The 134,170-nt window shown below is 41.8% G+C and overlaps 6 protein-coding genes across 13 annotated transcripts; 1 reads left to right on the top strand and 5 right to left on the bottom strand.

Moving 5' to 3' along the window:
- Window positions 1-22,167: 22,167 nt before the first annotated feature.
- On the bottom strand, window positions 22,168-28,210 carry LOC110505880 (zinc transporter 2-like). Its single transcript, XM_036962463.1, has 8 exons — window positions 27,941-28,210; window positions 27,328-27,548; window positions 27,005-27,151; window positions 24,866-25,019; window positions 24,419-24,629; window positions 24,075-24,180; window positions 23,728-23,862; window positions 22,168-23,471 (listed from the first exon to the last, which is right to left on the bottom strand). The coding sequence occupies exons 1-8, from the start codon at window positions 28,003-28,005 to the stop codon at window positions 23,326-23,328; spliced, it is 1,185 nt and encodes a 394-aa protein (XP_036818358.1). The 5' UTR covers window positions 28,006-28,210; the 3' UTR covers window positions 22,168-23,325.
- Window positions 28,211-30,954: 2,744 nt separating this feature from the next.
- dnajc5gb (DnaJ (Hsp40) homolog, subfamily C, member 5 gamma b) lies at window positions 30,955-40,116 on the bottom strand. 3 transcript variants are annotated; one of them, XM_021585350.2, is made up of 5 exons: window positions 39,959-40,116; window positions 38,409-38,533; window positions 38,009-38,222; window positions 37,544-37,697; window positions 30,955-31,397 (listed from the first exon to the last, which is right to left on the bottom strand). In XM_021585350.2, exons 2-5 carry the CDS (start codon window positions 38,522-38,524, stop codon window positions 31,279-31,281), a joined length of 603 nt encoding a protein of 200 aa, XP_021441025.1. In that variant the 5' UTR covers window positions 38,525-38,533; window positions 39,959-40,116; the 3' UTR covers window positions 30,955-31,278. The 3 variants fall into 3 exon arrangements, with proteins under 3 accessions (XP_021441025.1, XP_021441026.1, XP_036818360.1); XM_021585351.2 differs by lacking the exon at window positions 39,959-40,116 and adding an exon at window positions 39,810-39,947; XM_036962465.1 differs by lacking the exon at window positions 39,959-40,116 and adding an exon at window positions 38,712-38,813.
- Window positions 40,117-40,299: 183 nt separating this feature from the next.
- tp53i3 (tumor protein p53 inducible protein 3) lies at window positions 40,300-45,558 on the bottom strand. 2 transcript variants are annotated; one of them, XM_021585349.2, is made up of 7 exons: window positions 45,456-45,558; window positions 44,987-45,031; window positions 44,335-44,475; window positions 43,745-44,012; window positions 42,216-42,428; window positions 41,334-41,530; window positions 40,300-41,026 (listed from the first exon to the last, which is right to left on the bottom strand). In XM_021585349.2, exons 2-7 carry the CDS (start codon window positions 45,017-45,019, stop codon window positions 40,832-40,834), a joined length of 1,047 nt encoding a protein of 348 aa, XP_021441024.2. In that variant the 5' UTR covers window positions 45,020-45,031; window positions 45,456-45,558; the 3' UTR covers window positions 40,300-40,831. The 2 variants fall into 2 exon arrangements, with proteins under 2 accessions (XP_021441024.2, XP_036818359.1); XM_036962464.1 differs by lacking the exon at window positions 45,456-45,558 and having other exon boundaries at window positions 44,335-44,444; window positions 44,987-45,268.
- Window positions 45,559-48,109: 2,551 nt separating this feature from the next.
- Window positions 48,110-54,512, bottom strand: cenpo (centromere protein O). Its single transcript, XM_021585346.2, has 6 exons — window positions 54,236-54,512; window positions 53,926-54,086; window positions 53,508-53,670; window positions 53,113-53,384; window positions 52,678-52,840; window positions 48,110-48,567 (listed from the first exon to the last, which is right to left on the bottom strand). The coding sequence occupies exons 1-6, from the start codon at window positions 54,252-54,254 to the stop codon at window positions 48,458-48,460; spliced, it is 888 nt and encodes a 295-aa protein (XP_021441021.2). The 5' UTR covers window positions 54,255-54,512; the 3' UTR covers window positions 48,110-48,457.
- A 2,004-nt stretch (window positions 54,513-56,516) lies between these two features.
- Window positions 56,517-72,378, top strand: slc5a6b (solute carrier family 5 member 6). 5 transcript variants are annotated; one of them, XM_036962373.1, is made up of 17 exons: window positions 56,517-56,916; window positions 57,680-57,829; window positions 59,307-59,770; window positions 59,965-60,030; window positions 60,126-60,177; window positions 60,584-60,651; window positions 66,564-66,718; window positions 66,880-67,020; window positions 67,198-67,327; window positions 68,398-68,486; window positions 68,632-68,744; window positions 69,472-69,542; window positions 69,644-69,730; window positions 69,935-70,128; window positions 70,334-70,440; window positions 70,550-70,671; window positions 71,241-72,378. In XM_036962373.1, the coding sequence occupies exons 3-17, from the start codon at window positions 59,360-59,362 to the stop codon at window positions 71,382-71,384; spliced, it is 1,950 nt and encodes a 649-aa protein (XP_036818268.1). In that variant the 5' UTR covers window positions 56,517-56,916; window positions 57,680-57,829; window positions 59,307-59,359; the 3' UTR covers window positions 71,385-72,378. The 5 variants fall into 5 exon arrangements, with proteins under 5 accessions (XP_036818268.1, XP_036818267.1, XP_036818269.1 ...); XM_036962372.1 differs by having other exon boundaries at window positions 59,296-59,770; XM_036962374.1 differs by having other exon boundaries at window positions 57,651-57,829; window positions 59,296-59,770.
- Window positions 72,095-133,104, bottom strand: LOC110504241 (dynein heavy chain 6, axonemal). Its single transcript, XM_036962733.1, has 76 exons — window positions 133,096-133,104; window positions 132,829-132,993; window positions 132,391-132,561; window positions 129,927-130,177; window positions 128,968-129,065; window positions 126,704-126,876; window positions 123,022-123,369; window positions 122,455-122,796; window positions 121,851-122,241; window positions 121,496-121,686; window positions 121,003-121,248; window positions 120,187-120,308; window positions 118,107-118,278; window positions 117,578-117,682; window positions 112,050-112,168; window positions 111,877-111,951; window positions 111,676-111,763; window positions 110,520-110,770; window positions 109,947-110,178; window positions 109,637-109,690; window positions 109,306-109,451; window positions 109,107-109,175; window positions 108,289-108,475; window positions 106,725-106,804; window positions 106,378-106,540; window positions 106,141-106,230; window positions 105,555-105,686; window positions 104,928-105,134; window positions 104,603-104,651; window positions 104,266-104,486; window positions 103,787-104,033; window positions 103,548-103,620; window positions 103,231-103,454; window positions 102,918-103,034; window positions 102,508-102,684; window positions 101,671-101,803; window positions 101,434-101,510; window positions 101,001-101,197; window positions 100,734-100,862; window positions 97,970-98,110; window positions 97,659-97,826; window positions 97,160-97,330; window positions 96,118-96,285; window positions 95,760-95,846; window positions 95,109-95,306; window positions 92,148-92,306; window positions 91,867-92,061; window positions 91,510-91,691; window positions 91,273-91,381; window positions 88,013-88,138; window positions 87,149-87,243; window positions 86,764-86,923; window positions 86,380-86,511; window positions 86,181-86,276; window positions 85,901-86,041; window positions 85,405-85,620; window positions 84,823-85,053; window positions 83,366-83,487; window positions 82,947-83,191; window positions 82,243-82,682; window positions 81,714-81,909; window positions 81,305-81,517; window positions 80,015-80,118; window positions 79,716-79,872; window positions 79,279-79,489; window positions 78,935-79,037; window positions 78,271-78,492; window positions 77,932-78,135; window positions 76,116-76,315; window positions 75,690-75,850; window positions 74,460-74,662; window positions 73,912-74,024; window positions 73,588-73,709; window positions 73,222-73,358; window positions 72,849-72,995; window positions 72,095-72,675 (listed from the first exon to the last, which is right to left on the bottom strand). Exons 1-76 carry the CDS (start codon window positions 133,102-133,104, stop codon window positions 72,460-72,462), a joined length of 12,612 nt encoding a protein of 4,203 aa, XP_036818628.1. The 3' UTR covers window positions 72,095-72,459.
- Between the last annotated feature and the right edge of the window lie 1,066 nt (window positions 133,105-134,170).

The following is a 134,170-nucleotide window of genomic DNA, read 5'->3' as shown; positions in this document are numbered from 1 at the left end:
CTCCCGTGTGGCGCGGGGGTCTAAGGCACTGCAGTGCTTGAGGCGTCACTACAGACCCGGGTTTGATCCCAGGCTGTGTCACAACGGGCCGTGACCGGGAGTTCCATAGGGCGGGGAGAGGTTGGCCAGGTGGGCTTTACTTGGCTCATCGTGCTCTAGTGACTCCTTGTGGTGGACCGGGCACCTGCAGGCTAACTTCAGTAGTCAGTTGAACAGTGTTTCCTCTGACACATTGGTGTGGCTGGCTTCTGGGTTAAGGAGGGCAGGTGTTAAGAAGTGTGGTTTGGCGGGTCATGCTTTGGAGGACGCATGACTTGACCTTTACCTCTCCGGAGCCTGTCGGGGAGTTGTAATGATGAAACAAGATCGTAATTGAAAAAACGGGTAAAATACAAAAGTAATAGAATATTCAACTACACAGTGTGGGTAGACTGGGTTCTCTATACATCAAAATGGCTTTTAGCAGGTCTGGGATCCATGATTATACTGGAGTCTGATAACCTGGGATGACCCACATACACTGAGGGACTGGGATGAAACCCGGGTTTGCTATTTGGGGATTTAAACTCTCTCAGTGGGCCAAAACACAGCAGACACTTACTTTGTACACCTCTTGGAGATGGGCAACATGTCACTATGATCACTGACAACTACAAAGACATTTTTCCTCGCCATACAAAGAGGAACAAATCATGAGGTGTTTAAATGTGATGTCATCACTATAGTCTACACTACTCCACAGTCTGGTTAGCTTCTAAGACATGCTCTCTCTCTCTCTCTCTCTCTCTCTCTCTCTCTTCCTGACCTGGGTTCCCAAAAGCATCGTAGAACTAAGAGCGTCTTTCGTCCATTTAGTTTCAATGGAATTAATATAATCTCATTGCTACAACACTTTGGGAAACCCAACCCAGGTGGTTCAACTGTGTGAATTCAGAAGTGGACCAATGATGTGGTGAACATTTCCCAAAGCAAATTTGGAGAGTAAACTATCTTATTATATAGACAGTTTGTAAGGTGACGCCAAATAAACACATAATTCCGTCATAATTCCGATTATTTATTTTGGCATTTAAAGACTGTTGTATGTTCTCATTTAAAATTAATTTGATCTACTTGTACTACAGTATTCACATCACCAAAGTATTTCTCATCAAAATCATCATGTGTTACTTAATTGTATGGATGCAATGTGCACCTCTGTCATTTGTGTGAATCTTTGCCCTTTTAATACAATACAATTATCACAACTATAAATACCTGACCTGCCTTAACCCTCCTCTTCAGTTTCAGTAGGTGCTATTGGGTGAGAACAACTGGATGCTGCTATGAATAGGAGTCCTTGGTAGGGGGTTTGCACCAGCTATGTACTGCAGTTAAGGACATTTTAGGAGAGGCTTATTTGTAATATAAAACCTACACAGCGCAACAAATGTTTGCTTACTCAGTTTATGTAACAACTATATGAAAATAAAACACATTGCCTTATTTATATACATTGTAATAAACTTTAAAGCTAGAATCCTTAATTGAAACAATGACAGAGGGTCACCCATAAACACAGTCAAATTCATAGACAGAGCTATGGATGCAAGGCATTACCATCAATTATATCAAAATTATAGTCTTAATTAACCATGTTTTGAGGCCATACAGTGTTTGTTTACATTTTTTACTAACATTGGAGTAAAACAAGCTTATATTTTGGGTTCAGACATGGTATGACAGTTGAACTAAGCTTATATTCTTTCAAAATCATATAAATGTCATTACATTTATAAGTCCATAAATGGATATAGAAATCTAGCTTTAAAATTCTGTCCAGATATCTTTGTGTTTCACTTCCTCTTAACACAGCCACAAAATCACTTCCTCTTAACAGTCACTTCCTCTTAACGGAAGTCACTTCCTCTTAACATAGTCACTTCCTCTTAACACAGCCACAAAACCACTTCCTCTTAACATAGTCACTTCCTCTTAACACAGCCCAAAAAACACTTCTCCTTAACACAGCCACAAAACCACTTCCTCTTAACACAGCCACAAACCCCCTCCTCTTAACAGTAGTCACTTCCTCTTAACGGTAGTCACTTCCTCTTAACGGTAGTCATTTCCCCTTAACATAGTCACTTCCTCTTTACATCGTTACAAAACCACTAACATGTTACCTACATGTAATGAATCAAAATGCCACACAGAAAAAGCTCTGATAGATATGGGACTTCTTATTAAGTCTATTACTACTACATATGTGGATGATAATAATAGTATAAAAATACTACTACTAAGAATAGTAATAAATAGTACTAATAACAGTAATAACAATAACAATAACACATATAGTAACAATACTAGCAATAATAATAACAACAATAACACATACAGTAATAATACTGGTAATAATAATAATAACAACAATAAATATAGTAATAATAATAATAATAACAACAATAATAATATGATAAATATAGTAATAATTATAGTAATACTACTTTTAATAATAATAATAATAATAATAATAACAATAATAATATGATAAATATAGTAATAATTATAGTAATACTACCTTTAATAATAATAATAATAATAATAACAACAATAATAATATGATAAATATAGTAATAATTATAGTAATACTACTTTTAGTAACAATAATAATAATAATAATAACAACAATAATAATATAATAAATATAGTAATAATTATAGTAATACTACTTTTAGTAGCAATAATAATAATAATAATATTAATAATAATAAATATAGTAATAATAATAATATTAATAATAATAATATTAATAATAATATAGTAATAATAATAATAATAACAACAATAATACATACAGTAACAATACTAGCAATAATAATAATAACAACAATAAATATAGTAAGAATTATAGTAATAATACTTTTAATAATAATAAATATAATAAAGGCTACATATATGCACTCCATTGCAGCTGAGATTCATTATGCAGCCTGTCTGTATTCACTATCTGGAGGACTGGCACTAAAATGGCTGATACTCAGTGTGCAGTGAAGGTCAAGTCGTCAGTCTATAAATATAAGGCTCTGTCCCAAATTACACCCTGCTCCCTATATAGTGCACTACCTTTGACCAGGGCCCATAGTAGGGAATGGGGTGCCATTTGGGATGTAGCCATGTTCTGTCCCCCTGGATGTTCCACACACACTGCTTGGCATTCCCAGTATCTGAGCTGTGCTCTGTGCGCACACACACCACACACACACACACTCTCACACACACTCAGAGACACTCACACACACACACACACACACACACACACCACACCCTCACACCCCCGCACACAGACCCCTCCCACATGTTCACAAACCCACACACTCACACACCCACACGTTCACACACCCGCCCCCTCACATCCACACCCACCCACACTCTCTCACACAGCTCTGCTGACTGGATCAAATCCTAAACAAATGTACATGTGATTGAATACCACAACATGCTGTACAGCACCACCCTGTAGCAGTGAGGCTCTTATGATATTATTACTAGAACAGATGGGAATGAGAGAGAGAAAGCGAGAGAGGGGGGTAGGGGAGGGAGAGAGAGAGACAGACAGACAGAGAGAAGGGGGATTCTCATTTATGAATGAAACAACCCCTCTGTGTTGTAATAACAGCAATCTATCATAACATACATCATAACATACATCAGACATCATAACATACATCAGACAACATAACATTACAACATACATCAGACACCATAACATACATCAGACAACATTACAGCATAACATACATCAGACATCATAACATTCATCATAACATCATAACATACATCAGACATCATAACATACATCAAACACCATAACATACATCAGGCATCATAACATCATAACATACATCAAACACCATAACATACATCAGGCAACATAATATCATAACATACATCAGACATCATAACATACAACAGGCATCATAACATCATAACATACATCAGACATCATAACATCATAACATCAGACATCGTAACATACATCAGACATCATAACATCAGACATCATAAGTTCATTGAGGACGTCGTCCCCACAGTGACTGTACGCACATACCCCAACCAGAAGTCATGGATTACAGGCAACATTCGCACTGAGCTAAAGGGTAGAGCTGCCGCTTTCAAGCTGCGGGAGTCTAACCCGGAAGCTTACAAGAAATCCCTCTATGCCCTGCAATGAACCATCAAACAGGCAAAACGTCTATACAGGGCTGAGATTGAATCATACTACACAGGCACTGACGCTCGTCGGATGTGGCAGGGCTTGCAAACTATTACAGACTACAAAGGGAAGCACAGCCGCGAGCTGCACAGTGACACGAGCCTACCAGACGAGCTAAATCACTTCTATGCTCGCTTCGAGGTAAGCAACACTGAGGCATGCATGAGAGCATCAGCTGTTCCGGACGACTGTGTGATCACGCTCTCCGTAGCCAATGTGAGTAAGACCTTTAAACAGGTCAACATTCACAAGGCTGCGGGGCCAGATGGATTACCAGGACGTGTGCTCCGGGCATGTGCTGACCAACTGGCAGGTATCTTCACTGACATTTTCAACATGTCCCTGATTGAGTCTGTAATACCAACATGCTTCAAGCAGACCACCATAGTCCCTGTGCCCAAGAACACAAAGGCAACCGGCCTAAATGACAACAGACCCGTAGCACTCACGTCCGTAGCCATGAAGTGCTTTGAAAGGCTGGTAATGGCTCACATCAACACCATTATCCCAGAAACCCTAGACCCACTCCAATTTGCATCCCGCCCAAACAGATCCACAGATGATGCCATCTATATTGCACTCAACACTGCCCTTTCTCACCTGGACAAAAGGAACAATTATGTGAGAATGATATTCATTGACTACAACTCAGCGTTCAACACCATAGTACCCTCAAAGCTCATCACTAAGCTAAGGATCCTGGGACTAAAACAACTCCCTCTGCAACTGGATCCTGGACTTCCTGACGGGCCGCCCCCAGGTGGTGAGGGTAGGTAGCAACACATCTGCCACGCTGATCCTCAACACTGGAGCTCCCCAGGGGTACGTGCTCAGTTCCCTCCTATACTCCCTGTTCACCCACGACTGCATGGCCAGGCACGACTCCAACACCATCATTAAGTTTGCAGACGACACAACAGTGGTAGGCCTGATCACTGACAACGACGAGACAGCCTATAGGGAGGAGGTCAGAGACCTGGCTGGGTGGTGTCAGAATAACAACATATTGGGGCCTCCCGGGTGGCGCAGTGGTCTAGGACTGTGGCCCCAGAGACTCTGGGTTCGCGCCCAGGCTCTGTCGCAGCCGGCCACGACCGGGAGGTCCGTGGGGCAACGCACAATTGGCCTAGCGTCATCCGGGTTAGGGAGGGTTTGACCAGTAGGGATATCCTTGTCTCATCGCTCACTAGCGACTCCTGTGGCGGGCCGGGCACAGTGCACGCTAGCCAGTTCGCCAGGTGCACTGTGTTTCCTCCGACACATTGGTGCGGCTCGCTTCCGGGTTGGATGCGTGCTGTGTTAAGAAGCAGTGCGGCTTGGTTGGGTTGTGTTTCGGAGGATGTATGGCTTTCGACCTTTGTCTCTCCCAAGCTCATACGGGAAATGTAGCGATGAGACAAGATAGTAACTAATTGGATACCACGAAAATGGGGTAAAATTATTATTATTATTTTTAAACGGAACAATAACATATCCCTCAACGTAGCCAAGACTAAGGAGATGATTGTGGACTACAGGAAAAGGAGCACTAAGCACGTCCCCATTCTCATTGATGGGGCTGTAGTGGAGCAGGTTGAGAGCTTCAAATTTCATGGTGTCCACATCACCAACAAACTAGAATGGTCCAAACACACCAAGACAGTCATGAAGAGGGCACGACAAAGCCTATTCCCCCTCAGGAAACTAAAAAGATTTGGCATGGGTCCTGAGATCCTCAAAAGGTTCTACAGCTGCAACATCGAGAGCATCCTGACCCGTTGCAATTGTTCAGCCTCCGATCGCAAGGCACTTCAGAGGGTAGTGCATACGGCCCAGTACATCACTGGGGCAAAGCTGCCTGCCATCCAGGACCTCTACACCAGGCAGTGTCAGAGGAAGGCCCTGAACATTGTCAAAGACCCCAGCCACCCCAGTCATAGACTGGTCTCTCTACTACCGCATGGCAAGCGGTACCGGAGTGCCAAGTCTAGGACAAAAAAGGCTTCTCAACAGTTTTTACCCTCAACCCATAAGACTCCTGAACAGGTAACCAAATGGTTACCCAGACTATTTGTATTGTGTGCCCTCCCCAACCCCTCTTTTACGCTGCTGCTACTCTCTGTTTATCATATATGCATAGTCACTTTAACTATACATTCATGTACATACTACCTCAATCAGTCTGACTAACCGGTGTCTGTATATAGCCTTGCTACTGTTATTTTCAAATGTATTTTTACTGTTGTTTTATTTCTTTACTCACACACACACACACACACACACACACACACACACACACACACACACACACACACACACACACACCTTTTTCTTTCGCACTATTAGTTAGAGCCTATAAGTATTTGGCGCACATGACAAATAAACTTTGATTTGATTTGACATCAGACATCATAACATACATCAGACACCATAACATACATCAGACATCATAACATCATAACATACATCAGACATCATAACATCATAACATACATCAGACATCATAACATCATAACATACATCAGACATCATAACATACATCAGACATCATAACATACATCAGACATCATAACATCATAACATACATCAAGTGTTACATATTGACTTTTAACATCTATTTCAAATTAAACTGATTATTATGAAAACTGGACATAAAGGCGAATCTGAGGTCATTGTATTCAGCCATGTTCAGCACTAGGTTATTACCAATGTGATTCTTACAAGGATCTGGGATCATTCTTCAGAGTTCCCATGGCAACAAATGTTCATCTCTGTTAAGGTTCTTCATCTTGACTCTTGATTCTTGATTTTCCTAGCCTGGGTGCCAGGTTGTTTGTGCTCTGTTGCCTGTTGTGTCACGCCCGTAGGAGTTGGCAAGAGAGCGCTATCAGCCTGGCACTCAGGATAGATTCTCCAGGTACAGGTACATGTAACCCTTTTCATCCAAGAGGGCTTCTAAACGGTTCTTTGGAACCGTCTCTGGATAAAAAGGCTTCTAAACGGTTCTTTGGAACCGTCTCTGGATAAAAAGGCTTCTAAACGGTTCTTTGGAACCATCTCTGGATAAAAAGGCTTCTAAACGGTTCTTTGGAACCGTCTCTGGATAAAAAGGCTTCTAAACGGTTCTTTGGAACCTTCTCTGGATAAAAAGGCTTCTAAACGGTTCTTTGGAACCTTCTCTGGATAAAAAGGCTTCTAAACGTTTCTTTGGAACCTTCTCTGGATAAAAAGGCTTCTAAACGGTTCTTTGGAACCTTCTCTGGATAAAAAGGCTTCTAAACGGTTCTTTGGAACCTTCTCTGGATAAAAAGGCTTCTAAACGGTTCTTTGGAACCTTCTCTGGATAAAAAGGCTTCTAAAAGGGTTCTTTGTGGCTTCTATATAGAACCATAACGGTGCTTCAACAGAGACATGCCCAAATAAACATTTTTTTTCTCAGAGTGAGTATTAATGTCCTCTTCCAAGATATGGCTTGATCAGAGAAGATCACATGAAATTGCACCTCATATTCCAAGGTGGCTTGTTTTACTGTATTGGCATCCTGCCTGGAACAAAATGTCAACCTTCTCTCTCTTCCCTCACCCTGGTGATAAGAGATAAAGAACATATATTACCAGTCTAAACTACATTAGTAATGTGCATTATTATGTGGAACTGGGCTATCCTATCCCGAGAAATGGGATGGATAGAACATGAGACACCCCTTGCGAACCCCCTATTTTCACGTCATGGAACATTTGCGGAACAATTCAGAGAACCTCCCATCTCTCCACAAGGCACAAGCGCCTGCATTTACAGATAGAGTTAGACAGACATGTTGCAATGCTCACACTGACTGGTAACAAATACGAAGGTTTCTAATGTTTGTTTAGAATATATAAATAATCGGGTGTGCTATTGAAATATAAATTAACAAACGACTGACCTTTAAAATTACGCGCACGTAGACCCCCCCCCCATATAAAAAGGTGGGAGATCAGTTATTCGGAATTCAGGACCAGTGCATTGAAGTGATGTGTGCTTGTCTCACTGTATCTTTAATTTCATTGTATCCTTTCAAGGTTGAGTGTACAGTCAGAGAGCAATACACTCAATATTCGCCTCCCTCCTCTACAGCGCACGCGCTTCTTGTCTGTCAAATGATCACATGATTGAATCCCGCTCTTTGAAATCTTACGTCATGTCACTGGTTGGCAGCAGCAGATGGGGCTCGTGTACCGCTGATCGGCCAAAATGATCATCTTTGTTCTCATCTGAAACGGACTATGTATCATTACAGTTTTACATTCCCCTGTGGCGGTTGTGGACAGAATTATGTTGTACAAAATATTTTATAACAATTAAAGGATTAGTCAAATGAAATTGGAAGTGATTTTATTTATGTAATTTGTACATTCATAAGACAAATGTATAAAATGCATCTTAAATCGTCACAATCCAGATGTATTGGATTGTGATTCACATAAACATCTGCTAAACATGTGTATGTGACCAATAAACATTTGATTTGAAAATACAAGATGTCACCAAATAATTTTCCCTGGCTGCCACTGCTATTGCTTAACAAAAACATTTCCTCTGTGCCGGCACAACTTTTGGAGATATTTCAAACACGATTTTGTGGTAAATTGATTACATTTTTTACATTTAATAAAGTTGTAGATATATTCCAATGAAGTTAGATCTATAACAGTTTTTTTTTAAATAATCCACTTGTTTAGAGAGAAAAAAGAAGATAATGTTAGAGTAAAGTAGCATTGTGTTTTTATTTTATTTATTTAACTAGGCAAGTCAGTTAAGAACAAATTGCCCTGGATAAATCTAGGACAATTATGCGCCTCCCTATGGGACTCCCAATTACAGGCGGAGGTGATACAGCCTGGATTTGACCCAGGGACTGTAGTGACGCCTCTTGCACATACCATTTTTCCCCCAAACATTGCTATTTTGTGTCAGCAATTAGACAATGTTATTAGGGGGGGCTAGTTACCCCCTAAAGCCTAATATTTGTGAAAACAGAAAATGAAAAAGTAATCTGATTAAATCCTAGGTAGCTAGCGAGCAAACACAACTACACACAAGAATACCAATGTCAATGTCAGCATGTGAAGTAGCTAGCTTGCTGTAAAAATTGCCTAAAACAAATTGCAGTATCAATTTAAGAGTCCGTCTCACAGAGTTCAATTTGCAGTTTGTGCAGAGTACATTGCTATAGAAACAAAAGCCCTTTCCCACATTTCCCAAAGACACACAGGGCACATTGCAAGATGGTACTTGAAGGAGAAACTGAGTTGAATAATTTGGTACACTGTTTAGATTGAGCACATCAAAGGGAAATATATACTTTGTCATGACGATATAAACGGATGGATGTTTTCTAGACAAGTATGCCTAAACCATTTAAACACTGATTTGGTGATCTGAATTGCAGGCAGGGCTTCCGAAAAATGTTAAAAATAAAGCCTAACTTTAAAATGTTAGGAGAACCACATGAACCATTTTAGCGCACCAGAAATACGATTTGTTTAATTGTTTGCGATATAGCCTATATTTGGCCTGTATGAATTCTAGCTACTTTTGAAGCACGTAAATATGTAACATGTAACACTGTAAACACTGTAAATTGTGTAAAAGCACAATTTTCCTATTGAAGTGTATTACATTGAAAATTGTACACTGTCACTTTAAAAACTCAGGTTTGTGATGATGACATGCAATAGAGCTGTCATTTATTGCTATGACCATTGATCTCCTGAAGAAGCTGTCCCTTTTCCATTCGTTCTGTACCTCCATTTTTTTTTAAACTACTCTCCTGTGAAGTCCTGAATTGTGACATACGCCTAGTTTCCTGAAACGGGTCACAAATGGTTAGCGATGGGCACGTCGTTTTTGAAAGGCCCACTACATAGTTTATGGATGTAAAATGCGGTCCCGGTGATCCGCTATAGAGGAAGCTAAAAATGTTGCGCTGGTAATATTGGTCTGATCTTTTGATCTGGTTGGTCTAGATTTAACAGGTATTCCCAAACTGGGGTATGCGTACCCAAAGCGGTATGCGCAATTCCGTCAGGGGTATGCCAAATAAAAATGTGATTCCATTTTTTTTAAATAATAATAATAATCAAAATATTTTTAGTTTTGACATTTTTTTTCCCACATTTGCAAACAGTCCATTTATATTTTCCAACAGGGCTATATATTTGGGTGAGTTTTTTTTCTTGCCTGAGTAGCCTCGTTTCACTGCCAAAAATAAAATTATACCATCTAGTGTTCAGCGAAATAACAACACAATGTCAAATACAGGTAGCCTAGTCAAATAATTAACATTCAATCACATCAACAGTTACTCTCTCGCAGAAATTCCACTGTAGCCAAACGTAGTTGCTGCTCATGTTGGTGTCTGTACTGATGGTGCAAAAGCCATGACAGGGAGACATAGTGGGGTGGTAACGCGCATGCAAGCAGTTGCTCCCGACGCCACTTGGGTACACTACAGCATCCACCGAGAGGCTCTTGCTGCCAGGGGAGTGCCTGACAACTTGAAAGGTGTTTTGGAAACTACAGTGAAAATGGTTAACTTTGCTAAAGCAAGGCCCCTGAACTCTCGTGTATTTTCTGCCCTATGCAATGATATGGGCAGCGATCATGTAACGCTTTTACAACATACAGAAGTGCGCTGGTTATCAAGGGGTAAGTATTGGCAATTTTTTTTAATTAAGAGACCAGCTTAAAGTTTTCTTTACTGACCATAATTTTCACTTATCTGACCACTTGCATGATGACACGTTTTTTACAGGACTGGCCTACCTGGGTAATGTTTTTTTCTCTCCCGAATGACCTGAATCTAGGATTACAGGGATTCTCCGCAACTATATTCAATGTGCGGGACAAAATTGAGGCTGTGAAGTTGAAGCTCTTCTCTGTCTGCATTAACACGGACAACACACAGGTCTTTCCATCATTGCATGATTTTTGGTGTGCAAATTAACTCAAGATTACGGACAATGTCAAATGTAATATAGCAAAGCACCTGAGTTGGGTTACCAATTACGCAGGTACTGTCCCGAAACGGATAACACAAACAACTGGATTCATTATCCCTTTCATGCCCTGCCTCCAGTCCACTTACCGATATCTGAACAAGAGAGCCTCATCGATATTGCAACAAGCGGTTCTGTGAAAATTTAATTTAATCAGAAGGCAATGACAGATTTCAGGATTGGGCTGTGCTCAGAGTATCCTGCCTTGGCAAATCGTGCTGTTAAGACACTGAAGCCCTTTGCAACCATGTACCTATGTGAGAGTGGATTTTCTTCCCTCACTAGCATGAAAACTAAATAGAGGCACAGACTGTGTGTGGAAAATGATTTAAGACTGAAACTCTCTCCAAAACAACCCACTATTGCAGTGACAGTTGAAGTCAGAAGTTCACATACATTTAGGTTGGAGTCATTTAAACTCGTTTTTCAACCACTCCACAAATTTCTTGCTAACAAACTATAGTTTTGGCAAGTCGGTTAGGATATATACTTTGTGCATGACACAAGTGATTTTTCCAACAATTGTTAACAGACAGATTATTTCACTTATAATTCACTGTATCACAATTCCAGTGGGTCAGAAGTTTACATACACTAAGTTGACTGTGCCTTTAAACAGCTTGGAAAATTCCAGAAAATTATGTCATGGCTTTAGAAGCTTCTGATACGCTAATTGACATTATTTGAGTCAATCGGAGGTGTACCTGTGGATGTATTTCAAGGCCTACCTTCAAACTCAGTGCCTCTGCTTGAAATCATGGGAAAATCAAAATAAATAAAAGACCTCAGAAAAAAGTTGTAGAACTCCACAAATCTGGTTCATCCTTGGGAGCAATTTTCAAATTCCTCGATGGTCCCACGTTCATCTGTGCAAACAATAATATGCAAGTATAAACACCATGGGACCACGCAGCCGTCATACCTGTCACGACTTCTGCCGAAGTCGTTGCCTCTCCTTGTTTGGGCGGTGCTCGGCGGTCGACGTCACCGGTCTTCTAGCCATCATTGATCCATTTTTAATTTTCCATTGGTTTTGTCTTGTCTTCCCACACACCTGGTTTTTATCCCATTCATTACCTGTTGTGTATTTAACCCTCTGTTTCCCCTCATGTCTTTGTCAGAGATTGTTTTTATGTCAGTGTTGTGTTTGTTGTATAGGTGAGCGACGGGTCCTCGTACCCATGTTTGTTTATGTCTGTTCTTCTTAGTGTTATGGAGCATGTTACGTGGACATTCATAAAAAGACTCCATTTTACACTCCGTTTGACTCTGCCTTCCCTGCCACCTATACACACGACTCTGACAATACCGCTCAGGAAGGAGACGCGTTCTGTCTCCTAGAGATGAACGTACTGTCACGACTTCCGCCGAGTTGGTCCCTCTCCTTGTTCGGGTGACATTCGGCGGTCGATGTCACCGACTTTCTAGACATCGCTGATCCTCTTTTAATTTTCCATTGGTTTTGTCTTGTCTTGTATCACACCTGGTTTCAATCCCATCAATTACATGTTGTGTATTTAACCCTCTGTTCCCCCTCGCGTCCTTGTCGGTGATTGTTTGTTTGTAAGCTATGTACCCACTTGTATTATTTTGTATATTTTGGTTTTCTGAGTTTTTGAGCACTTATTAAACTGCTCCATTTATACCAAGTTTGATCTCCTGTGCCTGACTTCCCTGCCACCAGCATGCACCCCCTTACATGTACTTCAGTGCAAAAAGTGCAAATCAATCACAGAGCAACAGCAACGGGCCTTGTGAAGATGCTGGAGGAAACAGGTACAAAAGTATTTATATCCACAGTTAAATGAGTCCTATATCGACATAACCTGAAAGGCCGCTCAGCAAAGAAGAAGCCACTGCTCCAAAACCACCATAAAAAAGCCAGACTACGGTTAGCAACTGCACATGGGGACAAAGTTTGTACTTTTTGGAGAAATGTCCTCTGGTCTGAAGAAACAAAAATAGAACTGTTTGGCCGTAATGACCCTCGTTATGTTTGGAGGAAAAAGGGGGAGGCTTGCTAGCCGAAGAACACCATCCCAACCGTGAAGCACGAGGATGGCAGCATCATGTTGTGGGGGGTGTTTTTCTGCAGGAGGGACAGGTGCACTTCACAAAATAGATGGCTACCATGAGGATGGAAAATTATGTGCATATATTGAAGCAACATCTCAAGACATCAGTCAGGAAGTTAAAGCTTGGTCGCAAATGGGTCTTCAAAATGGACAATGACTCCAAGCATACTTCCAAAGTTGTGGCAAAATGGCTTGAGGACAATAAAGTCAAGGTATTGGAGTGGCCATCACAAAGCCTTGCATCAATCCCATAGACAATTTGTGGGCAGAACTGAAAAAGTGTGTGCGAGCAAGGAGGCCTACAAAACTGACTCAGTTACACCATCTCTGTCAGGAGGAATGGTCCAAAATTAACCCAACTTGCTGTGGGAAGCTTGTGGAAGGCTTCCCGAAATGTTTGACCCAAGTTAAACACAATGCTACCAAATACTAATTGAGAGTGTGTAAACTTCTGACCCACTGGGAATGAACTTGAAATAATTGAAAGATTAAAAATAAATCATTCTCTCTACTATTATTCTGACATTTCACATTCTTAAAATAAAGTGGTGGTCCTAACTGACCTAAGACAGGGAATTTTTACTTGGATTAAATGTCAGGAATTGTGAAAAACTGAGTTTAAATGTATTTGGCTAAGGTGTACAGTATGTAAACTTCCGACTTCAACTGTAAGTGCATCCTTTCAAGCACACCCTTCTCATTAACCTGTGGTGAGTTAGTCACAATTTTATGTTAACAAATAAGGTTTTATATGTAAGATGGTTAAAAAAAGAGAAGATTATTGATTATTATTATTATATTATTATTTGTGCCCTGGTCCTATAAGAGCTCTTTGTCACTTCCCACGAGCCGGGTTGTGACAAAAACTCACACTCATTCTTATGTTTAATAAATGTATCGTATTGTGTGTGTGTGGCAGGCTTACAATGATGGCAAAAAACAAACATTTGAGAGTGCGCTGACCCTGGTGCTAGAGGGGTACGCAGCTGGAGGTTGAATGTTCGAAGGGTATGGGATTATAAAACGTTTGGGAACCACTGGTCTAGAAGAAAATATTTTTTCACTGTCGTAATGGTTCAACCATGACGTTTACGAATCTGCACTCAATTGTTTGTTTCTCTACGGCACTTGGAAACAACGATCAAGTGAAGCCTTATCATTACAACAAATATTATGTGGGAGATTTTTTTTCCAGAGTTGCACATAACTCCCAAAGTAAAATTTCTGGCCGCACAGCAAAATATTTTATCGCTATGCAACCAAATTGATCACATTGCAGAGCCCTGAGTGTAGGTAATTGTTTTAAAATCATTATGAAATGTGATAGTATGCTATCCCCTATCTCCAGCTATGACTCATTCCTACAAAGTTCTCATTTCACAGACGGACCACTTAGAAGTTGAATAAATGGAGAAACATTTTATTTTACCCACTGATAAATCATAGGCTTTCACCAAATTAACGGGAGTTTCATTTGATTTTTCTGGGGGTGAATTACACCTTCAACATTTTTGTTGGTGGCCCAGGGTATTGTCAAATTAAGTGTGGCTGTAAGCATCCTCATCACAAGCTCCACAAACCGTGCTGGCTACCGCATGGAAGGTAGCATAGCAGACACTGCGGTGGGAATCTACCTCTTTCTTGTAATTTAACCTTTGTTCAACCTCTTTCTTGTAATTTAACCTTTGTTCAACCTCTTTCTTGTAATTTAACCTTTGTTCAACCTCTTTCTTGTAATTTAACCTTTGTTCAACCTCTTTCTTGTAATTTAACCTTTGTTCAACCTCTTTCTCAGAACACGTTTTACCAAACAGTAGGTTGTAAATACACAGAACAAAAATATAAACGCAACATGCAACAATTTCAACGATTTTACTGAGGTACAGTTCATATAGGGAAATCAGTCAATTGAAATAAATAAATTAGGCCCTAATCTATGGATTTCACATGACTGAGCAGAGGCACTGCCATAGGTGGGCCTGGGAGGGAATAGGCCCACCCACTGGGGAGCCAGGCCCAGCCAATCAGAATATGTTTTTGTCCACTAAAGGGCTTTATTACAGAAATACTCAATTTCATCAGCTGTCCGGGTGGCTGTCTCAGACGATCCTGCAGGAGAAGTAGCTGGATGTGGAGGTCCTGGGTTGGCATGGTTACACGTGGTCTGCAGTTGTGAGGCCAGTTGGACATACCGCAAAATTCTCTAAAACGACGTTGGAGCTGGCTTATGCTAGAGAAATGAACATTCAATTCTCTGGCAACAGCTCTGGTGGACATTCCTGCAGTCTGTATGCCAATTGCACGCTCCCTCAAAACTTGAGACGTCTGTGGCATTGTGTTGCGTGACAAAACTGCACATTTTAGAGTGGCCTTTTATTGTCCCCAGCACAAGGTGCACCGGTGTAATAATCATGCTGTTTAATCAGCTTCTTGATATGCTACACATGTCAGGTGGATAGATTATCTTGGCAAAGGATGTGTAAACAAATTTGTGCACATAATTGGAGAGAAATAAGCTTTTTGCGCGTATGGAACGTTTCAGGGATCTTTTATTTCAGCTCATGAAACATGGAACAAACACTTTATGTTTCGTGTATATTTTTGTTCAGTGTATTATGGAGTATGATTAGTACACAGTATTTACTTTTGGTAAGTACCAGGCACGAAAGATTTTGGACACAGCCTCTACACTAGTCTAAAGACAGTTTGTGAAGAAATAGTTGTGTTCCAAGATGGCCACTCAATTTAACACCCATTTCCAATTTGACCAATTTTATGAAACTCGGCAGGATTGTAGAACCCAACAACAGTAACTGGCACTACTATTAGGCCTACTTCTACCACTACTACTACTGTTACTACTACTAATGTTATTACTACTACTACTGTTGTTACTAATAGTACTGCTGCTACTACTACTACTGCCGTTACTACTACTACTAGTACTACTACTGTTATTACTACTACTGTTATTACTACTAGTACTACTACTGTTACTACTATTACTGTTATTACTAATAGTACTACTACGGTTACTACTACTACTGTTATTACTACTAGTACTACTACTACTGTTACTACTATTACTGTTATTACTAATAGTACTACTACGGTTACTACTACTACTGTTATTACTACTAGTACTACTACTACTGTTACTACTACTGTTATTACTACTGTTATTACTAATAGTACTGTTACTACTACTACTACTGCTGTTACTACTACTACTAGTCCTACTACTTCTGGGCTACAGTTACTAAAGGCTACTGTCTCACTATTATTTATAGTACAGTCATATCTATATTGGCTCACATTTTTACAACATTAGCCTCTAACTATTTAAACTTCTAAACTTCTTCCACTACCATAACAATCCTTCTGGACATCTGAGGCAAGTCAAACATTTTCTTCATGATAATTATTATGATGAACTGATGCTAGGTGCAATGCTGTGGTTATGGACCTTCCATGTGGTGGTGTTGTAGACCCCAGCCACTGACCCATCTGTCTCAGACGCTCCTCGAAGATGGGGACGATGCGTTCGTCGGTCTGATGTTCATCAGTAGGTTCACTCCACAGGAGACGGTCTCCACCGGCATCTGAATCACACAGGACACAAGTATGCATTCATAAAGCTTTTATAACAGTTATATGATATATAACATCTGTCATAGGCAGACCTCTCCACTGACACAGACCTCTCCACTACAAATGCCCCAGCCAAATACATTCCTGATAGTGTAACGATTCTCTTCTTGTGAAGTAGAGGCGGACCAAAGCGCAGCGTGGTGGTTGTTCATTGTATTTATTGACGACACTATACATGAACAAACTAACGGAAAAAAACAAGAAACGTGAGAACTCAAAACAGCCCTGTCTGGTGCAAACACAAAAACAGGAACAATCACCCACAAACACAGTGAAACCCAGGCTACCTAAATATGGTTCCCAATCAGAGACAATGACGAACACCTGCCTCTGATTGAGAACCATATCAGGCCGAACATAGAACTAGACCAAAACCTAGAAAAACAAACATAGACTGCCCACCCAACTCACGCCCTGACCATACTAAATAAATACAAAAACAAAGGAAATAGAGGTCAGAACGTGACAGTACCCCCCCCCCCAAAGGTGCGGACTCCGGCCGCAAAACCTTGACCTATAGGGGAGGGTCTGGGTGGGCGTCTGTCCGCGGTGGCGGCTCTGGCGCGGGACGCGGACCCCACTTCGCCATTGTCTCAGTCCGCCTTATTGTCCGCCTCCGTGGCTTACTCACCATGCCCACCCCTCTCAATGACCCCACTGGACAGAGGGGCTGCTTGGGACAGAGGGGCAGCTTCTCGGGACAGAGGGACAGCTGCTCGGGACAGAGGGACAGCTGCTCGGGACAGAGGGACAGCTGCTCGGGACAGAGGGACAGCTGCTCGGGACAGCTGCTCCGGGCGGAGGGGCTCTAGCGGCCCCTGGCTGACTGGCGGCACCTGGCTGACTGGCGGCCCCTGGTTGACTGGCGGCGCTGGCGGCCCCTGGCTGACTGGCGGCGCTGGCGGCCCCTGGCAGACGGGCGGCGCTGGCGGCCCCTGGCAGACGGGCGGCGCTGGCGGCGCCGGGCAGACGGGCGGCGCTGGCGGCGCCGGGCAGACGGGCGGCGCTGGCGGCGCCGGGCAGACGGGCGGCGCTGGCGGCGCCGGGCAGACGGGCGGCGCTGGCGGCGCCGGGCAGACGGGCGGCGCTGGCGGCGCCGGGCAGACGGGCGGCGCTGGCGGCGCCGGGCAGACGGGCGGCGCTGGCGGCGCCGGGCAGACGGGCGGCGCTGGCGGCGCCGGGCAGACGGGCGGCGCTGGCGGCGCCGGGCAGACGGGCGGCGCTGGCGGCGCTGGGCAGACGGGCGGCGCTGGCGGCGCTGGGCAGACGGGCGGCGCTGGCGGCGCTGGGCAGACGGGCGGCGCTGGCGGCGCTGGGCAGACGGGAAGCTCCGATGGCGCCGGGCAGACGCGAAGCTCCGGCAGAGGCGCCGGGCAGACGGGAAGCTCCGGCAGAGGCGCCGGACAGGCGGGAGGCTCCGGCAGAGGCGCCGGACAGGCGGGAGGCTCCGGCAGAGGCGCCGGACAGGCGGGAGGCTCCGGCAGAGGCGCCGGACAGGCGGGAGGCTCCGGCAGAGGCGCCGGACAGGCGGGAGGCTCCGGCAGAGGCGCCGGACAGGCGGGAGGCTCCGGCAGAGGCGCCGGACAGGCGGGAGGCTCCGGCAGCGGCGCCGGACAGGCGGGAGGCTCCGGCAGCGGCGCCGGACAGGCGGGAGGCTCCGGCAGAGGCGCCGGACAGGCGGGAGGCTCCGGCAGAGGCGCCGGACAGGCGGGAGGCTCCGGCAGAGGCGCCGGACAGGCGGGAGGCTCCGGCAGAGGCGCCGGACAGGCGGGAGGCTCCGGCAGAGGCGCCGGACAGGCGGGAGGCTCCGGCAGAGCTGGAGAGGAGGAAGGCTCTGGACGGATGGGCCGGAGAGACAGCCTGGTACGGGGAGCTGCCACCGGAGGGCTGGGGTGTGGAGGTGGTGACGGATAGACCGGGCCGTGCAGGCGCACTGGAGCTCTTGAGCACCGAGCCTGCCCAACCTTACCCGGTTGAATGGTCCCGGTCGCCCTGCCAGTGCGGCGAGGTGGAATAGCCCGCACTGGGCTATGTAGGCGAACCGGGGACACCGTGCGCAAGGCTGGTGCCATGTAAGCCGGCCCAAGGAGACGCACTGGAGACCAGATGCGTAGAGCCGGCTTCATGGCACTTGGCTCGATGCCCACTCTAGCCCGGCCGATACGCGGAGCTGGAATGTACCGCACCGGGCTGTGCACCCGCACTGGGGACACCGTGCGCTCCACAGCATAACACGGTGCCTGCCCGGTCTCTCTAGCCCACCGGTAACCACAGGAAGTTGGCTCAGGTCTCCTACCTGGCGTAGCCATACTCCCTGTTAGCCCCCCCCCAATAAATTTTTGGGGCTGACTCCCGGGCTTCCATCCACGACGCCGCGCTGCCTCCTCATACCAGCGCCTCTCCGCTTTCGCCGCCTCCCGTTCTTCCTTGGGGCGGCGATACTCTCCTGGCTGAGCCCAAGGTCCTTTACCGTCTAATTCGTCCTCCCATGTCCATACCTCCTCGCGCTGCTCCTGCTGCTGCTTTCTCCTTTGCCCATTACCACACCGCTTGGTCCTGTTGTGGTGGGTGATTCTGTAACGATTCTCTTCTTGTGAAGTAGAGGCGGACCAAAGCGCAGCGTGGTGGTTGTTCATTGTATTTATTGACGACACTATACATGAACAAACTAACGGAAAAAAACAAGAAACGTGAGAACTCAAAACAGCCCTGTCTGGTGCAAACACAAAAACAGGAACAATCACCCACAAACACAGTGAAACCCAGGCTACCTAAATATGGTTCCCAATCAGAGACAATGACGAACACCTGCCTCTGATTGAGAACCATATCAGGCCGAACATAGAACTAGACCAAAACATAGAAAAACAAACATAGACTGCCCACCCAACTCACGCCCTGACCATACTAAATAAATACAAAAACAAAGGAAATAGAGGTCAGAACGTGACAGATAGAATACATCCCTACAATGATTCAGTCCAGGAAAGAAGAATGAAAGCAAGCATTAGCACATATTAAATCACATTTGGTCAATATTGTACCAGTCAGTGATTCCTGCTAATGAAAATTGTCTAGGGTGGGATGTTTATACTGTTGGCGCATACAGCGTACTACATGACACTAATTAACCCTGTTTCCATCCAAAAATTAATGACAGCTGTGATTGAAACAGGAAGTTATTGTATTTTTTAAATGCTGACAGATTTATTTGTTCAACATGGTGGGATCTTTTTGAGTCTAAAATTAATTATGCGAGAAATGGCGATGGCATCCTCAGAGCTGGCTGGAGAGTTTACGGACATATTCAACCTCTCCCTTTCCCAGTCTGCTGTACCCACTTTCTTCAAGATGTCCACCATTGTTCATGTACCCAAGAGAGCAAAGATAACTGAACTAAATTACTATCATGAAGTGCTTTGAGAGGGTATTTAAGGATCATATCACCTCCACCTTACCTGAAACCCTAGACCCAATTAAATTTGCACACAGCCACAATAGATCCACAAACGATGCGAACTAGGTCATGGACTTCCTGATGGGGCGCCACCAGGTGGTGAAGGTAGGAAGCAATGACTCACCTATGCGTAGCCACGCACACCTCCAATTCAATCATCAAGTTCGCAGACGACATAACAGTAGTAGGCCTGATTACCAACAATGATGAGACAGCCTACAGGGAGGAGGTGAGGGCCCTGGCGGAGTGGTGCCAGTGTGTGGTGAAGGGGGCTGAAGAAATTTGGCTAGGCCCCTAAGACCCTCACAAACTTTTACAGATGCACCATTGAGAGCATCCTGTCGGGCTGTATCATCGCCTGGAATGGCAACTGCACTGTCCGCAACCGTAGGGTGGTGCGGTCTTCCCCACGCATCACCGGGGGCACATTGATTGACCTCCAGGACATCTACAGCACCCAATCTTACAGGAAGGCCAAGAAGATCATCAAGGACATCCATCACCCGAGCCACGGCCTGTTCACCCCGCTATTATCCAGAAGGCGAGGTCAGTACAGGTCCATCAAAGCTGGTACCGAGAGACTGAAAAACAGCTTCTATTTCAAGGTCATCAGACTGTTAAACAGCCATCACTAGTCGGCCTCCACCCAGTACTGAACTTAGTCACTGTCACTAGCCGGCTACCACCCAGTACTGAACTTAGTCACTGTCACTAGCCGGCTACCACCAAGTACTGAATTTAGTCACTGTCACTAGCCGGCTACCACCCAGTACTGAACTTAGTCACTGTCACTAGCCGGCTACCACCCAGTTACTCAACATTGCACCTTACAGGCAGCTGCCCTGTATACAAAGACATGGAATCACTGGTCACTTTAATAATGGAATGCTAGTCACTTTAACAATGTTCACATACTGTTTTACTCCTTTATATACTGTATTGTAGTCAATGCTCGGAGTGTCATTGATGGTTGCCATGGAGGGCGTGAGAGCTGAGTACTTCTCCATTCCTCCATCTATAGTGAGGAGCAGATAAAGAACAATGCCTTGTTGTATGACTGATAGAGAACACTATTGTTCCCTTCAAAAGGGAACTAGTATTGTACTTTACACAAGAAATGTATTCCGAGCATAATGCACTTTCTTTTTCAAAAATGATTGTTATAATTTTCTGTGTCGAGGCTTTTGTTAAGTACACTTTAAATAAATAGTGATTTGATTTGTTTTCTCACACTGAGTAGGTGTAACACCACAGCACTTGTTCACTTTGTTTCAACAATGATTATTGTTTAATTCATTTTATCTGAACAGACGAAGTGCATTTTTTCTTCCTTTCTTTATGTGTTTTCTCACAAGAAGCAGAACCTGGTGAAACAGCTGGCGTTGGAGAGCACGTGTCTAGAAACCGGTTTACCTGCCTTGGGGCCAGAGAAACAGACAGGGGTGTTTCTGTGTTCATTTATTTACTGACACACAGTCAGGGAAAAACAAGGTAAAACACACAGTCAGAGAAAAACAAGGTAAAACACACAGTCAGAGAAAAACAAGGTAAAACACACAGTCAGAGAAAAACAAGGTAAAACACACAGTCAGAGAAAAACAAGGTAAAACACACAGTCAGAGAAAAACAAGGTAAAACACACAGTCAGAGAAAAACAAGGTAAAACACACAGTCAGAGAAAAACAAGGTAAAACACACAGTCAGAGAAAAACAAGGTAAAACACACAGTCAGAGAAAAACAAGGTAAAACACACAGTCAGAGAAAAACAAGGTAAAACACAGTCAGAGAAAAACAAGGTAAAACACACAGTCAGAGAAAAACAAGGTAAAGAGTATAAATTGACATCCATATACCATTTATCCTGGTTTGAAAGAGGTCGTACATCAAATAATGTTGGAAAATAATTTATACAGCTAAGAATATTTTACAGCACTACTCTCCTCTCTGCTTTTGTCTCTTAAACATACTGTAGGTGAGAAATGAGCCGAAGAACATCTCTGTCTGTGCTGAGTACATCCGTAAGGTAAAAGAGGTTCTTGACTTTTAAAGGTAATTTATGCTTGAGTTGACATGCACAAAGTTTACATTGAGAGTGATCTCCACGGACGTCAGGGAAATTAACTTTCAAAGGCGCATTGTTGGATTACCAGTGTGCTGGTCTATAAAACGCCTTGGATTGAATCTCACCCTCTCTGTGAAGTCCCTCAATCACCATGGTCTCACCTTGGTAGTAAATCAGTAAGAATGTAGAGGGAAATGAAAGGTCTACAAACTGAAAGGTTTAAAAAAACAATGTTCGAGATCGAAATGTTTCAGTATTTATGTTAATATACCACACCTGTTATATAATATAAACTAAATACATATGATACATGTAATTATCTAAACACGACCAGATCTTTTACATAAAACATTATGTGTGACAATGACACTTTCTGTTGACCTTGTCTATCTGTCTGTTATCTTACTAGAAAAACCAATATTGATCGAAACAGGAGCTTTTCCCACAGAAGTGCTACATTAAGGAAAATGACGTGATAGCACCTCGCGTCCCACTGTGTAATCTACAGTACCACCCTGTTGAAGTCGTGTGACCTCACACGGCATACTGTAACAGACATACAGTACAGACTGGGAAGAATTCTTCGCTCTCATAGGGTAGAGAAACCTCTCTTGTCCATAGAGTCTTTAGCCCCACTAGTGATCTGTCATGACAGACTGTTAACACATCTCAATTGAGTAGTTAGCCAGCACGTGCTAGATTTTGTACAGGGTTCTCAAATAACCTCCATGGTGGATTCAGTCAGACAATCTCCCATAGTGGTCCCTATAGTTCAGTCTCAACCCCCATGGTGGTAGTGATGTCAGTCCGTGGGGTCCTGGCACTGCATGCAATAGATCATCTCCTCTGCATACTGCTCTACCTGGATGGTGATGCTGGAGAAACCAAACTTTGACTGGAGCAGCTTGGTAGCATCCATGAGTACCTGTTGGGGACTGGCATCTTCCTCTTTAGAACAAAACAAACAGGAATATGGATTCTATTATTTTTGGTGAGATTTTTAGTCACAGCAACACAAAGACAAACCACCAATACTGAGGTGTTCCTGATTAACAACTGACAGAATGTTCAGAGGTGTGTGTGTGTGTGTGTGTGTGTGCGTGCGTGCGTGCGTGCGTGCGTGCGTGCCAGTACGTCTGTCTGACCACGAGTGTATTGTACAGACAGAGTATTGTAGTGTTAGTCTGTGCAAGCATGTGCGTACCTATAGCCACGTGTACAGAGAGCTGTGACTGGCTCAATGTGAGGGCCCACATGTGGAGGTTGTGTGTGGTCTTGACTCCTCTCAGCGACAGCAGCATTTCTCTCACAGTATTGAAGTCGATACCTTTAGGAACCCCTGTAGAAAGTCCCACAAGAAAACACTAAGGATGCTTATGATAACATTCTATACAGTGAGACTACTACATCCAATAACTATGTTACAATAAATAGCCTTTAATTATCTTTTTGTTTTTGTTTAACTTGGTCACACACTTTCAGGGTCCAGAATGATAAATACAGAGGCCAAAGTATTTACTTCAAGGTTTGGATGATGACCTGTGTACTCACCTTCCATGAGTATCCTGAAGACGTCCTTCAGGATAGTGACAGTTGTTCCCAGCACAAATACAGAGAACATGAAGGTACAAATGGGATCTGCTATTTTATACTGAGGCTGTTGGGGATAAAAAGAGATGACACGTTCAAATCAGGCCGTCGTTTTCCTCTAAATATTAGCCAGAGTTGCCGGTATAGCCTACAGTAAGTATGGTTAACGTATTCTGCTGCATAAATATCTCATCCTACCGTTCGCCTGTTGATGGCTGGGCTTTTCTGAGGAATAACTGTGAAGGCATTTTGCTCCACTATGAGCTAAAAGGAATAAGGCAAGTGAAGTCGACAGCATCACTGACCCAGAAGTGTATAATGGTAGCAGCCAGCAGTACCCCCAGACTCTGCAACAGATCCCCTACTGCATGGATAAAAGCCGCTCTCACGCTGGTGTTGCCATGGCCACCAGGGAGTCCGTGAGAGTGGCCGTGTGACAGGTTGACTGTATTGTCATGGGGTCGGTGGTAGGAGGGACCGTGGCTGTGACTGGACTGATGGAGGATTAGGGCCATTCTTCACAAACAAACAAAGCCTATTGTTAGAAGAGCAGCCAATTATCTACAACTGACCAGGTCTCGTCCAGATCTTTTTATGCTGTATTGCCAAGTCCTACAATTACCATAGTAGTGGGCAAGAGAGCACAAACAGATCTGGGACCAGTCTATGTCTCTCACACCTTCACAACCAATCCCATGAAGGCCAATAAAAAAATGTATATTGACAAAACAGACATTCTTAGCTTTACTCACAAGACATTGACCCCCACAGCACAGCCTGAGGTAATGAGCATGATCTGGCTGTGGATCTCAAAGTCATCGTTAAGGATCCTCTGAACGGCGATGAACACCAGCACCCCTGTCACAGCCCAGATGGACAGCACTGACAAACAGGCACCCAGGATTTCTGCAGAACATCATAGGGACGATAAGAAATGGATTCATATTATATCATGTATATGTGATACAGCCAACATTCAAGCCACATTGGAAGTAAACAATGTAGTGGAAATTTCCTGTATTTACCAAATCACGAGACCAAACCACCACACAAGTCAGAGTTGTCATAAAGTCCATCTTTAATTATTATGAGCTCCATCACAACCCTGTGACTCTCAGATCAATTCAGTGTCTACAAATGAATTCTCTGAGAGTCCTTACAAAACAGTTGTTAGTATCATTTATAGCCAAGACACACCCATCTCAGCTCACATGACGAATAACAGATCTTATGAACATTACAAAGGAAGACTTTACTTGAGAGAGGAGTATCCCATAGCCAGACAGCATTAGCTATAAATTATCGTTCAGTTTGCTCTCCTAAAACGAGGTTCAACTTCTCGTTCTTGGTACAACATAGTACCAAGACATTACCTCATCCACTAGCATATATCAAATACACCCCTCCTGGACAAGCTCACGGAGACACAGTGACTGGCACACAGACATTGTGGAGCCAAGAGATAATTGGTTCCCCCTCAATCACCCCTTCACGTGGTTTAAAATATGTGTTTACATATGAAGACAAGCTTGACCTCTCCCCTCTCTGCGGCCCAAGTAACTGAACCCTGACAGAGAACAGATAACTGCAACCGGCCAACAGTGTTATCCAAAAATAGACATTCTAATGACATATCTCACATAAGCATGCAATAATATAAATAAAACATTTTATTTATAAATGTAACCTAAATAATTCTTATTCTGCCACGACAACAATTAGCAACTTAACTTCAATAGTGTATTTTAATCACAATGACCACTTTCAGAACACACGTGAACATGAAAGACTTATTGGGAATATCTGGTCATATCAATGCTGACACATTGATGTTCCCAGGAAATTAGAGAAACGTTTACTAAAGGTGTCAACTAATTGACTCCCTATTCACACCCCCTGTACAAAAAAAAACACATAAAAATCTACAATAGTAAACTCTCCCACACTGAATCACTGAATCTCCCAAACTGAATCACTGAATCACTGAATCTCCCAAACTGAATCACTGAATCACTGAATCTCCCAAACTGAATCACTGAATCTCCCAAACTGAATCACTGAATCACTGAATCTCCCAAACTGAATCACTGAATCACTGAATCTCCCAAACTGAATCACTGAATCTCCCAAACTGAATCACTGAATCACTGAATCTCCCAAACGGAATCACTGAATCACTGAATCTCCCAAACAGAATCACTGAATCTCCCAAACTGAATCACTGAATCTCCCAAACTGAATCACTGAATCACTGAATCTCCCAAACTGAATCACTGAATCATAGACTGTTGTTCAAATACAAAGGATAATTGTTTTGCTTCCCTATCCAAATACACACAGAGAGTGGTAATTGTTATTAAAATATACATTATGGAAAGTTTCATCTTTTGAATGTACTGAAGCTCACTGAAACATGCTCAGGAAAGTTAATCTGACTTGTGGATAAATTATATTTAGCCCTAGAACACTTTTCTGAAACGTGTGTATGTGTTTCATTTTCTCTTTCCTCACAGGTGGCTACACGGCACACATTCTGGCCGTCATGACCGACGCTGCTCATCTCCTCACGGAGTTTGGTAGCATCATGGTCAGCCTCTTCTCTCAAGGCATATTGACACATGGTGTCAGTTCATCTGACTAAAACAAGGCATATTGACATATGGTGCCAGTTCATCTGACTAAAACAAGGCATATTGACATATGGTGCCAGTTCATCTGACTAAAACAAGGCATATTGACATATGGTGTCAGTTCATCTGACTAAAACAAGGCATATTGACATATGGTGCCAGTTCATCTGACTAAAACAAGGCATGGTGCCAGTTCATCTAACTAAAACAAGGCATATTGACATATGGTGCCAGCCTGAGTTCTTATAAAGTTCAACCAACCTGAGCGATGCCAGCCAAAGTTCATGGTTTTGGTGGGAGGTCTGGAGGAGACCCATAGAGAGAAGAGGCTGACCATGATGCTACCGAAGTCTGTGAGGAGATGAGCTGCGTCGGTCATGATGGCCAGACTGTGTGCCGCGTAACCACCTGTGAGGATAGAGAAAATGAAACACACACACGTTTCAGAAATATAATTTATCCACCAGATTGAATATTTTACAAGTTGAGTAAATAGGAAAATCTGTGCTCCAAAATGTATTAGTTTCTTTCTGTTTTCTGTCTCCATTATCTTCTTCATGTGTCATTATTTATCAGAATCTTACCGATCACCTCTCCAACCATGAAGACCAGGCTGACAACAGAAGCGATGATGAGTTTCCTCTTGGCCAGCTGCTTCTCACGACTCTCTGTCCACGAAGCCCTGTCGTTCTCATGGCAGTGACCAGTAGCAGTAACAGGATGCCACCGGACAGCTGCGGCAGTTCTGTCTCCAGTCTCTGCTGTTGGACTGGGACATTTGTCTTGCTCAGACCCAGGGAATGACCTGAGAGAAAACGTCCCAAGATCAAGTTGATTTGTCATATAGAGTGGGTCATGGAATAATACACACAATGGAAAACTTACTCACTAGAGCTCTCGTATTAAAAACAGCAAGAAAGTTTGGGACAAAACACACAAATATGTATGACAATCAGCTACTTGGGTACATGTAATGATAACTAAGCACTTGGAATGCATGTTCTGTCTAGGCTGTATTTCTTTCACACAGAACCACACGTAAATCTATCAACTATAAACTGATAACGGAGTTGTCCATTTATCGATTCGTGCAAATTGGACTGAACAGCTGTTAACTGAGATGAAGATAATGCAACATTAAAATAGTAACTGTTCCTAACATAGGCCTTAAAGGTTGCAAATAAAATAACTACATGCCCCAGTAATGGCATGGAGTATGTTGTAGTATCATCCTGGACGAGACGGTGTTTCTGAGAATCCATAATCTCCTTCAAAACAGCTCCTGAAAGTTTAGTAAGAATCAAAACGTAGGCTTAAACAGTGACTATACAACCAAAAGGAAAACGCCACTGTCCTTATGATATCGCTGCCTCTCCGACCTAATTCAGTCAGCCTCTCAAACATTGATCTGGTTCATGCCTGCGCCTGCTGAAAACCTGACACCTGTTAATCAGGTGTGGTGTTTGTATGGACACTGGGAGATAACTGACTAGGGGCCATGATTACACAATCAACCTATCATGACAGGCCAAGTCACTCCAAGTCACTCCAAGTCAGTTGTCTATTGTGGCTACTGCTACTCATTGTGTATCAAGCATTGATAGTAAATCAATTAGGTATCAAGTCTCATGTTTTTCTGGATCACAAGCACCTTTACACACATTTATTTATTGTAGAAGTATGGTATTGTCATGAAAAATAAGTTATGCAGAAGATATGAATAGGCAAACAATTGATCAGAATCCCCAATTTATTAATCATATACACACACACACACACATAAATATATTTTACAGTATGAACAGTATATAAAACTGAAAGTAGGATTAAAAAAAAATAGTTTATTAAAAACAAGGCCTTTGTTCTATCCATATTAGGTCGAGTGAACAATTACGGAAAGATTATTTTGACCTGCATTGGAATTTTGACAGTATTCACTGAAACTGGTGAACTACAACAGAAACCCACTTTAAAATATGCGGATTGCTGGTGTGTGAGACAACGCCTTTCAACAACTGTCATTACTTGTTGTCCAAGTGTTTAAAAAGTCTAGCGGGTGTACGTGGGAAGCGATTAATATAAACAAATATCTATAGTGTACAGAAAGGGAATTTGACAGGTGTATCCAGACCACACAAGATTAGATCAAAAGATATAGAAAATCATTTGGTTCAGGAATACAGAGAGAGTTTTAAATGACAACATCTCCTATATTATTACACACAGAGAAAAAAAAAACAGGGAGGTATGAGAGAGACATGACAAAAAAAAACAGTGAGCACATATGTGAGTTCAGGACTGGGGTTGGCATACAGAATCCTACAAATTGGAATCACAAGCTTTGGAAAACTGAAAATAAAGCCTGAACAAATATTGCTCTGTAGCCTACAAACAAACATATATAAACAACACATTCAAACTTTGAGCATTTTTTCACATAGGTTAAAGTTGCAGTTATTGGCAGACCACAGCAGCCCTTACTATGACAGTGGTTCATTATGCTAAGAAGGCGCTTAAAGTGCACATTTATTTACACATTCAGACTCAGGCTGTGTCTCAAAATGGCACACTATACCCTATATAGTGCACTACTTTTGACCAGAGACTTATGGGCCCTGGTGAAAAGTAGTGCACTACATAGCAGAGGTCAAAAGGTAGTGCACAAGACAAGAAGCCATTTGGGAGACGTCAGTTTCGATTCAATCACCCTCTCTACATGGTCCATTAAGCATACATAGAAGCCGTTACCCTATACATACTGTTTCGTACTATTTAAAAATTCTAATTTTTCAAATCTACAAAAAGATCGCCTACGCATTAAGGTAAACTTGGCAGTTGGCACAATCATAAGAATGTACGACTCTTGTAAACATAGACCACAACTGGCAATTGAAATGAGACATATACAGTCTTATTATTAAGATAACAAAATATAAATCCACATACAGTGCCTTAATTAGTCACACTACTCGACTTTTTCCACATTTTGTTGTTACCCGCAGAATAAAAACTGTATTACATGTAGATTGTGTGTCGCTGGCCTACACACAATACCCCATAATGTCAAAGTGTAATTATGTTTTTAGACATTTTTACAAATTAATAAAAAATTAAAAGCTGAAATGTCTTGAGTCAATAAGTATTCAAGCCCTTTGTTTTGGCAAACCTAAATAAAGTTCAGGAGTAACAATTTGCTTATCAAGTCACATAAGTTGCATGGACTTATGTGACGTAATTTTTATTTATTTTTTAAAGCACACATTGAATATCCCTTTGAGCATGGTGAAGTTATTAATTACACTTTGGATGGTGTATCAATACACCCAGTCACTACAAAGATACAGGCGTCCTTCCTAACTTAGTTTGCTGGAGAGGAAGGAAACTGCTCGGGGATTTCACCATGAGGTCAATGGTAACTTTAAAACAGTTACAGACTTTAATGGCTGCGATAGGATAAAACTGAGGATGGATCCACAACATTGTAGTTACACCACAATACTAACCTAAACGACAAAGTCAAAAGAAGAAAGTCTGTACAGAATATTACAAAACAGGCACTAAAGTAAAACCTGTGGCAAAGAAATTAACTTAATGTCCTGAATAGAAAGTGTTATGTTGGGAGCAAATCCAACACAACACATTACTGGGTACCACTCCTCATATTTTCAAGCATTGTGGTGGCTGCATCATGTTATGGGTATGCTTGTCATCGGCAAGAACTAGGCAGTGATTGATATTTTTAAAAAATGGAATAGAGCTAAGCACAGGTAAAATCCAAGAGGAAAACCTGATTCAGTCTGCTTTCCAACAGACACGGAGACAAAATCACCTGTCAGCAGGACAATGACCTAAAATACAAGGCCAAATATACACTGGATTTTCTCACCAAGATGACATAGAATTTTCCTGAGTGACCTAGTTACAGTTTTGACCTAAATCTGCTTGGAAACCTACGACAAGACATGAAAATGGATGTCTAGCAATGAGCTTAACAGAGCTGGAATATTTTTTTAAGGAATAATGTGCAAATATTGGACAATCCATGTGTGCAAAGCTCTTACCCAGAAAGACTCAGCTTTAAATCGCTGCCAAAGGTGATTCTAACAACTATTGACTCCAGGTTGTGAATACTTATGTAAATAAGATATTTATACATTTAATTAGCAAAAATGTCAAAAAACATGTTTTCACATTGTCATTATGGGTTATTGTGTGTCAATGGGTAAGAAAAAGTCAGGCTTTAACAGAAAATGTGGAATAAGTCAAGGGGTATGAATACTTTCTGAAGGAACTGTACATGGCTTTGGCCACATATAGTACAGAGGGTTGACTGTAAGCATTTAAGCACCTGCCACTGATCCCCAGAAACTGATCACAGTATTTTCAGTAGAGTGGACCATCTTGGTTGGCAGTAGCAGACTGGGAAGACTAGACTGGTTCCATGTCTTGCCAAGTCCCTATGACCATAGGAGTTAGCAAAACAGCACTAACAGATCTGGGACCAGGCTATGGGAAGACGCCTCGCTAACAGGTTCTTACTGGTCCGTTGTGGTGAATATAGGGTCAGAGTGGTTGGATGCAGACTGGTCGTGGTCGGACTCTGCCTTCTCAACAGCAGCAGAATGAGGTTGGACCACAACGGGTTGATGTTCACCTGCAGGGAGAACAGAGATGTACTGTTAATTCACTGAGCTCTTCTCGAGCAGGCAGCGATTTCCTATTAGATTAAATAGATCTAAACACATACTTATATTAGCTCATATGAGATGGACGTTTGTGCTCTTCTTGTTTTGTTTTACACAACCACTTCCATTAGTAACGATCCTCATCATCCACAATTCCATACCATGTTTACCATGTAGATTAACTGGCAGTAAACAAAAACATTGCCTTAATTATGCAATCATCATCGCAATCAAACAAGGAAGCAGGCTTGCAATGGATGAAAGCAATGACATTACTTGTTGCATTAGTTACATTAGTTATTACTAGTTATTACAGCTAGCACATTCAGCACTAAAATACCAAATTGGTAAAAGAGGCCAAAACAAGAAGCATATAGGTTGATAAACTGCAGGGCCTTATCTTCAATGTTGGGGAGTAACGGATTACAACAACAAAAAAATTCACTGTAATCGGTTACCAGCAAAAATATTGTAATCAGATTACAGATACGTTTGAAAAACTAGAGGATTACTTTGAGGATTACTTCGAGGATTACTTCTAAAATTCAGAAAGGATGTTTGCGACATTTCTTTTGCCACCTCCGTTTCCCTCAATGACTTTCAAATCAGCATAGAAAAGGCGCAAGTTTAAGTTTGTTCCACCTGAGTGAGTCTGACCACAGTCAGAGACCACTATGATGACACACCAAATTGTGTTTGATGGATCGCGGGAAAAGAGTAGGAATGGGCTTTTGCAGGCTACAGTTCAAGCTGTGTCTTCCAATGGTGCGACTGCTGTCGGCATCCAAAGATTATCCAACTTGAATAAACGCTTGGAGGTAAGGATGACAGCAGTGGTGTAGTCTACGGCAATATGGATATCACTTACTATTGATATATACATAGTGCATTGATGTGAATCACATTGCTGCTCTCTCATTTAGCTATTTGTGCCTTACGGATTGTGGTTGTTGTGGATGGCTGTTCACAAATCTAAATGTGTATTTGAACTCAATAATGGTTGAATTCAAGAAGTTTAAGCTGCCTATCAAATCACTGTTTTTGAAACCAGTGGACAGCCAGTGACTGGAATAGGCCTAATGGAGACATGCCCAAACATGCACACTTAAAAGGGGCAATGTATAGTTGCTACATCCATTTTTGGACTTAAAAATATATATTCAGTCAAAAGTTTGGACATCTTTATTTGATGACTAGGTGCGTCCAAACGTTTGTTTGTTTGTTTGTGTGTGTGTGTGTGTGAATGAGAGGTCGATCGATTTAAATCGGAAAGGCCGATTAATTAGAGCCGATTTCAAGTTTTCATAACAATCGGAAATCTGTATTTATGGACGCCGATTTTGCCGATGCAAATTTTTTTTGACACCTTTATTTAACTAGGCAAGTCAGTTAACTTCTTAAGGTATAGGGGGCAGCATTTTCACTTTTGGATAAATAGCGTGCCCAATTTCAACTTCCTGCTACTCATGCCAAGAATATAAGATATGCATATTATTAGTAGATTTGGATAGAAAACACTCTGAAGTTTATGATTTGATAGAGCAGTCTGACTGAGCGATGGTAGCCAGCAGCAGGCTCGTAAGCATTCATTCAAACAGCACTTTTGTGCGTTTTGCCAGCAGCTCTTCGCAATGCTTCAAGCATTGCGCTGTTTATGACTTCAAGCCTATCAACTCTCAACGATTAGGCTGGTGTAACCGATGTGAAATGGCTAGCTAGTTAGCGGGGTGCGTGCTAATTGCGTTTCAAACACCACTCGCTATGAGACTTGGAGTAGTTGTTCCCCTTGCTCTGCATGGGTAACGCTGCTTCGGGGGGTGGCTGTTGTCGATGTGTTCCTGGTTCGAGCCCAGGTAGCGGCGAGGAAAGGGATGGAAGCTATACTGTTACACTGGCAACACTAAAGTGCCTATAAGAACATCCAATAGTCAAAGGTATATGAAATACAAATTGTATAGAGAGAAATAGTCCTATAATTCCTATTATAACTACAACCTAAAACTTCTTACCTGGGAATATTGAAGACTCATGTTAAAAGGAACCACCAGCTTTCATATGTTCTCATGTTCTGAGCAAGGAACTGAAACGTTAGCTTTCTTACATGACACATATTGCACTTTTACTTTCTTCTCCAACACTTTGTTTTTGCATAATTTAAACAAAATTGAACATGTTTCATTATTTATTTGAGGCTAAATCGATTTTATTGATGTAATATATTAAGTTAAAATAAGTGTTCATTCAGTATTGTTGTAATTGTCATTATTACAAATAAATACAAATAAAAATGTCTATTATTATTTTTATTTGAAAAAATAAATAAAACATTTCATCGGCTGATTAATCGGTATCGGCATGTTTTGGTCCTCCAATAAATCGGTGTTGAAAAATCATAATCGGTCAACATCTAGTTAGTTAGTTAGTTAGTTAGGATGTATACACACTTGAAGAATATAACTTATAAATGACTCATGAGTTTAGTTTGACTGTCACACTCCATCAGAACCCAAAATGTGCTTGTTTTATTCCAATATTTGTAAACATTGTAAATGTAAAAAAAAAAAAAAAACACTGCATGGCCTCATATCATATCATGTATGTTCAGTCTTTGCATCCACAGCTCTGTCTATTAACCTGAGAGTGTTTACATTTCTCAAGGCCCATCCCTCCTCTGTTTTGGTAAAAAGCTGAGGGGTGTCCATTTTGTTATTTTTCATCTGTGGATTTGCCCTTTAAACAGTGCATTTTATCAAGATATCATCGTCACCAACAAAAAGGTCAAAAACAGGCCTATAGCAAACGCAGAATATAGCATTCATTTTTCACATGTAAATAACACTTTTCAGCAGTGCTCAAAGCATGCCATTCCATGAGCGTAGATCTCGAATCAATTTGCCCAATCAGTCCTCCGTGACAACAAAATCATAACAACAGAGAAGGGCTAGCTAGTAAGTCCTTCATTTTGGGGTTATGCTCAGGTAAAACAATTTGGCTAATCTATTAGTTCCATATTTACTTATCCTATTCTTGAAGATCAAGGGGTATAACATTTATTGGAATGACTGGAATTCTGATAGACTTTGGTTTTTAATGTAAAGATATAATTTAATAGCATTATTATATGTAGTAGAAAGAGATGGGTTAGAAGAAGCCTACATAACCAACCCATAAAGTGAATTTTACATCCATTGATGGCCAGCTATGTAAACTTTAACATTGATTGATCCTGCAATAGATGTCGTTCAATTGGTAACATACATTTGTGTCTTCTTCCATGCCTCTTAAGGGGAAAGTAACAATCTAAAAGTAACAATGTAATTAGATTACATTACTGAGTTTGAGTAAATCCAAAAATTGTTACAGATTACAATTTGACAGGTAACAAGTAATGGATTGAATATAGAAAGTAACCCACCCAACCTTGATAAGCTGCTAGAGTACAAATTTCAATAGGTGTAAACAGTAAGCACGTAATACAGTATACAAAATTAGTTAAAGCCGACCCAGTTTGGAGTTTCACCTGAGTTGCCAGAGGCTGAACTTGGGCCTGGCTGAGACATAATTATAATCTCACCACTTGTTGTAAAATTAAAAAACATTTTCAGACTACTTCTACTTCCTCCCTCTGACTACGTTATAGTGCACCGGAACCCTCTCACCACGTTATAGTGCACCGGAACCCTCGCAGCATGTTACAGTGCTCCGGAACCCTCTCACCACGTTATAGTGCACCGGAACCCTCGCAGCATGTTATAGTGCTCCGGAACCCTCGCAGCATGTTATAGTGCTCCGGAACCCTCGCAGCATGTTATAGTGCTCCGGAACCCTCGCAGCATGTTATAGTGCTCCGGAACCCTCGCAGCATGTTATAGTGCTCCGGAACCCTCGCAGCATGTTATAGTGCTCCGGAACCCTTGCAGCATGTTATAGTGCACTGGAACCATTTCAGTGATGTAATTGTTCATCTAAACAAAGAGAGGGGCTGATTCTAAAACTAATTTCTAAAGATGTACAGCAGGAATCATCAACTAGATTCAGCCGTGGAACGATTTTTTTCCTCAAGCGGATGGTCATAATTAAAAATGTGTAGACTGTAAATTGGCCGCATGAAGCCCAAACAGATATAACGTTTGACTAAAACATAATAATTTCAAACCTTGCTTAGAATTGTATACCATCACATACCGTGCATTCGGAAAGTATTCAGACCCCTCGACTTCTTCCTTATTGTGAATTTGATTAAATTGTCCCCCCCCACCTCATCAATCTACACACAATAACCCCATGATCCAAAGCAAAAAAACAGATTTAGAAAAGTCTGCAAATTTATTGAAAATAAAAAGCTTAAATATCACATTTACATAAGTATTCAGACTTTCTACTAGGTACTTTGTTGAAGCACTTTTGGCAGCGATTACAGCCTTGAGTCTTCTCGGGTATGAAGCTACAAGCTTTGCACCTGTACTTGGGGAGTTTCTCACATTCTTCTCAAGCTCTGTCATGTTGGATGGGGAGCGTTGCTGCACAGCTATTTTCAGCAGGTTTTCATCAAGAATCTCTCTGTACTTTGCTCCGTTCATCTTTCCCTCTATCCTGACTAGCCTCCCAGTCCCTGCCGCTGAAAAACATCCAGACAGCATGATGCTGCCACCATGTTTCACCGTAGGGATGGTGCCAGGTTTCCTCCAGACATGACGCTTGGCATTCAGGCCAAAGAGTTCAATCTTGGTCCTTTAGGTGCCTTTTGGCAAACTCCAAGCGGGCTGTCATGTGCCTTTTACTGAGGAGTGGATTCCATCTGGCCAATCTACTATAAAAGGCCTGATTGGTGAAGAGCTGGTTGTCCTTCTGGAAGGGTCTCCCATCTCCACAGAGGAACTCTGAAGCTCTGTCCGAGTGACCATTGGGTTCTTGGTCACCTCCCAAACTTCTTCCATTTAAGAATGATGGAGACCACTGCGTTCTTGGTGACCTTCAATGCTGCAGACATTTTTTGGTAACCTTACCCCAGATCTGTGCTTCGACACAATCCTGTCTCAGAGCTCTACGGACAATTCCTTTGACCTCATGGCTTGGTTTTTGCTCTGACATGCACTGTCAACTGTGGGACCTTATATAGACAGGTGTGTGCCTTTCCAAATCATGTCTAATCAATTGAATTTACCACAGGTGGACTTCAATCAAGTTGTAGAAACATCAAGGATGGCAAAGGCTCTGAATACTTGTGTAAATAAGGTATTTCTGTTTTTATTTTCTATAAATTGGCAAAAATGTCTAAAAACCTGTTTTCGCTTTGCCTTTGTGTGTAGATAGATTATTTTTTTATAGTGAAAAGTGAAACAGAATTTGGAATGCACTATAAGTACATAACAATGCTTAAACCACATCAGGAGACAATTTGAGGTCTAGTGCAGTTACCCTGCGTGCAGACACCTAGCACGGTTGTTTGGTTGGTTGTTCCTGTAGCACAAGTTGGAGTTTGCAAAAGAAAAGGCTACTGGACTGATGCGAAAAATCATGATATCACCCTGACAGGTAGGCTACTTTGTAGCTACTGTTGTTACCATTTAATAGAAAAGGTTTTTAGGAAAGCCTTTCCATCTATCAGAAGACGGTTAGGCGTCGCCGTATTTTTTCTATTTGTTAATTGTTTTAAACCTGGACGTTTTACTTCATGGAGGCAAGTCTTACCTTACTTGAAAGTAGCCTATAGCCAAAATCCCACCATAGAAACATGAAGGCAATCATTTTTATATAGACTTACATATGTGTTCTCCTGTTCTACTGGTTTTCTTTCATTGTCTAGCAGCCAAAGGCATTATCCTAGTCATATTAGCAACCCATGATAGTTTTTGCATATTTAAAATCACCCCCTATTTCTACATTTCTAACAGATATTTTAATCTCTGTCCATGAAGAACTACCGTCGTCCGTACATTGCTGTGCCTAAAATGTGAAGAAATAATAGTTCAACAACATTTTAAGCTAAACATTCTGATCTGTTCCATCAGCCTCATTCATTGAAACGGCGTAAACCTCCACTACACTACTTTGATACGCATCAGTGGGCATTAAGAATTATACACAATATACCACTGCCCCTTCCCCCACTCACCCCTGTCCTGCTCAGCTCTGATCTGGGCCTCAAGGTCCTCTGGGTCTACGTATGCGTGCTCCTCGTTCCCCGGTGGCTTGCACTTCCCACAGCAGAAGCAGCAGAAACAGCAGCAGCAGCAGCAGGTAAAGATCCCACAGAACACCATCAGGGTCTGGAAATACACAGAGGATTTTTGTCACACAGGGCACAAGTTTTCATGCATACACTTCTAAGTGTTAAAAAAAAAACTATAATACAGAGTTTTGTTTTATTTCAACACTAATAATGAGTAATGATTAACATACAGTACAATTTAGCAATGCCAAGGTCGTGAGTTCATTTCCAACAGGAATCAAATGCTTATAACAACAAAACATGTACAGTATGCACTCATTAAGTGGGTACAATAAGTCTATTTTGGGTATAGGTGTCTGCAAAGTGCATATGTATGCAAATGTGTATAGGATCTTAAAGACTTCTTGCCTTGAACCAGCACTTGTGCATGAGGAAGTAATATTTAACACTCTCGTCTCCAAACTGCTCGGCCACATAGAGGCCCATGGAGCCGTACTCGTCGTAGACCTTCCTCTTGGTCTCGTCGTTGAGGATGGAGTTGGCATTGTTGATTTCCTTAAACTTCTCAGCTGCCTCGGGGTTGTCTGGGTTCTTGTCAGGGTGATGCCTCAGTGCTAGTTTCCTGGGAGAAGAAGGCAAATATGTAGATTTTTACTGGAAATGTTCCAAAAAAGAGGAAAGAACAGCAGCGTCAGGACAGCCTACACTACAGCTTTAGTTCATGGTGCTTTTATTCAGAAAGCCAACGCGTTTTGATCTGTTCTGTAGTCGTTCACTAAGCTTCTGTCTGTGGTTGAGAGGTTGATACCTGTATGCCTTCTTTATTTCTTCTTGCGAAGCCCCCTTCTCCAGTCCGAGGACCTTGTATAGACCGTCTCCTGCGGTGGACATCTTACGCTGAGGCCTTTGGTTTGGTTCCGCCATGTTTTAGATCTGCAACAGTGATAAATACGACAGGCATGACAGGTATGCTATTAGGACATTGAGAAAGAGTTTGCTTGTATTTTGAGTTTTAGCATATGAGACAAGGACGCAAAAAATAAAATGTGCTACATTATGTTACTGTATGTATTCATCTTCCACTAATGAGTCATACCCCCCATCCACTTACCTATCCCCAGTGGGATACTTAAGAAGTACTCTCAAGTATTTTTTACTTAAGTCGTTTTTGGGGTGTCTTTACTATTCATATTTTTTACTCCATGTATTTTCCCTGGAACCCAAAGTATATATTTTTTGCTTAGCAGGGTAGGAAAATGGTCCAATGCACACACTTATCAAGAGAATATCCTTGGTCTTTCCTACTTCCTCTGATCTAGCAGACTCACTAAACAGAGAACATCCTTGGTCATTCCTACTGCCTCTGATCTAGCAGACTCACTAAACAGAGAACATCCTTGGTCATTCCTACTGCCTCTGATCTAGCAGACTCACTAAACAGAGAACATCCTTGGTCTTTCCTACTGCCTCTGATCTAGCAGACTCACTAAACAGAGAACATCCTTGGTCTTTCCTACTGCCTCTGATCTAGCAGACTCACTAAACAGAGAACATCCTTGGTCTTTCCTACTGCCTCTGATCTAGCAGACTCACTAAACAGAGAACATCCTTGGTCTTTCCTACTGCCTCTGATCTAGCAGACTCACTAAACAGAGAACATCCTTGGTCATTCCTACTGCCTCTGATCTAGCAGACTCACTAAACAGAGAACATCCTTGGTCATTCCTACTGCCTCTGATCTAGCAGACTCACTAAACACATCTGTTTCGTTTGTAAATTAAATGTAAATTTGTTGGCGTGTGCCACTGACTATTCGTAAATTAAAATAAGGAATGTGAAATGATCTACAATTTAACTTGTTATACTTAAGTATTTTAGCAAATTACATTAACTTTTGATACACACGTATATTTAAAACCAAATGCTTTCAGTCTTTTACTTGAGAAATGTTCGGTTGAGGTATCTTTACTTTTATTCAAGTATGACAATTAGGTATTTTTTCAACCAATGCCTACACCACAAAACCATTCACATTCAATCAAACATGCTCCGGACGTTGAATGAACATCTGTAGCTTGTTCATTTGAGGCTATACAAACATTGTTGAGAAAAAAGTAAAGAAATAATTCGCCTTTAAAGACTGAGCCTGAAACAGGTTGTAAGAAAGGTACCTTCAAACTTAGATAAACTAAGCATGAAAATAAGGTACCGTTAAGTGTATTAGGTGAAAAATCACACCGCTACATTCATTCCACTTTCTTTCGACGGGTTTTTTAGTGTCCCTAGAATCTTTGTCCACGACCGCACACTTAATTTTACGCATTTGCCAGTTTAAAAACAAACAAAGTGTAGACTCACATAAAATGACCTCCCTCCCAAAACAAAACTTGACGGTGACCTCAGGAAGTCGAACATTTCATTTCAGCCTGCCAATTCCGGTTTCTCGTCACGGATCAGCTTGTGGCGTGGTGCGCATAAACCCACCCAGGCGCTCTCGGGGTACTGCGGCCATGTGCATAGCATATTTGCAATATGTTTCTTTCAGACATTCTTTGTTCCACTGAACATGGAAATTCAACACATTGTATTACATAGGCACATGTCTACTATAACGATTTAATGTGTGGTAATGATTAGTTATGAACAGAAAATAAATTATTACAAACAATATTTTTTATAAACAATAATTATTGTTCTTGTTGAGAAAAAAATAAGTTTATTCTTGTTTATAATGAAATCACAGATGGGCCAAACAAAGTAAAAAATAATATGCATAATTTGACTGAACAATAAACAGAAGGTGATACAAATACTGTTACGGTGAGGAGAGTGAGGAGACACTGTCACCATAGTTACTGTAGTAGGAAACACGAAAGCTTTATATCTAGCTTTCAACACAGTATGTATCAACTCGGTCACCTTATAACATTCAGGACATATGCATTCAACTACCTCGTACCTCTGCACATTGACTCGGTACAGGTACTCTGTATATAGCCTCATTATTTTATTGTGTTGCTATTTCCCTTTTTCTTACATTCTAGCTCTGCATTGTTGGTTAAAGGCTTGTACGTAATCATTTCATTTTAAAGTCTACACCTGTTATATACGGCGCATGTGACAAATAACATTTTATTTTGTTATAGAGGTGAATGGTCATAAACCAAGTCGCTCAACCAAATGTTGAGTTTGGAGCTAGATGGAAAGATGACACCGTCACTAGAGGTCCCATCATTGTGGGTTCATGACATTGATTACAATCTTTCCCGTGTTTCTATTGGCTTCCATGTGTCTGTGAGCATCAGCTACCTGGTCCAGACTGAACATGCTGTCGATTACAGGCCTCAGGCGGCAGGGGGAGCCAGTCGGGTCTGAGAAGTGAGGTAGGGCCCTTTCTGAGAAGGCTCTCACCAGATCTGCTTTATACTGACAGGAGAAAACACAGGACCACACACTTCACATTTAGAAAGTAGTAGCAAAGACAGTGTTCTAGGCTGGGGTAAGGCTAACGTGTTTAATTGCATGGCATTTGAGTAAGAGGTTCATATCCAACACATATTGAAAGTTTTACTTTGGGCATTATTGCACACAGAACATTTGTGTTGTCGGCGCTGCCTTTCACTGACATATTTTTTACGTTTTAATTTACATTATAACATTCGTTTCTACTGTGGAAATAATTTCCTCTCGTAGGACAAGCAACTGATCAATCAATCAATCATCCATACATCACCTGCAGACTGCGTGACCTGAGGAGACTACAGAGGAGCTGTCCTCGTTTGGACAGCAGCTTGCCCAGTATGTCTCCTGTCACGGTCTTTCCGCCCATGCAGCCATACAGCACCCATCGTCCATCTGTGGCCAGACAGGCCACGTTCCTCTCCCAGTTGGACCCACCAATGCAGTCCAGGATGACGTTTGCTCCTCTGCCTGAACAAAGCTTGTCTGTTTAGTCTAGTTTGATCCCATGGTTTCTCTGGATACATCTCTCTCAGTACGTCTAAGATTTGTATCCACACACAATGATTTGTATGCATGATACAATTATCAAATTAACTCACTCAATGTTGTAAGCAGTTCACAACACCCTAGATTAATTATGTGAAATGGCATTTATGTTCTCAATGATTATGTTGATTAGGTTCTCAATGATTATGTTGATTATGTTGTCAATGATTATGTTGATTAGGTTCTCAATGATTATGTTGATTATGTTGTCAATGATTATGTTGATTAGGTTCTCAATGATTATGTTGATTATGTTGTCAATGATTATGTTGATTAGGTTCTCAATGATTATGTTGATTATGTTGTCAATGATTATGTTGATTAGGTTCTCAATGATTATGTTGATTATGTTGTCAATGATTATGTTGATTAGGTTCTCAATGATTATGTTGATTATGTTGATTATGTTCTCAATGATTATGTTGATTATGTTGTCAATGATTATGTTGATTAGGTTCTCAATGATTATGTTGATTATGTTGATTATGTTCTCAATGATTATGTTGATTATGTTCTCAATGATTATGTTGATTATGTTCTCAATGATTATGTTGATTATGTTCTCAATGATTATGTTGATTATGTTCTCACCTGATTATTAACTCACCTGCTGTAAAATCACGAACTTTCTCTGCAAAGTCCTCATGTTTGTAGTTGAAACCAGCAGCGGCTCCCAGTGTCTCTGCCATCTGTAGTTTCTCAGAGCTTCCTGCAGTAACTATGGGAATAGCCCCAGCCAATCGGACCAGCTGGACAGCGGCAGTCCCCACCCCACTGGCCCCAGCATGCACCAACACTATCTCTCCTTCCTTCACCTGAGCTACGAAAGAAGAGATTGAACATACATCTACAAGTCTGGGTTTCCTGATCGGTGCTTTGATTAAATGCCTGAATGCAAATATGAAATAGCCTTTCTTGGCTATGCAGGTCTCCTTTGGAAAAGAGGTCTTCTGACCTCAAAAGGACTTTCTGGTTAAATAAAGGTTAAAGTAAAATAAAAATTGCCAGAGGTGTGGACTTGAGTCATATGACTTGGACTCGAGTCACAAATATGATGACTTGCAACTCGACTTTAACTTTAGCACCAATGACTCGTGACTTAACTTGGACTTGAGCCTTATGACTCGACCTGACTTGATACCCTCCCCAAGCCCAAATATAAAAAATGATGCTATTAAAAAAAGTGTGCAGCGCATCAACTCTTCATTTGTCGGATTAGTTTGAATTGGACAGCAGCCAATCAAATTGTGCCAGCTGAGAAAAAGTTGTGCGTGGCAGTGCAGAGGAACGTCTGCGGGTGAATTCAGATGGAGCCCTTGGAAAGATGATACCCAAAATTATTATTTTCAGATATAAAGACGACGATGTATCAACAAAAAACGGATTTCAACTTGCAAAACATGCAGGAAGAAAATGACAGACGGAGGCGCAAAAGTTTCCAACTTTGTTCGACATTTGAAGCTGCACAAAGAACGGTAAGTCGTGGCTAAAATATAGCCGACAGCTAAATATAACTGCTAGTATAGCATGTAGGCTAACGTAACGTTAAATCAATGAGCCTCCACACAGTCAGTCAGGGCGGGAACGTGATCATTGCACCCAAGATTGAGCTACAACTGGCTAGGCAGTTGGTAGCCTAAACCCTGCCTGATGTTACTGCTGTTCCTAAAACCATTCACATACGTTAGCCTACTGTAACCACACAGAGAGAGAGAGTGTGTGTGTGTGTGTGTGTTAAGGTTGTGCGATTGTGTACAAGCCTACATCGCCCGATTGTGCCCCATAGCCCCATGAAAATATAACATTTATTTGGAAAGTAATAAATATATAGATATTTTTTAAAGCATTCATGATTTGTATAAATGTAATATAGTAACTATTACTCTTGTTAAAAATATGAAATGGTATTACATTTGGTCAAGAGCATATTATGACTTGTTTAGGACTCGAAACTCAAAGTTTAGGACTTGAGACTTGACTTGATAGTTGACGGTCCAGAATTGCGATTTGACTCGGACTTGCCTGTCTTGACTTGGGACTTGACTTGAGACTTGATTGCTAAGACTTGAGACTTACTTGTGACTTGTAAAACAATGACTTTGTCCCACCTCTGAAAAAATTGCTATAGAGGCCTACCTACGAAGTGCAGGAGCTGAAATGCAGTGAGCCAGGCCTCAGGTATGGCAGCAGCCTTGTATACAGTGAGATGAGTGGGGATAGACATGAGAAGCTCCTCTGGAACAGCCACATACTCGGCATACCCTCCTCCAGAGAGTAGGGTCATGACCCGGTCCCCTAGCCTCCAGCTCTGCCTAACCCCTGGGCCAACGCTGGCCACCGTACCAGCTGCCTCCAGACCCAGGACCTCACTCTCACCAGGTGGAGCGGGGTACAGTCCTTTCCTCTTTCAAAAACAGAAACAACAACTTTAGTATCTTAGCATAACAAGAGTTAACATAATATTTGCAATCCACTCCAGTGTTCAGTTTGCAATTAAGCCTTCTGAACATTCTCCTCTGTGACTATCCAATAGCTTGCTATAAGTGACGCTATATAGGCATAGGCTTAGAGTGAACCTGTGACTGTCCAATAGCTTGCTATAAGTGACGCTATATAGGCTTAGAGTGATCCTGTGACTGTCCAATAGGAGGTGAAAGAAGTGACAAAGACTTTGTTGTTGATCACAGAGCCATAGATGAATATTCATATGGTCTATAGGGGTATACCTGCAATGTGTCAGCCCTGTTCAGAGCGGTTGCATGGACTCTGATGAGGACTTCTCCATGTTCAGGTTGAGGTCTGGGGACATTCCTCAACAGCATACTCTCTGGTCCTCCTGGTGTGTCAATACACACTGCCGTCATCATCTGATAACCATTCATAAATAATGAATAAATAATTGTATTTGGCAGACGCCTTCAGGACACTCAAAGCCACATTACATTGAGAGTACATAAAATTAAGTTCAGGTTCAAATGAATTTTATTCCACAGAGGAATAAAACTCAACCATTCAATAGCGATCCAATTATGGGGCGGCAAGTAGCCTAGTGGTTAGAGCGTTGGACTAGTAACCAAAATTTCGAAAGATTGAATCCCTGAGCTCACAAGGTAAAAATATGTCATTCTGCCCCTGGACAAAGCAGTTAACCCACCGTTCCTAGGCCGTCATTGAAAATAAGAATTTGTTCTCAACTGACTTGCCAAGTTAAATAAAGGTTAAAAAAAAAAATAATAATACATGACGACAAAGCTTTGCTCTACGTGTGTTGTATGACAAGCCAATTTCAGCATACTTCTGCATCTGACTATATCTGTTCCTTTGGGGAAATATTGCATAATAAAAACGTAATAAAGACTTTATTAATAAGGTACTTGCATCGTTTTCTGATGGTCTCTGATGTTGTGACATGTCTTCAAGAACCTTGAATGAAAAAATAAGTTCGGAACTGATTTACAAACAAAACATCTGTAGCCGGTTGATACAATAAATGCGTTGAAGACAGGCCTAAATGCGCAAAGATTACGCAGTGTTGATTGAGGTAGTGCAACAATGTAGCCATTGACAACGTAGTGAAATCGCCAATGTAGCTTTTATGACAGATATTTTGATGCGAGTATTGGCTACATTGTTTACACGTCCTATCACTTCGTTATGTTGGGCAGAAAGTTGTCAGACCTACCGAACATCTCTCGAGCTCATTCTGCCACACAACAGCAGAGGGCAATGAATTTACTGGATTACAAAAATATGTTATGTAAGCTAAGAAAAATTAACATTGCACAACAAGAGGTGCTGCAAATAAAGCATTATAATAATCGTGAAAGCTTGTTTTTAGGCTACTTACCAAAAGAGCTCAACAATTCCCAGAGAATATGTGCTTGTAGTGGGTTTATGAGTTGCCTGATTGTAATTCCTCCTACAGGCTGCCCCCCACTTCATATTTGTAGTGAGGGAACAAGAGCAAGCCAAAGAATTACCTTTCAAAACTGTTTGCAATTAAACATGAACCAAAGATTATAGGCTACACTCTGAAATACGCCAATTTATTTTGACAGCCAGCAGACGAATAACCATGTAAGGACTGGGTTATTACACAACACTGTGATAATCCTCAAACCATAATTAGAGAAGAACAGTAACACACTCATTCAATTCCCTACCACCCCTGGGAGAAATACAATAACCCTACAACAATGCTTGCTCAGATGTCATAGCAGCCAACACTCCCCTGTGGAGCCTATCCAGAGTAGCCTACTGATCTGCTCACATCCACACCTCAAAAAGGTAACAGAGCAACATGGTGGGAAAACTGTAGACACACGCTTGTGATACAGGTCGTCGTTCATTGACCAGGTAAGACAATTTGATGAAACCTTGATTTGCAAGTGAAACTTCACGGATATATTGAATAAGAATATATTTAGTTGTGGTAATGTTTGGGTGAGTATTGTTAATGTGATGAAAACAGGAACAAATAGAGAAGTCAAAAACAAATATTCCTTTTATTCCCAAGCACCATGATAAGGCATGATCTGGATATGACCGAGGTGGTCAACCGCAAGAGACCAAAGTCTGTTCTGGATGTGAGGTTTCTGAATCACCAGGAGGACATTATTCTTCAACACAAACTGACCCTGTTGGACATGAGGCACAGGTACACCCTCAGAGTTCTGTGTCAGGATAGAATCTCACTGATGAAGGAACACAGGAAACTACTACTTCTCAAAGTCTGTGAACCTTGTGCCACTATCAACAAAACCATGAAAGAGATATCCGAAACTAAAAAGGCAAGGATGGATCGTGCCATCTCTGCCTCTGACAACAGACGATTGAACTCCAGTAAATCCCTTTCCATCGACAGAGTGAAACTAGTCTCATGTTGGCAGACATCAAACAGTAATGTCATTGTAGAGAAACCTAGAATGGTTGGGGTTGAGGCTAGAGGAACATCAATGCTGAGCTTGAGGAGATCTCAGTCAGCACAGCCCAAAACTGTACACACTGCCAATCACAGAGAGACAGAGACAGGACACTCTGCCAAGTACAGAGAGACACAAGCAAGGGCAGGGCACTCTTCCAAGCACAGAGAGACAGAGACAGGACACTCTGCCAAGCACAGAGCGACACAAGCAAGGGCAGGACACTCTGCCAAGCACAGAGCGACACAAGCAAGGGCAGGACACTCTGCCAAGCACAGAGAGACACAAGCAAGGGAAGGGCACTCTGCCAAACACAGAGAAACAGAGGCAGGACACTCTGCCAAACACAGAGAAACAGAGGTAGGACACTCTGCCAAACACAGAGAAACAGAGGCAGGACACTCTGCCAAACACAGAGAAACAGAGGTAGGACACTCTGCCAAACACAGAGAAACAGAGGTAGGACACTCTGCCGAACACAGAGAAACAGAGGTAGGACACTCTCCCAAACACAGCGACACAGAGGCAGGACACTCTGCCAAACACAGAGAAACAGAGGCAGGACACTCTGCCAAACACAGAGAAACAGAGGCAGGACACTCTGCCAAACACAGAGAAACAAAGGCAGGACACTCGGCCAAACACAGAGAAACAGAGGCAGGACACTCTGCCAAACACAGAGAAACAGAGGCAGGTGCAGGTGTGTTTTCTATCATGCAGCTGAGGCAAATCTCCACTATCGACTGTATCTCAGAAAAGGAGCTGGCCAGCCAACAGCAACATGCTAGAGGAGAGAAGGAGAGACTCAAACAATGTCAGCAGGATATGCTAAGCCAGAAAATAATCAACTTTCTGAAAAAACTTGACAACACTTGTAATGAGCAGATAGAAACATGACAGAGGTACTGCATCCACCAGTCAGATGATAACACGTTATTCCACTTCTCTTTGAGAAACCTGATCTTCATATTGTGTTTCATGTAGACTATTTTGTTTCCTAGTGACCTTTGTGAAGTAATCATCCACTTTTGAAAGACTGTAAATGCAGACCATCAGGTTTCCTCTGTGAGGTAAATCTCTGGTAGCTTAGTGGAATAGTGCCACTGCTTTTAGTTAACTGATGCAGTCAAATAAATCAAGACAACACCAATTTAGCTTCGCAAAACATACTGTATTGTTGTCATTATATTGCAAACGGGGTTGTCAAACTTCAGTAAAACGGGCATTTTACTTTTTTATTAACAAAAATATATACATGTGCAAACCATGTTGAATAAGCGAAAGGGAATAACAAGTACATGAACTCAAAAAGATATACACTGAGTGGACAAAACATTAAGAACACCTGCTCTTTCCATGATATAGACTGACCAGGTGGATCCAGGTGAAAGATACGATCCCTTATTGATGTCACTTGTTAAATCCACTTCAAATCAGTGTAGATGAAGGGGAGGAGAGAGGTTAAAGATGAAGGGGAGGAGACAGGTTAAAGAAGGATGTTTAAGCCTTGAGACAACTGAGACATGGATTGTGTATGTGTGCCATTCAGAGGGTGAATGTACAAGACAAAATATTTAAGTGTCTTTGAACGGGGTATGGTAGTAGGTGCCAGGCGCACCAGTCTACCACCCAAAGTAGATCCAGCCAAATTGACACAACTGTGGAAAGCACTGGAGTCAACATGGACCAACATCCCTGTGGGTGGAATGCTTTCGACTCCTTGCCCCGACAAATTGAGGCTGTTCTGAAGGCAAAAGGGGGCGTGCAACTCAATATTACTTCCTAATGTTCCGTATACTCATAACAGACAACTAATAGATCGTGAGGGCCAATGAAATGAGTATAAAATGACATGTTAAATAAATGAAATACATTGACATAAACAACTGTTCAGTCTTGAGCGTATTTACAGCATACTGTGATCAGACTAAGCGATACTGCCAGTCTTCTTCATGGTCACCAATGCTGTGTGTAATGGAGTCTCCAGGAGTAGGGCTTTGTTCTTCTTCCATTGTGGAGAACTCACCAGCGCAGTGTCTAAACACAGACAAAAACACACATTAAGGAAGAAACTGACTTGTGCATGGATACAAATAACATCCTCAATATAAATACACACACACACACACACACAGGTCGACCGATTATGATTTTTCAACGCCGATACCGATTATTGGAGGGCCAAAAAAAAGTATTTGTAATAATGACAATTACAACAATACTGAATGAACACTTATTTTAACTTAATATAAATACATCAATAAAATAAATTTAGCCTCAAGTAGATAATGAAACATGTTCAATTTGGTTTAAATATTGCAAAAACAAAGTGTTGGAGAAGAACGTAAAAGTGCAATATGTGCTATGTAAAAAAGCTAACGTTTCAGTTCCTTGCTCAGAACATGAGAACATATGAAAGCTGGTGGTTCCTTTTAACATGAGTCTTCAATATTCCCAGGTAAGAAGTTTTAGGTTGTAGTTATTATAGGACTATTTCTCTCTATACCATTTGTATTTCATTAACCTTGGACTATTGGAAGTTCTTATAGGCACTTTAGTATTGCCAGTGTAACAGTATAGCTTCCGTCCCTCTCCTCGCCCCTACCTGGGCTCGAACCAGGAACACATCGACAACAGCCACACTCGAAGCAGCGTTACCCATCCAAGCCTCAGAGCGAGTGACGTTTGAAACGCTATTAGCGCGCACCCCACTAACTAGCTAGCCATTTCACATGGTTACACCAGCCATTAGGCTGATAGGCTTGAAGTCATAAACAGCGCTGTGCTTGCGAAGAGCTGCTGGCAAAACGCACAAAAGTGCTGTTTGAATGAATGCTTACGAGCCTGCTGCTGCCTACCATCGCTCAGTCAGACTGCTCTATCAAATCAGACTTAATTATAGCATAATAACACACAGAAATACGAGCCTATCATTTAGAAAAAAACTAAACGTTTATTATTTCAGTGAAATACGGAACCGTTCGGTATTTTATCTAACGGGTGGCATCCATAAGTCTAAATATTCTTGTTACATTGTACAAGCTTCAATGTTATGTCATAATTATGTAAAATTCTGGCAAATTAGTTCACAATGAGCCAGACTGCCCAAACTGTTGCATATACCCTGACAATGCAATGAACGCAAGAGAAGTGACACAATTTCACCTGGTTAATATTGCCTGCCAACCTGGATTTATTTTAGCTAAATTTGCAGGTTTAAAAATATATACTTCTGTGTATTGATTTTAAGAAAGGCATTGGTATTTATGGTTAGATACAGTCGTGGAACGATTGTGCTTTTTTCGCAAATGCGCTTTTGTTAAATCATCCCCCAGTGTGGCATCGATTATATGCAACGCAGGACACGCTAGATAAACTAGTAATATCATCAATCATGTGTAGTTAACTAGTGATTATGATTGATTGATTGTTTTTTATAAGATAAGTTTAATGCTAGCTAGCAACTTACCTTGGCTTACTGCATTAACAGGCAGGCTCCTCGTGGAGTGCAATGTAATCAGGTGGTTAGAGCGTTGGACTAGTTAACCGTAAGGATGCAAGATTGAATCCCAGAGCTGACAAGGTAAAAATCTGTCGTTCTGCCCCTGAACAAGGCAGTTACCCCACCGTTCCTAGGCCGTCATTGAAAATAAGAATGTGTTCTTAACTGACTTGCCTAGTTAAATAAAGATTAAATAAAGCTGTAAAAAAATAAAAATCTGCTTACAAAAATACAGATTGTTATGAAAACTTGAAATCGGCCCTAATTAAATCGGCCATTCCGATTAAATCGTCGACCTCTAGTATAAATACTCAGCAAAGAAGAAGTCCCTGCTCCAAAACCGCCATAAAAAAGCCAGACTACGGTTTGCAACTGCACATGGGGACAAAGAGCGTACTTTTTGGGGTGCGTTGCATTGCTGCAGGAGGTACTGGTGCACTTCACAAAATAGATGGCCTCATGAGGGCGGAAAGTTATGTGCATATATTGAAGCAACATCTCAAGACATCCGTCAGGAAGTTAAAGCTTGGTCGCAAATGGGTCTTCAAAATGGACAACGACCCCAAGTATACTTCCAAACTTGTGGCAAAATGATTTAAGGACAACAAAGTCAAGGTATTGGAGTGGCCATCACAAAGCCCTGACCTCAATCCTGTAGAAAATGTGTGGGCAGAACTGAAAAAGCATGTGCGAGCAAGGAGGCCTACAAACCTGACTCAGTTATACCAGCTCTGTCAAGAGGATTAGGCCAAAATTCACCCAACTTATTGTGGGAAGCTTGTGGAAGGCTACCCGAAACATTTGACCCAAGTTAAACAATTTAAAGGCAATGCTACCAAAAACTAATTGAGTGTATGTAAACTTCTGACCCACTGGGAATGTGATGAAAGAAATAAAAGCTTAAATAAATCACTCTACTATTATTCAAACATTTCACATTCTTAAAATAAGTGGTGATCCTAACTGACCTAAGACAGGGAATTTTTACTAGGATTAAATGTCAGGAATTGTCAAAAACTGAGTTTAAATGTGTTTGGCTAAGGTGTAAGTAAACTTCCGACTTCAACTGTATATCTCACTCTCTCTCACACACACTCACACGAAAGTATTCACACCCCTTGAGTTTTGTTACTAGCCTACACCCAATACTTCATAATATCAAAGTGAAATTATGTTTTTCAAAATGTTTACAAACTATTTAAAAATAAAAAGCTGAAATGTCAATAAGTATTCAACCCCTTTGTTATGGCAAACTTAAATTAGTTCAGGAGGAAAAAATGTGCTTAAAAAGTCACATAATATGCTCCCTGGACTACCTCATCTTTGTACCCCCACACATAGAAATAATTGTAAGGTCCCTCAGTCGAGCAGCGAATGTCAAAACCCAGATTTAACCACAAAGACCAGGGAGGTTTTCCAATGCCTCGCAAAGAAGGATTGGTAGATGAGTAAAAAAAAAAAAAATCAAAAGCTGAAATTGAATATCCCTTTGAGCATGGTGAAAGTATTAATTACACTTTAGATGGTATATCAATTAACATAGTCACTACAAAAATACAGGCGTCCTTCCTAACTCAGTTACCGGAGAGGAAGGAAACCGCTCAGGGATTTCACCATGAGGTCAACGATGACTTTAAAACAGTTAGAGTTTAATGGCTGTGATAGGAGAAAACTGTGGATGGATCAACATTGTAGTTAATCCACAATACTAACCTAATTGAAAGAAAGGAAAAGAAGGATCCTGTACAGAATACAAATATTTCAAAACATGCATCCTGTTCGCAACAAGGCACTAAACTAATACTGCAAAAAAATTGGCAAAGCAATGAACCCTTTGTCCTGAATATGAAGTGTTATGTTTGGGGAAAATCCAATAGAACGCAGAGTATAACTCCATATTTTCAAGCATAGTGGTGGCTGGATCACGCTATGGGTATGCTTGTAATCGTTAAGGACTGGTGAGTTTTTCAGGATAAAAAAATAAACATTATGGCGCTAAGTACAGGCTAAATCCTAGAGGAAAACCTGGTTCAGTCTGCTTTCCACCAGACACTGGGAAATGAATTACCCTTTCAGCAGGACAATAACAAAACACAAGGCCAAATCTACACGGGAGTTGCTTGTCATGAAGATAGTGAATGTTCCCCGAGTGGCCGAGTTACAGTTTTGACTTACATCTACTTGAAAATCTATGGCAAGACCTGAAAAGGGCTGTCTAACAATGATCAACAACCAACATGACAGAGCTTGAAGAATAATGGAGAACATTGTCATAATGGCGTGTGTATATGGGAGAGATTTTTAACAACCCATTTCATTTTGAATTCAGGCTAGAACAGAACAAAATGTAGAATAAGTCAAGGGGTATGAATACTTTCTGAAGACGCTGTAAATATATTTTTACATCCTTTAAAACAGCCATAGATTAGAAAACATAAGTATTGCTCGGTACGCTCAAAGGTTAATATTATCGACACTCCGGTCACTTCAAGGTTAAAGATGCACTATGCAGAAATCGCTCCGCCATTTCCTGGTTGCAAAAATTCTAAATACATATTGCAGCTTTAATATTATCAACGCTCCGGTACACTCATTTACACTGAAAGGTTCATATTATGTATCCAGTTGGTGTTTATGAGTTGTACCTTCAGACTCTATGTTGACCCGGGTGGGCAGGCGCTGCGTGTGGTCAGCATACTGCAGGGTACACAGTGTAGCCTCGGCCTTCTCTCCTGGTATAGTGAACATCAGCACCAGTATAGTACAGAGAGCATTACTTTCCACCACCTGAACAGAGCTATGGATCTCCTGGAAGCAGACAGAGAACAGGGTAGAAGACCGGTCTAGACATTTTGTCTATAGTAGGAGCCTTCAGAGCAAACATAACGTAGTCATCTAACATACTGTGTACAGCTATCACAACAAAGGTTCCTGGTACTATGTTCTCACACCTCTCTTTACTTTGAGCAGACAATAACAGTGTATTTTTAGATCTGCATAAGATGCATAATATATGAAAATGTATTAATATTCCATTTCAGATATCAATGTGGATGACTGGTACACTAATATGCTGGTACCTTGGTGAGGTGTAGCTGCTGCTTGCGGCCAGCGTAGGCATTGAGGTACTGGCTGAGTGTGTCGAGGAAATCCTTGATGTCTGTCTGCATGTTGCCCTGCGTAACAAGCCTCTCCAAGGGGATGAACGGAGGTATGTTATGCCGGTAGATCCTCAGGTCAGACCCCAGATCTATCTCCAGGTTATATGTCTCAAGGTAGACGCCTTCGTACGCAGTGGCCAACGAGACACACACCCCTTTACCTTTACGAGTCTGGAGGACATCATACCCACCTGAGAAAGACAACGAAGGGGAAAGAGGCGTGGATGGATGGTTGGTGATATTGTCTAAAGAGTTGCTATACCACACACAAAGAGACAGAGACCGTTGATCATATTTGGGTTATAAGTACCTACCTATAAGATGGTGAGCATGAAGCAGGTCCTTCAGTTGTGTGTGTCTGGCCATCATCAGCAGAAGTTGTGAGTTATCTGAGCCATCTTCCAGGTTATCAACATCCTCATTCCTCTCATATGGAAAACCTGTTCGGTCCAGTAGAGTTCTCATCTTCTGGAGAGACTAGACAGGAATACATCATGTTGAACTACTGTAAGCTCTGAGCAGCAGCCTACGACCACACATTAACTTCTCAGATTCACCTGCAACCTGTGTTAACTGTTTGATACCATTTAAAACCAAGGTTATGTACATTTGTAAACATTCTATAACAACACCTCCACCTATTAGTAAGCATCCATTAATTTAGATAATAAATGATAGCTACTGCCAGGTAATGTGACATAAGTGATCTCAGAAATGATCTAGCTGGTTTACCGTGTTTGCCTTTATTTCAGCTTTTAACTGGTCTCTTTTACTGAGGAGTGCCTGTAGGTTTGCATTCAGCTCTTCCTGGCGACCTCTCTGCCGAAGTTCCTGCTTCTTTAATTCTAAGTTGTTCGCCTCCATTTCCAACATGTTCAAGTGCCCCAAAACACCTGGGGATATATTTTTTTTTAAAGTTAGATAATACATTATAACCAACCAGCATTGTAAATTACACACATTTAAGACCAATCTACTCAAACATTACATTTGTACAAACTCTTGGTAATGCAAAAACAGTTATAACGTTATTTGATGTTACCTTTTCTCGCTTCTTCCATTGTGTCCTCCGTGTGAGCTAGCTAACTTTAGCTAGCTAGTGTAGTTTTGAAAGTTGTCAGCAAAGATTGAACAATGTTTGATACGCGTATGTGAATGCCAAAATAAAACGAATGACGCTTGCATGGAGTTATTAAGTAAATTAGAGATATCTAGTAACTCTTAATAACATATGCACATTAGGTCACTTCAATTTGGCGGCTAGATTTCCAACCCGGAAGAAAATCAAAACAAACTGTCGGTCTGTCTTCTTTTTTTCTTTTTCTTTCTTTTTTTCCTTCTTTTTTAGCCGGGGTAGGCTGTCATTGTAAATAAGAATTTGTTCTTAACTGACTTGCCTAGTTAAATAAAGGTTATATTTAAATAATAATAATAATAATAATAATAATAATAATAATTCTTCTTCTTCTTCTTCTTCTTCTTCTTCTTCTTCTTCTTCGGGATTGGGTTGGGGGATCCATCCAACTTTTAAACTGTACACCGCCACCTACTGTACTGGAGTGTGAGTCCAGTCACAGCCTAGTACACTAAATTATCTTCATTAGTCCTGTCCCTATTACAGAGTGAAATAGAGACCAACCCGACCAGCCTCTCTAACCCGTTCACACAATCTCTCCATATCTACATCATACAGGGCTCCCAAGTGGCACAGGGGGCTAAGGCACTGCATCTCAGTGCTAGAGGCATTACTACAGACCTGGGTTCAATTCCAGGCTGTGTCACAAATGTCTGTGATTGAGAGTCCCATAAGGTCGGCACACAATTGACCCAGCGTCGTCTGGTTTAGGGTTTAACCCAAAATAAGACTTTGTTCTGATCTGACTTGCCTAGTTAAATGAAGGTTAAATAAAAATACAGTTAACAAAATATCAACACTGTTTCCTTCACTAAACACACAATGAAACACCTGTTTCATGTCTTCACAATGTACTCTACTGCACACCTTTTCCTTTACTGACCAGCGATATGATTGTATGTATCTTTGGTTGACAGTCATCCTCCATGTGGAGGATGTAAGAGGAATCATGGAACAGAACAGGAATGTTGAGACAGGAACACAGAAAGGTGGATTTCTGAGGAGGAATGGAAGTGGAAAAAGAGGAAGAGGAGGTTGAAGAGAATGATGAAAGGAGAGGTTGGATTTGAATCTGAGGAAGATGACCATAAAAATGAAGACGGGGTGTTGAAGAAGAATGTTGTCAAGTGCAAACAGTGAGCTGTCCTCCAGACAGAGTTCTGGAGGGATGTGAATGAGGGCGAGTTAAGTGTCATGGAAGGTGTGGTGAAGAGCTTGGAACCCGAGCTTGGAGTCTTTGGACATGATAAAGAAGAATTTGGACCAGTAGGAGCGACATTTTTCCCCGGAGAAGGTGGACTCTTGCCTTATGACAGATCCATTTGTGGTTTCAGGCTGCGTGAGAAAGGAGTTGGGTGCAGTAGAATCAGTGAAGGTAACCTGTAACGTTAGTGGACTTGTGATATGTTTTTGTGTTTCTTCTGATCAGAGGGAGCAGGCACTCGTTTAGTCAGAGTCTCTACCAGACAAAGTCATGTTAGGACATATAGCAGTTATCCTGTTAGAGCCTTTTGTGCTGAATCCCCTGCTCTGTTTCAGGTGCAACATTTATGGTCATGTCATAGCAGTGTGTAGGTAGGAGATTCCAACATGTGGGAAGTGTGCACGAGGGCATGTGAAAGAAGACTGCGTAGTTTTGGTGGATAAAGTTGTGTGTGTCTACTGTTGGGATTTTTCATGTTGCTGTGAGTAGTAGATCTGTGCCAGCACAGCGGGATAGGCCGACGAGTGATTCATGCTTCGTAAGGTTGGCTTTTTAGTGTTCGTAGCAATGGTTATCAACTGTACCGCAGAAATGTAATGTAGTAAATCACAGAAAATAGATATTGTGGTGGCAGCTGCAGAGAAATATTTGGGTATACGAGATCGGATGTCAGAAGAGTTACAGGGTGTGTTGAGGGGTGGTTTCCTCTCCTCCCAGGCCGCTGGCATGGTGCAGGAACAGATTGGGTCAATGTAGTGAAAGGGGTAGTGAGTTTTTTCATGAATGTATGTGGAAGCAGTGTATGAGATATTGCTGCAGAAGATTTATGAGATGTTTTGAGATTTGGTATTGTTTTTTAAATGGTGGCATATAGATGTAGCGTTGGTTTGTGATGCAATTTTCTTATTTTTCCCCCTTAACAAAAAATAAAAATGGTATCACAAATGTAACGTGATTGAAACACACACTGCCGTACAGTAGGTGGCGGCATGCACAAACGAAATGTGCGAACGTCATGGTACCGAAGAAGAAGAAAAAGAAGTCATCCTCATGTGTAGTTTTTGGAGATAATCGTCTTTATTAGCTATAACTTTACAAACATAGCTTGAGTATCAGAAGCTTGAGACAAGCTTTTGATTTCTGCTGATCACCTATGTGGCAATTATCGTCAGATTCAGTGATGATGCCTGGTCTTAAGCAAACCACGTTTTGAGCGCATAACTAAATTAAGCAAACACTGTCACCATGGATGATGCAAGACACAGACAAATAAAAGTGTTAGATTGGAAGTTGGACTCCTCTGCACCACACCGTATCCAGGTGAAGACACAGATAATAAGTGTTGAATTGGAAGTGGAACTACTCTGCTCCACACCTTAACCAGGTAAGGGTGTACAGTCAGTGGGTCTATGTCTAATTTGAGCTAAAACCAACTTTAATTATCATTTGTTTTATTAAAAAGACAGTAAAAGGAATGGAATTTGTCATTACTGTGACTATTTCATATTTCTAGGTAACAATAGTGACAGTTGTGCATGTTATCCTACTGTACGCGTGAGGCTATATATGTTTGGATTTCACCAAACTGGTATGCAGGGTAAAGTTCACAGAGGTTGTGCTCTGCTCAGCATGTTATCAGACTTTATCTGTTATCCTGTTACTGCAGTGGGCTAAATCAGGGCCGCACAGTGTTTCTTGGTAGTCTCAAACAAAAATATACAACTCGCACACATGGTTATGAGCGTTAAAAAAAGAAGACACCTACCTGTACCATGTCAGATATAGAGTTTAAATGTATTACATTTTGAGTTTGCATTACAATATTACATTTATATATATCACAGAAGCCTGAATTGTAACAAAACCGTTTGACATAGAAACACCTGATTTTCTGCAATAAAAAAAAAATAATGTTGATTAATTATGAAAAATATGTATAATATTCCACCAATGAGGTCATTGGACTGCAGGAAAGGTTGACTGAGAAGAATGTGTTGTCTATATTTTGATTCATTATTGTTATTTTTAAAGTCGTTTGGACAACATTGTCAAAGGTCATTGATAATGTTTTCTCTGTCGTCGCCTTGTTTTAACCTTGAAGGTCAAATGTATTTTCAGTGGGAGTCACGACATGCGCTTTGTCTCAGAATTTCACCCACAGGCACCGAGATATGAAGATGACAAGGGCGATGCAATGGCAGTAATGGAAAATCACTTCTGAACTCTTGTGGGGGCAACTTTGCCTGCTTGTCAAGTTGAGTATCTTTTCCAGAAGGATGTCTGGACCTGAAGGAGAGGTATGTGAAAGCTTCTTGCATTGACTGTGTGCTGTATGTCATCTAGATCTATTGTGTCAAACAATAACCTGGTTTATCATACTCCCTCAAGAAAACAGACCATGGTTTGGGTATCTAGGTACAGTTGAAGTCAGAAGTTTACATACACTTAGGTTGGAGTCATTAAAACTCATTTTTCAACCACTCCACAACTTTCTTGTTAACAAACTATAGTTTTGGCAAGTCGGTTAGGACATCTTCTTTGTGCATGACACAAGTAATTTCTCCAACAATTGTTTACAGAAAGATGATTTAACTTATAATTCACTGTATCACAATTCCAGTGGGTCAGAAGTTTACATACACTAAGTTGACTGTGCCTTTAAACAGCTTGGAAAATTCCAGAAAATTATACGCAAGTATAAACACCATGGGACCACGCAGCTGTCATACCGCTCAGGAAGGAGACGTGTTCTGTCTCCTAGAGATGAACGTAATTTGGTGCGAAAAGTGCAAATCAATCCCAGAACAACAGCAAAGGACCTTGAAAAGATGCTGGAGGAAACAGGTACAAAAGTATCTATAACCACAGTAAAACGAGTATTATATCGACATAACCTGAAAGGTTGCTCAGCAAGGAAGAAGCCACTGCTCCAAAACCGCCATTAAAAAAAGCCAGACTACGGTTTGCAACTGCACGTAGGGACCAAGATCGTACTTTTTGGAGAAATGTCCTCTGGTCTGATGACACAAAAATATATCTGTTTGGCCATAATGACCCTCATTATGTTTAGAGGCTAAAGGGAGAGGCTTGCAAGCTGAAGAACACCATCCCAACCGTGAAGCATGGGGGTGGCAGCATCATGTTGTGGGTGTGCTTTGCTGCAGGAGAGACTGGTGCACTTCACAAAATAGATGGCATTATGAGGTAGGAAAATTATGTGGATATATTGAAGCAACATCTCAAGACATCAGTCAGGAAGTTAAAGCTTGGTTGCAAATGGGTCCTCCAAATGGACAATGACCCCAAGCATACTTCCAAAGTTGTGGCAAAATGGCTTAAGGACAACAAAGTCAAGGTATTGGAGTGACCATCACATTCACCCAACTTATTGTGGGAAGCTTGTGGAAGGCTACCTGAAACGTTTGACCCAAGTTAAACAATTTAAAGGTAATGCTACCAAATACTAATTGAGTGTATGTAAACTTCTGACCCACTGGGAATGTGATGTACGAAATAAAAGCTGAAATAAATCATTCTCTCAACTATTATTCTGACATTTCACATTCTTAAAATAAGGTGGTGATCCTAACTGACCCAAGACAGGGAATTTTTACTAGGATTAAATGTCAGGAATTGTGAAAAACTGAGGTTAAATGTGTTTGACTAAGGTGTATGTAAACTTCTGACTTCAACTGTAGGTAGCTACCAATAAAGGCTTCATTACGAGTTAATCAACAACTCACCCCCCCATATTTAATTCTAGCGTGTCTGAAGTCTGTTCAAGGCTCTTGGGATCTCCTTACGGATGGGTGTGGACACCCTTACGGATGAGCCCCTCCACCTCCATCCCATTCAGCAATAGTAGCCGTATCCTGATTCCTGGCACCAAGATGGATGCTTTGGCACAAATGCACTTCGCCACTATCGACTATGTCATATTTGCCCTTTTGTTGGCGTCGTCCATGGGCATAGGGCTGTACTATGCCCTGTCAGGGGGTCGGCAGCGCACCACTCAGGAGTTCCTGCTGGCGGACCGGAGCATGAGCTGCCTCCCTGTGTCTCTGTCACTAATCGCTACATTTCAATCAGCGGTGGCAATTGTGGGCGTGCCAGCGGAGATCTATACCCATGGCACTCAGTACTGGTTCATAGGCTGTGCTTACATCCTGGGGCTATTCATTCCAGCACACATTTTCATTCCTGTGTTCTACAGGCTGCATCTTACCAGCGCTTACCAGGTGTGTATTCTAGGCTATTCTCTCTGCAAGCTTAGCTCTAGATGGAGAGAAATGTTTGGAATGAGAATATGTAGGCTAATACCAGTTGAAATGTATAGGCCTAAGTCGTTTCCGTAGTTTTGGTTTCTGTCAGGGAAATAAGTGCTGAAAATACTGCTGTGTATATCACTTAGTGAAGGTATTTTTCTTTTCAGTATCTGGAACTGCGGTTCAGCAAACCAGTGCGTATATGTGGAACAGTTACCTTCATCTTTCAGACGGTAAGGTCCACACCAGATGCAATATTAAGACCAAAACAAGGAGAAGATTGTTGAATATCAGTTTTTCCTCTGATGACTACTGCTATCCCTTGCAGGTCATATATATGGCTGTTTGTGTGTACACTCCAGCCCTAGCACTCAATGCAGGTCAGTAACTCAGGCTGTTTGTGTGTACACAGGTCAGTAACTCAGGCACTTTTATGCTTTCAGGATTTACAGACAGTGATGAGACTTTAGGGGCGGTTTATTGCCGGTTTCCCAGACAAAGATGAAGTAGTACAGGACTAAAAATCATTCTCAATGGACGTTCTCCATTAAAATAGCTTTTAGTCCAGGACTACTAGGCTTAATCTATGTTTGGGAAACTGTCCCTACAGGGTCTAATGCTCTTGGGGGGGGGGGGGGGGGGGGGGGGATAATAATAATGTTTTGGGACGACACCATTTCAGCTTCAGAAATGCTACTGTGTTTTGTGCCGTGAGTAGGTTATTTAGAATTGTGTGCAACATGTTGGAGTAAAGGTTGCTTAATTTTGTTTCATGCTTCCCCGTAGTTACTGGCTTTGATTTATGGGGAGCAGTGCTGGCCACTGGACTGGTGTGTACACTGTATACAACTCTGGTAAGTTGTTCACAGTCATTATCTCAGTTTGTAATGAAGCTGTTATTACACAATTATTACATAATTAAAAGACTTACACAAAACATTTGCCCATGAAAAGCTTTTTGTGTAATGTTGACAATATGAACTGTCATTCCGAAGTAAAATCTTCAGCATCAGCCATTATTAGCTTGAAGCCTATGTGTGGGTCGTTTCAGGAAACTAGACGTTCCTGATGTCACGCATCACTTCTTCATAGGAGAGGCAGTTGAAAGTGAACTTCTTTTCTTTACTTTTGGTGGCCTTAACCTCATGTTGGTTCGCGATCATAATATTGACAAAGTTCCAGTGAAACTCTGCGTTTTCATCGGCAGGTTTTCTTGTCATGGTCCTTCATTTATAAGCATAATATTTCTCCCCACAGATATTATATATGGCATTATCGGGACATATTGTATGAAAATATAATATTGGTTCCAAAATAATATCCTATTGGTGAGCCAACTGGTAAATGAGCCAACTTGTCTTTTACTCAGTTTTACTCAGTTATAAAGAATTCTCATCACTTCACAAGGTCCCTGTAACACCTAAAGATTTTGCAAATTGTTTTAGATGCCATTCCCTCAGGTGTTTCTTCATTATTCAGGAACGTGTCAAGACCTGAACCTCAGAACATACCGACGATTACCCCTGTTGACTCATCAGTAGGAAAGATTTGTTTTTCTTTTGGTCCAACAACAATAGAGCTTTACGAGCCTTGTTTCAACAGGATGTTGGATCTATGTTGACCTTATGTCATGCCTTATTGAAATGGTTTTATTGATAATATCTGTTGGAAACAAGTTAGGATGTTGCCACACACATACCTACTTGTTAACAATTTATTTTATTTTTTAAATTATTCATAAATATGATCCTGCCAACCACTATATGAAGAAAAACTTCAATTTAAATTGTATCTTTTGTAATGACCACCCAGAAACAGTGTTGCATCTTTTTTTTAGCTTTGTATTCATGGAAGGAATCTGTGACAAGACATCAGTAGATATATAATTTAACACATTTAGGAAGATTTTACATTATTATGGAGGGATGTGTTGCTTGGATTCTTTACTTATGATAGAAATAAGTTGAAACAATTTTATGATGTTCATTTCATCATTCTTTTGGCCAAATTTCATATTCACAAATGTAAATTTACAAACATAACACCACATTTTCTTACCTTACAAAAATAAATTGAACTACATTTTAAGACAATTAAATACTCTACTAACAAAAAAGCTGTTAGAATTATAAATGTCTGTATGTCCCTTAAGGTCCTTGTGTAATGTGATATTGTACCCCCTAGCCCCGCCCCTAGTCCAGCCCCGCCCCTAGCCCAATTGTCCTTGGTATATTCTTTATATATCCTTGTGTTTCCCCAGGTACTTTTTGTATTGATTTGTTGTTAATAAAAAAAACTATATAAATAAATAAGAAAAATAATAATACGGTTGTTGTCCTTGCACCTAGGGTTGCACATTTTGGGCAATATTCAGAGGTGGAAACCTCCCGTGAGAATTACCGGGAATATATGGGAATTAATGGAAATATATGCATATTAATATAATTTAAATGTAGATGTTTTTTTGCATAGGATATATTTAACATATCATATAGAGACAGAAACATAAACCTTTTACCTTATCATAAGTAGACACACTAGCAAATGATTAAATATTTTCAATAGAAAAAAAAGATTTAGTTATGAATTGAACTTTAATTAAATTAGTTGACTCTTCACATGGGATGATTTCACTGAACAACAAATGAAAGGGAATATTGAATGATCCCCAATGATCCATCGCATCACCCAAAAACGTTTTCAACAAACATCTGTAAATGATGTAAAGTAAAGCTTTGGTTGTCTTCCTCTCAGGCTTCCATGTCTTCTCCCTGGACCTCCTCAATGTCCACCTCTTGAACATCAGACTCTGAGGCCTCATCTTCACTATCACTTTCCAACCTTGTTGAGGATGGCTCGTTGTCAGGCTCAAAAAGCCTGTTGCGTGCTTTGGTGTGTGTGTTCCCAAACAACGACCAGTTCCACTCTGAGGCGGCTGATGTGGGATGGGATTTGGAGGATGATGGAGGCAACAGGGGAAAGAGCCTCCACAAAGTCCCTTCCACCAGGTGGCTGATGCGATATGTTGGCACGACTGCCATGTTGCATCTCCATCCCAAAGCCCTTGCTTGGAAGTGTACTTCGCCGGACTGCCAAGAACCTTGCCCTCATCCAGGCCAAGGTGGCGAGACACGGTAGTGATGACACCATAGGCCTTGTTGATCTCTGCACCAGACAGGATGCTCTTGCCAGCATACTTGGGGTCCAACATGGATGCTGAGGCGTGTATGGGCTTCAGGCAGGAGTCTTCATGCTTTTTGATGTATTTCAGAACTGCAGTTTCCCCTGCTTGGAGCAACAGTGAAGTGGGCAGGGCAGTACGGATTTCTTCTCTTACATCTGCAAGCTGAGTCTGAGTCAGAAAGGATGGCACTGTCTCCCTCAATCCGTGCAATGGCTACTGCTATAGGTTTCAGGAGTTTCAGGCTGCTTACCACTCTCTCCCAAAATACATCATCCAGGAGGATCCTCTTGATGATGACAACACCACCTCAACGGGTGTTGCTGGGCAGCTTCAATGTGGTGCTCTTATTCTTCTCAGTTTTCTTGGTGAGGTAGATTGCTGCTATAACTTGATGACCCCTCACATACCTAACCATTTCCTTGGCTCTCTTGTAGAGTATATCCATTGTTTTCAGTGCCATGATGTCCTTGAGGAGCAGATTCAATGCATGAGCAGCACAGCCAATGGGTGTGATGTGAGGGTAGGACTCCTCCACTTTAGACCAAGCAGCCTTCCTGTTCGCAGCATTGTCAGTGCAAATACCTTCTGTGTTCCAAGGTCATTGATTACTACCTTCAGCTCCTCTACAATGTAGAGACCGGTGTGTCTGTTGTCTCATGTGTCTGTGCTCTTGTAGAATACTGGTTGAGGGGTGGAGATGATGTAGTTAGGGTTAGGGTTAATTATTCTTTGCCCACAAACATTCAACCACCCATCAGAGATGCTTGCAATACAGTCTGCTTTCTCTATGATTTGCTTGACCTTCACTTGAACTCTGTTGAACTCTGCATCCAGCAATTGAGTACATAAAGTGTGTCTGGTTGGAAGGGTGTATGTTGGGCGAAGAACATTCAGAAATCTCTTCCAATACACATTGCCTGTGAGCATCAGAGGTGAACCAGTTGCATACACAGCTCGAGCAAGACATTCATCAGCATTTCTCTGACTACGTTCCTCCGCCAGGGTAGCCTAGTGGTTAGAGCGTTGGACTAATAACCGGAAGGTTGCAAGTTCAAACACCCGAGCTGACAAGGTACAAATCTGTCGTTCTACCCCTGAACAGGCAGTTAATCCACTGTTCCTAGGCCGTCATTGAAAATAAGAATTTGTTCTTAACTGACTTGCCTAGTAAAATAAAAGTAAAATAAATAAAATTGAGTAAAAAAAACAACTTCTGATTCCAGGAGGACCATGAGCTGTTGCTATCGATAAGGTGTCTGATTCATCATTTTCACCTCGAATAGAAGTAGAGGGACTTTTGTCAGAGGAGCACTGAGGGAACTTTATGAACTTGGCCAGATGATTATGCATCTTTGTTGCATTCTTCACATAATTTGGCACAGTGTTTGCTAATATACACAGCTTTTACTTCTATATTGGCTGCAGTGAAATGTCCCCACACATCAGATGGTGCCTGTGGCATTTTCCTGTAAAGATTAGAAAAAGATGAGTAATAAAATAAATAGTACAATTCCATGTACTAATAAATAGTTAAGCAGTTAGATTAAACAACTCCTTTGTAAGATAAATGTTTTAACATGAAACATGTATGGAAACAGGTGAATTAACACTCCTCAGTTAGCAGGTTCAAGCAAGCTAAAACCCACATGGTAGCAAAAACAAACTAGCAGAAATTGTTAACAAGTTAGGAATTATTTAAACACACGTTGCTGTTGGCTACTATTTACTAGTTAACAAAAAATCATGTTTGTCATATACGATATATTCACCCCACCCAGTATTGTAATCAAAACTTACCAGAAAGCATGTAGTCCTTGGCTCAGACAGTGTAGTAGTGTGGGCTCAATAGCATCTCATTAGTGTGCAAGATCTTGAATCAGCTGTACATGTGATGGAAGAATGCACTGTGCATGCAGAGGGTTGCAATTCCATTTAATTGGGGATAGTTTAACCAAAATATGCCACAAGACCTGGAATTGCCTTATGTGTATCCCACAAAAAAAGGTTCACTGTTATAAGCTAACTTTTTTGATGAACTTAAGCAAAATTCACAAAATTCCCAGGCTTAATTTCCATTGTAAAATTTCCCAGAAAGTTTCCGACCCTTTGCAACCCTACTTGCACTACACTGCCAGGTCTCTGACCTCTCTATAGGCTGTCTCATCGTTGTTGATGATCAGGCCTACCACTGTTGTGTCATCAGCAAACTTAATGAGGGTGTTGGAGTCGTGCTTGGCCACGCAGTCGTGGGTGAACAGGGAGTACAGGAGTGGACTAAGCACGCACCCCTGCGGGACCCCAGTGTTGAAGATCAGTGTAGCGGCCCGTCAGGAAGTCCAGGATCGAGTTGCAGATGGAGGTGTTTAGTCCTAGGATCCTTAGCTTAGTGATGAGCTTCGTGGGCACTATGGTGTTGAATGTTGAGCTGTAGTCAATGAACAGCATTCTCACATAGGTGTTCCTTTCGTCCAGGTGGGAAAGGGCAGTGTTGAGTGCAATAGAGATTGCGTCATCTGTGGCTCTGTTGGGGCGGTATGGGAATTTGAGTGGGTCTAGGGTTTCCGGCATGTGTGAGCCATGACCAGCCTTTCAAAGCACTTCATGGCTACTGACGTGAGTGCTACTGGGCGGTAATCATTTAGGGAAGTTACCTTCACTTTCTTGGGCACAGGGACTATGGTGGTCTGCTTGAAACATGTTGGTATTCCAGACTCAGACAGGGAGAAGTTGAACATTTCAGCGAAGACACTTACCAGTTGGTCCGCGCATGCTTTGAGTACACTTCCTGGTAATCCCCACGGCTTTGTGAATGTTGACCTGTTTAAAGGTCTTGCTCACATCGGCTGTGGCGTGATCACACAGTTGTCTGGAACAACTGGTGCTCTCATGCATGCTTCAGTGTTGCTTGCCTCGAAGTGAGCATAAAAGACATTTCGCTTGTCTGGTACACTCGCGTCACTGGGCAGCTCACAACTGGGTTTCCATTTGTAGTTCTTAATATTTTTCAGCCCTGCCACATCCGACGAACGTCAGAGCCAGTGTAGTAGGATTCAATCTTAGTCCTGTATTGAAGCTTTGCTTGTTTGATGGTTCGTCTGAGGGCATAGCGGGATTTCTTATATACTGACAACTCTCTGAGTTTACCAACGCCCAGAGCGCACTCTGGCACTCCAGATTAAATTTACGAACACACTCGTAGTATAAACCAGCCATTAGTCTTGAAATCTTTGGTTGTTTAGTACATGGCCTCACATCTGAATCCTTAAAGAGATGGGCGGGGCTTAGAGGGTGTGAACGATGCTGAATGGGTGTAGACAACGAAGAGGTCTCCAGTAGGTTTACCAAAACATTCAAGGGCCATTTTCTCAAAAGTGAGGTTACAAGTTTATCAACTTTCAAAGCAGAATTACTTTCCCATTGTTCCCTAACTGTAGTGTATGATATACCATTTTCTATTTCAGACTCTCAACTTTTATCCAATGTAAAAAAAAAACATAAACAATTTTGCAACATAAGACCAAATCGAGACATATGATAATAGGCTCTGTGATTGGGTCTATGTGTTGTGCCTGGTCCTGACAGGGAGGCCTGAAGGCAGTGATCTGGACAGATGTCTTCCAGACCATAGTGATGTTTGCTGGCCAACTAGCGGTCATTGTGGTGGGGATCCAGCAGACTGGGGGGGTGGCAGAGGTCTGGAGGAAGGTCTCAGAGGGGAACCGCATCTCCGGCATAGAGTGAGTGGGACTGGTCACTATATTCACGTATTCAAGCGATGACTGGCAACCTAGTTTAAAGTTGGGTTTTGAGGACATCTTAAACCCCATGTTCCAATTCCATTGTTCCAGTTCTAATATTCCAATTAGATGTTCCCCCTCTTTACATGTCTGCTCTCCAGCCTGAACCCTGACCCTACGGTGGAGTACACGTTCTGGACCCTGGGGGTGGGGGGAGTCTTCCTGATGTTGTCTCTGTATGGGGTCAACCAGGCCCAGGTCCAGAGATACCTCAGCGCCAAGACCGAGAGGGACGCCGTCATGTAAGACCACAGAGATACATCAGTTAGAGATTGACAGATAAGGTGCATGTATTGTGTTCTGTAACTTATTATACTATTACCATGTTATTAGCACTTTATTTTAAGCATGCAAGTTATGTTAGAATACGTGTTGTTTGCCTGCTCTGGTGGATTGTGACCCCTCTATGTTTTCTGCAGGTCTTGCTACATGGTGTTTCCCTCTCTACAGTTGGCTCTAGCTCTGAGCTGTGTCATGGGGCTTGTCATGTTTGCACGCTACTGTGGGGAGGACCATTTCCACAATCTAGGTGTCTTATCAAAAAATGAGGTGTGTGTGTTATTTATTATGGTAATCTGGAGTGCATCATTACAGTATTACAGTATTATAGTATTACAGTATTACAGTATTATAGTATTATAGTATTATAGTATTATAGTATTACAGTATTACAGTATTATAGTATTACAATATTATAGTATTACAGTATTATAGTATTACAGTATTATAGTATTACAGTATTACAGTATTATAGTATTACAGTATTATAGTATTATAGTATTATAGTATTACAATATTATAGTATTATAGTATTACAGTATTATAGTATTATAGTATTACAGTATTATAGTATTACAGTATTACAGTATTATAGTATTACAATATTATAGTATTACAGTATTATAGTATTATAGTATTACAGTATTATAGTATTACAGTATTATAGTATTATAGTATTATAGTATTACAGTATTATAGTATTACAGTATTATAGTATTACAATATTATAGTATTACAGTATTATAGTATTACAATATTATAGTATTACAGTATTATAGTATTATAGTATTACAGTATTATAGTATTATAGTATTATAGTATTACAGTATTATAGTATTATAGTATTACAGTATTATAGTATTACAGTATTACAGTATTATAGTATTACAATATTATAGTATTACAGTGTTATAGTATTATAGTATTACAGTATTACAGTATTATAGTATTATAGTATTATAGTATTACAGTATTATAGTATTATAGTATTACAGTATTACAGTATTATAGTATTATAGTATTATAGTATTACAGTATTATAGTATTACAGTATTATAGTATTATAGTATTATAGTATTATAGTATTACAGTATTATAGTATTACAGTATTATAGTATTATAGTATTACAGTATTACAGTATTATAGTTTGTTAATGAAGTAATATGCCACTTAGCAGTCAGCAGCAGATGCTTTTATCCAAAATGACCTACAGTACAGTGAGTGCATACCTTTGTATTATGTATATGATCCCCAGTGGGAATGGAACCAACAACCCTGGTGTTGCTATTGCCATACTCTAACCGACAGTACCACCAACCAGTATGTGCTCTCTTCACAGATGGTGTTGTACTTTGTGATGGACATGCTGCAGGGTCTACCTGGCCTGTCTGGACTGTTTATCTCCTGCCTGTTTAGTGCAGCTCTCAGGTATATCAATATTTCTAACACCCTTTTTCCAACAGTTGACAAAAGGCTTTACAGTAAACCCAGCCTAGACCTCCAGAACAAGCAGAAACACAGTGACAGAGGGGTGGTTTGGTGTTGTGACTGAGTTTCATGTCTGTCTCCACAGCACCATCTCATCAGCCTTTAACTCTCTGGCTACAGTGACCATGGAGGATCTGATCAAACCACACTGCCCCTCCATGACAGAGGATAGGGCCACCCTGCTCTCCAAGGGACTGGGTACGTTGAGATATCCTGGGCCCTGTCCATAGCCCCTACCCTCTAGGTCCATAGCCCCTACCCTCTAGGTCCATAGCCCCTACCCTCTAATCCCCTACACTCTAGGTTCATAGCCCTTACCTTCTAGGTCCTACCCTCTATCCTCTACATCCTAGCCCCTACCCTCTAGGTCCATAGCCCCTCTAGGTCCATTGTCCCTACCCTCTATCCCCTATTCTCTAGGTTCATAGCCCTTACCCTCTAGGTACTACCCTCTATCCTCTACATCCTAGCCCCTACCCTCTAGCCCCTACCTTCTAGGTCCATAGCCCCTACCCTCTAGGTCCATAGCCCCTACCCTCTAGGTCCATAGCCCCTACCCTCTAGGTCCATAGCCCCTATAGGTCCATTGTCCCTACCCTCTATCCCCTACCCTCTAGGTCCTAGGCACTTCATGTCGATCAGATCAAGTGCCTAGTGGGTAGTGGTTGTGTAGATCCAATTAAGTGGATTGGGAGTAGGGGCCAGAGGTTGAGTAGATCAGATTCAGGGGTCTCGGGGTTAGGCCCTAGGAGTTAGGGGCTAAAGGTTGTTTCTGTACGGGCCCTGCTTCCTGTTGAGTGCATATTTTAACTTATTTGTCAGTTTTACATAATGCCTTTCTCACTTTACCTGTGAGAGGATGCTTCCTAACACGATACAGCACTCATCTCATTCTAAAGAGTAACATGTTCCGTTTCTGATCCAGCATGTTCATATGGACTGCTGTGTCTGGCCATGGCCTATCTCACCCACTTGATGAGTGATTCCGTTTTGCAGGTAAGCACACAGATGCATCTGCCTCGTCCCTTTGCGGATTTCATTTTCAAATAGTTAAAATTAAAAATATTCTGACATGTTTGTGTTTATTTCAATTCAAGACTGCTTTCAAAATATTTGGAATGGTTGGTGGTCCTCTTCTGGGTGTCTTCTCTCTCGGGTTGTTCTTTCCTTGGGCTAACTCCACCGTAAGTACTGATGTGTTCATGTGATCCCTGCGGGAATCAAACCTACTGTCACGCCCTTACCAACTGAACCACACAGGCCCCAGTAGAATGCATTACTTTGCCTCTGCTTTTGTTTTGCTAGGCCTGGTTACTGTAAAACCACTTAGTGAACACTGCTGGTGTAAAAAAGGCTTAATAAATACATTTGATGTACTGTTTCTCCAGGGTGCCCTGGTAGGGTTGGGGTCAGGCCTGGCGATGGCCTTCTGGGTGGGCATCGGGAGCATCGTAACCAGTACCTCTGGGGGTCTTGCTGCTGTGTCTCAGTTCAACTGTACTGCTGTACAACTCTCAGGGAACATCACCACAGCCATGGGGACAGCACTCATCAGTACTGCAATGCCCACCGCTACACACAGGTATGAAACAAAGATCAACAGAACCAATACCGTAACTATTAATCCATCGTAACGGAAATTTGTATTTTTGTGGTCTGTTCGTAATTTAATTCCCAAACTCCCCGGAAATCAATCAGAAAGTATTTAACTTAGTTTACTCATAGATGCAAATTTTGTGAATACAATTAGTGATTTATATAATAACTGCCTTTCAATTTTTCTTTAGCCGACCAATGGGTCTGCAGAGGTTCTACTCCTTGTCCTTCATGTGGTACAGTGCTCTCAACTCCTTCACTGTGGTGATCACAGGGTTGGTTGTTAGCTTTCTCACAGGTACAGATTCATTAACATTTGTCATTTAGCAGTCCAGAGCAAAACATGCATTCAGATCGCTCAAGAAGTGAAGTTAATCTAATTGTTTGGCTTTTATCTTTCATTTAAGGACCAATGAAAGCGGAGGAGGTGGCCCCAGGCACTCTGTATCCCCTGTTGGGCAACATGCTGTTCTTCGTACCAGATAAACTCAAACAGAAGCTGTGCTGCGTCACCCCACTGGGGCATGGGGTAAGACAACAGAGCACAGGGGCTCAGCACACTCACAGTTCAGGATTGTATTCGTTAGTGCAAACCATAGCAAAACGTTTTGCAACAAAAATATGCATTTATTATTGGACACGGTCAGGTAGTCTCCAGGGCTGCATTCATCAGGGCACAACGTTCTGAAATAAATATGTTATGTAGAACAAACATGTCTCTCTTAAATGTAGAACAAGGAATCAGTTCCATGCAGGACATTTCTGTCGGCAACGTTCCACAATGTTTTCTTCCTGAGCTGATGCATTCCTATAACGCAGCACTAAAGGGGGCCCTGTCCACATTCTCAGGATGGAATTCAATCATTCATTGCCGATAGTAAGATTCCCACAATGCACTTTCAGGAAGTGTGTAAATCAGCTAATAAATCACACACTTTTGAAAGTGCATTGTGGGAAAACCCACCATCTTCAATGATTGAACTCTTATATTATGACTAGCAACACTGTGTGTGAGGGTCCTTTTAACAAAGCTATGTGCTATCGTATCAAGGTTACAAAACATTGTCCATTATCTTAAGTTTTTTTTTTTTTGTGTAGCCAACCATCCAGGAATGTCCACCTGCTCAACACGAGAGAAATGGTCAGGCCGTCTACACAGAGGAGGGCTTGTTAGAAGAGGAGAGGCAAAGCTTTCTTCTTACCTCCCACACACCTGTTGTGGAACATGAGACCGCTCTGTGATGGACAGACTCTTCCACAACCACGTTATATCAGGGTCCTCTGGGCAGTGAAATGGTCCAAACACTATCATGTCAGAGTGTTTTTCACAGAGATTCTGTTCTGAGGAGATGATGCTCTGAGAGGAGAAGTGTTGTTGGGAGGTATTGTGCTCTGCTATGGCTGACCCTGTAAAACAACACATTTCACTGCACCTATCCGGTGTATGAATATAAAACATATTTCTCCGTAATCCAAGTGACTGTGGATTAAAAATGCACTGATACTGTACATGTCTGGTGTGCATGACGCCTGAACAAGACCAAAGAAACCTACAGTATTACTGAAATCAACGATAAACCCAAGACCCTGTTAATGTATACTTCCGGAGACGATCAGATTTGAATGGACCATTTGTTTTGCTGCAAGGTATAAAACGATGTCACGATCGTCGTATTGAGGAGACCAAAGCGCAGCGTGGTGTGAATACATACTTTTAATGAATGACGAGAAAAAACCATGACCGCTACCGAAACTGAGTGCTAACATGCAACATCACATAGACAATAACCCACCAACCACAATACAAAACAGGCTATATGGTTCCCAATCAGAGACAACGACAAACACCTGCCACTGATTGAGAACCATATCAGGCCAAAACACATAGAAATAGACAAACTAGACATACAACATAGAATTCCCACTCATATCACACCCTGACGAAACAAACAACGCAAATCATGGTCAGAGTGTGACAAACGAAGACATATAACTCCTGAGGAAACACAGAGAACTACTTGAGTACTGCTGGTTATCGCTGTGCGCCCAGTCAATGAGAAAATAGCTTTCTGTTATTTTTGGAACTGAGTACTTGTTCTTTCAATAATGTGTTCCAGTGGGCGACTTTGTCATGTTGGTCTGGTGTGTAAGTAGGTATGGCAACAAAATATGTTCAAACGATACTTGAGACATTTTCAGTGTTTAGAAAATGAGAAAATAAACATTTTTAAAAGTATTTCAGGTTTCACAGTCCTTACTTTGAAACAGTCTTTATTTGGTAATGAGTTCACTCATAGCTTTAGTGTAAACGGTTAGTTCATTCATTAGGTTGGCAGAGGAGGGCAGTGCCCCTGAAGACCCAGTGAGTAGGACACTCCAAGGTAGGTAGAGACACGGATGTGATGAAGTTGGTAGAGATGCCTGAGGAGGAGAGGAAGCCTGCCCGCTTGAAGGTACGGTACAGGGGACAGTCATAGAACTGGAGGTCCCCAGGAGACTCGGTAGTAGGCACGGCCACAGCATCCTCCGAGACCTGGCCAACCAAAGGCAACAGGGATGTGATATGAGCTCTCACAATAAAAACAGGAAGACAGTCCAGGACAAATATGTGAACAAAGCTACATCCACTGCATGAAGAACGGTGGGTAAAACGCTGAAGTGATATTCAGTGGATTGGCTGGTTAAATGAGAAGGTGAGCCCTCTACCTGGCAGGGTAGGAAGTGTATCTCAGGCACAGGGCAGTGTTTGATGTTGTGCTGAAGCTCCTGCAGGGTGTGGGAGACAGGGTCCCAGCTGGCTCCGTCAAGGTACAGCCCATACACCAACACGCCCTCATCTGGTGGAGCTGGGCCCTGTGAGAAAGATGGTGTAACAAATCACACCGTATACAAGGTATAAGGTTAGAGGAATAGTTCACCCAGATTACAATGTCAGATGGTTCCTGACCCTGGAAATAGCAGCAGACCATCTGATTAATATTGTATTTTGGGTGCGCTGTCCCTTTAATTGCTACCAACTGTTTCTAGATTGGTATTACTAAGTTATATACCCAGGGAAACTTTTAGCTAGTGTAGTTACCTCAAAAAGGAGTTTAGTTTTGTCTGCCACTTTGCTCCAGCTCTCATCCACGGGTTGAACATGATAGGTGAAAGACAGAGAGTCTACAGGCACGTTCTTCTGTCGAGCACTGTTCTGGAGAACAGCTGTCAGAAAACCTATAGGGAAGATTCATTAACTATTTAAATCAAAATGCCTCTCAGAATATTACAGAAATTGGTATATTATTTGAATTTCAAAACTCAAATTTGTAAGGGCGATACAATTGTAAGCCAAAGAGAAATTTCCCTTTCACTGAAGATTGATAATGAAGTTTTGAACTTCAAGCAGTGTCTCTCTTATGGCTGCTATTTTAGGTATTTTCATTCTGGCTGTTATGTACAGTACCTTGTGGAAAGAAGAACCCAGAGAGCCAGTAGGAGCGAGGCTTCCTGTTCTTGAGGCTCTGCTGCAGGTCAGTCTTAGGAGGACGGTTCAGAGAGTAGACTCCTCCACTAATAATAGGTATTCTGAATACATAGAGGGTATATACAAGGAATATTAGGGGATAGGAACATAAGTAACTTCTATATTTTTTCCATTCACCATGAATATACAATACTGTATTTAAAATAAAATGAAGATGACCATGACATAATCATGGAGGTTTATATTGATTACAGTTTAAACAATACAAGCTTTAAGTATATGTATGTCAACTTAGTTTTCTACTTTTCTATAAGGTTGATCTTGATGTTGTCTGCCCAGGCTCTGAAGAACCACACTCTCTGTTCCAGGTCCTGGATCCAAGAACCCAGAGCCATGCACGACTCGTACGAGCAGTGCTACCAAGGCAACAACAAAAGACAGACCGATGACTTCTTGTCCAAGTTGAATCAATTGCTTTGTTTATTTAGACTCTAGAGGATAATGACACCTTGGGCTTGGAGGAACATGTCAAAATGTCAAAACTGAAGAGAAGCATGGAATTGTTAAAACATCAGGGTAGATTGTGTGCAGTGAGAGCTGAGCTGAGGAGAGTGTTTATTTCAGGGTTGAGCAAACTAGAGCCCATTCAATGCAGCCCGCGGGAGGTTTGAGTAAAAATAAGAAGGAAACGGAGGGCCCGCAAAAAAACAAATCTGTGCGGGCCCTCCATTGAATTTCAAAATCCTGATGTGGCCCTTAAGCCAAAAAGTTTGCCCAATCCTGGTTTACTAATATACTGTACCTTCCAGTCTGATGGTACGATCATGGTGAGCAGGGCAGTGTAGACCTACCTTCCAGTCTGATGGTACGATCATGGTGAGCAGGGCAGTGTAGACCTCCTCCAGAGCCTCACTCATCAGCACCTCTCCTCTGATGGAGGCAGAGAAGGAAAGGAGGCTGGAGCGCACCACACAGAGGAGGTAGTTAAACCGGTCAATCTCCTGTCGCAGGATCACCAGCAGGGCAGAGGAGGCCGAGGCTGTGCATCTCTCACCTTCAGAGTACATACACGGATGCATACAGACACACAAGGCGGCTTTCAGTAAGAACTATGAACAAAAATGGACACAGATAGATATATAGAATCTCTCAATATCCCTGTCACTAACTCTCACTCTTAGAGGAGTCAAAATAAGAAAAGGTACAACCTGTGAAAAATGATTTCCTTTTCAGACAATACATTTATTCTAATCTATTCGTAGCCCTTTACACTTGTACCCATATACAGGTTGATAAAAATGGCTGATAAGTGACTAAATTGGAACGCAGTGGCTGTACAGTAACATGCTATAAATGACGTCAGAACTCTGGCTCTGCACTTCACAGCTCTCTATGGGTTTTGACTGAAAGACGTTCTGAACTTGAGCACCACACGTGACTAGGAGTTGCCCCCATCCCTCCAGCTAATTGGGTAACTTTTGACAATTTTTTTGTTGTCTGGGTGATAGAAATGCTGTAAATGAAAATGACTATGTATTTTGAAAGATGAGACGTTGAGGATTATCATAAAAACCACCTTTATGTCATACAAGCCAAACACCTGTGAGTCCAAACGTGCACTTCACATTTCCAAATCATAAAGCTCAGGGATGCAGGGTTGTGTTCGAAACAAAAGAACTACAAGTGTGCTTGCTCTAGCTCATAAAAGTGCAGTGAAATGACTTAGTGCACACTTTCAGAGGTTATTGACCAGTTAGTAATTTTGTGTCATTTTTTTGTCTTATGGTTCTACTACCCCACATTTTCTAGGAATATTGTTACTGAATATATCCAGAGTATTTTCTGATTTCGTAAACAAGTGTGGTGAAAAGTACAGTAAATGTAAAATGCACATAAAATCAACAGTGTAGTGTTTGGATTCAGTCTTGTGTCATTTGAACTGTTGTGTCCTCAACTTTGGTCTAATCATTTCCCCATAATATCCAAACTGTTCCCTTTCAATTGTTACAATGTTTATGCAGTTCATGTTTCTTTTGTAATCCCTATCCCAACCAGTGTAAAGGGTTGAGTATGTAAGTTACCCTGGTCAGAGGAAGATGATTCCGCAAAGTTGACTTTGGCGATGATGTCTCTGAGGAATAGTGTTTTCTCTGTGACACGATCAACCTCCACTGTCTCTGGTAGTTTCTTCAGGATGTTCATGGCCATCCTCAGAACTACGCTATCTTGGCATTGTCTGTCTCTGCTCCATACAAACAAACAGAAGAAGAATTCAGCATTTCATTAACATTCTTTACACTACATAACATAGCCGTTTTTCTAATTCAAGTGCCGAACTGAACCATACTGTGCTGCCTTGGATATTTTATGTTCACCTTGTCCTTTCCAGCACACTGTAGTGGATGCTTAACCATGCCAGCTCTGTACAGCTCCGCTTGGCTCAGTATTACCAAAAGGATATAAATAATACATCTATTGGTGGGTTATATTTCCCCTGGGAGACCCACCTGACCAGCAGGCTGCTATCAGAGAGTCTGGGCTGCAGGTTGACGATAGTGTGCAGCAACTGCTGGGTCTGGTTCTGCAGTATCACCGTCTCTGCACTGCTGTCGATGCCAAACACCTCTGCCAGGTCTTTGTCGGGCATGTTCTCTATGTAGGCTCTACACTGGGGCCAGCTGGCGTCTTTAGGGAAGGGAGGGTAGCCCTGCCAAGAGAAATACAATATAATGCTCTCAATGAAGACAGAGAGAATAACAGAAACATACAATTTTGCTTTAGGGTTATATTTCATTACGTAATATACAGTGCCTTCAAAAAGTATTCATACCCCTTCACTTATTCCATTTTTTGTTGTGTTACAGCCTGAATTCAAAATGGATAAACTATGTTTTTACACACCCATCTACACAAAGTGTAATGACAAAGTGAAAACATGTTTTTAGAAATGTTTGCAAATGTATTGAAAATGAAAGCACCTTTGGCAGTGATTACAGCTGTGAGTCTTTAAGAACGTTCCACACCTGAATTGTACAATATTTGCCCATTATTCTTTTTTAAATTCTTCAAGCTCTGTCAAGTTGATTGTTGATCATTGCTAGACAGATATTTTCAAGTCTTGCCATAGATTTTCAATACGATTTAAGGAAAAACTGTAACTAGGCCACTCAGCAACATTCAATGTCGTCTTGGTAAGCAACCAGTGTAGATTTGGCCTTGTGTTTCAGGTTATTATCCTCCTGAAAGGTGAATTTGTCTCCCAGTGTCTGTTGGAAAGCCGAATGAACCAGGGTTTCCTTTAGGATTTTGCCTGTGCTTATAGCTGTATTCCTTTTATTTTTATCCTTAAAAAAAAAAAACTAGTCCTTGCCAATGACAAGCATACCCATAACGTGATGCAGCCACCACCGTGCTTGAGTGGTACTCAGTGATGTGTTGTGTTTGCCCCAAACATAACGCTTTGTATTCAGCACAAAAGTTCATTCTTTGCCACCTTTTTTGCAGTATTACATAAGTGTCTTGTTGCAAAAAGGATGCATGTTTTAGAATATTTTATTCTGTACAGGCTTCCTTCTTTTTACTGTTATTTAGGTTAGTATTGTAGAGTAACTACAATGTTCATCCATCCTCAGTCTTCTCATATCACAACCATTAAACTCTAACTGTTTTAAAACCACGTGTGGCCTCATGGTGAAATCCCTGAGCAGTTTCCTTCCTCTCCGTCAACTGAGTTACGAAGGACGCTTGTATCTTTGTAACGACTGGGTGTATTGATACACCGTCCAAAGCCTAATTAGTAACTTCACCATGCTCAAAGGGTTACTCAGTCTGCTTTTTATTTTATTTTACCCATCTGCCAATCGGTGCCCTTCTTTGCGAGGCATTGAAAAACTTCCCTGGTCTTTGTGGTTGAATCTGTGCATGAAATGTACTACTCGATTGAGGGATGTGTGAGGTACAGAGATGGGGTAGTTATTCAAAAATCATATTAACAACTATTATTGAACACGGAATGAGTTCATGCAACTTATTTAAAAGTACATTTTTACTCCTGAACTATTTTACGCTTTCCATTACAAAGGTGTTGAATACTTATTGACTAAAGACATTTCAGATGTAATTTTTTTTATTAATTTCTGAAATATTCTACAACAAAATTGTGTTTAAATCAGTGAATACTTTCGTTATGTAGCAGACGGATGTAAAGTAGGTAAACAACCATATGACATCACAATGACCTTATTCATTCCTTTATCAGTATGTTGACATGGATCCTGTGACTGTGATGCCAGTGTTAGGTGGAGGGGTGTGTCTGACTCCTACCTGAGCCTGACAGAAGCTGTGTCCGTCCTGCAGGACCGAGGGGGTATAGCAGCGGTGAAGAATGGTAAGCAGGCAGCGGCGGTCCCAGGGGTCGGTGACACGCCCTCCGTAGATCACCTCACCCGTCAGGTAGCGTAGGGCCGCCCATGGCAGCTCGGAACCTTCCGCAGCCCGCAGGAGACTCTCCTGGTTCAGCATGGACACCTAAGACACACAGACAGAGCCAAGACAAGAGACAATGACGATGCACTCTCTCAATCTAGATGGATCTGTGTCATTATCTTGTAAGCTGAGAAGCTCTGTTGAGTTGGAAACAGTATGTGTTGCATCATAATGTACCTCCAGGTCAGAAGATGTAAAGGTGTAGGGTATGTTCCACCCCAGAGGGCCGTACTTCTTTCTCTCCTGCACGATGGCGTTGAAGAAGCAGAGGCTGAAGAGCAAAGTCTTCCAGGCTGGGCTGCAGTCCATTTTACAGAAGCTCCTCTCGGTCACCTCTCCACTGGGACTGAAGGTGTGGAGGAGCTTCTCCTTCAGACCCCGAGGAGGCTCCACAGCTATCTACAGGACAGGATGTGGAATTACTGTATTAGTAACTGAGGCTCTACCACTATCTACAGGACAGGAAGTTGAATTACTGTATTAGTAACTGAGGCTTCACCACTATCTACAGGACAGGAAGTGGAATTACTGTATTAGTAACTGAGGCTCTACCGCTATCTACAAGACAGGAAGTAGAATTACTGTATTAGTAACTGAGGCTCTACCGCTATCTAAAGGAACAGAATCATTGGCAATGAATTTGTAACAACAACAGACATTGTTGTGTTCTGTGTATCTGAGGGGTGTGCAATAGAATGTCTAGAAAAGACAAAGCCCCTCAGACGATGGGCAGATTGACTGGTTCACTCATGGGTACACCATAGAAATAAACTCACTAATTATACTTCTATAGGTGTATGGCCCTCTAACGGGAAGCTGTGGTAATGAAGGCCTGGCTGACCTTAATGGCTCTCTGCAGGATGGAGGCAGGGAACACTGGGTCTGGTTTAGAGGACAGCCACAGACGGAAGTGAGGGTCCAGGTCTGAACCTTTCCACTTCAACCTGAGCAGAAGGGATGAAAAATACTCAGGTCTGTCTACAGCTGGGTCCTGTTGGGTAGAAGCACTTAACAGGACCACACCTAAGGGCATCTCACAGGACCCTCTGTGCTTCAACGTGGTTTCAAACCTACGTATACTACATCATATTGTCTCACATGACATTACCCATCAGGATAAAGACTATATTAAGACATAAAAACATGCAAAATAAAAGCTCAAAACAGGTGCTGTTGTACACTCACGAGTTGACGACAGTCTGCAGTCTGGGCATGAAGGAGGCGGCCAGGTGGCAGTTCTGCAGGAAGACCCAGCGGCCCTTGAGGACCTGGGCCTTGTAAATGAGCTCCTCTGCCCTGGGGCCCTGGCCCTGACCCAGAGACACCATGTCCAGGTGCAGGCTGCTACCCCTCAGCTCCTGGGCCAGACGCACCAGGAGGGAAGCTGGGTCCATGCCTGAACAGACAGGGGACGAATAAGGACATCAGACACGACCTAAAGCTGCTTGTACTACACCATATTGTCCAGGAATTTCAAAGGTGTAAAAGAAGCTTTGAGTGTCCCAGTGTCCGTCCCAAATCCTACTAGTGAGAAAGAGGGTGGAACGAGCAGCCTAACACCAAGGTTATTACACACCAGTTTAGGGAGGATGTCTAGTACACAAGAGTAGCAGTAGTCTTACCAGGGGAGAGGAGGAATACGATGGGCACATTGGCAGAGCAGCGCTCATACACCTCTCTCAGGGAGATCTTTCCAACCTCCAGGTACTTAGAACCCATCTTCTCTATGACAAAGGCTTTCACTGCCGTGTTCAGACACTCAGGCCTCAGGATCTTCACCTGGGAGATAAAGACAGCCTCAACAGAGTTCATCATATTTATCCAGGAGAATGTTTTGAGTTCTTACAAAGCTGTAACCCGCACGCACGCGCACGCACGCACGCAAACACACACACACACACACACACACACACACACACACCAAGATGATCTTCTGGAAGCCTGAGAGGCTCTCCCAGGGGAAGATGTGGACACACTTGGTGAGATGCCTGTCCTTCGAGGCTGCTGCTGACTGGGATGACTCTCCTGGACAGATAGACAGACAAACCACATCATGATGTCACACACACATTCATTCATGACACAGGAGGTGAGCTAGAATGAGATTCTATCGGTGAGGGGGAACGAGCTAGAATGAGATTCTATCGGTGAGGGGGAACGAGCTAGAATGAGATTCTATCGGTGAGGGGGAACGAGCTAGAACGAGATTCTATCGGTGAGGGGGAACGAGCTAGAACGAGATTCTATCGGTGAGGGGGAACGAGCTAGAACGAGATTCTATCGGTGAGGGGGAACGAGCTAGAATGAGATTCTATTGGTGAGGGGGAACGAGCTAGAACGAGATTCTATCGGTGAGGGGGAACGAGCTAGAACGAGATTCTATTGGTGAGGGGGAACGAGCTAGAACGAGATTCTATCGGTGAGGGGGAACGAGCTAGAACGAGATTCTATCGGTGAGGGGGAACGAGCTAGAACGAGATTCTATCGGTGAGGGGGAACGAGCTAGAATGAGATTCTATCGGTGAGGGGGAACGAGCTAGAACGAGATTCTATCGGTGAGGGGGAACGAGCTAGAACGAGATTCTATCGGTGAGGGGGAACGAGCTAGAACGAGATTCTATCGGTGAGGGGGAACGAGCTAGAATGAGATTCTATCGGTGAGGGGGAACGAGCTAGAACGAGATTCTATCGGTGAGGGGGAACGAGCTAGAACGAGATTCTATCGGTGAGGGGGAACGAGCTAGAATGAGATTCTATTGGTGAGGGGGAACGAGCTAGAACGAGATTCTATCGGTGAGGGGGAACGAGCTAGAACGAGATTCTATCGGTGAGGGGGAACGAGCTAGAACGAGATTCTATCGGTGAGGGGGAACGAGCTAGAACGAGATTCTATCGGTGAGGGGGAACGAGCTAGAACGAGATTCTATCGGTGAGGGGGAACGAGCTAGAACGAGATTCTATCGGTGAGGGGGAACGTGTATGGCTTGTCATTACCATGAAGAGGTTCTGTGAAATAAGTCAAGGAAATGATACTCTGTGGTGAATTCAAACACAACGTGCATCAGGGAACACAGGACAGAAAACTTCCCAGAGCAAGGTTCACTGGAGATGCCATAGTCGAGGCTCTTTTCTGCACAAGAGCTTCTAGGAATAAGTCAAGCAACCCAATGTTCACCAGGGAAGCTTCACGTTCCAGCGCAGCAACACCGACCTTCAGTACCAGAACCAGCGTGTCCAGTGTAGGGCTCACTGAGGAACTCATAGAGGTTCCTAGCCTGCTGGAACAGTTCCCACTGCAAACGGTTGGTCTGGATGGACTTGTAGAGGGTGGCGAAGCAGGGCAGGTGGGCACACAGGTACTGGCACTGTGCCCACATGCTGTCTGTCAGCCACGGGTGGTCCGGACGCTCGCCCAGGAGCTCCCCTAGTGAGACAATCACACACAGATGCACTCAGCAATTTTACTGTGGTCACCCCCCCCCTTAATTACGGCTCACTCATTCATGGTCTACTTATTTTCCAATTGAAAGACAGTTTGGAGCCTTTTAAAGACAAGCTCTGATTCAATATGCGGCCTCATATTACTGACAGATGCCTGACACAGCAGGTATTTTTTTTACCTTCCTCCTGTTCGGCTCTCTTTGAGTCCATCATGCTGGCCAGCACAGCAGAGTGTAGGAATATCTTCCACTCTTCAGCAGGCAGGAACTCAGTGCTGCCCACTATCATGTTGTGCTTGTTGGTCTTCATGATGTTACAACACATCAGGAAGGAGAAAACCACCTGGTCGTCCACAAACAGGGCCAGGGACACTTCCTGGAGGGGGAAGGGGGAGAGAGACAGTACAGAGGGGGAGAGAGAGATAGAGAGAGTAAGGAAGAGAGAGAGTAAGGAGGGAGAGAGAGAGATAGAGAGAGTGGGGGAAATAGAGAGTAATGAGGGGGAGAGACAGAGTACGGAGGGGGAAAAACTCAATCAAGCTCCACTTAAGATGCGTAAAACCCAAAAGAAAATAGCATGTTACCTGTCCATGATTGTTACTCTCATTACTGTTACCTTGTATATACTCTCAGTGATGGCGTTCATCATCAATACTGTTACCTTGTATATACTCTCAGTGATGGCGTTCATCATCATCAATACTGTTACCTTGTATATACTCTCAGTGATGGCGTTCATCATCTTGAGGAGACGAAGGTTAAAGTCCCCCATGCTGGGAGCACATGTTCCAGGCACCACCACAGCCCTCCTCAGGCTTTTAGCTCCAGCCGGGCACAGGGTGCCCGTCACAGGCATGGACACGTCCAGGGTGGGCCACTCCTGGCCTTCCGTAGCCACCTGCAAAGCTTTCACATACATGTCATTGAACCAGTCCAGGGAGAACTGGTACATGTAGTTGATCTGGGTGAGGTCGGCCAGGACAAAATACAGGTCTGCACCACGGTTAGCGATAGGGAGGTACTTCTTGCGGACCTCGTCGATCTCCTTCTCCTTGTCCTTAGCCGTCTCAACTCGCACGGAGATCTCATTGGAGGTGACCTTGGACTTTTTCAGGTTATCAACGAGGTCCTGGTCGTCCAATATGTGTCCTGAAGCAAGACAAAGTATTAGTGTTTTAATATGTCACATTTTAGGTGAAGGGAGACAATGTGCTCATCTCTATCTTTTCTCTATCCTCTTAGTAAAAACAATAGTTAAAGAGTGCTAGAAGCAAAGCCAACAGTCGATCTTGATCAAGATTTTTACGTTACATTTAGGGACAGGTGGAACGGCACAAAATCCATCCACCCGTCCACCTCCCTCCCTCCCTCCCTCCCTCCCTCCCTCCCTCCCTCCCTCCCTCCCTCCCTCACCCTGGGTGTCCTGCAGCAGCAGCAGGGACCTGTTCTCCAGCTCGTGAAGGCTGAACAGGTCAGCAGTAATAGTGTGGAGGAGCTGGTTGTGGTGCAGCTCTAGCTCTGGCTGATACAGAGACACCGCGCTGGACAGCAGCTGCTCCTGCAGACACTCGTACTCTACTGAGAAGTTGATCAGCTTCACCAGGACACACACTGCCGGGAGGAAGTGGGGGTTGGGCAGACAGGTGGCCAGGTAGAGCCTTCGGTGAGAAAGAGAGGAGAGGGGAGAGGAGAAGGAAAAGCAAGGAGATGAGGAGGAGAGGAGTTGTGACAATTTATAAGACCTATTCCTACTGCTACAAATATGAACATTTATATTTTTAATGAAGGGTAATTTGATGAAAATAAGGGCTCAATTGAATGAGTAAATGTACCTAAAGTTGGGATTGTACTCAATTTCAGTGTCTCCAATTTTGATGAATGATTGACCGTCACGTATTGTAAGGTTCTTGATCAGGATTGGCTGAAGACAGGGATCTATGTTCTCAAGAACATCCTGAAAACAGAAGAATGGTCAAAGGGAAGGATCGATAAGGACTAATAATCTTGATCTCATTTAGTACATCAGTTTCATTTAAGAAAACCACTAAGCTAAGTTTCCATTCAATTGGCAACAGATTTTTAGGTGAACATGCACAAATCTGCATAAAAACAATCCACATTTCCCATCAGAGATGTTTCCATCAAATTGACCTCTTGTGGATAAAAGGCTGTGCGTGATGACGTAGAGTACATAAAAATACCTTTTGTTATTAAATACCATCGCATTGTCATCATCCATCGCATTGTCATCATCCATCGCATTGTCATCATCCATCACATTGTCATCATCCATCGCATTGTCATCATCCATCGCATTGTCATCATCCATCACATTGTCATCATCCATCGCATTTTCATCATCCATCGCATTTTCATCATCCATCGCATTTTCATCATCCCATCGCATTGTCATCATCCATCGCATTGTCATCATCCATCGCATTTTCAACTCTACTGATGGTTTTGTCACTAAAACTGTTGCGTTATATAACGAATGTGCCCACTCCAGTGTTGGCAAGCGGCCTCTAGCCAACAGTTCGCAGATACAGTGTGGGTATAGCCTACATCAGGGGTATTCAACTCTTACCTTACGAAGTCCGGAGCCTGCTGGTTTTCTGTTCTACCTGATAATTAATTGCACACACCTGGTGTCCTAGTTCTAAATCAGTCCCTTGATGGGCCTACTTGATGAGGTTATTATGGACAAAAGAGCGCAATAATTTTTATTTGTCAAACGGCAGCCAAACTTCAATCAGAATAAGACCCTTTATATTTATTGGAAAGCAGCATTAAACTCATTGTGAACTTTCACCCCCCTGTGAAGTTCATCATAACTGATTTCATCATTCATTAGCCTAATAAATTGCATGTTTTCCCCGAGTCGTATGGGAGGACCACAACATCGTATGACTCCACATTTACTTCGATATGATGGTTATTAGATCAATAGTTTCCACTGCTATTTCTCGCATACTTATTTTTACAGACACAAAAAGATCCCACCTTGTCTAGCGTATTTTGTTTTTGTCGACATTTGGAATGTTTACAGACAAATTAGCTGTTTCCATTCACATGTACTTTACTCTGATAAAAAGGTTGAATGGAAACCTGGTTACTGTTGGGAATCACAATCTTTGATTCTATATTGTAGAATTAAAATCAATCAAATGTGTATATTCTATATGGCAATACCTGAATAAGGGATCAACACAGAAGGCGCTGGAGGAAATTTGTCAAATAATCTATGCTCCCCAAAGAACTAAAAGGTTTAAGTAGCCTAAGCAAGTACCTGAATAAGGACAGTGTCCCCCATGCGAATGGCCCTCTCCACTGTCTTCATATAGTTGGGGTCTGAGGCCAGCATCTTCCTGAGCCTGACCCCCTCCATAGAGCTTATCCACCTGGTGGCCTGGCCCTGGGGGTCGATCAGCAGGGGCCAGTGGGGACCGTTCTTCACGATCAAAGCATTCTCTGTGGAGTTCTGATCTGGTGGCAGGCCTGTGTTCTGCCAGTGTCTCACCTGAGGGAGATAAGATTTTCCGATATCATTAAAATGTTGAGAAAATAGCTAAATCTGGTGCATTATGGCAATACATGCCAAAACAAAATGCATGTGTTGTTGTTTCTAATTTCTTAAAAATATTCTGTGAACATTCACATGAGATTGACCTTTATGATCCTTTGAGATGGATATCACCCCAAAATGCTTTGAATCCACTATCGTGTGGAGCTATAGCTCTGAATTAAATGAGACTAATGTTAAGAGATTACTTGCACCACTGAATGTCGATCAGTGCATTTATGTGTCTGTCAATGCTGACAATTTTATAAGTTGCTTAGGATAAAAACCCCTGCTACATGACCACATCACCTGGTTCTTCTCGGTCATGGCTGAGGTGAAGGTGTACTGAGGAGAGACAGGGATCTCCATGTTGTGGCAGAAGTCCAGCCACTTCTTCACCATGGCTTTACGGTAGTCGGCCGTCAGAGGTCCACAGTACGTGATGAACGCTGAGGAAACCATGACGTCACCCACTATGTGCTGCAGCTTGTTGTCCAGGTCACACACTGCCTTCTCCCAGCGATCCTGATACACAGAGGCCGACACAGACACGCACAGGGCAACAGGCAGGTCAAATCAACAGAAAGCACGCATGGATGAAATCAGCATTCAAAGTGTCATTGTAGTTATGCATCTCTTTTGGAGTTAAATTTTCATCTAAAAAACATGTATCGGCAGAAATATCGGAATCGGTGTATTCTGACTCCCAAAGACTGGTATCGAATCAGATCCATAAGTGCCATATTGGTCTGGCTTTATGAAATTCAACAATATTTACTATTGTACAGGAACTGTTTGGTCGGACCTTTTCATTAGACAGGGCTGATATGAGTGAAGCAGCTCTCTGCACTCTGTTCGTGGTCCTCTCTTTACGTCTCCCCAGCTCCTGTCTCTCAGACACACTGGCATCGTAGCGGTCCTCCAAAGCTTTCTGATGCTCCTCGATCTAAACAGACAGCACAGAACAATCAATCATCAACCAATTAATCAATTCATTGATAAAGCATACACTGAACGGAGAAACGAGCCCTTGTCATTTGTGTGAATGAATTATCAAACACGTTGCCAAACAGTAAATATCTTACCTTCGATAGTCTTTTCTGTTTTTTCATCAGATTAGATTCTGATTTCACCAATGCTGCTTGGGCCACGTTGACTTTGTTCCGTTTGGGCTCAATTATCTGGGGAAGATAGGACATCAATATAACACTGTTGCATTCATGATTAACAATAAGGTAATATTTCCTTCTGGAGAACTAAAGGCACACAACAGTCAAACTGTACCTTGTAGACTTCATGGTAGTGCTCCAAAGCCAGCACCCAGAGGCACATAGAACGACAGGCTATAGACACCATGCCCACCTTGGCAGGGTTAAAGTCAGGACACTTAGAATACCTCCTCAACTTCAGAAACACCTACAGCAATTCAAACATAGTATCATGCACTATTATAATATAATATATGCCATTTAGCAGACACTTTTATCCAAAGCGTGCATTTTCCCTAGCGGGAATCAAAACCACAACCCTTGGCGCTGCAAGCGCCATGCTCTACCGACTGAGCCACACAGGACCACAAGACACTTATAAACAAGTATAATAAACAAGAGAATCTAAAGCTAGAAGATAAGCACATCTCAAGGTATGATTGGGGCCTAAATACTGTACCTTCTCTGGCAGGCTGTCTTTGTCCAGGGTGACCAGTCTCTTGAGGAAGCCAGGGTCTCCTAGCAGCTGTTTAGCTGTAGTCCAGTCAGGCCTCTGCTGTAGCAGGATGCAGACTGCATGCATCACTGTCAGGACCAGTTCTGGAGGCTTGGTGTATACTCTGGAGCCAAATAATGAACAGGAGATCAATACATTCAATTCAGAATGAATTCACTATTACATATCGACAGTGTGTCATATTGATTCGTTGCCTCAAAACATTAGTTCTACTTGGAATTTTTTTTCGATCAGGTAAATTTGACAACAATATTGTAACCCCCCCAAGTGTTTATGAAAGGAAAAGGCATGCTTAGGTGAATAATTAAGCATGATTTTATTCACTTGCCTTATCTCTGAAATGTCGCTCTTTTGCAGAGCATCTAAAGCTGAAACTGCTTTCTCCAGCAGTGGCAAAACTTTATTCAAATCTGCCGTGGCATCCTACAGTTTTACAACACACAATGGGAACAAATGATTTACATAAACAAAATGTTACTCACAGTCAACAGAGAACACATTTATCAAAGGGTGAGTGTGGGTGTATGTAGCACTCTCATGAAAACATATTGATGTTCTCCTCGCCTCTGCATATTTAAATTCACCTCTGCATATTCATATTGATGGTCTCCGCACCTCTGCATATTTAAATTAATCTCACCATATTCATATTGATGTTCATCTCACCATATTCATATTGATGGTCTCCGCACCTCTGCATATTTAAATTCACCTCACCATATTCATATTGATGTTCATCTCACCATATTCATATTGATGGTCTCCGCACCTCTGCATATTTAAATTCACCTCACCATATTCATATTGATGTTCATCTCACCATATTCATATTGATGTTCACCTCACCATATTCATATTGATGTTCATCTCACCATATTCATATTGATGTTCACCTCACCATATTCATATTGATGTTCATCTCACCATATTCATATTGATGTTCACATTGATGTTCACCTCACCTCTGCATATTCATATTGATGTTCACCTCACCATATTCATATTGATGTTCATCTCACCATATTCATATTGATGTTCATCTCACCATATTCATATTGATGTTCACCTCACCATATTCATATTGATGTTCACCTCACCTCTGCATATTCATATTGATGTTCACCTCACCATATTCATATTGATGTTCATCTCACCATATTCATATTGATGTTCACATTGATGTTCACCTCACCTCTGCATATTCATGAACGATCCGTGTTTCTTGCACCATCATGTCTTCTTCGATTTTGACGATGGCTCGGACTTGTTCCACAGCTTGAGAATCCTCTTTCAGTTTACCCATCAATATCTCTATTTCCTGTCCAAAACACAGTCAGTCACACACAGTCAGTCACACACACACACACACACACACACACACACACACACACACACACACACACACACACACACACACACACACACACACACACACACACACACACACAATCAGTCAGTCAGTCAGTCACACACACACAATCAGTCAATCACACACACACACACACAATCAGTCAGTCAGTCAGTCAGTCAGTCACACACACACACACACACACAATCAGTCAGTCAGTCAAACACAAACACAGTCAGTCAGTCAGTCACACACACACAATCAGTCAGTCAGTCAGTCAGTCACACACACACACACAATCAGTCAGTCAGTCAGTCACACACACAATCAGTCAGTCACACACAATCAGTCAGTCAGTCACACACACAATAAGTCAGTCACACACACACAATCAGTCAGTCAGACACACACACACACACACACACACACACACAGTCAGTCAGTCACACAAAATCAGTCAGTCAGTCAGTCACACACACACAATCAGTCAGGCAGTCAGTCAGTCACACACACACAGTCAGTCAGTCACACAAACACAATCAGTCAGTCACACACACACAATCAGTCAGTCAGTCAGTCCCACACACACAATTAGTCAGTCAGTCACACAATCAGTCAGTCACACACACACAATCAGTCAGTCAATCACACACACAATCAGGCAGTCAGTCACACACACACAATCAGTCAGTCACACACACAATCAGTCAGTCAGTCACACACACAATCAGTCAGTCACACACACAATCAGTCAGTCAGTCACACACACAATCAGTCAGTCACACACACACACAATCAGTCAGTCACACACACACACACACACACACACACACACAATCAGTCAGTCAGTCACACACACAATAAGTCAGTCAGTCACACATACAATCAGTCAGTCAGTCACACACAAACACAATCAGTCAGTCAGTCAGTCACACACACAATCAGTCAGTCACACACACACACAATCAGTCAGTCACACACACACACACACACACAATCAGTCAGTCACACATACAATCAGTCAGTCAGTCACACACACACAATCAGTCAGTCACACACACAATCAGTCAGTCAGTCAGTCACACACACAATCAGTCAGTCACACACACACACACACAATCAGTCAGTCAGTCACACACACACAATCAGTCAGTCACACACACAATAAGTCAGTCAGTCACACATACAATCAGTCAGTCAGTCACCCACACACACACAATCAGTCAGTCACACACAATCAGTCAGTCACACACACAATAAGTCAGTCAGTCACACACATACAATCAGTCAGTCACACACAATCAGTCAGTCAGTCAGTCACACATACAATCAGTCAGTCAGTCAGTCACACACACAATCAGTCAGTCACACACACACACAATCAGTCAGTCACACACACACACATACAATCAGTCAGTCAGTCAGTCAGTCAGTCAGTCACACACACACACACACACACACACACACAATCAGTCAGTCAGTCAAACACAAACACAGTCAGTCAGTCAGTCACACACACACAATCAGTCAGTCAGTCAGTCAGTCACACACACACACACAATCAGTCAGTCAGTCAGTCACACACACAATCAGTCAGTCACACACAATCAGTCAGTCAGTCACACACACAATAAGTCAGTCACACACACACAATCAGTCAGTCAGACACACACACACACACACACACACACACACACACACAGTCAGTCAGTCAGTCAGTCACACACACACACAGTCAGTCAGTCACACAAACACAATCAGTCAGTCACACACACACAATCAGTCAGTCAGTCAGTCCCACACACACAATTAGTCAGTCAGTCACACAATCAGTCAGTCACACACACACAATCAGTCAGTCAATCACACACACAATCAGGCAGTCAGTCACACACACACAATCAGTCAGTCACACACACAATCAGTCAGTCAGTCACACACACAATCAGTCAGTCACACACACAATCAGTCAGTCAGTCACACACACAATCAGTCAGTCACACACACACACAATCAGTCAGTCACACACACACACACACACACACACACACACACAATCAGTCAGTCAGTCACACACACAATAAGTCAGTCAGTCACACATACAATCAGTCAGTCAGTCACACACACACACAATCAGTCAGTCAGTCAGTCACACACACAATCAGTCAGTCACACACACACACAATCAGTCAGTCACACACACACACACAATCAGTCAGTCACACACACAATCAGTCAGTCAGTCAGTCACACACACAATCAGTCAGTCACACACACACACACACAATCAGTCAGTCAGTCACACACACACAATCAGTCAGTCACACACACAATAAGTCAGTCACACACATACAATCAGTCAGTCACACACAATCAGTCAGTCAGTCAGTCACACATACAATCAGTCAGTCAGTCAGTCACACACACAATCAGTCAGTCACACACACACACAATCAGTCAGTCACACACACACATACAATCAGTCAGTCACATACACAATAAATCAGTCAGTCACACACAATCAGTCAGTCACACACACAATAAGTCAGTCAGTCACACACATACAATCAGTCAGTCACACACATACAATCAGTCAGTCAGTCAGTCACACACACAATCAGTCAGTCAGTCACACACACATACAATCAGTCAGTCACACACACACAATAGGTCAGTCAGTCACACACACAAACACAGTCAGTCAGTCACACAAACACAGTCAGTCACACACACACAATCAGTCAGTCACACACACAATCAGTCAGTCACACACACACACAATAAGTCAGTCACACACACACAATCAGTCAGTCACACACACAATCAGTCAGTCACACACACACACAATCAGTCAGTCTCACACACACACACACAATCAGTCAGTCACACACACACAATCAGTCAGTCACACACACAATTAGCCAGTCAGTCACACACACACAGTCAGTCACACACACAATCAGTCAGTCAGTCACACACACAATCAGTCAGTCACACACACACACACACAATCAGTCAGTCACACACACACAATCAATTAGTCACACTCTCTCTTTCTCTCAAAATCTGAACACCCTATCTTGATATTGAATCCTCTTATTTACCTTTGACTTCTCCTCTATCTGTGGGCCTAGAGCTAGAAGTTCATCTTGCATGACAGTGACTAGAGATGTTGCTTCAGATAATATAGAGAGTCCGTTACTAAAACGATCTCTGTGGGAAAAAACAGACAATATACAGTCCTTTTAATATTACTCTCCACTCAGCAAACATCATTTCCAAGAAAATAATAGTCACAACCAACAACTCAGTCAATCAATAGATCAACCTCCAGCCTTAACCTGACATTATGGAGCTTAGACCCCTCTGAACGACACATCTTGGTGAAGGTGTCTATGTACTCGATGAAAGTGCTGGGGACTATGTAGTAGGGCCTTCTCATCTCCTGCAGATACTGAGCAGCCATCTGGGTTGAGCTCTGGTGGATATCCACACACACTCTGGCTACCTTGTTCTGCAGGACCTGAAAGGTAAACAACTGGGGTTCCAGATTCTGGACATAATCCTCATTCAATATGTACAATTAACCTTATTTTGTTTTTGGTTTATTTCATGTACACATTTGCAGAAAGAAGTTGAATTGTAGTGCACATACAAATAGCGCTTGTCATTATCTGGTGAATGGGGAACTACTGTACCTGTCCGAGCCAGTCAAAGTGGTCAGAGTTGATGTAGGTGCTGTTGGCTACCTGCAGCAGAGCATCTTTAGACCACTCACTGTACCAGTCTATGTTACAACAGGAGAGCAGGGCCGGGTGGGCCCAACAGTACTGTCTCAGACGCATCCCAGCAGGGCTCAGGGCCAGGACGATGTGTAGTCTCTGATGAACTTGCTAAAGAAGAAGAAGAAGTTCAATGCTTCTTCTCAAACCATGGCATAAATCAACAAATCTAGAGTGAATATTATACCGTACTGTACCTCTATGAAATAAGAGTACATCTCCTCTCTATTTTCACCAATAGAGCTCTCCATGGTTGACTTGAGATCCACAGTGATTGAATCAATCTCATCGTTGTCAAACAGGCCAGGGACATCACCATATTTCAGAATGCAGTTCAGATCCTCAAGGACTGACTCCTTTGAACAAAACACAGAGAAGATGTCACAGGTGATCAATAGAATGGACTACTTTTACTAACGATACCGATCTAGGGACCAGGCTAGCTAACGATAGTACGTAACATCTGAACCAGGCTAGCTAATGATAGTACGTAACATCTGAACCAGGCTAGCTAACGATAGTACGTAACATCTGAACCAGGCTAGCTAACGATAGTACGTAACATCTGAACCAGGCTAGCTAACGATAGTAGGTAACATCTGAACCAGGCTAGCTAATGATAGTACGTAACATCTGAACCAGGCTAGCTAATGATAGTACGTAACATCTGAACCAGGCTAGCTAACGATAGTACGTAACATCTGAACCAGGCTAGCTAATGATAGTACGTAACATCTGAACCAGGCTAGCTAACGATAGTACGTAACATCTGAACCAGGCTACCTAATAATAGTACGTAACATCTGAACCAGGCTAGCTAACGATAGTACGTAACATCTGAACCAGGCTAGCTAACGATAGTACGTAACATCTGAACCAGGCTAGCTAATGATAGTACGTAACATCTGAACCAGGCTAGCTAACGATAGTACGTAACATCTGAACCAGGCTAGCTAACGATAGTACGTAACATCTGAACCAGGCTAGCTAACGATAGTACGTAACATCTGAACCAGGCTACCTAATGATAGTACGTAACATTTGAACCAGGCTAGCTAACGATAGTACGTAACATCTGAACCAGGCTAGCTAACGATAGTACGTAACATCTGAACCAGGCTAGCTAACGATAGTACGTAACATCTGAACCAGGCTAGCTAACGATAGTACGTAACATCTGAACCAGGCTACCTAATGATAGTACGTAACATCTGAACCAGGCTAGATAATGATAGTACGTAACATCTGAACCAGGCTAGCTAATGATAGTACGTAACATCTGAACCAGGCTAGCTAATGATAGTACGTAACATCTGAACCAGGCTAGCTAACAACAGTACGTAACAGATATGAACCAGGCTAGATAACGACAGTACGTAACATCTGAACCAGGCTAGATAACGACAGTACGTAACAGATATGGACCAGGCTACCTAATGATAGTACGTAACATCTGAACCAGGCTAGCTAATGATAGTACGTAACATCTGAACCAGGCTAGCAAATGATAGTACGTAACATCTGAACCAGGCTAGCTAACGATAGTACGTAACATCTGAACCAGGCTACCTAATGACAGTACGTAACATCAGAACCAGGCTAGCTAACGATAGTAGGTAACATCTGAACCAGGCTAGCTAATGATAGTACGTAACATCTGAACCAGGCTAGCTAATGATAGTAGGTAACATCTGAACCAGGCTACCTAATGATAGTACGTAACATCTGAACCAGGCTAACTAATGATAGTACGTAACATCTGAACCAGGCTAGCTAATAATAGTACGTAACATCTGAACCAGGCTAGCTAACGATAGTGCGTAACATCTGAACCAGGCTAGCTAACGATAGTACGTAACATCTGAACCAGGCTAGCTAATGATAGTACGTAACATTTGAACCAGGCTAGCTAACGATAGTACGTAACATCTGAACCAGGCTAGCTAACGATAGTACGTAACATCTGAACCAGGCTAGCTAATGATAGTACGTAACATTTGAACCAGGCTAGCTAACGATAGTACGTAACATCTGAACCAGGCTAGCTAACGATAGTACGTAACATCTGAACCAGGCTAGCTAACGATAGTACGTAACATCTGAACCAGGCTACCTAATGATAGTACGTAACATCTGGACCAGGCTAGATAACGATAGTACGTAACATCTGAACCAGGCTAGCTAATGATAGTACGTAACATCTGAACCAGGCTAGCTAACAACAGTACGTAACAGATATGAACCAGGCTAGATAACGACAGTACGTAACATCTGAACCAGGCTAGATAACGACAGTATGTAACAGATATGGACCAGGCTAGATAACGACAGTACGTAACAGATATGGACCAGGCTAGATAACGACAGTACGTAACAGATATGGACCAGGCTAGATAACGACAGTACGTAACAGATATGAACCAGGCTAGATAACGACAGTACGTAACAGATATGGACCAGGCTAGATAACGACAGTACGTAACAGATATGGACCAGGCTAGATAACGACAGTACGTAACAGATATGGACCAGGCTAGATAACGACAGTACGTAACAGATATGGACCAGGCTAGATAACGACAGTACGTAACAGATATGGACCAGGCTAGATAACGACAGTACGTAACAGATATGGACCAGGCTAGATAACGACAGTACGTAACAGATATGGACCAGGCTAGATAACGACAGTACGTAACAGATATGGACCAGGCTAGATAACGACAGTACGTAACAGATATGGACCAGGCTAGATAACGACAGTACGTAACAGATATGGACCAGGCTAGATAACGACAGTACGTAACAGATATGGACCAGGCTAGATAACGACAGTACGTAACAGATATGGACCAGGCTAGATAACGACAGTACGTAACAGATATGGACCAGGCTAGATAACGACAGTACGTAACAGATATGGACCAGGCTAGATAACGACAGTACGTAACAGATATGGACCAGGCTAGATAACGACAGTACGTAACAGATATGGACCAGGCTAGATAACGACAGTACGTAACAGATATGGACCAGGCTAGATAACGACAGTACGTAACAGATATGGACCAGGCTAGATAACGACAGTACGTAACAGATATGGACCAACTAATCTTCTCTAACTAATCTTCCTACTGTCTTTCACACTTTAAACGGACCTTGACAATGTCTGAGTCAGTAATGAGCAGCACAGTGTTTTTACGTTGGATCCCGGCCTGTCTGAACACCCTCTTGAGGTCATCTCTGAAGTCTGAGTAGCTGCAGTTCCGGCAGACAGACAGCCTGTAGAGATGGCTTCCAGACACATGACAGGCCAGAGTCACACACTCCTCCTTCCCTGTGCCATCCAGTCCAATCTACACAGAGGGAATAAAGTGGTCAGTCATTATCAGTAATCAATCAATTGATCAATCATTCAATCAATGAATCAATCAATCAAATAGCAGGAAGGAGCCATGAAAGTGTAATAGTGATGCAATAGCCATTGGGAACCTGAACAACATATTATTGAGCGAACACACCTGAAGCGGCGAATGGTCTGTGTTGTTACTATGACAATGAACACACCCTGAATCCCCGAATGGTCTGTGTTGTCACTATGACAACGAATACACGTTATTACTAGGCCTACAGCTGCCACAGGATGTCTTGATCAGTTGACTGACAGGTGTACTGCAGAATGATAAACGGTCCGTTTACAGTTATTTCTGATTGACCGTTACAGTTACCGCCCACACTCTAAAAGAGAGCATACAGGGAAAGTGTCTCAGTGACATCAGAGATCTAAAAGGTGTGTCCAGGACAGGTACCAGCATCATGTGTGCTCCCTTCAATCTGAAAACCCGGGCGGCTCTAGTGATGTGTTCCACTGCCTCCCTGAAAAACACCATGGGGAACTACACACACACACACACACACACACACACACACACACACACACACACACACACACACACACACACACACACACACACACACACACACACACACTAGATTTACAAAATAAATGTGTTATTATAATGCAGATATTAATCTTATCAAGATTGCACATTGGTAGCTTACTGTACTGTAAAGAAATAGTCAAATCAAATCAAATTATATTGGTAACATACACGTGTTTAGCAGATGCTATTGTGGGTGAGTCAGTGTGGCTAAAGTGAACTGTACCTGAGAGGCTTTCCTTCCATGACTAGCGTGACACTCCTCCAGTACAGCCTGGATCTTCTTCAACTCTGGCAGGTGCTTATAGATCCTAGAAGCAGTTGGGATGCTCACATCCAGGAAGTCTCCGAATGCTATGGGTTCTCTCATCAGCTCCTCTGGTGGCCAGGACACCTTAACAGTCATGCACGAACAAGAAAAAGTAACTGGAAAGTCATTTTACACTGTGTCCAGTGGCCAGTTTATTAGGTACACTACCCTGTTCATGGTTCGCTCCTACAGACAGTGAGTCACGTGACTGTGGCTTGCTATATAAAGCAGGCAGACAGGCATAGTTACAGTCTTGTCCCATCGCTGCAACTCCCCTACGGACTTGGGAAAGGCAAAGGTCGAGAGCCATGTGTCCTCCGAAACACAACCCTGCCAAGCCACACTGCTTCTTGACACACTGCTCGCTTAACCCAGAAGCCAGCCGCACCGTATGTGTCGGAGGGAACACGGTACAACTGGTGACCAAAGTCAACGTGCATGCGCCCGGCCGTGCCACAAGGAGTCGCTAGAGCACAATGGGACAAGAACATCCCAGCCGGCCAAACCCTCCCCTAACCCGGACGAGGCTGTGCCAATTGTGCGCTGCATCATGGGTCTCCCAGTCGCAACCGGCTGCTACATAGCCTGTGATCGAACCCGGGTCTGTAGTGACGCCTCAAGCACTGCGATGCAGTGCCTTAAGACTACAGTGCCATTCGGGAGGCACGTTTACCTATTTTCAACAAATATGAATTTGGTTGTCTCACCTAGCTATCTGAAGATGAATGCACTAACTTTAAGTCGCTCTGTGAAAGACCGTCTGCAAAATGTCCCCAAATAAAACCTTTTATAAATTCAACACAGGAATCAACATGTGCATAAGCTTGGCATAAATGGATTACATTAGAATAAATGAGAACTCATTCTGAATGGCCTGAAGTGCGTCTAGAGTACACATTTCAGCAGTTGAGTTACTGTGTACACGTGAGACCTCTCTTGACACGTTGGCTACCAGTACCTTGAAGTAACTGTGCAACTCGTTGGACAGTATCTGAAAGAACAGTTCTCTGTCCTGCTCGTTGACGAGGCGGTCGTGGAACACTCTGGAGGTCTCGTGGGAAAACAGGTAGGCTGCAGCCTCCTCTGAGTTTAGCTCAGAGTCGCTGGCCTGCATCAGGCCCTGGACCACCTATAGAGAGATTACCAATGAGTTCAGATGAGAGTCGCTGGTCTGCAACAGGCCCTGGACCAGCTATAGAGAGAATACCATTGCATATCAATAGTCAAGCGCCTCTCTCTATACCTAAGCTAATCACAGTGTTTAAGGGGATCAGTTTGAGTAAGGCGAGGTGCAGAATCACTCATGTTGATCACATAATGAGTAGTTAGGTGCAGTGCAAGGTGACTTGTAGATCAGTGATTCTGTGCAGTCTGACTGTATTGTAGACGATCTTAAACACACACAATAGTAAAAGACAGTGGAAGAAGAGAAACCAATGAGAATGTGTGTGTCTTACCTTGGACAGGTCTCGGAGGTTAAATGTGTAGTGGTATTTGGCTGGAGTGGGCATCATACGTTGACACATCTCATTGTAGACAGTGATGGAGGCAGACACCAAGGCCTCTCTGCATTTACGCACCTCCTTGGAGAAATCTCTGATACCAAAGAACTTCCCGAGTTGGACCTGGTTGATATACCAGACAGAAAGCATTTCAGGTACTTCCCCTAATTTGATATTACATAGCGACACAGCTGGCACTTACACATACAGTAGGCTTAGTATAGGATGTGCTGCAGCTAATCAACTAAAGACTGAGGGGCAATGACCTGGAAGATGTGTTGCATGGTGTTGCTAGAGGGGTGTGGCAGCAGCAGGACAGAGAAGTGTCTTAGCAGACGGGGGCTGAGGTTCTGACGGCCCCCACCCGGAGGGGCACAGGCTGCACACAGAGTCACATCCTGGATGCCCTGCAGATACAGATATTGAAACATCATTGTTACAGTATATATTCATTAATAAGATAGATCTGGAGCCTTTCGAGTGGCGCAGCGGTCTAAGGCACTGCATAGCAGTGTTGAGGTTTCACTACAGCCTGGGGTTTGATCCGAGGCTGTGTCAAAGCCGGCCGTGAGTGGGAGTCCCATAGGGCGGTACACAATTGGCCCAGCGTCATTCGGGTTAGGGGAAGGTTTGGCCGGGGGGCTTTTCTTGGCTCATCGCACTCTAGCGACTCCTTGTGACGGGCCAGGTGCCTGCAGGCTGACTTCAGTCATCAGTTGACTTCAGTCGTCAGTGTTTCCTCCAATACTAGAGTGTGGCTGGCTTCCAGGTTAAGCGAGTAGATGTAGGGGGCAGCATTGGGAATTTTGGATGAAAAGCGTGCCCAAATTAAACTGCCTGCTACTCAGCCATAAAATCTAGAATATGCATATAATTAGTCGATTTGGATAGAAAACACTCTGAAGTTTCTAAAACTGTTTGAATGGTGTCTGTGAGTATAACAGAACTCATATGGCTGGCAAAAACCTGAGAAAAAATCCAACCAGGAAGTGGGAAATCTGAGGTTTGTAGTTTTTTAAGTGTCTATGGGGTCATATTGCACTTCCCAGGGCTTCCACTAGATGTCAACAGTCTTTAGAACCTTGTTTGAGGCTTCTACTGTGAAGTGGGGGCGAATGAGAGGGGAATGAGTCAGAGGTCTGCCAGGAGCCACGAGCTGACCATGAGCGGTCACGTGAAAGTTATCTTGCGTTCCATTGCTTTTCTACAGACAAAGGAATTCTCCGGTTGGAACATTATTGAAGATTTATGCTAAAAACATCCTCAAGATTGATTCTATACATTCTTTGACATGTTTCTACGGACTATAACGGAACTTTTTGACTTTTCGTCTGCTGCTAGTGAGCGAGCGTCGTGAGTTTGGATTGTGTACTGAATGCGCTAACAAAAGGAGCTATTTGGACATAAATGATGGACATTATCGAACAAAACAAACATTTATCGTGGAACTGGGATTCCTGGGAGTGCATTCTGATGAAGATCATCAAAGGTAAGTGAATATTTATAATGATATTTCTGACTTCTGTTGACTCCAACATGGCGGATATCAATTTGGCTTGATTTGTCGTCTGAGCGCCGTACTCAGATTATTGCATGGTTTGCTTTTTCCTTTAAAAAAAATTGAAATCTGACACAGCGGTTGCATTAAGGACAACTGGATCTAGAATTCCATGTATTACACTTGTATCTTTTAGCAATGTTTATTATGAGTATTTCTGTAAATTGATGTGGCTCTCTGCAAAATCACCAGATGTTTTAGAACTACTGAACATAACGCGTGTAGTAGCAGAATCAAAATTAGTTAGGTAACATTGATAAATAAGATGTTGTATTTATATAATAATGCTTATGTGAGATATTTGTCATTAGAATGTCTTCTTTTGGATAATACTGTTTGCAGTTTGCAGTTATCCCTTCTCTGCCAGGGCTTAGTCACATTGGGCCCCAGAGAGGGGAGAGGTCAGGCCTGTCTTCTTATGGGAATGTGTCTAACTATTTACATGTCCCCTCTGAGGTTGCCCTTATCTTGATTTAGTATATGACCTAAGAGGCTCACTGTCTTTTCTGATCTTGTCTAGGAGGGGGTGTATTTGATATATGCCATTGGATGAGGTAATGTTTTTGGTTCTAAGTGGTACCAAGAACGAGATAAGAACTTAGTTTAGGAGACCAAACTGAACGATAATTTATAGCCAATGCTGTCTGGCCATGTGTGTCTTTGCTATAAAGGATCTCAGTTGCCAATATGTAAGCCCTCTCAGAGAATTAATTTATAGACACTGAATTGATCTGAGAGTCACAAGGCTATGGTGAAGCTCATTATTTAAAGATGGAAAGGTTAGTGATTAATTTGATCTCTATTTCTGCTTTTTGTGACTCCTCTCTTTGGCTGGAAAAATGGCTGTGTTTTTATGTGACTTGGCTCTGACCTAACATAATCGTTTGGTGTGCTTTCGTCGTAAAGCCTTTTTGAAATCGGACACTGTGGCTGGATTTACAACAAGTGTATCTTTAAAATGTGGTGTAAAAAACATGTATGTTTGAGGAATTTTAATTATGGGATTTCTGTTGTTTTGAATTGGGCTCCCTGCAGTTTCACTGGCTGTTGACGAGGTGGGACGCTACCGTCCCACGTACCCTAGAGAGGTTTTAAGAAGCAGCGCGGCTTGGCAGGTCTTGTTTCGGAGGACGCATGACTTGACCTTCGCCTCTCCTGAGCCCGTTGCGGAGCTGCAGCGATGAGATATGATTGGATCGCAATTGGGTATCACAAAATTGGGGGAAAAAGGGGGTCAAATTACAAAAGAAAAGAAACAAATAGAGACTTGGAGCTAACATACTAGCATACAATTAATAGAAACCACAAGAACACGGTTCTGTATAGAGACTAGGCCTATTCATCACATCTGATGTCAAACGAGGAAGAAAATAAGCCTCCCGGTTCTGTTCTACATAGCTATGATTTGCATCACGCATCACAGGGAAATGGTAGACACGAACTCTAATAACACCATGGTTATTGTACTGTACCTTCCAGGTGAGAGTCTTGGCATCAAATACTCCCTGGAGCTCGATGAACTGGCGAATAAACTCCATGGAAGGCTGGGCGCCATAACTATCAAGTGTTGGCATGTTCAAATCATCTACAAACACCAAGACCTGAGGAGAGAAACATAGAACATCAAAGCTGATTATGCATCCATCTTTAGTGTATTTTGAATCCATTAGAGTACTTTGAACATCCAGAACTTTAAATGTTAATTATCAGACGTGTTTATGTAATGACATTTTACTCACAGACTTATTTTTGGGTGCACCAAGGTTATTTTTGCCTTTCTTGACGAGGTTTTGTAACATGTGTGCCTGTATGTAGGCAGTGGTTGTACGAGCAGTGCACTGGAGGGTACAGGTCAGGATTCCTGAGGATTCTGAGGTATGGCTGGGACTACGCATCCTGTGCAACACTCCAAACGGCATGCTACTTAACAAGCCACCTGGAAAATACTCTTTGGTTGAAAATACCATTTTCTCAGAAGTTGGCAATCAATATTTTTTTTTTTGTGGTTTTAATTATTATGGCAACAATAAATTGTTCACATTAAAGAATAAAGCATTTTCTCAGGAGAAGGGTAATAGGAGAACATCTGGCTTTTAGTCAGACTACTAACTTTACTCACTAGTTAAGCTCACTACTACTGATGACTACTAGGTAGTCCTGACTAAACCTTACTTAATGAATCACCGTCTGTAGACTTATCTGCATCTCCCCCAAACACAGCTGTCAGCAGGTTAACATCCTCCAGCAGGCTGGAGAAAAGTTGCAGTACATTAGGTTGCTTGTTCGTATCAGTCTCTCAGCCTCTCTGGGCCTTTCTTACACAATAATACTGAAGCTCACTGTCTTTCTCAACATAATGTACTTTTTACAAGATCAACAAAAGAGAATGGTGTTTTATGTTAGCTTTACCTGGCTGTCTTGGATTGGTTGTGTAGAAACACTCGTCCCAGCATAGTCCCTTGATTCACCATTTCTCCTCCGTCTCTCTGTAGTTTCTTTAGAATGCTTTGGATGAGAATGGTTTTTCCAACTCCAGAATCCCCTGACAGTCAAAACAAACCTCATTAATTCCAGAATACCCTAATAGTCACAACAAACCTCATTAACTCCAGAATACCCTAATAGTCACAACAAACCTCATTAACTCCAGAATACCCTAATAGTCACAACAAACTTCATTAACTCCAGAATCCCCTAATAGTCACAACAAACTTCATTAACTCCAGAATACCCTAATAGTCACAACAAACCTCATTAATTCCAGAATACCCTAATAGTCACAACAAACCTCATTAACTCCAGAATACCCTAATAGTCACAACAAACTTCATTAACTCCAGAATCCCCTAATAGTCACAACAAACTTCATTAACTCCAGAATACCCTAATAGTCACAACAAACCTCATTAATTCCAGAATACCCTAATAGTCACAACAAACCTCATTAACTCCAGAATACCCTAATAGTCACAACAAACTTAATTAACTCCAGAATCCCCTAACAGTCATTCAAACCTCATTAATTCCAGAATCCCTTAATTGTCAAAACAAACTTCATTAACTCCAGAATCCAATCAATTCAAACCTCATTATGAGACCTCTTATCTTTTTAATGATAAAATAGTTGGTTAAAGACAACCATTTTTTTCTGTCAAGAACATGAATAGTAAGCAACAGGCATGTAATTGGGGGAAAGAATGATCCTATAGTCTTATATAATACAGAGTGAAATCTCGACTGAATCACCTGTGAGAAGTACTGGTTGTTTGTTGAGCAGCAGCAGGCTCATTAGAAAGGAGTAGCGGACAGTATCATTGCTGCAGATGGGGCCTGATCTCAGAAAGCTGGTGGTATCTGTTGTGTTAGACTCTCCCAGGGCTCCTCCCAACTGCAATGATTCAGAACCTGAGGATGTGTTCAGTCCTGAGGAAATGAACGTATAATGTGAGTCCCTAACTTTTAATGCTGTATGTTTTAATACTGCTGTTTTTAATGCTGTTGTTTTAATGTGAGAGCTCTGGTGAGTATGATTTCCAGTGAAATTACATAAGGAAAATAAACTTGAAACTCATCTTAGCACTCTTGAATGGTACGATTGTAAAAGTGCATGTATGGATGCTTGCTGCACACCAGAGAGGGTAAAGGTGTGAGCAGACCTTTGCGTATAAGACTCTCGGTGCTAGGAACCAACTCATCCCAGGGAACGAAGGCACCTGTCTGTAGATCCACAAAGTAGTTGAAGATCATACGATTCCCCGCCGGTAAAGACACACCTGAAATATTCAGAGACAAAATAAAGTTTGATGAAGAGGGATGTTCTACAAAATAGAAAATATAATGGACACTAGAGCATTATTTATTTGTTCATTTGTCAGAGACCATGTACAACATGTCATTGCACCAGATTGAGCTAGATAGCAAATTTTCCTCTGCAGTCCCTGGACATGATTAATTATTCTATTCACATACCGCAAGGTGCGCCTTCAAACAACTTGTGGATCAGGTTTTTGAATGCGTGTGCAACATTGGCGAGGTGACAGCTTTTGTCTTTAGTAGCAGATGGGGACTCATCGTAGTCATCTACATGGTTTAGGACTCCTCCCACTGCCCAGGCGTATGAAAAGACAAACAGCTTCCCAAGAAGAATCGTGAGTTTTTCTGGGTTTTTCTGTAGAAACCATTTGTTATCCTCCCTGTCACAGATTGGAAATATACAGTAACTTTACTAAAGCTGAACCAAGATAATATAGTAACTACAAACGGCAATAGATTTCATTTACACGTACCCTTTTCCTGTGGACTCATTGTCTGCAGAGGTCTTCCCAATGTCTTCCTCTGACAATGTCTCAAGATTTAGTCCTGTGACACCACAGAATGGAAATTTGATCAAGCTTGGACCAAACTTAATGAAAGTCCACATAGGAAACAATACAACATCCACACAGACAGAAAGACAAGTAGTAGAAGTAGAAGAAGAAGAAAAAGAAATACAGACGATGCTTAGCTTTACAGAAGATTGTCCTACCCAGGCCACCATTCCCCTGCATGAAGTTAATGAGAGCCCCCAGGATGCTGCAGACGGTCATGACTGTGGACATCTCCGGGATCTGGAAGTTGAGCAGCTTCTGGTGCTTCTTGACAAAGTTCAGCCCCTGGGTGATGCTGTTGTCAAAGAGCTGCTGGATGTGGTTCCTTCCCTCTCTGCTCAGCTGTCTGGGCAGCCGGGACAGCCAGCGCCTCACGTACGGCTTCCAGCCCAGGTCAACTGGATCCTGGAGTGGCGATTACAGAAAATATATAACCCAAATATTCTAACTTTGCATAATAAACTACTGTAGTTTAATACACTCGATGAAAACCTATAACAGATGGGGGTCCAGTTTCCGGGACCCACATTAGGCCTAATCTTGGACCGGAGATTCTCCAGGACGAGAACTAATCTGAGTCCAGGGAACCGTTCTGGAAAGTAGGTCTGGTTGAACATAATGCATCTTGACACAGTACCATGTAGACCATGGCACAGCGGCTGATGGTAGCGGGGGTGGCCTGGCTGAGAGTATCCACTTCAAACAGGAACCTAATGCCATCTGGCAGGCTGATCCTCTCTCCGTTCACCAGGCACAGCGTCTTGTTGTCGTCCAACACAGTGTTCAGGTTCTCGACCCACAGGATATCCACTGGGCCATCCATTATGATCCAACGCCAGTTGTCAACCATGAAGTTATCTAAGAAATAATAAAGAGATACATTAAAATATATATATTGGTGAATGATAACTTTCTCAAAAGTTGTGTGATACTATACTGTGAGATAACCACAAGCAGAGTTCATTAAGACATACGTTGATAACTGCTGGAAGGTAAGGGTGTAGTGGAGTCACTCAAAACATCCTGAAAGGGAAGACAGAGCCCATGTATGGCTAACGTTACCAGCGTAAATGACAGTATCCTTGGAATGAATGATCATAAACAATGAATAGCAATTTAAAAAATGGTGCTTAACTCTTCCTATCAATGATTTTATAGCTGGCGGCTGTTTTGAGAAAGATTTTACTTGCAAGGATGTGATCGTTGTTTTAACTACTTCAGTTGAATGACTGAAATGTAGTTTAGTCTGGATAAGAGCATCTGCTAAACTACTCAAATGTAAATGTAATAAGCACTGACTGAAGAGGTGTTCCTGCTCTCGCTGTCTTTGGAAGTCTTGTTGTTTTGTTCAAAGAGTTCTTTAGCGTAGGTTCTGACTGCAGAAGCGAACAGGCCGTCTGACCACTCCAGAGTGTTGGGGTCTACCTGACCATACAACTCTCCAAAGCTCACACACTTGGGGTTGATGGTGAAGCTTTCCACGTGGACCTCTGAACTCGGTGCCAACTACCCAATGGAAGTCAAGAGAAAGAATGAAACAAGCACAGCAATCAATTACAGGAGTTGGCAAGACAGCACAAATATATTTGGGACCAGGCTATTCAATAAAGGCATAACGTATTTTAAAGGTGCTATATGCAGAAATCACAACGCCATTTTCTGGTTGCTAAAATTCTAATAGTTTGGCTAATTTCAGTTTGTGTGACAAAACAAGCAATAGATAATCAATGAATTTGGTCGCGTCGCCACAAAAAATGACAGATTGCAGCTTTAAACAACACACACAAACATACTATCTAACACTTCCATATCTGAAAGGAATCAAATCTGCACCAGTTTAGCTGCATGTTTAAACACACTTAAAAACATTAAGTGACAGATGTTTTCAGTAAACGATCTGAAGTGTCTAACGAGATGTAGTAGTACCTCCATAAAGACGTTGGTCCTCCTGTGGACTTCAGACAGAGAGGGCAGCAGGTGTAGAGCATGCTGTAGGATGAGTCTCACTGTTGTCTTCCCTCCTCCGGTAGGACCAATCAACATCACCCCTCCTCGAGCCTGCAACATCAACATTGAAGTTGAATGATATTGTGAATTGAATTAATCACAAAAACAACAGGACAACGCTTGCTTAAACCTCAGGTGTAGACCTTCTGGAACAAAAAATGCTAGGTGTTAGCTTTTCCCATCGGAAAACGTTTTACATTTAGCCACTATGCTAACACCACCAGCTGACCAGCGTGATTATTTCCATTAACAAATACTGCTTCAGCCAACTAAAGAAGTAGAAGTAGTTGGACGTGATTTAACAGTTTTTCATGAGAGTTCTTAACGGAAGTCATTGGTTGATTTGTTATTTGTTCCCGGGAAATAGAAGTAACTCTTGTTAGCTAGGCAGCTAATTCTGACATGTTTTCCAATGGGAAAAGCTAACACCTAGCATTTTCGTTCCATCTGAGGTTTAAGCAAGGGTTCGTATGGACCCGGGATGTTTAAGAAACCAAATACTGACCAAAATCTGGCTATACAGCTGTGTAACCTTCTCGGCTTGATTTGGCCATTGTTGAAATCCAAGAATCTCTGTAGCCTTAGCTATGGCGATCTAGAGAAGATGCAAGCATATGACATACATTTTTACCACAACAACCAAAAAAACATGTAGCCAAGTGATCTAACCAAGTTCCATTTACTTTACCAGAACAAGCACAGACTACACCGGACTGTGTGAGTACACGTGGCAAGGAATTACCTCTAGTTGAGGATGGATAGTTTTGGGATTGACGACGCCAGGGAAGAGATCCTCCATGATGCTTTTAAACAGAGGAACGTCCTCAGGAACCAGCTTGGGTAAGTTAGAGTTTTGTAAAGCACAGATCAGAACGCAGCATTCGTCCTCTGGTGTCAGGCCACACCTGGAATATCACACAGTATTTACTCACAATGTTTTTACTACAACAACTCTGGCAAGTTGAGATGAATGAGAGAAGCAAAGAGAAGACGGTAGTGACCAGTGACACAGCCTTTTGATTGTACCAATTCAAGGGAATGCCTTTTGGCCTGAAGAATGCAGAGGATTCTTGTTTCTTTAATACTTACGACAGCGCTGCAAATCTTCTCTTCTGACCAGCGAGAACTAGCACTGACTTTATGGCTCTCATTCCAAAATCATAATGGTCCTAGATTACAGTAGAACCACGAAAGGAAGTTGGAAAAAAACACAAAGACACAAAACAAAAAAGCAAAACAAAAGTTTTCAGAATGTCAAAGCTATGAACATAGTTCTAAACATTAACATGAACAGTTACCGTATGTATTTGATATTTAACTGAAATGTTCAACTGTTTTAACTGACATTTTCAACTGTTTTAACTGACATTTTCAACTGTTTTAACTGACATTTTCAACTGTTTTAACTGAAATGTTCAACTGTTTTAACTGACATTTTCAACTGTTTTAACTGAAATGTTCAACTGTTTTAACTGACATTTTCAACTGTTTTAACTGACATTTTCAACTGTTTTAACTGACATTTTCAACTGTTTTAACTGAAATGTTCAACTGTTTTAACTGACATTTTCAACTGTTTTAACTGACATTTTCAACTGTTTTAACTGACATGTTCAACTGTTTTAACTGAAATGTTCAACTGTTTTAACTGACATGTTCAACTGTTTTAACTGACATTTTCAACTGTTTTAACTGACATTTTCAACTGTTTTAACTGAAATGTTCAACTGTTTTAACTGACATGTTCAACTGTTTTAACTGACATGTTCAACTGTTTTAACTGACATGTTCAACTGTTTTAACTGACATTTTCAACTGTTTTAACTGAAATGTTCAACTGTTTTAACTGACATTTTCAACTGTTTTAACTGAAATGTTCAACTGTTTTAACTGACATGTTCAACTGTTTTAACTGACATTTTCAACTGTTTTAACTGACATTTTCAACTGTTTTAACTGACATTTTCAACTGTTTTAACTGAAATGTTCAACTGTTTTAACTGACATTTTCAACTGTTTTAACTGACATTTTCAACTGTTTTAACTGACATTTTCAACTGTTTTAACTGACATTTTCAACTGTTTTAACTGACATGTTCAACTGTTTTAACTGACATGTTCAACTGTTTTAACTGACATTTTCAACTGTTTTAACTGACATTTTCAACTGTTTTAACTGACATTTTCAACTGAAATGTTCAACTGTTTTAACTGACATTTTCAACTGTTTTAACTGACATGTTCAACTGTTTTAACTGAAATGTTCAACTGTTTTAACTGACATTTTCAACTGTTTTAACTGAAATGTTCAACTGTTTTAACTGACATTTTCAACTGTTTTAACTGACATTTTCAACTGTTTTAACTGACATTTTCAACTGTTTTAACTGACATTTTCAACTGTTTTAACTGAAATGTTTGTAATGTTATTCTTAGAAAAAATGGTTCCAAAAGTGTTCTTCGACTGTCCCTGTAGGAGAAAGTTTTTTTGGTTCCAGGTAGAACCTCTGTAGAAAGGGTTCTTCATGGAACCAAAAGGGTTCTACCTGCAAACAAAAAGAGTTATTCAACGCGTTCTCCTATGGGGACAGCCGAAGAACCCTTTAAGGTTCTAGATATCACCTTTTTTTCTAAGAGTCTATGTAAGTCCAACCTGCTGAGACAGCTGCTTGCTGGCGAGCTGGTAGAGGTTGACGATCTTCCTGGACAGTGATTTGGCTGATTTGAAGCCCTCAGAGAACAACATGATCTCAGCAATCAGGTCAAAGTCAGGTACCATCATAGAGACAGGCCGGAACAGGGACTTTAGGTTGTCAGGGAGATCCACTCGACCTTTGCAACTGAAAGAGAGAGGTCAACTTGAAAGACATGGCAAATAGAAATCAAGCCGGATGGACATAAGAAATAGATGGTTGAGGGTAGAGGAAAGACAGGAGTAAAAGCAAACAAAATAGAACTATTGTAAAATAGACTGTGTACATAAAATGTACATAGTATGTATGAACTGGAAATACAGGCCTAAGCATTGTTGTTGACTAGTTTGCTCCAATTGGGTTAGGGGTGGTAGGGTTGGAGGGTAATAAAGAAAATATATATACTTTTTAAAGATGCATATATATATATTTATGTATATGTATTGATATGTATGTATGTGTATCTGTATGTATTTATATGTGTATGTATGTATGTGTGTATGTATATTCAGTACCAGTCAAAAGTTTGGGACACACCTACTCATTCAAGGGATTTTCTTTATTTTTACTATTTTCTACATTGTAGAATAATAGTGAAGACATCAAAACTATGAAATGACACATATGGAATCATATAGTAACCAAAAAAGTGTTGAACAAATCACAATATATTTTATATTTGAGAAGTAGTAGCCACCCTTTGCCTTGATGACAGGTTATTAACACTTATAAAAGGTTATTAAAAGAGTATGAACTTAAACATGACATATCACGTTACCCTGGATTCATGGTGATGAAGAATCCACATGAGGCGTTCAGTCGGATATCTCTTCCCTCGAACATAAACCTTTGGTAAATACAGTAAATATCCAATACATTTGACGAATTAACCTAAACTATTCACCTGTTCAGTTAAACCAATATAAAATGTAAAATACAAATCAGTCAAAAGAATACGGTAAGTTCCAGAGGCATACCGTAAACTGTGGCCATGCATGGCAGCCTTAATAGACTGAAGCTGAGCAGCGATGACTGACAACACCTCTACGTTGATACGGTTAAACTCATCAAAACAACACCAGGAACCAGACTGCACCATGCCAGAGAACAGCTTCCCCATCATCTGGTAAGGGAATGTCACAGAGAGAGACAACATTAACTCACAGTATACAGTAAAATGTAAACATACTTCTACTCCACTTCTTCAGTTTCTACAACTGACGCAATGAGCTTGAACAAACATATTTCAATGCATCAAAAGTACAATAGCTATAAAGTTATAATGAGAATAGAAATGTCCATGACTACCTTATAGTCTAGACTGTCAGAGCAGTTCAGGACTAAACAGAACTTTCCAAGCGCCTGCAAAGGAAAACATCAACATGGTTTTACTTCCTGTAAATACAGTATCAGCTTAAATACAGAGCTACAAGGATATCAGTGACAGTGGTTTCCCAAGAGTGTGGACATTCTCTTTTTCTACTGCTGGCATTTTCAGGTCCACACACCGACTAACTTACTAAATACTTCACAGGTTTTTCTCCTAACTTCAGTGACAGGTCCTTACCTTGGCCAGGTCCTTACCATGGCCAGGTCCTTACCTTGGCCAGGTCCTTACCTTGGCCAGGTCCTTGACCGTCTCTGTCTTGCCTGTTCCAGAGGGTCCGGCGGGCGCGCCCCCCAGATGGAGGCTCAAGGCCCCGGTCAGGGTCAGCCAGCATCGGTCAGTGAGCGGCGTGATGACCAGTCGAGGAGAACAGCCCAGGTACTCATAGCCATACATGAAGGAAGCCTGGGCATGGACCACGTAACACAGAGAGGAGCTGTCATACCAGACATATTGAAGCTGCCTGAAACCAACAGAACCAATGACAAAAAATATATATAAAAAGTACAAATGTTGCATCTGGACATCTGTTTTGGTTGGCTTACTAGCCAAAATTAAGTTGTTCATTTAGGTAAGTCTTGTGCAGCTCTGAAGGTTACCTAAGTGATCAACAATCATCTCAAACTCAGAAAATTTGACAAAACATGCTCAGAAGTCCTAGCCTGATCCTAGATATATTTGGCCTAAAAATAGGAGTTATTCTGATCGTAGACAGCACAAAAAGATCTGGAACTAATCTATATAAGGCCAGGTATTTCAAGAAAAATCTATACTAGCAGTAGCAACTATGATCAAAGCTGTGACCTTGTCCACTCGAAGTCGTCGACACTGGTGATGCGGTTCTGGAGGAGATGGCTGAGGATGTCTCTACAGTGAACCAGGATTGTGAGCAGGGCCTCTAGGGTGGCTTGCTGGTGACAGGGCAGGGGCTCGGACACAAGGTCAGCCAGCTCCTCCACATTGTGGATCACCTGCTGCTTCACCACCACCATGCTCTCCAACTGCCTCTCACTGCTGAAGCTTTCCTGGCAGTCCTTAGTGAACATGATCTGGGTCTAGGGGACAGAGGGTTAAGGAGGGGTTTTGGTAGCCTGGGTACTAGCCTGTTTCTGCTCTCTTACCAACTCCTTATGGAAGTGTCATGCCAAAATATTTGGTTTGACAATGACAGCAATGGAGTTGGTAAGAGCACAAACAGATCTGGGACCGGGCTATAGAAGGAGACAACAGATCTGGGACCAGGCTATAGAAGGAGACAACAGATCTGGGACCAGGCTATAGAAGGAGACAACAGATCTGGGACCGGGCTATAGAAGGAGACAACAGATCTGGGACCGGGCTATAGAAGGAGACAACAGATCTGGGACTAGGCTAAAGAAGGAGACAACAGATCTGGGACCGGGCTATAGAAGGAGACAACAGATCTGGGACCAGGCTATAGAAGGAGACAACAGATCTGGGACCGGGCTATAGAAGGAGACAACAGATCTGGGACCGGGCTATAGAAGGAGACAACAGATCTGGGACCGGGCTATAGAAGGAGACAACAGATCTGGGACCGGGCTATAGAAGGAGACAACAGATCTGGGACCGGGCTATAGAAGGAGACAACAGATCTGGGACCGGGCTATAGAAGGAGACAACAGATCTGGGACCGGGCTATAGAAGGAGACAACAGATCTGGGACCAGGCATGTGTATAGAACACATGTTGGACACAATGTAAGAAGACGGTGTGAAAAGTCTGATGGTCTCACATTGACTTTGGTCTTAAGTTTTCCTTGGCTGTTGATGTAACTTTGACAGGGTAACAGTCACTACATTCATCAGCCTAGTGAACAGGAACTGGAGGACGACGATACACTGTTTAACACATGGCGGGATTTCCCCAATTGTGTAGGTGGATAGTAATAAGTCCCGTCATATTCCTGTTAAATCTATACGTTGCAATGGCAACTTACCACGGTGAGAACGACCTGTCCGGGGTGAGAGAGGACCCATTTCTTAAAGTTCTGAGGATTCCATTCTGACACTCCTATCTTCAAGCGCCTGAAATGATTTGAAACATGATTATTGTATCAGGCTAAAAGTTCCCTTGGATATACTGTATCAACACCTTTTGAACAGGAAAGAAAAAGCTACATGCAAAATGGTTACTGAACCTTTTCACTGTGTTGTACATTGCTGTTTCCACATTTCCCATCCATTGCTCCACTGGCCCACGTATTTGAACATTTCTAAAGAATCAAAAGAGAAGAAAGAGTTGTTCTGGGATTCTCGGTAACAGAAGAAGAAACATGAATTAAGCCTAAATGTAAATGATTCGACTATTTACTTTGGCATGGTCACAGTTTCACCCTCGGCTGAACGTATGCTTGCCACCACATGGTGAATCCTAGCATGTTCCTGGATGTTCAGGTGACGGATGTTGCTGAAGCATTTTACAAGATGAGGCTTAAAAGTGTTGTAGAGGATGGATTGAATTAAATTGATTGAATAAAAACAGAAATATTGTTTGAAAGTTGTGAATGAAAATGTCAACATTTTGCACAAGCTTTTACAGCCCAGCTAATCTGTCCATCACCCAGCTCGCTCTCTGTCTAACCGTCTGGTTTCACAGCGCCTCGGAATGGAACTTGAATGGAAGCCTATGGCAGGAAGAAACAACCACTGGGTTTAATTGGCTGATCTCTCAATTCATCACCATCTAGCATAACCCTTAGATTCATCTCCCCTACATTGTGGACTTCATAGCGCGAGCACCTCAAAGATTTAAACAAGGAAGTGAGTTCCTAAAGAGTTTTCATGTACAGTGCCTTGCGAAAGTATTCGGCCCCCTTGAACTTTGTGACCTTTTGCCACATTTCAGGCTTCGAACATAAAGATATAAAAAAAATAAATGTGTGAAGAATCAACAACAAGTGGGACACAATCATGAAGTGGAACGACATTTATTGGATATTTCAAACTTTTTTAACAAATCAAAAACGGAAAAATTGGCCGTGCAAAATTATTCAGCCCCTTTACTTTCAATGCAGCAAACTCTCTCCAGAAGTTCAGTGAGGATCTCTGAATGATCCAATGTTGACCTAAATGACTAATGATGATAAATACAATCCACCTGTGTGTAATCAAGTCTCCATATAAATGCACCTGCACTGTGATAGTCTCAGAGGTCCATTAAAAGCGCAGAGAGCATCATGAAGAACAAGGAACACAACAGGAAGGTCCGAGATACTGTTGTGAAGAAGTTTAAAGCTGGATTTGGATACAAAAAGATTTCCCAAGCTTTAAACATCCCAAGGAGCACTGTGCAAGCGATAATATTGAAATGGAAGGAGTATCAGACCACTGCAAATCTACCAAGACCTGGCCGTCCCTCTAAACTTTCAGCTCATACAAGGAGAAGACTGATCAGAGATGCAGCCAAGAGGCCCATGATCACTCTGGATGAACTGCAGAGATCTACAGCTGAGGTGGGAGACTCTGTCCATAGGACAACAATCAGTTGTATATTGCACAAATCTGGCCTTTATGGAAGAGTGGCAAGAAGAAAGCCATTTCTTAAAGATATCCATAAAAAGTGTCGGTTAAAGTTTGCCACAAGCCACCTGGGAGACACACCAAACATGTGGAAGAAGGTGCTCTGGTCAGATGAAACCAAAATTGAACTTTTTGGCAACAATGCAAAACATTATGTTTGGCGTAAAAGCAACACACCATCCCCACTGTCAAACATGGTGGTGGCAGCATCATGGTTTGGGCCTGCTTTTCTTCAGCAGGGACAAGGAAGATGGTTAAAATTGATGGGAAGATGGATGGAGCCAAATACAGGACCATTCTGGAAGAAAACCTGATGGAGTCTGCAAAAGACCTGAGACTGGGACGGAGATTTGTCTTCCAACAAGACAATGATCCAAAACATAAAGCAAAATCTACAATGGAATGGTTCAAAAATAAACATATCCAGGTGTTAGAATGGCCAAGTCAAAGTCCAGACCTGAATCCAATCGAGAATCTGTGGAAAGAACTGAAAACTGCTGTTCACAAATGCTCTCCATCCAACCGCACTGAGCTCGAGCTGTTTTGCAAGGAGGAATGGGAAAACATTTCAGTCTCTCGATGTGCAAAACTGATAGAGACATACCCCAAGCGACTTACAGCTGTAATCGCAGCAAAAGGTGGCGCTACAAAGTATTAACTTAAGGGGGCTGAATAATTTTGCACGCCCAATTTTTCAGTTTTTGATTTGTTAAAAAAGTTTGAAATATCCAATAAATGTCGTTCCACTTCATGATTGTGTCCCACTTGTTGTTGATTCTTCACAACAAAAAAAAGTTTTATATCTTTATGTTTAAAGCCTGAAATGTGGCAAAAGGTCGCAAAGTTCAAGGGGGCCGAATACTTTCGCAAGGCACTGTATACAGTACCAGTCAAAGGTTTGGACACACCTACTCATTCAAGGGTTTTTCTTTATTTTTTTTTTGACTATTTTCTACATTGTAGAATAATAGTGAAGACATCAAAAGTATGAAATACTATATGGAATCATGTAGTAACCAAAAAAGTGTTAAACAAATCAAAGTATATTTTAGATTCTTCAAATTAGCCACCCTTTACCTTGATGACAGCTTTGCACACTCTTGGCATTCTCTCAACCAGCTGTTGAAAAACAAATGATAGTCCCACTAAGCACAAACCAGCTGGGATGGAGTATTGCTGCAGAATGCTGTGGTAGCCATGCTGGTTAAGTGTGACAGCAGAATCACTGACAGCGTCACCAGCAAAGCACCCCAACACCATCACACCTCCTCCTCCATGCTTCACGGTGGGAACCACACATTCCGAGATCATCCGTTCACCTATTCTGCGTCTCACAAAGACACGGCGGTTGTAACCAAAAATCGCAAATTTGGACTCATCAGATCAAAGGACCTATTTACACCAGTCTAATGTCCATTGTTTGTGTTTCTTGGTCCAAGCAAGTCTCTTCTTTTTATTGGTGTACTTTAGTAGTGGTTTCTTTGCAGCAATTCGACCATGAAGGCCTGATTCACACAGTCTCCTCTGAACAGTGGATGTTGAGATGTGTCTGCTACTTGAACGCCATTAAGCTTTTATTTAGACTACAATCTGAGGTGCAGTTAACTCTAATGAACATATCCTCTGCAGCAGAGGTAACTCTGGGTCTTCCTTTCCTGTGGCGGTCCTCATGAGAGCCAGTTTCATCATAGCGCTTAATGGTTTTTGCGACTGCACTTGAAGCAACTTTCAAAGTTCTTGAAAATGTCCAGATTTTCTGACCTTCATCTTAAAGTAATGATGGACTGTCATTTCTCTTTGCTTACTTGAGCTGTTCTTGCCATAATATGGACTTGGTCTTTTACCAAATAGGGCTATCTTCTGTATACCAACCCTACCTTGTCACAACACAACTGATTGGCTCAAACGCATTAACCTGTTAGATCTCTAGGGGCGCTATTTCATTTTTGGATAAAAAACGTTCCCGTTTTAAGCGCGATATTTTGTCACGAAAAGATGCTCGACTATGAGATGCTCGACTAAGTTTCAGAATCTGCAAAGATTTTGTCTGTAAGTGCCCCAGAACTCATTCTACAGGCGAAACCAAGATGATGCATCAACCAGGAATTAGCAGAATTTCTGAAGCTCTGTTTTCCATTGTCTCCTTATATGGCTGTGATTGCGCAAGGAATGAGCCTACACTTTCTGTCGTTCGCCCAAGGTCTTAGCAGCATTGTGACGTATTTGTAGGCATATCATTGGAAGATTGACCATAAGAGACTACATTTTCCAAGTGTCCGCCTGGTGTCCTGCGTGGAATTCGGTGCGCAATTGCCAGCTGCTCATACTTTTCCATTTGATATAGGGGAGAAACCATGTGTCCAAGAACGATGTATCAATGAAGAGATATGTGAAAAACACCTTGATGATTGATTCTAAACAACGTTTGCCATGTTTTCAGTCGATATTATGGAGTTAATTTGGAAAAAAGTTCGCGTTTTGAGGACTGAATTTTCTGATTTTTTTTGGTAGCCAAATGTGATGTATAAAACGGAGCTATTTCTAATACACAAAGAATCTTTTTGGAAAAACTGAGCATCTGCTATCTAACTGAGAGTATCCTCATTGAAAACATCAGAAGTTCTTCAAAGGTAAATTATTTTATTTGAAGGCTTTTATGTTTTTGTTGAAATGTTGCGTGCTGGATGCTAACGCTAATGCTAACGCTAAATGCTAACGCTAAATGCTAACGCTAGCTAGCTACTTTTACACAAATGATTGTTTTCCTATGGTTGAGAAGCATATTTTGAAAATCTGAGATGACAGTGTTGTTTACAAAAGGCTAAGCTTGAGAGATGGCATATTTATTTCATTTCATTTGAGATTTTCATGAATAGTTAACGTTGTGTTATGCTAATGAGCTTGCTGATAGATTTACACAATCCTGGATACAGGGATTTTTCATAGCTAAACGTGACGCAGAAAACGGAGCGATTTGTCCTAAACAAATAATCTTTCAGGAAAAACTGAACATTTGCTATCTGAGAGTCTCCTCATTGAAAACATCTGAAGTTCTTCAAAGGTAAATTATTTTATTTGAATGCTTTTCTGTTTTTTTGTGTAAATGTTGCCAGCTGAATGCTAATGCTAAATGCTACGTTAGCCATCAATACTGTTACACAAATGCTTGTTTTGCAATGGTTGAGAAGCATATTTTGAAAATCTGAGATGACAGTGTTGTTAACAAAAGGCTAAGCTTGAGAGCTAGCATATTTATTTCATTTCATTTGCGATTTTCATGAATAGTTAACGTTGCGTTATGGTAATGAGCTTGAGTCTGTATTCACGATCCCGGATCCGGGATGGGGAGACCAGAAAGGTTAAGAAGGAAAGAAATTCCACAAATGAACTTTCAACAAGGCACACCTGTTAATTGAAATGCATTCCAGGTGACTACCTCATGAAGCTGGTTGAGAGAATGCCAAGAGTGTGCAAAGCTGTCATCAAGGCAAAGGGTGGCTACTGTGAAGAATCTAAAATATAAAATATATTTTGGATTAGTTTAACACTTTTTTGGTTACTGCATGATTACATATGTGTTATTTCATAGTTTTGATGTCTTCACTATTATTCTACGATGTAGAAAATAGTAAAAATCAATAAAAACCCTTGAATGAGTAGGTGTGTCCAAACTTTTGACTGGTACTGTAAGTTTATATGTCCGAACTCAGAATCAATTGGGCTTCCCAAAAATATGATGGTCAATGTGATAGAACGATCTTCACCGTTTTTCAAAGTCCCAGCTAATAGATCTGTGCAGATCTTAATTTGATTACTCTTTTGTACTGAGAATTTTCCACAGCAGGAAATGCAAATTGGTAGTGTATTTGAGGTTTAAACAGGCTTTTCAAGTTTGTAATTTCCACTTAAATATGTCCAATTTCATTTGCCATAACAAAAAATGTTATCACCCCTATAAAAAATGTCCATTAATTACAATCCACATAATAATTCATTATTTTCCTGTTGTAGGAAACTGGCTCAAATTAAGATCCTACATCTGTAGCAGGCTCGCTCCATCTCCCGCCTCGATTTTAAACACACCCCATTCAAGTCCCACTTTGAAGCACTGTTACCAGTCTCTATATGCGGTAGTAATTGAGCCTGGAGACAAGGTTACAGCTCAGCTAGACCCTACAGACAGGAAATGAAGTGCATTGTGCTTTTGAGAGTCTGCTGTATAAAAGTGAAATATTAACTTCCAGCTGCTGCTTATGTTATTTTCTTTTTAAAGAGAGTCATTTCTTCTTGGATGGTTAGCCAACACTATGAGATGGGAACCTGAATGGCGTTGGGATTTTTGCTCTGTGACAGAACATCCAGCAGTTCCTCATTGCTGAGGAAGTAGAATCTTGCGAAAACTGATCTTTTGGATTCAAAATAATCCTGCAGAAAACGAAACAAACAGTCAAGTATTGAAATAAACAGCAACTCTGAAAGGAACTAGGATAACATAAATGTTGTGTGAGAGTTGCAAATGAAAATGTCAAAGGTTTTGCAGCCCAGCTGACCCTAAAGACAGGAAATTAAGTGCATTGTCCTTTTGAGAGTCTGCTGTATCATGTGGTATGCTAGCCTGGGTTCCAGTCTACTGTATCATGTCGTATGCTAGCCTGGGTGCCAGTCTACAGTATCATTAGGTATGCTAGCCTGGGTTCCAGTCTGCTGTATATTGTGATATGCTAGCCTGGGCTCCAGTTGGTTTCTACTCATTACGGAATTGCCATGTTTGAGATGACAATGAATGACAAGGAGTTGACAAGATAGCAGAAACATTCTGACACCCAGGCACCCTAACTCCCTCCAGTACCTCCAGACACTTCTGTATTTTTTCCAGGTGGACGTTGCCAGCCTGCAGCATCTCCAGGACCCCAGGGGCGGTAGCTGCTCTCAGGGCATTAGGCCTGTCATCTGTCCTCCTCATGATCTCCTTCCATGATTGATCCACCTGCAGGAACACCTTGGCCTCCGCTGGGAGCTGTCTAATAGGATGAGGTTCATTCATTTCAAGTCAGAAAAGTACATATTTTGGATTCATTCAATAATTTCTTTGTTACTGTGAGTCTTCTTAAAGGCCAAATGCAGTCAAAAACCTGATTTTCCCGTGTTTTACATACACACTATTACCACACTATGAAGTTGGAATAATACTGTGAAATGATGATAATGTCCTGTAAAAGCTGTTTGATAAGACCGACTGACATTTCAGCCTGTTTTGGTGGGTTGGAGTTTTTGCCTGACATCACCATGCAGTAAATGAGTTAATAGACCAATAAGAAAGAGTTCCAGTTTTCCCCTCCCCACTCACAACACTCACAGAAATTACCCTTTGCTAGGAAGCTATTTTTGTTTATTTTTGACCATTTTAATTGAAAACAATCACAGTAAGGTTTGATTGTTACCCAGAAATGATTAGATACTGAGATAAAAACGGCTCCATTGGACCTTAAACCTACTCCAGGTAGATATCTACTCCATATTATATCAGATGATATGACTACATGTGCAAGGTATGTCTTGAAAGTGCTGTCAAAAGAACAATTTCCGAAATCATCAACCAGAAGCCTATGTAACAATTAAAATATACTGAACAAACATATAAACGCAACATGTAAAGTGTTGATCCCATGTTTCATGAGCTGAAATAAATGATCCGTGAAATGTCCATATGCACAAAAACATTATTGATCTCAAATTTTGTGCACAAATGGGTTTACATCTCTGTTAGTGAGCATTTCTCCTTTGCCAAGATAATCCATTCACATGACAGGTGTGGCATAACAACAAGCGGATTAAACAGCGTGATCATTACACAGGTGCCCCTTGTGCTGGGGACAATACAAGGCCCGTAAGATGTGCAGTTTTGTCACACAACACAGTGCCACAGATGTCTCAAATTCTGAGGGAGCGTGCAATTGGCATGCTGACTGCAGGAATGTCCACCACAGCTGTTGCAAGAGAATTTAATGTTCATTTCTCTACCATAAGCCGCCTCCAACATCGTTTTAGAGAATTTGGCAGTACGTCCAACCGGCTTTACAACCACAAACCACGTGTAATCACGCCAAACCAGGACCTAACACATCCAGCTTCTTCACCTGTAGTATCTCCTGAGGCCAACCACCAGGACAGCTGATGAAACTGAGGAGTATTTCTGGCTATAATAAAACCCTTTCGTGGGGAAAAAAATCTGATTGGCTGGGCCAGTGGATGGGCCTATGCCCTCCCAGGCCCAACCATGGCTGCGCCTGTCACGTTCGTTATAAGGATCGGACCAAGGCGCAGTGTGGTATACGTACATTCTTATTTATTAAAAGAATGAAACACTGAACAAAATAACGACACGTGAAGCTATACGAATAGCACATCCAGGCAACTAAACATAGAACACGATCCCACAAACACCAAAGGGAAATGGCTACCTAAATATGATCCCCAATCAGAGACAACGATAAAATCTGATTGGGATATATCAGGCCACCATAGACATACAAATCACATAGACCTACAAAAATCCTAGACATACAAAAAAACCTAGACAATCAAAAACTAGCGTACCCACCATAGTCACACCCTGACCTAACCAAAATATAAATTAAACATAGATATCTCAGGTCAGGGCGTGAAAGCGCCCTTGCCCAGTCACGTGAAATCCATAGATTAGGGCCTGATGAATGTATTTATTTATATTTGTAACTCAGTAAACTGTACCTCAGTAAAATCGTTGAAATTGTTGCATGTTGCGTTTATATTTTTGTTCAGTGTAGATGTATTGTCAGCAGCAGATGAAACACAAGACAACACAATAAACAATACAAACCAAAGTGCCATGACACACACCTCATCTGTTAATACAACACACACAGGTAAAACTACAATAGCTGCCTTGCCTCTGAATCCCTCCAGCAGAGAAGATAGGCTCCAGGTAGAGCCATCTCTTCTGACACATGACCCACTCCTCCAGAGTATGCGAGAACTGGTTCAGCTTCCTCTCCCATTCATCTATCAGATACTAAACAAGAGAGAGATCACATTGTCATCACACACAATAATACTAAGCCTGGTCCCAGGTCTGTTTGTTCTGTCTTGCCAACTCCTATGGTCATTGTTATGCAGTGTGGCATGACAATGTCCATAGGAGTTGGCAAGACAGAACACACAGTTCTGGGACCAGGCTAACGAATACCACCTTGTCCCCCAACAACTGACAAAACCACAAGATTCAGAGAACTTAACTTATTTCTCTTCTTGAAATAACAGTGATTCCATTATGTACAAATATTATACAGTATTTCTCAAATTCTGCATAAATGGGTTTTATTTATATATTTTGATTGAATCTTTATTTAACCATTATTTAGCCTTTATTTAACTAGGCAAGTCAGAACAAACTCATATTTACAATGACGGCCTACCCTGGACAAGCCCTAACCCAGACGACCCTGGGCCAATTGTGCGCCGCCCTATGGGACTCCCAATCACAGCCGGTTGTGATACAGCCTGGAATTGAACCAGGTCTGTAGTGACGCCTCTAGCACTGAGATGCAGTGCCTTAGACCGCTGCGTCACTCGGGAGTCCACTCGGGGTTTGAAGCAAAATACAAATTTCTAGAATCTATGATATGAAAAGGGGCAATATTTATTCAAATCATGTTATTTTTAACGAATCATGACGTCTCTCCGGTCACATTTGAATGACACCTGACCTTGATAGGCTCAGCGTAGCGGGATGCCTTGATGCTCATGATAGTGGTCTGACTCTCTTCCAGCTGTGCCATGACGTCGTCTGCAGAGGCGATGATTTTCACCGTGGATGCGTCAGACTGGTGGGTGATCAGACGGAAGTCTGTGTTCCTCCACAGGTCGATCACTTTGTACAGGATGCTCTCTAAAGTGGCCTCATTGGTGGCAGTAGTGGAGATGTCCCCTATCGAACCACTTTGCTGAAGAATCTGCATACATGTCACAGAGGGAAATTTAGAATTTAATTTTACGTTCAGATTATAGTAATTTAGTAAATGCTCTTATCCAGAGCCACTTACAAATAGTGGATTCAACTAAAGTAGGTAAAAAAAAACATATCATGATCGCAATGTTAGAACTTAGAAATGGCCCTGAACGTGATTTCAGACATTTTTTCCAGAAATTCTTAGAAAAGCAAGGTAGATATTTTATTGCTACCATCTAAAGATGCCTTACCTTTATGTCTAATAGGTTTCCAAGGGTGAAGTTATCCTCTTTGGTGAAGAATTGTCCGATATAGCTCTGGATGTCTTCCCAGTGTCTCTGACGGAGATAAGGGTTCCTGAGAGCCAGGACGATGGGCAGACAAAGCTTGAAGTCCATCACCTTCTGCTTCAGAATGGGAACTATGTTGTTTTCAGGTAAACCTGAATGACAAAGAAAACAAAGTGTATTAGTTGTTTCACATATATTAATTCCTTTACATTCAACCCATCATTTAACACAGCAACACTTGTGATACCACGGAACCACCTGACATGACATGGTGATGAATCCCAACAATTATGATCCTAAAATATCACTCAGAGACCTTTCTCTAACATGTAGATGGTCTGTGTAAAGCGGCTGACATCATTTTGCAGATCGTCCACATTGAGCAGCTCGAAGGTGGTGGTTCTCCAACGGCTGTACTGTTTATCCCATTCCTTCTGCATCCCCCAGAGCATCTTCCTCAGCGTCAGGGCATAGTCCACCTCAGACAGCTCTGCCTCCACTTCGGCAGCGTTAGAACCACGGCCCTGCTTCATGCGGACCACAGTGGAGATCTTCTTCATAGAAAAAGAGTTTCTCAGGAGCTCTCCGTAGCTAGTGTAGCTGTATGCCTTATTGGAGTAGATGGCCACCTCCTCCGAGAGAGCCTGGAGGATCTCATTGGCCACTTTGGGAGACGTATAGGAGCAAAGCAGGACGGGATTGTTCACCTGGGAAATAAGAGATTTGTGACATCTTTAAGCCTGGTCCTACATCTGTTGTCCGGCCATTGGCAGTATGAACAGGTGTGAGACCAGGCTAGGCAGCTTTGTCAGAAAGAGGAAATCATAGATACACATGTTAAAACACAATCAAGAATAATGACTCTTATTGAGTATTAAGGAGGGAGAAAAGCACAACAACTGCTGAAAGATCAACCGTACCTTCATTTTAACCAGAACAAGCTCATATCTGAGTTGATTTAAGTGTTTGCCCAGATCAACACTGAACTTGAAGATGTTGTCATCCCTCTTGGTTTCACAGATCATGACAGTGGATTTGAGATGCTGAAAGCTGGGGACGAGGTGCTGGTACAAAGCCAGCTCCTCAGGAGAGATAGTGATCTGGTACTCTTTAGCCATACTATAGAGCTGGATGAGGAACTGATACTGTCTTTCCAGAGTTGGAATCTGCACAGATATCCGACTCAGGAAGGTCAGATGCTCAACAAACTCTTCCACTGTAAAAATGTCTTTATCCAGCTTTTTAAGAGCTCCTCTGATCACCTGATTGAACAGATTGAGAGAGGAAAGTATAACCGAAAAGTAGTACCGGTCAAAGCACTCCTCAACGCAATTACAAAAACTTCAAAATATGAATAGCCTGAACATGATTTATGCATGAAGTCTAAAGTTTACTTCATGACTGTAGGTAGAGTATCTGGTATTTAGACACGCTTAAACAACAACACTAACAAAAACTATGGTATACTAATGTACTATTTAACAAACCTCCATCAGTTCCAGATTCTTCTTCTTTACAATGGAGGGGAGCATGGAGTGAATGGTAAAGATGAGAGCCTCTGGGTAGGGCAGGCAGTTTGACTGGTACTGGTGACACCTGACCAGGATCATGTTGACACGGGTCTCAGTCTCTATCCTTTTCATCAGCCTGATGCTCTCTGTGTGCACCGCCAAGATGGCCTTGATATCCTGGGGAGACCATTTCTCCCCGGCCAAGAACCCATCCATGTCAGTCAACATGGCTGTCTCCACCATATCACAGAACTTCTCTAGCCTCTGACAGTGCATCTCCACTCCCTGCATCCCTCGCTGGACGGTACTGAGGATGTCCGACAGCTGGAAATCAACAAACACATCAGATGTGTATCACCTATATCAAGGTCTATGTCATATGTCAACAAACCATATTTAGAATATAGAAAAACATGTCAAACTATTATGTATGTGTGGGGTACAGAGATGAGGTATGCAATTTATTATGTCATGTTAAGCACATTTTTAATCCTGAATTTATTTAAGCTTTCCATAACTAATGGTTTGAATACTTACTGACTCAAGACATTTCAGCTTTTCTTTTTTAATTAATTTGTAAAAAAAATATTATTATTATAATTTGTGACCTTTATTTAACTAGGCAAGTCAGTTAAGAACACATTCTTATTTTCAATGACAACCTAAGAACTAACTGCCTTGTTCAGGGGCAGAATGACAGATTTTCACCTTGTCAGCTCGGGGATTTGATCTTGCAACCTCTCGGTTACTAATCCAATTGTCACGCCCTGACCTTAGAGCCTTTTTATGTGTCTATTTGGTTTGGTCAGGGTGTGATTTGGGGTGGGCATTCTATGTTTTGTTATCTATGATTTTTGTATTTCTATGTTTTGGCCAGGTATGGTTCTCAATGAGGGACAGCTGTCTATCGTTGTCTCTGATTGGGAACCATACTTAGGTAGCCAGTTTTCCCTCCTTTCTTTGTGGGAAGTTGACTTTGTTTAGGGCACATAACCTTTAGCTTCACGGTTTGTTTTTTGTAGTGTTTATTGTGTTGTTCGGTGTCATTTTCCAAATAAAGACAAAATGGACTCTCACCTCTTTTTTTAACGGCCGTGACACCAATGCTCTAACCACTAGGCTACCTGCCGCCCCAACTTTGACATGATGGGGTGTTGTATGTAGGCCGGTTACACAAAGTCTAAATATTATCCATTTTAAATTCAGGGTGTAACTCAACAAGAATTTGGAAAAAGTCAAGGGGTGTGAATACTTTCTGGAGGCACTGTAAGTAAGCATTTCACTGTAAGTCTACACCTGTTATTTATAAAATTTGTGACAAATTCATTTTGATTTCATTTGTTGTGTGGTCCTCCCACTAAAACTCGGGAAAACATACAGTTTATTAGGCTACAGATGAAATAAGTTATGATGAACATCACAGGGTGGTGAAAGTTGATGAGCTTCATGCTGCTTTCCAATAAATATAGTCTTATTCTGATCGATGCTTGGCTGCCGTTTGACAAATAGAGCGCATTCCAAGACCAGAGTGGGCACTTTTGCTATATAACGCAACAGTTTTTGTGTCAAAAACTATCAGCAACATTGAAAACGCCATGGAAATCCATTTAGCATCTATTTTTTATTCAGTACATGGGAATTTAACAGCAAGTGTTATTTTTATGTGAATTATGTAATCACGCACAGCTTTTTATCCGCAACAAGTCAATTTGATGGAAACACATCTCTGGTGGGAAAATGTGCAAATTGTTTTTATGCAGATGATTTATTTTGGAATGAAAATCTGTTGCCAATTGGACGGAAACCTAACTGTGAAATGTGGTTGTCGTACCTAGCTACCTTAAATGCACTAACTGTGTAAGTCTCACCGGATAAGAGCATCTGCTAAGAGCATGTAACGGAGAACAGCTCCGCCCCCGACGCGTACAGTACCTTGCGAAAGTATTCAGCCCCCTTGAACTTTGCGACCTTTTGCCACATTTCAGGCTTCAAACATAAAGATATAAAACTGTATTTTTTTGTGAAGAATCAACAACAAGTGGGACACAATCATGAAGTGGAACGACATTTATTGGATATTTCAAACTTTTTTAACAAATCAAAAACTGAAAAATTGGGCGTGTAAAATTATTCAGCCCCCTTAAGTTAATACTTTGTAGCGCCACCTTTTGCTGCGATTACAGCTGTAAGTCGCTTGGGGTATGTCTCTATCAGTTTTGCACATCGAGAGACTGAATTTTTTCCCATTCCTCCTTGCAAAACAGCTCGAGCTCAGTGAGGTTGGATGGAGAGCATTTGTGAACAGCAGTTTTCAGTTCTTTCCACAGATTCTCGATTGGATTCAGGTCTGGACTTTGACTTGGCCATTCTAACACCTGGATATGTTTACTTTTGAACCATTCCATTGTAGATTTTGCTTTATGTTTTGGATCATTGTCTTGTTGGAAGACAAATCTCCGTCCCAGTCTCAGGTCTTTTGCAGACTCCATCAGGTTTTCTTCCAGAATGGTCCTGTATTTGGCTCCATCCATCTTCCCATCAATTTTAACCATCTTCCCTGTCACTGCTGTGGAAAAGCAGGCCCAAACCATGATGCTGCCACCACCATGTTTGACAGTGGGGATGGTGTGTTCAGCTGTGTTGCTTTTACGCCAAACATAACGTTTTGCATTGTTGCCAAAAAGTTCAATTTTGGTTTCATCTGACCAGAGCACCTTCTTCAACATGTTTGGTGTGTCTCCCAGGTGGCTTGTGGCAAACTTTAAACAACACTTTTTATGGATATCTTTAAGAAATGTCTTTCTTCTTGCCACTCTTCCATAAAGGCCAGATTTGTGCAATATACGACTGATTGTTGTCCTATGGACAGAGTCTCCCACCTCAGCTGAAGATCTCTGCAGTTCATCCAGAGTGATCATGGGCCTCTTGGCTGCATCTCTGATCAGTCTTCTCCTTGTATGAGCTGAAAGTTTAGAGGGACGGCCAGGTCTTGGTAGATTTGCAGTGGTCTGATACTCCTTCCATTTCAATATTATCGCTTGCACAGTGCTCCTTGGGATGTTTAAAGCTTGGGAAATCTTTTTGTATCCAAATCCGGCTTTAAACTTCTTCACAACAGTATCTCGGACCTTCCTGGTGTGTTCCTTGTTCTTCATGATGCTCTCTGCGCTTTTAACGGACCTCTGAGACTATCACAGTGCAGGTGCATTTATACGGAGACTTGATTACACACAGGTGGATTGTATTTATCATCATTAGTCATTTAGGTCAACATTGGATCATTCAGAGATCCTCACTGAACTTCTGGAGAGAGTTTGCTGCACTGAAAGTAAAGGGGCTGAATAATTTTGCACGCCCAATTTTTCAGTTTTTGATTTGTTAAAAAAGTTTGAAATATCCAATAAATGTCGTTCCACTTCATGATTGTGTCCCACTTGTTGTTGATTCTTCACAAAAAAATACAGTTTTATATCTTTATGTTTGAAGCCTGAAATGTGGCAAAAGGTCGCAAAGTTCAAGGGGGCCGAATACTTTCGCAAGGCACTGTATAACACATGATTAGATGATGCTGGTGTGATAGTGTGATATGCCATACATGTGACATGTGTACGTGTGAGATGCGTATACGTGTCACTGTGAGTGCTGCATAGTTACGTACATCAGACTGGAAAGCGGGATCTGTCCCCAGTAACAGCTCCAGCTCAGGCCATGGTCGGAGATGTTGGTCTCTTTCCTTCTCCAGCTCCTCGTCAACAGACAGTTTCAGGTCAAACACAGGGGGCGAGTGCAAGTCCAGGAGATTAGGGTCTTGGTTGAAGGATGTCTGTTTGGCTGAGTGAAATCAATGTAATTAATATATAGGGCAAATGTGTAACTGTAAAACAGTTAGAGATAATTGTTACAATCCAGTGCTTATTACATTTCTGTAGATTACTAATTATTCATGGATGTGTCGCAAATGGCACCTTATTCCCTATACCCAGTCAAAAGTATGGACACACCTACTCATTCAAGGGTTTTCTGTATTTGTACTATTTTCTACATTGTAGAACAATAGCAAAGCCATCAAAACTATGAACTAACACATATGGAATCATGGCGTTATCAAGAAAAAGTGTTAAACCAATCAAAATATATTTTATATTTGAGATTCTTCAAAGTAGCCACCCTTTGCCTTGACAGCTTTGCACACTCTTGGCATTCTCTCAACCAGCTCCAGCTGGAATGCTTTTCCAACAGTCTTGAAGGAGTTCCCACATATGCTGAGCACTTGTTGGCTGCTTTTCCTTCACTCTGCGGTACAACTCATCCCAAACCATCTCAATTGGGTTGAGGTTGGGTGATTGTGGAGGCCAGGTCATCTGGTGCATTACTCCATCACGCTCCTTCTTGGTCAAATAGCCCTTACACAGCCTGGAGTTGTGTTGGGTCATTGTCATGTTGAAAAACAAATGATAGTCCCACTAAGTGTAAACCAAATGGGATGGCGTATCGCTGCAGAATGCTGTGGTAGCCATGCTGGTTAAGTATTGAATTCAAGCCTTGAATTCTAAATAAATCACTGACAGTGTCACCAGCAAAGCACCCCCACACATCACACCTCCCCCTCCATGCTTCACGGTGGGAACCACACATTCCGAGATCATCCGTTCACATACTCCGCGTCTCACAAAGACACGGCGGTTGGAACCAAACATTTGCAAATTTGGACTCATCAGGCCAAAGGACAGATTTCCACCGGTCTGATGTCCATTGTTCGTGTTTCTTTGCCCAAGCAAGTCTCTTCCTCTTATTGGTGTGCTCTAAGTAGTGTTTTTTTGCAGCAATTCGACCATGAAGGTTTGATTCACGCATTCTCCTCTGAACAGTTGATGTTGAGATGTGTCTGTTACTTGAGGTCTGTGAAGCATTTATTTGGGCTGAAATTTCTGAGGCTGGTAACTCTAATGAACTTATCCTCTGCAGCAGAGATAACTCTGGGTCTTCCTTTCCTTTGGTGGCCCTCATGAGAGACAGTTTCATCATGGTTTTTGCAACTACACTTGAAGGAACTTTCAAAGTTCTTGAAATTTTCCAGATTGACTGACCTTCATGCCTTAAAGTAATGATGGACTGTCTTTTGTCTTTTCTTATTTGAGCTGTTATTGCCATAATATTGACTTGGCCTTTTACCAAATAGGGCTATCTTCTGTATACCACCCCTCCTGTACCTTGTCACAAAACAAATGATTGGCTCAAACGCAATAAATTCCACAAATTAATGTTTAACAAGGCATTAACTGTTCATTGAAATGCATTCCTGGTAACTACCTCATGAAGCTGGTTGAGAGAATGCCAAGAGTGTGCAAAACTGTCATCAAGGCAAAGGGTGGCTACTTTGAAGAATCTCAAATATAAAATATATTTTGATTTGTTTAACACATTTTTGGTTACTACACTTTTCATAGTTTTGATGTCTTCACTATTATTCTGCAATGTAGAAAATAGTACAAATTAAGAAAAACCCTGGAATGAGTAGGTGTGTCCAAACTTTGACTGGTACTGTATGTAATTAAGGTGTTTCAATTTTTTAGAACTTTGCAGAAATTTCAAAAAAACAGTTTTCACTTAGTCCTTATGGGGGTATTGTGATGTCCTTATGGGGGTATTGTGATGTCATTATGGGGTATTGTGTGTAGATTGATGAGTTAAAAAAAGCATGTTAAAATAAGGCTGTAACATAACAAAATGTGGAAAAAGTCAAGGGGTCTGAATACTTTCCGAAGGCACTGTATGATGCATGTAGGGAATAGTGTGTCATCTGGGACACAGTCCATTACCGTCTAGCAAAGCTCTGCACTTTGAAACAGAATAATACTTATGAACCTACAGTATTTACAAAACAACAAGGCTGTGAATTTAAATCTTTGGAGAATGTCTTACCAATGACTTGTTCAAATCCTTGTAGCACCTGTTGAATGTGCAGTGTGAAGTCATCAAGGCAGGGATAGATGGTTAGCTTCACTCGTTGGCTGGGCGAACTAGGAGAAGGAAAACAACAGCATCTGTGTAATATAATCACTTCACTGACTGAGCTGACTGACAGATTAGCAGAAAAACACTAGCTGATGTTTGTGAAATTCATAAATTTTCCTAATAGAGGAACATGGAGCAATACAGTTTATTGTAATTTATAAGTGAAGTCATACCGCCATGGAGTCTCCTCACGGGAAACCTCTTTATCCTTCTCTGTATCTAGGTTGAGAAAACACTAAGCTTCAGCAGACATTTAAGTTCGAACACCTTAGTTCATAATATCTATTTTAGTTGTTTTTTTTACTATAAATGGGATTCACCTTTTGTGTCGACTTCAGAGTGGAGCTCTGTTGTGGCTGTCCCTTTGGCTGAGACATCATCTGTCATTGGCTGGTTCACAGGTGTGACTGTAAGCAGGACGTTCACTTCAAATACAGCCTGGATCTCTTCTTTAGGCTCTTCCCTTTTAAAATCTGGTAGCATCTAGAAATGTAATCTCAGTTAACCCAGAACTAAAGTTTGTCCACGAGAGATTACTAGAAAATGTGATACTACAAGTCAATTTAGTATTACAAGTGACGCATTGTTTAGTGATGTTTACATGTTTCTGACCACATTGGCACAACAGATAAAAGCTGATCTACCTTGTTAACAAGCTGTGGTCGGCCTTGGCTGTGTGAAGAAAGTGTATGCGCCGCATTACGACCAGTTGGCTCTTTGATAATATTTATGTAAGGTCCACTTGCATCCATCCTTGCCATCTTTCTAGGGAGTACACAGGCAAATATTTCAACATCGCAAGCATGCTAATTAAACTCATTGACAAATGCCATAACCTTACTATATTTCCATTAAAAACCACTTACTTTGTCTTTTGTCTTCTCTCTTTCACTCCATTAGTGTTAGAGGACTCTCGGAGGAACAACAGAAGGAGTTGAACTGCAGATCTGACCAAGACACAGAGCATCTCTTCAAACATTCTGTCTATCAGGTTGAGGAAGTGGCTGAAGCGACACAAGAGGATCCGCCACTCAGCCACCTCAGCATACAGCGGCCTGTTGGTCGACTGAGAGGACAGAGGGAGGAACAGTCTCTCTGCACCGTGGACCTCTGCTGCCTGACAAGACAAAAGACAGTACAATGATATATTGATTATATCTTATTCAATATAAAATGTCTCAGAGTAGGAGTGCTGATCTGGGATTAGTTTAGCCTTTTAGATCATATTGACTATTATAAACTGGGTGGTTCAAGCCCTGAATGCTGATTGGCTGACAGCCGTGGTATATCAGACCGTATACCATGGGTATGACAAAACATTCATTTTTACTGCTCTAATTAAGTTGGTAACCAGTTTATAATAGAAATAAGGCACCTTGGGATTTGTGGTATATTGCCAATATACCACGGCTAAGGGCTGTATTCAGGCACTCCGCATTGCATTGTGCATAAGAACAGCCTTTACAACTTGATATATTGGCCATATACCACACCCCCTCTTGCCTTATTGCGTAAAATATTCCATGGATCTGATCCTATATCAACACTCCGCCTCTGAGGTTCTTTATGAATTAGTGCTCAGATCTGTTTGTGTTGTCATGCCAACACCTATGGTTGTTGTCATGCCAAACATCAAAACCAGGGTATATCAGCAGAGGATAGTGACAGAGATGTGTTTTCAGGACTCTTAAATGACATGTCCTCGTAACAATCTAAAGGACTAATAGAGTGTACCTTCAGACAAGCTGCGCGAATCAAAGTGGCAACTTTGTGGTGAAGGCAGTGAAGTTGTCTCAGTGCTACAGCACATTGTTGGGTCTGGGCCTCACAGAAGCCTATCAAGGAGTATGTGGTGGATTTATCCAACTAGGTAGAATAAACAAAACCATGTTATTAGAAAGGAGTTGAACACAAGATAGTTATCCAAAAAAAACATGGCCCTACCTTTGTTAAAACAATAGCACCGTCAGAATCCCCATATCTTGTCTTGTCACTGGCCATCTCAAAAAGTCCTTTGATTTCAACCAGACATCTCAAGAAGATGTCATCAGTAAAAAAAAGACCTTTGGATAATATTTCCCTAAAAAAAAAAAAAATGATTACAAAAAATATAATTCAAAAGCTCTTAAATTCTATTTGGAAGGTATTTAATAGTATGGAGACAAAGAAATGCAGAACAAGAAGAAGAAGAAGAAGACAAGGCAACAAAGGCCTTCCCGAGACTTATTATAAGACAAATGAAATATCATGTGGCACGTAATATTTGATCAACACTCACTTAGCTTTGTTGGTCTTTGAGTGGCATACTGTGACCTTCCAGATTGTAAATGCCTTCCAAATTCTACAGAGAGCAAAACGTTCATAGTAAAACTGGATTACAGTATTTTACGGTATTACATCACATACTTTCCACATACACATATCAGATACACACTTTTCATCATCCTTCTATAAGAACGACCATACAAACCTGAATTTTGCAAACAATGGCAACTTGAAGATTTTGAAAAATAGTTCTCTTTCAGAAAGCCAGTCTATTACAGACATGATTTCACCACTTCTGTCCTCCAAAACAGACACCTATAAAATAAAACTGAGTGAAGTGGACTCTTTGGGATGGTTTCCTGGACACAGATTAAGCCTAGTCTTGGATTAAAATTAAAAACACGTTGAAGAATCTCCATTGAACATGCCAGGGCTCATATCCCCAAAAAACTATCAGAGTAGGAGAGCTGATCTAGGATCAGTTTCACAGTTTAGATTATAATTCATAGGATTAGATGGATAGATCCTAGATCTGCACTCTTGCTTTGAGATGCTTTGTGGATACAGGCCCAGGACTAGGCTTTACTTGTGTTCTGGGAAACCTGCCCATAAAATATGAGTACATTATGTGTGCATCCCAAATAGCAACAAAAGCCATATATAGTACACTACTTGTGTCCCTTGTCAAAAGTTGTGCACTATACAGAGAATAGCAATCTATGGGTGCGTTCGTAAATTAAATTTGGAGTGCCAGAGTGCGCTCTGTGCATTCGTAAATTCAGCTCTAGCAGACCTGGTTAGGGTGTTTTCATGTTATCTAGAGGGTTGGTGACGGTAACCGTGCTACTGGCAACATTTTATTTACACTTTTTTGCCGACGTTTACTGACACCGGCCATATTCAACGGGTGTTGAGCATTCGTAAATTCATCAGTTATTCTGCGCTCTGGCATACTCAGAAGAGAGTGCTCTGAAATCGGAGTAGATAGCCAGAGTGAATTTACTAACGTAGCCTATGTATTTTCACCAACGTTTAACAGTTCAACCGTGAACTAGTTGAACTGACCTTGAATATGCATGAAGCGCTGACGGTCCAGTACTGACAGCTCTGTTTAGCTGTCTGGACAGAAACCACCTGAAGATCATAGGGGTTGGGCTGGATCCTGAGGTCACCTCTGTTCCTCATCAGACAGTACACATACTCTCCAGGATCCTTTTTAGTCCCCTCGGGGATTTCCTGCACAACATCCACAAGGAAGTTAGATTTGCATTGATTCAAATTATGATTATGAAGACGTATGCCAATGATTACAAAATATCTCTAGTGTATTTAAAAAACAACAACACACAATTTAACTGTTATACTTATATATGCCTAGTCTTGGACTAAAATGTAAAAATATATATATATGTAAAATATAAAAACCGTGGACTGCAGAGACTCAATGATAAAGTTCACATCAATTGATCATATAGGCTAGTAGCTAAAATGGTGGAGACCAACCTGTATGTTCTGTGTGCATGCTTTTGCTATTCTCCTGTCAGGAATCTCAGTGGACCAGCCCAGTTTTCCTCTCAATCTGATTATGTGGCTCACAACACAGTCATTGTCAGGCTCTGTTGGGAACCAACAATGTACAATAATTATGCTACGTCTAATGTCCTCACCCTGACATGTAGGCTATGTACAGAATAGCCTACATTAAAAAAGCTAAGTGCAGCAAAAAAGCTTAATCAACCAGTTCCGAGTAACTGTTTCGGGGTAATCTACCTTTTGCATCGAAGCGGACGTCTTTCACTCTCTGTCCTTTATAGTTCCATGTGTCGGGGATCATTGAGGCTTCACACGTGTGTTTAATTGGTTCAATGACCCCTCTTTTCAGACACAGTGGCTCCTGCTTGCTGGGCTGGAACATGCAGCCAACTAGAGAAACAGAAATGTTGCACGCACAATGATTTTGCTTACAAAATCCATTAAAATGCAACAAATGAGGATGAGACTCACTTTTCTTAATGCTCCTTCCATGTAAAGGAGACCTGGACACATTTGATGATAGTGCATTTTCAGTGGGAGATTCTCCCACACCTGATAATTTACTCAATTTTATACATGATCTGTTGACATGTTTTTTTTTTTTTAGTAACCTGTAAAAATGACAAAAATGTACAAATCCATACTGACAAGTAGCTAAGTTTCTTATTGAATTCAAAATACCACTTTTCTATATAATTGACAAACTTACATAGAAATGTAACTCTCTTCTTTTTCCTTGACATTCTTCCTGTGGAGTAAAGTATCAATCCTTGGTGGAAGTTCATTGGATCCTTTTCCTGAAGAAGAGCCTGGAGACTGCTGGAAGTTTGAAACCGTCAGATGCTGAAAATCTCACATTAGCTAGAGTTATAATGACATAAACTAGAAGACTATTTCATTAGTTAGCCAGATCCATGGGATACATGTTACAGTATCAGGGTTGGGGAGTAATGGATTACATGTAATCCGTTACATGTAAGGGATTACAAAAAAACGGCAACTGTAACCCCTTACGTTACCAGCAAAAATACTGTAATCAGATTACAGATACTTGTTAAAAATTTGATGATTACTTCGAGGATTACTTTTACATTCAGAAAGGATGTTTGCGAAAAAAAATATTTGACACTCCTCTGTTTTCTCAATTAAATGCAAATCAGCATTGAAAAAAGGTGCAAGTCAGAGACCACTATGATGATACACCAAATGTGTTTGCTGGATCGTGGGACTAGCAGGAATGGGCTTTTGTAGGCTACAGTTCAAGCTGTGTCTTCCAATGCTGAGACTGCTGTCGGCATCCAAAGATGATCCA

Source organism: Oncorhynchus mykiss, chromosome 25 (genome assembly GCF_013265735.2).
Source record: "Oncorhynchus mykiss isolate Arlee chromosome 25, USDA_OmykA_1.1, whole genome shotgun sequence".
Taxonomy (NCBI): Eukaryota; Metazoa; Chordata; class Actinopteri; order Salmoniformes; family Salmonidae; genus Oncorhynchus; species Oncorhynchus mykiss.
This window is presented reverse-complemented; position numbering and strand designations above follow the sequence as displayed.

Bases quoted from the DNA above. Each gene is read 5' to 3' on its own strand.
- slc5a6b (XM_036962373.1), top strand. From the start codon at position 59,360: ATGAGCCCCTCCACCTCCATCCCATTCAGCAATAGTAGCCGTATCCTG. The intron at 68,487-68,631 runs GTATATCAATAT...CTGTCTCCACAG, and splicing joins CTGTTTAGTGCAGCTCTCAG to CACCATCTCATCAGCCTTTA. The intron at 69,731-69,934 runs GTAAGTACTGAT...CTGTTTCTCCAG, and splicing joins TTCCTTGGGCTAACTCCACC to GGTGCCCTGGTAGGGTTGGG.
- dnajc5gb (XM_021585350.2), bottom strand. From the start codon at position 38,524: ATGGCGGAACCAAACCAAAGGCCTCAGCGTAAGATGTCCACCGCAGGA. The intron at 37,698-38,008 runs GCAAGAAGTCTT...GTGTATTTCCAG, and splicing joins TGCACAAGTGCTGGTTCAAG to ACCCTGATGGTGTTCTGTGG. The intron at 31,398-37,543 runs GTGAGTGGGGGA...TTCTCCCTGCAG, and splicing joins CAGAGCTGAGCAGGACAGGG to GTGAACATCAACCCGTTGTG.
- LOC110504241 (XM_036962733.1), bottom strand. The intron at 121,249-121,495 runs GTAAGGCATCTT...ACATGTATGCAG, and splicing joins GAAACCTATTAGACATAAAG to ATTCTTCAGCAAAGTGGTTC. The intron at 74,025-74,459 runs GTAGGTCTACAC...TTGCCTTGGTAG, and splicing joins TCGTACCATCAGACTGGAAG to CACTGCTCGTACGAGTCGTG.
- cenpo (XM_021585346.2), bottom strand. The intron at 53,671-53,925 runs GTAAACCAGCTA...ATTCCTGTCTAG, and splicing joins CTGAAATAAAGGCAAACACG to TCTCTCCAGAAGATGAGAAC. The intron at 48,568-52,677 runs GTACAACTCATA...GTCTGTGTTTAG, and splicing joins GGTCAACATAGAGTCTGAAG to ACACTGCGCTGGTGAGTTCT.
- tp53i3 (XM_021585349.2), bottom strand. From the start codon at position 45,019: ATGTCACAACATCAGAGACCATCAGAAAACGAT. The intron at 44,476-44,986 runs GCAAGTACCTTA...AATGGTTATCAG, and splicing joins AGAGACCATCAGAAAACGAT to ATGATGACGGCAGTGTGTAT. The intron at 41,531-42,215 runs GTGAGTTAATAA...AGCTTTGTTCAG, and splicing joins AGTTCGTGATTTTACAGCAG to GCAGAGGAGCAAACGTCATC.
- LOC110505880 (XM_036962463.1), bottom strand. From the start codon at position 28,005: ATGGATTCTCAGAAACACCGTCTCGTCCAGGATGATACTACAACATAC. The intron at 27,549-27,940 runs GCATGTAGTTAT...GTTTTCTCTCAG, and splicing joins TACTCCATGCCATTACTGGG to GTCATTCCCTGGGTCTGAGC. The intron at 23,472-23,727 runs GTACGCACATGC...TTTGTTCTAAAG, and splicing joins CTCTGTACACGTGGCTATAG to AGGAAGATGCCAGTCCCCAA.